Here is a 144,179-nt window from a genome sequence, read left to right on the forward strand (position 1 = left end):
ATCTTTTCCTGCAGGAGGAACATTTTATCCCAGATAATGTTTTCAGCTATGACAGTGGTAATCACTTTAGTCAGTCTTTCTAAACCTCGATGGATGCACAAGCCGCCTCCTTCCTGCCTGCACTATACCGGGTTCTCCGCCCAGTACCCTTGGCGTTCCTGTGCTCGTCTGAGACTGAGACGCAGGCTGCCTCCTGACTTCTCTGCTTCATGAGCTGAGTTTTCTCCTCCAACTGAGGCATAGACCATGCCTGAGACCATGCAACGAGTCTTACTGGTTTTACCCACCCCTTCTGAGCCTGGCACAGCCTGGGCATGCAATCGCTGTTTAGCACAGAACTCTGGATTTTGTGAGTGGATCATTGGAGCGGTTCCCCATTCCCAGCAACTTCACAACAGTGTGTTGTGATTTCAGTCTTTTCCATTGAAGTCATTGCTTCAGATTGGCCTTGGGGAGGAGAGGGACAGGAGTTAGTGTGTGTGAAGACAGTGAGCACAAGGGGACACCCTGCACCCCCATCTCCCCATCTCCTACCATTTTTCCCTTCCTCTGCTCCTCTCCCCCAGCTGAGTGAGAAGCTGTCTGAGGGCTGGTCCACACCTGCCCAGAACTCCCCCATTTAATCTGCAGCAGGAATCTTGTTCATCTTCTGCCATCCTCACCTTCCTTTCCTAATTACTTTGATGGGATTTCAAAGATCAGCACATCCCTTTCCCGACCTCCGCAGTCCATATGATTTCATTTTGATTTTGTTTTGGCTGAGCCCTTGCTTGACCTGTTATAATTATTTTCCCAAAGTGCCTGCAGTCCCCAGTGCACACAGCTAATTATCTGCAGAGCAGGCACAGAGCGCCTGTCAGCTTCCAGGGGTCCGGGCAGCCCTACTCTGCTGGTTGGGGCCAAGGGCTCTGAATGGATGGCTTTGCCTAGGTCTTTCAGGATTTTGGAGTGTGGGAGGCCAAGGAGGGACCCTTGTCCTTACTGAGGCTAGTTGTTGTCTGTGAGTAACACCCAGTAAATTCTTTTTTTTTTTTTTTTGGGTGGGGGGGGAACCCTCCTTGGTGGCCGGGGAACGAATCAGCGCTGCAGAGGCTGCGGGCATCCTTCAGCCCAGCGCTCAACCGCTGCAACACCAGGGGAGGCTCCACACCCAGTAAATTCTTCCTGGACTTTCGTCTTGACCACAGCATAGCTAGTTTTCTTCCTGGGAATGAGCTATGATGGGAAACATTCATTTTTTTAATTCATTCTTCCATCTACTCAATATCTCCTGACCCTGATATGTGCTAGGCTTATGCCAGGTGTTACGTGTCCAATGCAAAAATGAATAAGACAGTCTTCTGCTCTCGAGAACCTTGGTCTGGTTGAGGAAAGTATGCAAGGAAGCCTTCTATTTTATAAGGGAAGCACCAACCAAACGCTAGGAGTTCCTAGGACAGGAGGGGGAATTTACATTTGCCTTTTAATTTTTTTTTTCCTCATGAGAACTTTCAGGATAGACTTTCTTGGGCGCCTTAGCTGGGGAACTACCCACATGGCGCAGCAGACCACTCTGTCTTGCTCACTGCTCCCCTCAGCAGTGTATTTCAGTCAATCTTGCCTGTTCGGTTCCCCACTCTGTCTCTGGTGAATCCTCTCACTCCCTGCATCTCAGGCCTGCACTACAGCTTTTGTATGCATAAATAAATCTAAAAAAACTACTCTTAGCATCTTTCAAACAGAAAATATAGTATTACTACTGTCACCTTCTTGTGCTTTATATCCCCATGACTGATAGAAATGGAAGTTTGTCCTTTTGACCATCTTTACCCCACACAACCCTCTACCTGCTTCTCACCCCCACCTCTGGCAGCCATCAATCTTTCCTCTGTCTAGGAAGGTTTTTTGTTTTTTTGTTAGGATTCCACATAGAAGTGAGATTATACTTTGCCTTTCTCTGTGACTAGGGGAAATCTACTTTTTTAAAAGTATTTTTATACAAGAACTGGGGTACAGGTCAGAAGCACGGGAGGGTGAGAGAATTCACCAGAGCCAGAGTGGGGAGCAGAGCAGGCAGAAGGACCAAAGTACACTGCTGAGGGGAGCAGCGGGTGAGGCAGGAGAGGTCTGCTGCCCCATATGGGGTTCTCCCTGGCCGGCGGGGAATCGAACCGGCGCTGCAGAGGCTGCGGACAGCCTCACAGCGCAGTGCTCAACCGCTGCGCCACTGGGGAGGCCCGGGAAATCTGCTTTTAACTAAGGTGGCAGGAAGTCTTGGAAAAGGATAAAATTAAGTTGGGCCCAAAGGATGGGTTAAGTTGGAGGCTGGGAGGCAGGTGCAGAACAAGCTCAGCGAGTGAGTCTGCTGGGTCTCCTGAAGGTGACTCCATGGACCTGGCTTCCCTGAGGCCGATGGCAGGGTGTCTCTAGAAGACTTACCCATCTCCCCCTGCCGCCCACAGTCCCCTCTCCCTTCTAGCCAAAGCAATGATCCTCTGGAGGCTGATGCTCAAGGTCACGTTCATGAAGTCTCACAGCCTCCTCGTTCCACTCACGAGGGGAGGGGTAATTTTGGGTGTTTTATTGGAAACTATTATCCTTCAATTTCTCAATGCATACTGATTCTATTCAAGTTCTTTTCTATTAAAGGTCTTATGCACTAGAGGTGCCCCACCTCCCATCCTCTTCACAGAGCAAAGGCATGTGAAGCTTCCTCTGTCCTGAACCTGTCACTGGATCTCATCTTTGTCCCTTTGCTTTCAGTTCACCTGTTGTCTTTCTTGAGGGATTTTCCCCACAACCCAGGCGGTGTTATGTGCCCCTCTCACTGTCCCCTTGAATGCTGTCATCACCCAGGCCTGCAATATATTAAAATGACCTGTTTGCACTTGGTCCTGTGTGCTGCCAGCTCTTTGAGGGCAAGAACTCTGCACTTTTCCATCACCAGTGCATTTGCAATGACTCCTTAATTGGTGTGTGTTGGAGCAAAAAGCAGATGCTTCTACAGTGTGTGTAGAGAATTCTGGGAGGCGGGATTGAAGAGAGGAAGGACTTTGCAGACTTTTCTCAAAACTGTCATGGTCCTGCAGGGGAGGAGGAGGGAGAGGGATCAGAGAGAGAGAGAGGGAGGAGCACAGGGGACTGCGGTGATGGTGCATGGGTGCACTGATGAAGGAAATTCTATGGGGACTACACCTGAGGGGGTGGGGGGGAGCAAATGTTTAAAAATGAACAATGATGTAAAAAATGAATTAAAACTGTCATGGTATTTAAATTGCATTACTGCTGTGGACAGAAAGGGCTATAGGAATTGGCTCAAAGGTGGGAAGGCTTATAGGATGTGATGAAACAGTGTAGTCTAAAAAACGGAGGTTCTAGTTTCCCTGCCCCACCTAGGGAAGGGTGGAGCTGAGCAGTGAGGAGGTGGGGAAGCTAAAAGACTTGGGTGAGAAGACTGAGAAGTCTTGGAGGAGGCAAGCAGTGCAGAGAGACACGTGAAAAAGCTGTGCTTGTTTCTCAGCCTTGGACTTGCATCAGGGACTTGGACATGGAAGGTGACATTTATTTATTTATTTTTTTTTTAAAATATTAAATTTTATTTTGATATTCCCCCATACAATTGCAAACGCCCCATTCTGACCCCAATCCTTCCCCTCCCGCCCCCCACCCCCAAAAAGTGTCTCTGGTTCATAGTTTTTTGTTGATTTTGATTTTCACTTTCTTATATTCATTTTCCTGGTCCCTTATTTAAGTTTTCTAGATTCCTGCTATGAGTGAGACCATCCGGTATTTTTCTTTTTCTTTTTGGCTTATTTCGCTGAGCATGATCGAAGGTGACATTTAGATGAGATGTGGGTGAGAGACTCTTGGGGAGGCTAACCATGGCAGCCTTCTTGACTAATACTTTGCTTTTGCTCTTTTCCTCCCAGGCTTGCCTGGCCCCTTCTACCTCTTTCCTGTGATTCCCTTCCAGAGGTACCTTAGACTTGTGGCAAGCTTTCGGGCCTCAGCCGTTATGCTTTGGCCAACCCTGCTTGGCTGGGCATTTACCCAGGAGGGGATGGATAACTATGGTTGTTTCATTGGGAAACTATTTATGTGCACTGTCTATTAAAGTTCTTTTAAAAGTCTTATGCACTAAGGGTATGTTTTGTCTTTATGTGGTGGCTGGCGAGAGTGCAAATTTGGGGGTCTTGGGGTGCCCTTCAGTCTGCCTAACAGATGTAATGGGAGACAGCTGCCTGTAGACCTGGGGGCTGGGAGACCAAGTCTCCATCAAACTCGTCCTTTGCCCAGATGTGTGGCTTCTGTCAAAGCCAGGATGCAGTATTTTCCAGGAGGTTATGTACCAGACCAGTGGTTCTCAGTGTGATCCCAGACCAGTATCACCTGGGAACTTAGAAATGCAAATTACCAGGTCCCACTGCAGACCTTCTGAATCAGAAGCTCAAGAGGGGCTCTGCCATCTGTGTTGTAAGGAGCTGTCTGGGGGACTGGTGTATGGTGAAGTCTGAAAACCACTGGACTAGCTCAGCACTCCTTAAATTGCACTCTGTAAGAATCACATGGGGAAATTATTTAGAATGAAGATCCCTGGAACCCCACTCCAGAACTGATTCAGATAGAGAGGCCCAGGAATCTGTACCTTCAACAGGCACCCCGGGATGCTCAGAAGCAGTCAACATTCCTTATACTACAGGAGATGGGTGTGGGGCCCGGCACAGCAATGGCCCTGGTGCTCATTGGCTCAGAGCTGTTGGTATCCTGAGTGGCAGAAGAGCAGGCTGGGCATCCTACCTTCCAATTGGCCAGGAGAGGCCCTGGGAGGAAAGGAAGATGTGAGATGGACTCTGAAAGGAAAGAGGCTCAGTACCTGAAATGGGACAGTCTTGCCCTGAAATAGCCCAGCGTGGTATCAGGGGGAGGGCGTAGCACTTCCACCCCTTTAAACACCCTTGTAATTTGCATTTAAAAATAGAAAGAAACTCATGAATAATTTGTGAGTCATGAGCAAGCCCCTTCAAAATACAGTCATGAATAAAATATCCTGCTTTCCCTCCTCTAATGGCACCGGTCTTTGATGTTTTATTGATGTCCTGCCTGCCCAGAGTGTTGCCAGGTCCTGGATTAGTTCCTGTGCGCGGCCCTGGACCCTCCCAGGTTGGTGGGCTTGCCCTTGCTTGCTGGCTTGCTTACCCATAAATACACCACCTTGTTTTAGACAGTTGGAGAGGGCGGTCTCTGATTCCTTTGGAACAAGTGTAATTACAGGGCTGTGCTAACCCCTGCCCGGGCCCACTGGGAGGGTGGGACTAAGTCACCAGAAGCCATTGTTAGCAGCCAGGTGAGCATTTAGAGCAGGTGTGAGTGTGTCTCCCATTTTATTGCTTCCTACTGAATCCAGGAATGGAAAGCAAACATTAAGGAAGTGTAAATAATAATCTTCTAAAGCCCTAGGGGTACATGTCCCTTCTGGATGAGACTTTTCCTGCCCAGGGGCTGTGTGTGTGTGTCAAAGAACCCAACCAAGGAGCTTGGTTTTGCATTTACTGATGACTGGTGTTTGTCTAGGCACCAGTTGCAGATGCTAGTTTTAGGATAGAGCCCAAAGGGCTGCGTGGGGTTATAGCTGCCTACACAGGCACAAGAAAAAGTGTATCAGGTTTGGGGTCTCTAGGACTCTTAGCTTCCAAGTGGGAAGGTTTTGTTTATGACTCATGACAAATGCAGATAATCCTGATATGAATTTATTGGGAGTGAGGGGGAATCCACATTATAACAATATAAACATATAATTCAATTGGCAGCCAAAAAAAAGTTGCAAATCTCTTGGCAAAGTTTGGGAGATTGGGGCAGTGTGGGTGGGGCCCAGCTCGGAGGGTTCCTGAGGGCCAGCACCTGTGGGCGGGAGGTCCACCTCTCAGAGGAGGTTCTCAGCAGCCCTCACCAAGTCCTCTCTCATTGCCTTAAATTTGGGGCCTATATCAATACCACTTTTCAGAGGCATATTATCAGGATCAGTTTTCAGAGACATTCTGCAAGGGAAAGGGAGGCAGAGGGATCAAAACGGGAAGGAAGAGCACAAGGGACTGTGGTGATGGTGCACGGCTGATATGGTAGTCTCAGGGACTACACCTGAAAGAAGCAAGTATGCATTGTACAAAAATGAAGTGTTGTAAAAAAAAGTATATAAAAGCATATATATAAACATAAAAAAAGAAATTTCAATTATTTGAAATTTAAAAAATGTTATTTTAGGCAGAGCTGCTCGGCACAGCCAGATTTTATCTGTCTTTGCTTTGGGTATGTCTGTGATCAATGTCTTGCTAGACAAGTGGTTACTTTTTTTTAAGATTTATTTATGCATATAAGAGTGGGGGTACAGGCCAGAGGTGTAGGGGGTGAGAGGACTCACCAGAGACAGAGTAGGGAACAGAACAGGCAGATTGACCCATGTACACTGCTGAGGGGAGCAGCGGGCGAGTCAGGAGAGGTCTGCTGCGCCATGTGGGTTGCTCCCTGCCCTGCCAGGGATCGAACTTGTGCTGCAGAGGCTGCGGATTGCTTCATAGGCTGAGTCTTAACCCCTTGTGCCACCAGGGAGGCCCAAGTGGTTACTTTTTAATTGATGACTTAAGTGCCTCAATCTTAATCGCCCCACTTCTCAATCAGTCAGGGTCATTACAAAGTTAAAACAGCGGACAGGAAGATGACTCCATGGCTTTTAAAATTAAAAGTAAATAATTAAATGAATGAATCTTAGGAGAAGAAAAAAGTTCCATTGATAAAAGCACGTAGAGAGTGAAGGGTTCAGGCACTGGATGGAAAGTGTGGGTGAAGTGAGCCCAGTGGGTGGTCTGGGCAGGCTGGGAACTTGCTCCAGGAGAGCAGAGGGCTATTGCCCACCGTCGCTGGCACGCACTGGCCAATCAGGTAGTCTTCTCCCAGTGAGTGAAAAGGGAGATAGATACCAAGAGCAGGAGGAGACGGTACTGGTGTGGAAGTCAAAGGTGAAAGCCGGAAAAGCCAGTGGCCCCTGGTAGATTGAAACCCTGGAGCACAGGAGAGAAGACAGGAGACCCTGCAAGGGAAGAAGAGACACTGAAAGGGAGCTACCAGGTTGCCCAGGACAGAAGTGGGGTGACCAGTACCGCCTTGGTTGCTGAGCAATTCCTAGTTCTGACTTCGGTTTCTATGCATGTGGCCCCTTATTTTGTAAGCTCGTCTTTCCTTGAGCAACTTGAGAAGATCTCTGAATCCACATGGTAGTGGCTAAGAGGTCGGCTTGAGTTCCTCCTCCACAACTTACTGCTGCTTGCTCCTGGGTAAGTGCTCAGGCTCTTACTCATTTACACAGTTTTCATTTCCTGAGCACCCACCATGGACCTCAGGGTCTGTTGTAGGCACTTGGAATATTCAGTGAATAAAACAGACATCAAGATTCCTTTGTGGAACTCCTTTAACTGGGATGTCAGAGGGAGCTGGGAAGATATCAGTGACGATAAACATAGTAGACAATTTATCTGCAGGTTGGAGGTGATGCATGTTAATAGGGCCGGGACTGGGGGTGAAAAGTAGGGCTTATAATGTCAGTGGGCGTGGTCAGGGCAGGGGTCTTGGTAAAGGTGACATCTGAGCAAAGATTTGGGGGTGAGGATGTAAGCCAGGCTGGGGTTTGGGACTCTCAAAGCAGAGGGAAGAGTCAGGGCAATGATTGCACATGCCTCTCTGTACATGGGAATGAGGGTAGAATGAGCCAGAAAGATCAAATGACACGGCTGATGCAAGAGCTCTGGTGAGAGCTTGGTAAATGTTAACTTGAATGACACAAACAAAAGCTAATAATCGTGTCTTTCTTTCCTATGCTACAGTTTTGTTCGATACCTTACCCCAAAGATGTATGTGAGGACTCTTGGCCTTGTGGTGAGGCAGGGTGGAATATTCTAGACTCAACATCTTTCCAGCTGGTATCCACTCTTCCTCCACACAGAACATGGAGTTACTTTCCAGTGGAAGGTAGGGGTGTGGCTGGGAACTTTCCAACATGCAGAACCTCATTCCGCTGCTCCAACGGCGAGGAAATCAGAAGAGGGGACCCAGCTTGAGTGTCTTGAAAAACTCTTCTATCCCATGATTCTGCTATCTCCCCATGTTCCTCTCTCCTCCCCCTCACTCTGGCTGACTATGAAGCTCTAAGCTAGAGTCCCCTATGGCAACTAGAACACAGGTGGTATCAAGAATAGGTGGGGTCACAGGTCATGGCAGAGGGAATCCAGCAGGGAGCACTGTCTCTGGAGGGAAGAAGAGAAAGGGCTGGTGAGGTCCAAGATGCCTGCACCCTCTCAGAGCAAGATGGGGGGTGGATAGAATGACTTCTGTCCACTTGGGGGAGGGCAACAGCAGTAGAGGCCTTTGATAGCCATCTGCCAGAAAACTGTCACCAAAATATTGTCATGTATTGCTTAACAATGGGGATATGCTATGAGAAGTGTGTTGATAAGCACTTCCTTTGTTGTGCAAACATCTTAAAAGTGTAACCCCACACACATAGATGGTATGGTCTGCAACACCCTGAAGTTGTAGGTGTAGCAATTTATTGGGCCACTGTCATACATGGGCTCCATGTTGCATGCTATGTAGCCTTCTGGGGGCAAGTGCGTTCTAATAGGATCAAATCTCCTTGTATAAAAGGAAGTCAGGGTATTGCCTTGGGGATAGGGGATAGGTATTTGGGGGACTGGCGGATGTCAGTCTGCTTGGGCTGCTATAACAAATTATTATAGACTGGATGGTTTAAACAACAGAAATGTACTTCTCACTGTTCTAAAGGCTGGAAAGCCCAAGATCAATGTGCCAGCAGGTTTGGTGCAGGTGAGGGCTCAACTGGTTTACAGATGTGAACCCTCTTGTCACTGTTCTCACAGGGTGGAGGGGGCGAGGGAGCACTGGAGTGTCTCTCACAAGGACACTGATCCCCTTCAGACTCTACTTCATGACCTAATCACCTCCCAAAGGCCCTGTGGCTTAATATCATCCCACTGGGGATCAATATTTTGGCATAAGAGTATTGTTTGACAGTTTTGGAAGTGGATGCAGAAGTGTGCATGTGTTATGTGTGCATGTGAAGGGGGGGGCATGGAGAAAGGGAGAGAAGGGAAAAGGGAGGAACCATCGCTGAAGCTTGAACTAGGAGTGACTTGAACACTACGGAGCTTGCAGGGTGTGGAGTGGCTCAGTGCTGTCTTGTCCACGCAGTCGGAGAAATGCAAGGTCAGGCCAATTGCTGAAATTGGGAAGAAACAAACACCTCGGTGGGGGAAATGGTGGGAAAACCAGAAGTGCCCCCAGGCCAGAGGATGGAGGGGTTGGTTCTATTTCCTCATCATGTCTTAGTCAGTGTTTAACAGAGCATCCTTCCTCTGGAATCTTCCCCCCTAATCTCCAGCTCCCCTTTGTTCAGGATTACATGGGAGGTGAGAAGGTGGCCCCACAGGAACTCTGGTCAGGTGGCCGGGGTTTAGTGTAATACTGCAGAGCACCAGCTGGCCACGTGGTTCCTCCCCCGTGGTCATTTTGTTACCTGCATGTTGTCAGGAACAGGAAAGAGGGGTGTTTAAGCACTTGGTGCTTAGCTAGCTCTGTGAGTATAATCTTCTGTGCTTCTTGCAGAGGAAACACATAAGCATAGTGTGAATCTCCTTATCAAATATGGGAAAGACTATCTTAAGTCAAAAAATTTTTCAAAAAGATATTATGCTACAGAGAAATAATCCAAATAGGGCAAAAGGGCATTCTGTGAGAAGGCAGGGTTCCTTGGTTCCCAAGCCGCCCTCCCAAGATGACCAGGCTTTCCCCTTCTGTTTGAAGCGCTGCCTGCAGACTCCTCTGTTTCACTCCTGTACTTTAATCATTTCAACCTCCAAGATTTTTTTTTATGCAGCTTCTCTTGCCTGGGAGGCAGTTTTATAGAAAACATGATTTGAAATGCTAAAAAATAAATAAGCCCTCCCCACATTTGTTCTACACAGGATTTGTTTTCTCATACCCAGTGCCCCAGACAAATATGTCTGCTTGCTGGCACCTGGAATGGCCGGGGTGCACTTCTGTGTGGCGCTGAGAAGCAGGAGCATGAGTGATGGGGGCACAAGGTGTGAAAGACAAACACCATTTGGGATTGGGGGCGGGTAGGGGCGAGGCTGGGCTGCAGCTGGGCAGCTGCTGCTTCTCACAGAAGTGAGACCTCCACTGGCAATTGGCTCCTGCATAACCACGTTTTATGATGTGGGCCTTGGAGAGGAAACCCTGGATTCTAGAAGTAGCAAATGCCATGGTTGAAGTCTCACTTGGGCTAAAGTAACGAAAGTCATCGAGAGTTTCCTCTTTCCCTCTGGACCCTAAAAGCGATGTCAATTCCTGCTTGGGTTTATCCTAGACACACTTAGTACCAGTGATGGGATGCCCAACCCCATCCCTACCAGGCAGGCCCAGCCTTGGGACTCCTGTCCAGTCCTCATGAAGATGCGGCACTTGATTGTGATGAGTGATTCCATCTAAGGAGATCCTGCCCTGCCTCAAGAATCTCAAGTCCCCCAGGCTTATGGGGGAAAGCAGCAGATGACTGTTTCAGGGGCCTTATGCGAGTTCATGTATCCACCCTCAGACACAGTGGGAAATGCTGCACTGGAGATGCTCCTTTGCGCGGTGATATTAGATCACGTGGGGGACCTTCTGGACCTTTTAACTCTTGGGGAGCTGGGCCAGCTCACTCTGAGACCCAGTGGTTTATAACTACAAGTGACAGCAGCCCCCAGAGCTCTTCATTTGACACTGAGAAGTTGTCTGTCATTAAACTGCAAGAGAATCAGGTGTCTGGCCACCTCTGCATGGCCTTGAAGTTCAGCCTAGCCATGGGCAAACCAACTTTTTCTCTTCCCACCGAGGGGCGTACTCCTCCAGCGAGTGTACTTTTAGGGAGGTGGAATTTGGGGGATATTTAAAGCCACCCATTTAAAACTCTGGAATTCAGGGCCTCCCCGGTGGCGCAGTGGGTTCAGCGCAGTGCTGTGAAGCTGTCTGCAGTCTCTGCAGTGCAGGTTCGATCCCAGCCTGCGGGCAAGAATCCCACATGGTGCAGCAGACCTCTCCTATCTTGCCCGCTGCTCCCCTCAGCAGTGTATTTCGGTCTGTCTGTCTGTTCTGTTCCCTGCTCTCTCTGGTGAATCCTCTCACCCTCCTGTGCCTCTGGCCTGTACCCCAGCTCTTGTATAAAAATAAATCTTTAAAAAAAAATAAAACTTTGGAATTCAAAAGATCCAGAGTAAATCAATTTCCTAGGGACAAACTCTCCGGCCCCCCACATCTGTTGTTTCTGTGAGAGCCCCTCTGTTTGGGATGCGGCAGGGAGCTCAGGAAGAGAAGAAAAATTCCCCACCAGAGACCATTCTTTACTCTCGGAATCTTAATAAAAGATGCCTACAGCTTCTGTTGGAGCCCATTTCTCTCTCTTTTGTGATAGGGAAATAATTGGTTCCCATCAACTTCAAGGTAGATAATCTCACTAGAGTGAACAATTGCTACAGTATAGATTTGGCTGTTGGTTTGAGGCAAAAACAAGTTCCAGGATTTGGACAATAGATTTGATTTAAACTATTTTGTGTCTGTCAAACTATGGACAAGAATTTTTGGTTTGGAAACTGATCATCATGACTTTAGCATCTCTCATCTCCCTTTTGTTTATCCCAGGAGTTTGTTCACCATCTATCTTGGTTCATTCTCTGTCCTTTCCATGGAAATGAGACACGTCACTTCCTTCACATGGAACCTGGGATCACCAGGATACCTTTGTCTTTGGGTGGTTTTATCCAATGTCCCTTGAGATTTTGGAGGCCCCTCAGTAGGGAAGGACACTGTACATCATCCAAGCTGGGAGGGTTAGGGGAGAGTGCTTGTCTTTTCCAGTGTTTTCCACTCCCCATGGGGAGAAGAGAGCAAGCAACATTTGGAAGTTCTGTGAATGTGTGCTTTATTTTTATTTTAATAGAACTCCCTCTACTCTAAGGCAGTGTGTTTGCTTTATAGAAGCACAGGGTCCAGGCAGTTAGATTTCAGAACCATTTCAGAAAATTAAGTAGGCCTCATGTCTTAGTTGGGGCTATTGTAGCAAGAGCACCATACACTGGATGGGGGTGGGGTGTTCAAATGACCAACACTTCTTGTCCTGGAGGCTGGAAATCCAAGACCAGCGTGTCACCACAGTCAAGTCCTAGGGAGGGCCCTGGTTTCCTGCATGTCAGAGAGTGTGCCAGAGAGAACACTGGTCTCTTCATTCCCTTGTAAAAAGATCAAGCCCATTGCTTTATCCAAACCTAATTACCCGCTAAAGACCCCTACCTCCAAATGCCATCATACCGGTGATTAAGGCTTCAACATGTGATTTTTTTGGGGGGGGGAGGGGCCACACATTCATTCATTCCATAGCCCCTGTCCTCTACTATCGATTGTAGTTTGCACCTTCTAAGCTTTCCCAGAAGCTGGAATCAGGCCTATTTGCCAGTCTAGACTGATGGGCTCTGTCCACTACCTCATGGGCCACACTACAGGTGCTTTCAATGCACTGCCAGGCGCTCTCCCATGGCTGATAGAACAAAGAGGATGAAGAGGTCTGGAGGCTAATAAATCCAACTGGTTGCCCAGCATCATACCTACACCTGGGAGCTCCTTTTCCCCACGCAAAGTGCTCAGGAGCTCCTAATAAGGGCCATGCACCAGTGCTTCTTCAATACATTTGGGGTAATTATGCACATGCTTTTATAGAATACCTTAGAAGTGGGCTTACTCTGAATCCATTTGAATCAGATAATTAGTTTATAGACAGACTATATATACTGTTTTAATTTTTCCAACTTGAGTAAAGATTGCTTTGGGAGTTGTGTGTAGCGTACTATAAAAATAACTCCTTTTAATTATATTTATTTACTTAATCACACAGATAGCAGGTAAGTGGAGTGTTGAGACAGTCTGCAGAGTTGCCTCCGCGCCTCATGTATATACCAGGCCTTAGGATTTATGCTTCATTTCACATCCTGTCTTGTGTTTGCAGAGAATTTTCAAGGTTCTGTGCACATAGGAAAAGGTAATATTGGCCCTCAGTTTTGGCTCTTCTGGTCTTAGATCCTATGCTCTTGCATTGAGGAAAAAAATGGAGTTCAAACTATGGAGTTCAACAAAACATACTGGAATCTTCACTTTGACATCCTGCAGCCATGTGACTTGGGAAAGTCACTGAACCTTTTTTTAGCTCAGTAAATGAATTCTTAAGATAGGCCATGAATTGCCGAAGACAGGCCAGGATAACCTGGAGACACTGTTTTGCACACGTACAGTATAGATGACAAACCTTACAGGGAGCGGGGTAGCTGTTGCTGCAGAGTTAAATGGGGTGCCTGAAGACAGCAAATTATTAGTAGTAGTAGTAGTAAAAGCAATTGGCAGTTGCTTCTTAGTATGGCCCAAACAGAAACCTGGAACAGATCTCCCACATTTAAAAAATTATATTTTTAGGGCCTCCCTGGTGGTGCAAGGGGTTAAGAAGCATACTATGAAGCAATCCGCAGCCTCTGCAGCACAAGTTTGATCCCCAACCAGCCAGGGAGAAACCCACATGGTGCAACAGATCTCTCCTGACTCACTCGCTGCTCCCCTCAGCAGTGTATTTCAGTGGATCTGCCTGTTCTCCCCGCTCTGTCTCTGGTGAATCTTCTCACCCCCTCACACCTCTGGCCTGTATCCCAGTTCTTGTATGCACAAATAAATAAATCTTTAAAAAATTGTATTTTTATTGAGGTAACAAGGGTTTACAACACTGTTTATGACTTGGGGGTATAGGTTCACACCTCTTGAGGTGTAAGCTGCAAAACCACGCCCACCACCAAAGCACCCATAGTTACTGGCTCTACATTTGGGGTCAACTGCTCTGCTCCACTTCCCCCACCCTTCCCCTCTGGTAGCTTCAATTCTACAGTCAGAATTTATAGGGTTTGTTTTGGTTTTGGGTCTTCTGTTCTTTTGTTTAGTTTCTCCATGTATCACATATGAGTGAAATAATCTGGTATTTGTCTCCTCAACTCGTAAAGATTTATTTATGCATACAAGAACTGGGGTACAGGCCAGATGTGTGGGGGGTGAGAGGATTCACCAGAGACAGGGTGGAGAACAGAACAGGCAGATTGACTGAAGTACACTGCTGAGGGGAGCAGCGAGCGAGACAGGAGAGGTCTGCTGCGCCATGTAGGTAGCTCCCTGGTTGGGGATTGAACTTGTGCTGCAGAGGCTGCGGTTAGCTTCATAGGTTGTGTCTTAACTCCTTGCACCACCAGGGAGGCCCTGTTTCCTCAACTCTTGATTCCCCCATCTGGTCTTTCCCCTACCCTCGCCATTGACCCCATTCTACAGTTTCTTTATATTGACTGTCTCCTCCGACTAGAATGGCAGTTCTGAAGGGGTGATTTATTTTTCTCTATTTGGTTTAGTGAGGAATTGGAGAATTGTCTGGCCTCTGATGGGATGGTGGTCCCAGAGGGGAGGGGTCGGGTAGGCTTTGGCAGTGCATGGTGCTTGGTGGGCCTGGTATGGGATACATGACAGCTAAGGTGAGAAACTGGACTCCTGAAATCTATAGTCTTGTAAACTACTGTTACCTCCATAAAAAGAATAAGAAAAAATAGTGTCTGGTACATGTGCATTCCTGGATAAGGGTTTGTTGAAATAAACTTTTGCTCTGTAGATTTCTCCCCTTCTTACCTATGTAATAGGCTCTCAGGGAGGGGGCTTGGAAGAAGCAGATTAATTTGCACAGGGAACTTGGAAATTCTGAGCACAGTTTCTCTTCTCCACGGCTTAAAGTGGGACACCTGTTGGGGTCCAGACCCAGTTCAGAGCACCATTAGTGTTGGAATTACGACTGGACAGGACAGGACTTGGTGCATCAAAGAGGCTTAGAAATTGGTGCTTTCAACACAAGGTAGGGCTGGTTCTGGAAGGACCTCCAGGTCCCCTTACATTGCTTTTCTTTTCTATTCATTTATAGTTATTTATGCATACAAGAACTACAGTCTAGGCTGGAGGTGCAGGAGGTGAGAGGATTCACCAGAGATAGAGTGGGGAGCAGAACAGGTGGGTTTACTGAAATACACTGCTGAGGGGAGCAGCGGGCGAGACAGGAGAGGTCTTCTGCGCCATTTGGGTTAGCTTCCTGGCTGGGGATCGAACTTGTCTTGCTGCAGTGGCTAGCTTGATAGCACTGAGACTTTAACCCCTGCACCACCAGGGAGGCCCTGAATAGCATCTCTTTGTGAACAGACTGAGTATCTCTGGTGTCCCAGCAGCACCAAGGTGAGACTGGCCTCCTGGGGACCTGGCAGCAGTGAACAGTGCCCCTTCTCAGTAGGACAGCAGTAGCATGCTGTCATTTCTGACTCAGGCCCCAGGGTCCCTGAGAAATTGGGGGCAAATAGGTTGGGGAACCTTGAAAAGGGATTAGTAAACTCTCTGCAAAAGGGTTTAAAGCAAATAATTGGAGGCATAAAAGAAATGTGACCGTATTTGTGCCCCAAGTTGATAAGGCATATTATACCATTTCTTCACACAGGGAAAAAAAATACATAGTTTTTGCTTGAATATTTTGCCATAGCTTCTCCAAATAGCTTAAAATATGTATTACATTTGTAGAAGATAATATAGTATTATACGTGATAGTCTTCTTAAAAAATCAAATACAACCTTGTTTCTTTTTCTAAACCATTAGAGTTTAGCACAGAACTTTAGTCTTTAAAGTAAGAAAGAAATACCACTTATTTTCAGTTTGCCTCAACTGTCACTATGTTCCCCAGTCCTCATATATCTTAGCTATATACACACACACACACACACACACACACACACACACACACACACACACACACACACACACACACACACTCTCTCTCTTGGTATGTCCAGGTAGTGCACTATCTAGTTCTTAGAATGAATGAACTGGAAAAACTTGCTATTGTACTTTCACAGAGAGCACCCCTCAGAGCCGTGTCTCATAGAGGAGATCAAGGATCCTTTTCTAAAACCATGTCCATGAAGCTGCTTCCTATAGACTGAGCATGAGGTGCTTGACTGACTTGGGGAAGGGGGTGGTAACTAAGACCTATGTTTAAGAGGGTACCCTTCCTCCACTCCATGACATGTATGACAGAGAAGTATTGTATTCCAGGAGGGAAGTCATAGTTACTCTCTATTTTAGTATGAGTCTCCTTGCTCTCCTCTTTTGTGTGAGGTGGCAGTGGGTGTTGGGGGGGGGAGTGGATGGGGTGGGAGACACAGAGGGGGAGGGAAGGAGAGGGTGAGGAAATAAAGGGAGGGATATGGGGGAGAAAGGGAGAGAGAGCAAGAGAGAGAATATGAATACAGAGGGTCACATCTCTTGGGGGGGAAGCCATGATTTGAAGGGAAGGTCGAGGGGCGAGAACATGTGTTAATTAGCTGACACCAGTAAGTTTTCAGCCAGGCACTGGCTTCTGAGGTAGGAGAGCAGGTGGGGTACTGGTGGGGAGGCGGCTGCTGATGGTGGAGAGCCTGGGACTCTGTTCTTTCTCCAACACCGAGTTTTCAAAATCCAAGTACATGTCAGTGATACTTTCCACCCTTGCCTAGAGAAATCTGACTATTCAAAAATGAAACTGAGGGAAAGCAGGCCATATTCTGGAAGCCTTAACTATCTTCAGAAACTCAGACTTCAAAACAGTGTATTTTTGTCAGATACTAGGTGGCAAGGGGTGAAAGGAAAAATCATTTAACAAAAGCAAAGCAGAAAGTGGTTGAAGGGGAGGGGAGGAAAGGGCAGTTGACCCCTCTGCATTTCTAGAATGTTCTTCTCCCCCTCCCCATTTGAGAGCACTAAGTCATAACCTAGGTGAGTGTGTCATCAGGGAGAAAGGTGAGGGTCCCATTTATCTTACTCACTGTCATCATGCTTCTTTCTCGCCTTAGATTGCCTGCTGGACCACATCTGATTGCAGGACCCACCTTCTCTGCCACTTTTCCTAGCCAGACAGGACTCCTGCATCTTCCATCTCGGTGTCCTGGGAGTTGATTTTTTTCTGGAGCTTTCTCCAGGCTTTTTAGAAAACCAAGGACTACATTGTGAAAGGACCAAGTTAAAAAGAAATGATACTTTGTTGTTGTTGAATACATACTGTATTTAACTTTTTTTTGAATCCCAGAGATGTGAAATGCAACATCTGTTTGAGTTTATGTAACATCCAAAGACTGACGACTCAGAATTTCCTAATTAAAGTCATTTTTTTAAGGCACTCTGCAGAGCCAGCTTTCGTCTCTCCCTTCGCTGGGTTTTTCTCCAAATGGTAGCAGAATACCTGGTTTCTCGCTCTTCAAAGTGACACACATGCTCATGCCTTTAACCTGCTCTTTGTCCTGATGACACCAAAAACAAACAAACAAAACCCAGTATAATTCCAATGGGGAAACAGCAAAGGAAGGAAATAGATTTTTTGGAACAGGTAGGGGGGCGCAGATGGCTGGCAGCCGGTGAAAAATAGGTTTCATTTCCTGGTGTAGTTAAAATTTATCAGGTTCCTTTTTAAATTTTTTTTTCATTTTTAAAGATAGGGTCAAAATAAGGGAGGTGTCTCAGAATTATGGAAAGTGTATGTAGGTAACTGTGCTTGTGCTCATGCATTTCGGAAGGGTGGATCCTAGAGATAGGTGTGATTTGGGGGAGCCCTAAAGAGCCCTCCTGGTAAAAAGGATCTCTTACTGGCCCACAGCTGTGCCTGAAATTCCCACTGTTAGGGTCACTCCTTCAGATTAAGGCATTATCTGTAACCCCTATGAAAATATAAATGTCCACTGGGAGGGTGACATCAACTCTTCAGCACCCACTGACTGAACTGTGACCTGTCAGGGAGCAGGATCCTGAGAAGTGGGACAGAGGGCAGGGACATTCTGACCGAGGGGAAGGTTTGGTGGATGGAGGCCAGGAGGGGACACTCAGGCGGCTGCAGGTGTGGGTGAAAGACCCAAGGCAGTTACTCAGATGGGGTTATCAGGTAGCGAAGACCACTCTTCCCATATCCCATAACTTTCATGTCCCCCAAACTGTGTGTGTGTGTGTGTGTGTGTTGACTAACAGTGTGTATAAGTCACAACATTCTGTGTATGTATCTAATATGGAGCACATGTGGGTCCATTAGGAATGGAGTTCATCTCTGTGGATCTAAGTGGTTGTGTAGAAGTATAATACACACATGTGTACTCACACTCTGCAGAGAGCGGTAGAGATGTTAAGTGTGAAGTGTGAGCTGTCTCTTCTCAGCCATCTAGGATTTGGAAACTTGTGGTTGGGGAAGGGACTGGCTTGGGGGCAGTAAGATGTCTCTGTGTAACCAGTAGGCCCTCTTTCAATTCAGCTGGCACTGCAGAAATGGGAAGGCCTTGGCTTGTAAAACCAGGCCTGGTTCTTTTATCAAGACAGGGCTTTGGAGACATGAATACCATCAAAGTGCCCTTTAAGTTTTTAGAAGGTGGGAGATTGGAGGAGGTGCAACTGGAATCTGGTGAGGGGTGGATTTCTGCTCCCAGAAAAACTGGGGATGGACTGACAGTGGCCCCCAAGCTGGGGGCAGGCACCCGTCAATGCTCCAAGCATCTGCTCAGGCTGGTTGAGTGAGGAGAATGGGTTGGTGGAAGAGGAAGAGAACTTTTGGGCAATAGAAGATGAAGGATGTATGTGGTAGGAAGGGGCAAAGCAGAGAAGACACCTGAAGTGCTTCTAACCCTAGTTTCACATTAGAATCATCTGGGTAACAGGTTCTACCCCCTTGTGTTTCTGCTTTAATGAGTCGGGGAAGAGATCAGGCTTGGAGAGTTGTTTATGTTCCTAAGGTGGTTCTAATGTACATGTGGCATTAGGAAGATGCAGCCAGAGCAGAAAGGGACGTCAAGTTCTGCCAAAGTCAGGCTGCGTGCCTTCTGGATGGTTAGGGAGCTGCTGGCTAGCCCTCTCCCAGACACAGGAACAAGGAGAGCTGTTGCTGGAGTATGTGTGTGAGTGTGTGTATGTGTTGGGGGGCTCCTATTCAGACAGCAGAGCTTCTGCTGATTTGTGTAGTCCCACTAGTGCTTTCTATTCGTAATCCTGGTTGAAAATCTGGTTTGGGTGCAGGTGCCTGATCGCAAGGAGAGAATTCCCTCCACCCCTCTTTTCCCCTGTGGCTTCAAAGAGGAATAACTAACTCACTGTGCTCTGTGGAACCAAAAAGACAAATTCTGGGGTTGGTGGGAGTAGATTTTCTGCTGTATAAGACATATTTCAGCAATCAATCAGTAAGTAAAGTAATAAATAAACCAATAAATAAAACGACATACTACAATTCTGCCCCTTGGGGTGGTGCTCCCCACACCCCACTGATCCTGGTGATATTTCACGTTGTTCTTGGCCACCTGAAGGCACCCAGCTGGCCATAATAGGGGAAATGGGACTGATAAGGCCTTGGCTCTCCAAGGATCAGAGAAATCTTGAGTGTTAACACTGGTCACCCATGCAGAGAAGGGAGGAAGAGTCGAGATACTAATTTCCTGTCCAAAAAGTTCGGGAGGGAAAGCAGAGTTTGGGACCCAAGGCTGGGTCATTTGACGTGTTCTCAAGTCCAGGCTGACCAGCTCTCCATCCTTGGGTGGCTTCATTTAGGGAGTTGGGGGTGACCATGTCATCTGGATGGACCCAATCTTTCCACACACACAAAGATCCATGCACAACTACTGCTTCAGTACAGTACCCCAGGAGCTGACCAGCCAGCTCAGCCAGGCCTGGGAGCACTGCATGGCACGTGGCGGGGTGGGGAGGGCACAGGCCACAGGATGGGAGGAAGCAGGGGACAAGTAGGATGACACTCATTTTAATGGGAAATCTACTGTCCAAGCCTTCAGCATCTGGAGCCACCAGCCACCACTCATTTCCTCCTCCTTAGTCTCTGCCGTGTGGTTCTGCTTGCTGGGCGTGCCTTGTCCTGTATGTGGACATGGAAACATGTAAATAAAATGGACATTAGACCACTTAGTGACCAAGGAATGTCATTCCTTAAAGATGTTTCTAAACTGACCTCTATAAAAAAATCTTAAGGGAATGATGACCCTGAAATCCTTTACACACATTAGTCTGTAAGGAGGGATTGCAGTTTTTACATGGTTCTTAAAAAAAAAAAATAAAAGCTAAAATATTAAGAGATTTTAGATCATCGATTTAGATGTAATCCATCAGTAAGGCACAAAATGATCTACAGAAAAGGGGAGAAATTCCAGACCCCTCCTTTCATGGTCTTGTTCTCAAGCATCCAAAGCACAAGATTATTTAAGAATTGATGATTCACTGTACCCTGTGGCTTACCCAGTTTTCTGAAAATGGGTTAAAACCTGCTTCTTGAATATGAGGTCTAAATCATTTATCTTGAGGTTGTCAATCAATTTTTCTTTAAAAAGAAAATCTGCCACAATTTTTTTGTGGGTACTTGTATATATTACTTTATGTCATAGTTGTGATCCTAAAGAAGTGAATTGAATTTTTAAATAAAAAAAATAATTTTGAATGCATGGAAGGAATTGCTCTGAGGCAAATCTAAATGGGCATATACCTTTTCTTCCCTGATTATTTTTCTCCCTGCTTTATATTTGGCTTTTATATATATATATACCGGGTTTGCTTTCAGAGGAATGTACTGCTAATAATGGTACAAGTTTTTGATTATAAATGAACATGGTTGCATTTTCATATTTTATGCAAGGTTTCAGTTTTAAGACGAAAACAAATCAAAAAAATTCTTATATAAATGACTGAATAAAATGACTGAATAAAATGGTTTCAGTTGCTTGAAGTTAGTAGACAAATGTTACACGTAAAAGCAGGGGCTTAATAGCCTGAAGGCATTCTAGAATGTTCTAGACTGTTGGGATTAGCTACCATGCTCTTGTGCCAATAAATGTCAGTTCCCATTCCTGCAGGAGGCAATTGATCAGAGGCCCTGGTTATGCTAGACTTTGTTAACTCTGCCATATTACATGGCACATGATGAGACAGGGCAGGTGATATGGAGGGTGGGGCATGGTGTGGGCACACATGACAGAGGTCTTGAGACAACCTTGGTGTCTGCTGCTCAGGGACCAGATTGGAGATGCCTGTGTGTGGAAGCCATAAGGTGATGGTAACTGCTTTCTAGGACCACTACTACATTATTATAGTTTTCACATCACTATTTATACAATAAGGGTGACTTGGGTTAGTATAATTTTCACGCAAAGAATATTGCAACTGCATGGAGAGCTTTGTCTATCAGTTTTCCCCAAGACGAGGCATGAGGTCAGAGCTCTGTCAATGTGTTCCCACAGCCAGACAACCGTGGGGGCGGCAATGGCACTGAGAACAGGCCTTGTTCCCATTCGACAGACAGAAGGTAAAAGGGACCTGCATGACACCTGCAGAACAAAGCCAATTACAAACCAGGCACAGGGGACTCAGGTCTGGTCTGGGAGCCCATCCGGTGCATTGGGAGCAGGGAGCTGACACAGAAAAGGAAAAGGCAAGATTGCTTTTGGCTGCAGAAAGTTCGGAACCCAAATGAGTTTAGAGTTGCTTATTCTTTCACAACGCATGCCCTCTTTTTCCTCTCTGATAAACCTGCCCAAAGAAGGCACAATCCTGGTTTGACTGTGCCAGTGGCCCTGGGGAGCAGATGTTTTCTTGCTGTTTCAGAGGACCCACAAAATTATTCAGGTGAGAGACTTTAGTCCATAAGCTGTGTGTGTTCACATGGTACACATGTGTGCAAATGCATGTGCATGTGTGTGCATGAAGAGGTCGGTGGGGTAGTGGCTCAGTCCTATCCATCTGATATGCATATGCAGAGTCCTTCTTTCTTTTCTAATTAATTAGAAGTAATAGCTTTCTATAGTTTCTGGTATGTGAGGGAGTGAAGTAGGAAATAATTTAATTGGCTGTCTTGCTTCCAAAGCCGAGTTTAATGAAATAGTTCTCAGCCTGAAGTGCATGTATTATCTTTCCTGTTATTTTTCCAATTAACATTTCATGGGATCACGTCTGTGTGGAATCTTCTAATTGGCCTGACGGGTGGGGGTGATGGGACAAGAGCAGATGGAGAGATAACCAGCTGTTTCATCACCAGTGCTGTGTCTGCACGGATGTGGCTATAGGTTCTCCCCTGGGCCTCTTCTGGAAAGAGCTCAGAATGCCTGACAGAAGTGCTGCCTAGTCAGTGCATCACCCCTCCCCCCAACCCTCAGGCCTGAAAGCCACTGTCCCCCTCTGGCTGCAATACTGGGTAGAGGGAGAGGCTATGGGAACACCTGCCAAGATCTAAGGTTCCTTGAGATGTGTGACCCCAAGGGGGGGTGGGCAACTGGTCCCCAGAGCTTCCTGTGAAGATTTCTCCCTGTGCCAGGGGCTTTGTGTGGTGTGGCATGGATGGGGCACCCCATATAGATACTTGTTGAGGAGTGAGGACCCTGAGAGGTCTCACAACAGCCTTTGTCTGCTCACCTTGGGAAGCAAACAATGTTTAGAAGATGGTGTGAAGCAGGGCTGGGACTGGGCAGAGGCAACCAAGGTGTCCAGCGTGGAAGGGGGCTCACTCTCTCCACGGCAAGCCCAGCAGGCTGGGTATTTTCACAAATACCCAGGAGAGTAGCTTCTGAAATTCTTTGCCCTGGGTGTCTTACGCAGCTCACCCCAGCCTAGCGCCTGGCGGGAAGCAAAGTAGCCTGTCCTCTTTTCTGCCTTTTCCCTCCTCCCTGCAAGGACAGGCCCCAGCAGCCGAGGCTGGTCTTGTGCTCAGCCATGTCTCTGTTCAAATGCTCCATGTGCAGAGTCCCAGCCCCTCATGTCCCCACAGAGGTCCGTGGGGGCTTCTGGGCCACTGTCTGATTCTCTATGCTCCTGGTTATAATTCCAATGTCTACTTTCCCTTCTCTTGGGCATTTCCGACCCAGCACTTAGCTGCTTTAAGGATCAAGGCACATTTTCTGGGTTAGTCAAGGGCAACTGGGAGCCTAGAGGCAGAAGAGAGGTTGCTCAGAGACCTGGCTTCGCCTTGGTCCTGGTGAGAAGGCTGGTCAGTTCTCTCTGACCCTGCTCCCCAGAGAGTCTGGTGGGGACCAGCTGGATGGGGCCATAGCAGGCAGAACAGGCAGAGAGTGGGTCATGGCCAAAGATGCCTACTGCGTGGTGAGGCAGTTTGAGGAGGGGCGCAGCATAGGAAGAAGCACTTGCTCATGTTATTTACACCCACCATCTAATCTGTAATGCTACCCTAAACAGGAGGTCCCAGTCAAGACCTGTGCATCAGAAACTGTGTAGGGGCAGACAGACCAGTGAAGACCCACATAAAGATGAACACATACATGTTCGTATTACTATTTTTGCTGTCTATCTCTTGCCTGAGTCCATGACAGCAAAAATGTAGCTGTCCCTAGTTGGCTTCTCTAGTCGCCTTAAACCAGGCAAATCATGCTGGGATTTCAAGTCTGGCCCAGATCTGACATTCAGCCCCGCTTCCTTTTCAAAAGGCCTCTTGGAGTTCAACTGCAAACTCTGCCTGAGTTGCTTTCTGGGTGCCTTTGTCCTGTCTATACTCCAGGGTCAGGGCCTTTCCAGTATTGGGGGCAGTTTAAGTTCACCTCTCTTCACTGAGGCCAGGCCTCACTGGGCAGAGGAAATGGGTTCCCCTGAGATGGCTTCAGGCTTCCAAGTAAGTGGGGCTTGAGGGCCTGTTATTCTATGTATCTGACAATGTGGTCATGCATCACTTAATGGTGGGACGCAATTGGAGAGGCGCATTGTCAGGCGAAGTTGTGGTTGTGCGAAGGTCAGAGAGTGCACTTACCCAGACCTAGTCGGTACCCTCCCCGCCGCCCCTGCTCCACACACAGGCTGCACGGCACAACCCTTGGGGCCCGTCACTTATGCAGTCCGTAGTTGACTGAAATGTCATTATGTGGTACCAGACCACACCTGACATTGGACAGCATTTTCAACCTTTGGGAGTATTTCCAGATACCACCCACTGTCTTCCTCACTGTAAAGCTGGCTGGGCTGTGTCAGAGGCTCACTTAACAGGGGAGGAAACTGAGGCAAGGATGAGTTAAATGATCTGCTCCAGATACAGCTCGCCAGCTGGGTCCAGGAGACCTCCATCAGGCTGAGGCCATGGGCTCCAGCTTCCAACCTCAGAGTCCCGGATGGGTCTCCCTTCTGACGTGGGATAGGGGGAGAAACCACCGCCAGCACAAGCCTAAGAGCGCAGCCCCAAACTACTCAGGGGAGCTTCTGCTGTCTCATCAAAGTGCATCTACGGATCCATCAAGGCTGCAGTGCAAAGCCTCCCTCTCCTAGTCCACCAGTCGGCCTTGTCCCAGAAACAGCAGTGGCTGGGTGGGCAAGCAAGGAGGGCGGCCTTTAACTAGAAGGGGAATGTTCTGTCAGACAAGTCAGGGTGTGGAGCCCGAGACTGAAGCACAAGTGCCCAGGCTCTACTGACAGTAGTACAACCCCTGGCGGGTCACATGGCCTTTCTGCTTCAAATTCCTCATCTGTAAAATGGGGCTATCAAGCCCATACGACACGATGGTTGAGAATAAAATGACAAAATATTTGTGTCTGTGCTATGCTGACTATAACATATTAATCAATGGGAGATACTGTCATTCGTGATAATGACAGGACGGGGCCACGACTCATTTCCCAACCCAAGCAGAGGTGGCTCACACACTATGCAAAGCAGTGCAAAATCCGTTGCAAACTCTAAAGCGCTGCACACCCACAGGAGCCACCAGGACGACGGCCATAAGGGCTGGGGTCTATCGTTGTGGGGGGCAGCTGACCTCGGTTGGCTATGGCGCCCCCTAGCCCCAGATGCGCTCCTACAAAAGTGTTAGGGGACAGCCGACCTCCTGGGCTGTCCCCTAGCCTTGGAGCTGGCATCCGCTCGAAGGCCTTCCACGGGCAGATGCCCTATCAGGAACACTGGAACCAGATGTACTCAAGATCTCAAAAGAAATTAATGGGAATAAGACTCTGGGGTAAAAATATCTGCGTGCGCTGAGCTTGCTCACTGGGCTCCTTTCTATCCAAGGATCATTTAGGCTTAATTATAGAGTTCAGGCGTTCATTGGGTTTTTGATTAATTTTCTTTTCAGCTTGAAGTGTGTGTGAGTGTAGTGGGTCTGTGTGTGTGTGTGTGTTTACATCTTTCTTTGCAACTCAGTCGGGAGCTGGCTCTGGCAATGTTTAATTGTGCCCTGAGTCCTAACGAGAACGTTCCTTGTGCCAACCGGAGCTTGGAAAGTCATTGTTTCCTCCGCCCCCCCGCCCCGCAGGCTGCTCCAGGCGCGCTAAGGGATGGCGGGTGGCAGGGCCTTGCTCAGCTGGGACTCAGCTGTGGGGTGCATGCTTTCCTCCTCCTTTTGTGCCGATTGTGTTTAAGGGAATCTGAGACTAGGAGAGCAGATTTCCAACTCTGCTAATTACCAACCCTGTGCTAAGAGCTGCCGGGTGACAGCCAGCTCATCTACACTGCAGGCCCTGACAGGCATTTTTCTGGGCCAATCTTCCCGGAGATTACAAGGTTCTCTGCCTAAAAAGACAGTGCTCATTCTCTTATTTTTAATATGTCCGCTTAGTAGATTGGTAGGGACTACATGACTGTGTAGGTGAAAGCAGCTTGTGTTCTCCTTCCTTCTTTTCTCTTTTGTGCCTTCTAGGCAGGGAAGCAGGAAGGCAGCATGGTGCAGTATGACAGCATGGGGTTTGGAGCCAGAGGCCTGGCTTGAATCCTGGCTCCTGATATTTTCTGTTTGTGTGCTTATGGTTAAATCACTTAACCCCTTTGGATCTCAATCTATTGTCTGTCAAATGGGGATAGTAAGAATAATGTCAATAGCTGTATTACACTCCTTATAGCACTGACTGGAGATGAGAAAATGCATGTGGAAACCTTTTGTAAAATATAAATCATAGTGCTTTTCTTTTGCAGCTCAGAATTGCTGCCTAGAATGCAATTTTGACCTGTATCATTCCTAGTACCAGGGGAGAGAGAGTTTTAAAAAGGCCCAAGGAACAGAAACGCCGCAGAGAGGAGACCAGACTCCAAACTCCCCACATGCTGTTGACCAATGAGCCTAGGCCAATAGTTCAACCTCAAAACAGCTGTCACAGTAAAAGGGAATCTGGCGCATTCATCTTTTGACAATTAGATTTCCCCCTACTCTTTAAAGGATGGATTCTATCGTCTCCAGTGGTGAGAGGGAGGATAGTTCAGCAATGGTGCCAATGTTTTGGCTGGAGACAAGGAGAGAACTATGGGTCTCAGGTGAGCATGACCATGCTGTGATACATAATTTGGGAGGTTAGGGTGCTCTTACGGCTCTGAATGCCAATTACATCTGTGCCTCTGCATAGGGGAGCTATTTTAACTGGACCCCAGTTCCCTTGAGATTGTGGAATACAAGATCTCAAAAGTGACTAAAAGAATTTGTGCTGATGAAATGCTTTTCCATACAGGAATTAACAAATCTTATGCCACTTAGAAACCATTTTGTGTGTGTGTGTTTGAGTCTAAATCCAGTTGAGTCCAAATAAGACCACCCATCTAAAACTTAAAGCATGATGGCATCAGATTCAGGGGCTCCAGGGGGGAAGGCAGGCCAGATGGGAGGTTGGGAGATTTCAAGGTCAATTCTCTCTTGTTGGAGAGCCTTTCATTTGGTAATATCCTAACTAAGCTGTAAGGTAATGATCTAAGGATCACAAAGAAAAAGGATTGCCTCCTTATAAAACAACTATAACTTTAAAAAATAATCAAATCTCTAGGGATCAATCAGGCTGATTTCAGAACTGAGAGCCCAACTGTTAAGTTCACAATAGTATCACTGACAATCACGATGTATATTTGCAAGCACTTTTCCTTCATTTGCCATTATATAATTTCCCAGAAAACTGGTCTGAAATCATTTCTTTTAAAACTCTGAAAAGTGTGAGTTTTCAGCAGGAAAAAGCCTAAGTGTGTCAAACCATTTTTTATAAATACAGACATGCCCTTGAAAAGGTTATGCTATATGCAAATATAATTGTGTAAATCACTTTTTAATGGGCTGGGACAATTTGAAGACAGAAATCATGTGTAGGATTTTGTGATGTAAATAATCCCTCCTCATTAATTTGTTACAAGTCTGGATTTTTAAATATCAATTTTCTTCAAGTAGGGCCACATGGAATAGATTCCAGGGTCATAGTTATCTCCTCTCCAGAATTCCTTAAGGGTGGCATCTAAATCAATCTGAGGGAGAGACTGCTGCTTTTGATGTCAGCATACAAAAGGAGGAGCTTGATATTTCAGCCATGTTGCTCCCTGGGACTACCTCTCAAAAGAAAAAAGAAAAAAGCAAGGTTGGGACGGAGGAATCCAAATGTAACAGCTGAATTCTTTCTAAATGGAATGTCTCCAGGTCTTCTGTGAGTCACTGATGTGTCATTAATGTGTTGTTATAAATAGCTTCACTTGCCATCAATAACTTATCTATAGGAGAGTAGCTGGTGGTTGGGGTGCGAAGTTAACACTACATAGTTTGAAGTGGGCCTGTTAACCCTCTCATGGAAATAAAGTCCATTCCCTGGGTTTAGAAACTGTAAGAAATTAAACTAAATCACATTTTTAATAAAAGCAATAAATGTGCCCTCCTCCTGCTTTTCCTTCTCCATCCTCAAACTCTGGTAGAAGACAGATCTTTGGATTTAACCATAATAACAACTGCTCTGAACTTTAACTCTCTCACCTCTGGAATTAGGCTGGCAGCATCCACCTATGAAATCCACAATGCTATTGTGAGAGTTTCATAATTATTTTAAATGGGGGTGTTGAATACGGAATTATATATATCACATTTGCATAATTGAGAACAAAAGGAAAAATTATTTTTTGGGTGATTCAGCTGGAAGAGCTGGAAAATACCTTATTGTAAAGACTGGAAACTTTAAAGTTTTATATTGGTCTGACTAAAGGAAATACAGTCTTAGTTTTATTGGTTGGATCTCAGCAACTCAGGATTGCTTAATGTGAACAGCTTAGATTTGCATTAAAAAAGCTATGAACTTATAAAGTACTTTCTCACAAATGCTCAAGCAGTTAAAGCTGAGCTTCTGTGAAGTTGACCTAAAATAAACATGTATAGATATGTGTATAAATACAGTACAAACAAACATAAAGCATAAAGGCTACAAGAACATATGCAGGCAGTGCTGGCAAATCTGCTAGTGATTTGCTACACATGCTCTGGCGTGTGTGCCTGCATGTGTGTACATGCAGACACGCATCATTCTGGGTTCAAATCACTCAGAAACGTAAAAAGAATGGAAATACTCTTCTTATTTGTTGAAATGTTCCCCATATCCATTCATGGCTTATAAACAATTATCTTTTTGTAAATTTAGGGCGGGTAATGGGAACAGAATAAGCAGCTGTAAACAAAACCAAAATTGGGTTTCAGTGACAACATGGTGAAGGCCCCGAAATATCATTGCTTACTGCAGAATATAGAACTATCCATCGAAATGCTATGCTTAAGGATACTCTGAATAAGCAACTTTTGGAAAGAGGTGGGTAGATGGAACCACAGACAGTTCTCATTGGCTAGTTCACATCAGCACCTTGGACAGTCCTTTGGAGGGTCCTGCTCGGAATGGACCAAATACCAACATATCTCCTGTCTTGTAAGGACTCCTTTCATTTCAGGGAGTACGCTGATGCTCTGATTATCAACTAACAATGCACAGGTATTACTTTGTAATCACATCTTGTTTCTTCCTCTCCTCCCAGCCCATTCTCATCACCACCTGACTTTCACTCCACCCCTCGCCCCAGCACCCACCCAGTGGGACTGTCTTACAAACACCTGGCGTGGATGTTTTCACTCCCACTTCTAATTGGTTGGGAAGCAGCGTTTGCCACAGGCACTGTTTAATTTCTTTTCCATCCCCTGCATCTCACAGGAAAGAAATGGTCAATAGTTCAGATAAAAGAATCATCGTGGTCAGCTCCAAAATATGGCTACTTGCATGGTAATTGCAGCAAGTCTGTCAAATCAGTGATTTCTTTATTCCTAAAAGGAAGGGACTTTTCCTAAGGATTATGGTTCTACCACCCAAGGAGCAGCCCTGCTCTTCACAAGTGGCTGCAAAGGCTGGCAAACCGAGAGGTCTGCTTTGGCTCAGAAACTGTTTGGCTCCTGCCACCCCTGGCAACCTCCCTGCGTGTCTCAGCGACGTGTGCTCCACACACAGTCAGGCTAGTCCGCTGCTACTTAGGAGGGATCACAACCAGAGGTGGCCCCCGCTTGGGCCTCCACATGAGGACCTGGGCATCGTTGGCATTGGGTTTCACTAGTGCGTTGGGGGGGATGGGCTCCATCCGGCTCAGGATCCGGGGCTGCTCCTGCTGAGTCCTGCCCACCAGCCGGGCCCGTTGTCCCAAGAGCTGAAGAGGGTCCACTTCAATGTCCACTCTCATTCTCCACTTGATGGTCTGCAGAATGATCTTCTCCTTCGTGGTGGTGTTCATGGCCACTAGCCAGGTGGTGAAACTTTGGTCCCTCTTGATCCTTGTGAGCAGCGGCACGTTGCTGTCACTCACTGGCACCGCCCACGTCACACTGGGGTAGAAGTTGTCATTCATGCTGACGGAGAACCTGGAGATCTTGTTGGTGGGGCCAACCAAGGTCACAGTTTCTGTGGTGTTCCCGTACCATGGGTAGCTCACCCCATCGGAGTCACTGATGGCTTTTACTCTCCCTTCCCTCAAGTCAGGCAGTTCCCAGCTTGACCTGGCAAAGCAGAAGAGATGCACAAGAAAAGAAGCTGAATGAATCTTTCAAAAGCTGGAAGGTGCCACTTTACTAAAATATCGTTCATTTGGGCAAAGCGGGATGTTCAGACGGGAATTCAGCCCAGAAAGCTCTATGCTGTGAGGTTTCAGGATTTAATAGGAACATAGCAAAACAAAAGTAAGAAACCTATGCCAAAGCAAGTTAAATAACACCATAGCCGGTCAACTGAAAGTAAGAAGATCAAAGAGGTGTTCTGAGAGCCATAAGGAGCCACCAGCTAGTTGGGATGGCATATTTGTAATCAACTGTTTAGAGGCATTCCATAGCAAGACCCACTTGGGAAATACAAGTGTGTGCAAGGGTTGTTTGCACAAGGGAAGAGGTGGTGGCTGAAATTTGATGTACTTGGAAGGAAGAAAGATCTGGTGGAAAAGAGGGCAAAGGAGGCAAAGTTAAAGATCACATTCATTTCCTATGAAATCACAGTAGAATTTTTACTCAAAAAGTAGCATTGCTTCAATTCCAGTCATTGGCTGATTCAGCACTTAGGAAACACACACATAGACACAGGTGACACAAGGAGATAACAGTCACTTGTGGAAACCACCTCGATGTGAAAGTTGTGCTGTAGGCTGGCGATATGTTGTTTTCTCATTGGTTTCCAGTCCAGCTGGATGTCTAATTGCTTAGTCTGCAAACGTGCCATTCTGGGCACCGTCCTATTCCTCCTGGCTGCCCCCAACCTTGTACAGAAAAGGAAGAAACAGGATATTGCTCACTCTTAGGCCATGCCCTTGCTTCTCTTCCTTCTCCACCTCCCTTTCTCATCCCACTTTCCCCCTATATTCAACTCCTCATGGCTGACTTATTGAGTGCTCACTCTATTGCAACCTCTGTGCTAAGTAATGATGCTATCACACTAAATGCTCAAAATACCCCACAAGATAAATGAATTTTTATTTCCATTTTACACACAAGAGGCTGGAGACTCAACAATTTAAAGGTACATGCCAAAGATGCTATAGATCGTTAGAATGGGGAGATGTCTGATTTCAAAGTCATGATTTTGACCACTGTACTGTACTGCTCCCCTCCATCCCCCCATAGTGCCTTTACCTGCCACTGGGGAAACCAGAGGGGAGGGGTCTCAGCCTGTCCAATGAGCTAGCCGCTCCCAGAGCATTAGTGGGGAACAGGACCAGAACCCAACAGGGGAAGAATTTTTGTCAGAGAGCCTGGCTATGCATTCTGCATATATCCACTCCTGGAACCAGGAGTACCTCTTGGTAATATTGTGTAAGAATCTAATAATTAAAGAAAGCTATGTAACTACTTCACTCATCAACCAGAAAGTTGGACACCTTGGCTTCCTATAGATCCTGCAGGAAATCCTGCAGGGCGCTACATGAATGATCTAAAAGAGAGTTGCATTATAAGGTTGATGCTGAAATATCTTAGCATCCTTTCCCATCACACGGGCACATGGAAAAGAGTAAGGCTGCCTCCCTCTGACCCCGAAGCACCCCCTATGCCAGTTAGTCTCAGCTGCAGGGAAGGGAGGGCTGGGCATCCTGGAAGAAGGTGAGTCCATAGCTGCAGGCACTTTTTCTCTTACTCCATGCCCGTGGTAACTGCTGGGAATAGTGGTGTATCGTGGTTGGCAGAATTAACAGGACTTGACCTACTCAAAGTCTGAGACAGTCCATGTTGCTGCACATGCTAGCTGAAGCTGTGGCTTCCAGATAATTCTATAGCCGCTTCTTACTGTACAAAAGAGAGTAAGTGTTGTTACAATAGGATATAACCACACAAGGTTTAGAGGTCAGGTGAGATACAATCTACTTGTGCTTCTGACATGGCCACACTGGAGTTGTCAGCTTCGTGCCTCTCTGCTCTTTCTCTGTATCCTTTGCTGGTTCTGCTTCATCTCCTAGCCTAACTTCAGAGGGACCCAGGTCCCAGTCTTTGGTCATATTCTCTTTTCCATCTACTCACATTCCCTGGGTGATTCCATCCAGTCTCATATAAGGTTTAAATAGGTGGATCAATTCCCATCGACCCTATGTTGACTTCCAGTTGCTCTCTGCAGCCTCGATTGCTCCTCTGAGCCCTGGATCTAATACCAACTGCCCAATTGCCAAAAACTCTGGTCACTTTTGACCATACTCTCACATTCCACAAAATACCTATCAGCAGATCCTACTGATGTCACAAAATATATCTAGAATTCAGCTCCTTCCCATGCCTACCATCCTGGGATTGTCTCTCTGGGATGTTTGCAATAGCCTTATAACTGGTCTCTTTGTGAATACCTACACTCTGCTGCCTGGTCCATTTTTAGCATGACAACCACAGTAATCTATTAAAAAATGTGATATTGTATCACTCCTCTGTTCAAAATGTTCCCATGGTCTCCACACCACTCAGGAAAATCCCAGTCCCTTATAAGGACCTATGTGACCCTACATGATCTGGCTCCTCATTTCCTCCCTGACGTCTTTTCTTGCCATTTCACCCATTCTGACCTCTGTATTAGTCACTGAGCATGAGGTAATCCCCTACCACAGGGCATTTGCACTTATAAAAGCCTTCTTCTCTCAGGATCTGAAAGGCTCGCTTCCTTGCCTCCATCATTCTTGGCTCAAACATCATGTTCTCAGTGCAACCGTCCTGAAAACTATATTTAAAATTGCAGTTTTCTGCCCCATCCTGTTTCTGCTTTATTTTTCTCCATAGCATCTTCTAATATACTATGTAAGTTACTTTGTTTAGAGTCCATCTCTCTTCATCTGTTCTCCAAATATAACCCCAAGAAGGCATGGATTTCATGCTTTATGCACTACCCTAGCTCTAGTACTGAGATTAATGCGCACTGGAATTAAAATTATACGTTGAATAAATAATTACTGACTGGAACTAAAGTGAAAATGGGAGGAGACTTTGAATTTGGATGCTGGTACAAGCTGGGTCTAGAGCTTAGGGGAAAGTCAGGAATAGACGCAAATTTGGCAACTGCTCATGGAGAGGATTAGCTGATGTTACGGTGACGGATGAGAGATCAGCAAAGAGGAATCTGAAAAGCAGAGGAGTAGCCAGTGAAGGGGTAAAATGAGTTTCCAGAGTCAAGAGGAATTCCAGGAGTCATCAGTGTCAAAAGCCACGTACATCAAAGAATGAGGTTAAGGAAAAGTCATAAGACTTATTAATTACTTAGTGATAAAGACATGCTGGTGGGGGATCCTTTGGTAAAGGGTTATGGAAGGAAGGAACATGCAGGGAACAGTTGAGAGCTCAGATAATTCCTTCAAGTCGAGCAGTGAAGGGGACTAGCAGGAGGTAGAGAACTGCTTGTGCATAGCGGCAGGAAACAGGATTTCTGGAGTTAAACTCTGGTGCTACCACTCTCTCTGTGAACCACATCTTTCTCCAGTTTCCCATCTATAAAATGGGCACAATAACAAGGCTGACTTATGTACTTGATATGAGAATTAAATGAGATAATGAATAGATACAGGACACACCACCATAGCGTGTCACCACGTAGTGACATTTAAGTTGGACAGCAACCACATGAGGCAGGGCCACCGGGCCCTGCTCCCACACCAGGAGTGGTCGGCAGCATCAATATCTGAAGTCAGACGATGGGAGGGGGCGATGCCGGGATTTGAAGCTATGTCTCTCTGCTCGTATCCTGCCTTTTCTACCCTGCAAACTTTGGGAAGAGGTCCTTTGAGTTCTTCACCTCCTTCCTCCTTCCTCAGTCTTTGGTGTGGTGAATAGAGAAAGCACAAAAAGGGCGCTTGAGAATTTGGGGGTCATTCTCAAGGCAAGTCATTCTGGTCAGCTGCAGGGATGTCACATAGAAAATGAGAAGAAAAACAGCCCAGGTTCCTTACCTTGCAGAGGTAATGCAAAGGCTCACATCAAAGTGATGAGGTGCGAGCAAGTGCTTTGTAAACGATGACACCCTAGGTCAATATCACTTATTATCTCATTCTGCCCCTCCTTCTCCTACAACCCTTCTCTTCACTGTGATAAACAGTGTTTTTGTTTTAAACAATCAGCCATTGACCCAAAGCTCACAGCTAATGGACTTGCCAATGGAGCTAATAATGAAAACATCGATGATTGCAACCTTCATGCTTTCTGCATCTCATTTTTATAAGAGGCAATTTCTAATCAAACAAGCTCATGTGAAGCATTTTATTCAAATAAGGGGTCCCTGGGTTCCAGTCACTCCATCCAGCCCCAGCCAGTTCTCCCAGTGCACAGAGGGCCCATCAACCTCTAACGGAGCCCCAACCTCTGAAGGTCTACCCTAAAGGCCTGAGGTCATGGAGGGAAAGGGAGGACTGGCGGTGGCATCTGGAAGGTAGGGAGTGGGCAGGTGTGTGGGGGCACTACTGATACTAGTGTCCATTGATGGGGTGGTAGGATAGGAGTTGGGGGTCCACATGGGAGGACTGATGGGTTCATCTGTAGAGTTCCCAGGGGAGGTTTTGAGATCTGGAATGGACTTCTCACCCCAGGTCCGGGTGAGAAGAGCCCCTACCTGGCCCTATTCTTTAAAGGGACCCACTGTGGCATCCTGGCCATGCCTGCCACATTGGACAGTGAGTCTGCCCAGCTACGTGGGTCTGCGCACCTGGAGTCCGTCCATCTGGACCACCCTCCAGGTATTTGAAGTTTTAGTATTGAGCCCAAATAGCTCCAAACTTGCCCCCAAGGACCACAGGCCTGGTCTGTTTTCTTAAGGATAGTCCATTCCACTTAGGGTGAGTGTTTTTGGGAATGTGTATGGAGTGTGGACATAGCCCACCTGGTTATGTGTGGTGGCTGGTCCTAACTCAGCACAGAGCCAGGGGTGGGAGGAGTGGACGGAGCCAGGGACTGAGGGTTGACTATTCCTAGGCTGCCACAGTCTGACCGGAAGGAAGAGTCCAAGAATTCTAAATCTGAATCTGTTTTTTCAGATTGTTTTACCTGTGAAACTAGGAAAATAGAACTTACCTGATTTAGCACTCTGTTGGCCTGACTTATACCCTTAGCATCTGGAGTTTGCCTTGTAATTAAAGTGCATATTTAGAAATACAGTATATGGGCCTTGGCTCGTATTCTTACCTTGGACCCTACGAATGCTAGGGATGGGTGGAGGGGGGTGTGCGCCACAGCTCCTGAGCCCTGAACAGTCTCAACCCGCACTTTCCTGCGGGTATGTGAGCTTTTACTCACATCTGCTTATTCTGAACTTTGCAGAGTGCTCCCTCCCTCCTGACATCAGTCACGCCAGACGGGTGTCTGTCTACATTCCGTGACATGATAAGGAAGCTGTTCAATGTCACTCAGCTAGGGGTGGACAGCATGGCATGTGGACCCAAGATCTGATCCCAAGTACTCCTTATAGCGACTCCTTAATAAAGGCTCCAAAGGTTCTGAAAAATGAAATCCCTATGGATGATATTAGTGGATACTACTATTGCCCAATCAGTTGTTAAAATATTGAGACATTTTTGGAATAATTACAAACAGATCCCTTCTCCTCCCCGGTTACCCAAGTTCCTCCGCAGGACCCCAATCTCTCCAAAACGTACCAACTAAAGTCAAGGGTTGGTGCAGGCAAGGCAGGGACCTCCGAGTCATGCCCCCATCAGACGCTATTCTGTGTCCATGGTCTAAAACGCCCTTGAGCCTGTTGGTAAGGGAGCACTGACAGCCCCGTTAGCTTCGCTGCTCTCCACAGTGGGAGGAGCCTCCTCCCTCCCGCTTCGTGTGCATGGCTCAAACCTGTTAGTGACCACTCAGGAACATGGCATGTTTAGTTCCAGGAAACACCACATTTTCTTTTTTTCTTTTTCTTTTCTTTTTTTTTTTAAAGATTTATTTATTTATACAAGCACTGGGTACAGTCAGAAGCGCGGGAGGGTGAGAGGATTCACCAGAGCCAGAGCGGGGAACAGAACAGGCAGAATGATGAAGTACACTGCTGAGGGGAGCAGAGGGCGGCAGGAGAGGTCTGCGCGCCATGTGGGACCCTCGCCCGGTGGCCGGGGAGCAGCCGGGGATCGAACCGGTGCTGCAGAGGCTGCAGGCAGCTTCGCAACCCAGCGCTCAACCGCTGCGCCACGGGGGAGGCCTGAAACACCACATTTTCTGAAAGTGCCGTCTGCTCCTCCTCTAGCACCAAGAAGAGCCACGCACCCCGAAGCAGGCAGCCTCCTTCTCGGCGTCATTTCTGACTCAGCAGAGTTAGCGCCAGCACCTTCCTTCCCTAGAGCTCTCTCTACAAGAGGGGCTGGAGAGAGTCCATGGCGGAGAGGTTAAGAGAGGAAAGGATGGCACCTTCTCTTTTGAGGGGGTGGGTGGGGATGGGGTTCAGAGTGGGGAGAGGCTGTGGAGGGGGCTGATGGCAGGCAGGGGCGTATAAAACCAGTGCCCCTCTCAGCCCACTCAGACACCAATCCCAGCCCTGGTGCTGGCGTGAGGCCCGATTCTCAGATGGTTTGCACCATGATTACAGAGTAAGTTTTAAAATTAGGTTTTTCCTCCTTCTGCACTGTTTATGTCAGACTCCCAGAAGCCTGTAAATACCACCTCCCACCTCCCCCTCCGCCCCCATCCTTTCTGACCACATCCTTTCTTTTTTGGCACACAGGAGGCATTTTTTTTTCCCTCACAGCAGAAAAGCCCATTTCCAGTGTTTTTAAAGCACCAGCAGGGTTGGGAGAAGCTTCTCTTGCTAGTCAACCTGTGTTCTGCTCTTGTGGGGTTTCTCCAGCTCTGGAGACCCCTCTCTCCCTGTATTTATCCCTCACAACCTGGAGGTCGAGTTCTTCTGCATCCCCCGGAATGTCCTGCTGGGCTCTCGGAGGTCTCACGGCCGCACAGACACTGCTGGGCATGGTGGGGGTCTGGCCCTTCCTGGAGGAGCCCAATTCGGATCTGAGGTGATGGGTCGATGCCCTCTCAATGGGTGGAACACCAGAATCTTTTTTACATCTGCCCGGTGGCAGTCCTGCTCTCTCCGGAATGCTGTGCCAGTCCCCAATTCACACTGGTCCAGCCCCCACAACCACCTTTTAAAAAGCATAACCCAATCACGCTCCTCTCTCTGAAAACGTCTCCTTATTCCTGTGTACCATTTTCCAAATACTCATTTTAATTATAAGTCAAGCTGGAAAAATGCCAAGGGTGTAAGTCAGACAAAGTACAAAATCAGATACATTCCGTTCTCCTAGTTGGACAGACATACCTCTGTGATAGCCTGAAAGCCAGGTTCAGGGGTAGAATTCTTGGACTCCTCCAAGTCCTGGGCCTTCTGCTGTACCTTGGGGTATTTGACCCAAGCCAGTTTTCTGCCTCACCTTGGCCATGGCCCTTGGTGCCTTGTGCTCCAGCCACAAGGACCTTTTTCTCTTGGAACAGGACCAGCTCCTTCCACCTCCGGACCATAGGACATGCTTTTCCTCTTGCCCAGAATCTTTCCCTTCAGCTCGCCAAATGCTTGGTTCCCTTTCAGCCTTAATTTGCAGCTCTAAGTCATCTCCTGAGAGGCCACCAGTGTGTGTTTCAAGGTGCTGCACTTGCTTGTCCCCACCTGTCTTCTCCCCAGTGAAGAGCCCAGAGCAGGAGTCCCCTTCAGTGGCCAGGCAAGAGTTTCCAGCAGCAGGCAAGGCTGGCTAGTGAGGTTACTTCAAGATGGTGTCAGAGGGGGTAAGACAAGGAAGGCTCCTCTAGAGTCCAGGGAACAGGCCTCATGTGACAGCCAGAGGGACGTGAAGGGACTACATGCAAACACATTGAGTCGAGCCTCCTGGTGTTCCCAGCTTGGTGCTGAGTCCCCTCCATGTAGCGGTCAGCATGGCCTCCGAGCGCCACAGGTGCTGGGAGAGGCCTCGGGGCAGGTGATGGTGTTGGGGTTAGTGGGGAGGCCTCAGATCCACGGATCAGGTCTCCATTTGCTTTCCTTGCCAGGGTCCTGGTACCTCCCTGATTGCATTTCCTACACTACCCCCCCACAGCATTTCCTACACTACCACTGCAGCACTGAGCCCCGAGGATTTCTGATTTGCCATTTCTCAAACCTCTAACCTGAGGATTGGACCTTGTCAGTCCCATTGACTCAGCACAACACATCTGAAGTAACTATAATTTGTGGGATTGAATCTAACAGGGACACATGTGTCTAATAGACTGGACAGTAAGGATGGCTGCATGGGGAGACAGCCCCTCTGCCACCCCTTGGCTTCTGGGCTTCATGCTGAAGTTTTAGCTTTAGAGGCTGGGGCCAGAACCGAGAAGTCTTCAAATCTGCTGGCATTGACAGCAGCTGTTACATTCCCTTCCTTCATCCTCCATCTAATTTGGGAATGGATCTAATTAAGGGAATGAGTCTTCAAGGTCAAGGAGATGTTGGTAATGACATGATTGCCAAATCTTCCCCAAGATGAACTGGAAAGTGGCTATTTACCAGCTGAATGAATAAATGAATGAATGGACCAAGGAGGACTCATGGGTACCACTACCCATGTAGGAGTTTGGGGGCACCACCAATCTACCTGGTATCAGTCGGCCTCTACCCAGTGAGAAGTAACCACATCCACTACTGTCTCCTTTAAACCTAGTTCCTCTGACTGTAGCTGCCTGAGGTTCACTGACCCCCTCCCTGGGAAAGAGGTATTGCCCCTTCCATGCCTGTCCACCCCATTAGCTCACCCTGCGGACATGATTACAGGGCTTGGACTATTTCAATCAAGGGGCGTTTGCTTTGGGGACTAGCACTGGCGAGGCAGGTAGAAAGACTGGAAGATAGGAGAGAGGCTGGGCCACCCAGGCTTGGTAGCAGGGGGTAAATGTAGGGGTCTGGATTGGGGCTCCTTTGCCCTCGTCGAGAGGGGCCTAAATCTGGAAACCAGTAGATAAACTCAAAGAGATATGTTTAAGGGAGTCAGAACAAGATCAGGAGGAACCAGAGAGCAAAACAGCTGTGGTGACAAGTTTGCAAGGATCAAGGCAGACAGAGGGGAAATCTCAAAAGCTGGGAATTGTTGATAAGAGCAGCTAATATTTACTGGGGGCTTAGCTGATGCCAAGCATTCTACTAAATACTTGACAGAGCAACCTCAACTAGGCATTGGGTTAGTCCTTGTCCCCTTCCATTTTTTTGCTTTAGGGAACAGAGACTGAGGTTAAATCACTTGCCAAAGCCACAAAGTAAGGAGGTGGCTGAGCAGGGATGACCTGACTCCCCAGCACCCTGGCCTACTTATTGTTTAGAACCAAACACTGTTGGCAACCAACATCAATCATGGCACCAACCTGATTCCCCCCCCCACCTCCTAAGCACTGGCTCTCTATACAGGTGATGCTAGTGTGTGTCCCCAGGGGAGGCATGGTGGCAGAGGGACAAGACTCTGTCCAGTGCAGCTGGCCAGCTGTGGGGAGCAGTCACCTCTTACTGGCTCTGGGCAGGCTGAGGGCGGGAAGACGAAAAGAATGTTGGTGGAACACTGACATGCAGTTCCCCCTTCTCTCAGCTGCTGGGCACTTCCAATGCTTCAAGGAGCTCCCAGTTGCCACCACCAAACAGCAGCTAAGGGCAGAGGAGGGGAGGGCTGGGGAAGGGCCAGGTGGAGAAGCTAAGCAGATGAGGGAGGCGGAAACAGGGACTCAGCAGCGTGAGGCTGGGAAGGGGGTGGAGGGGTCTAATGGCACAGACTTTAAAATCAGAGTTTATTGTTTTCATTAACTTTCCACTTTGTGTTCTGCACACACCACACTTCACCGCACGCTAAACAGGACAGCAGCCGTGGGGAGTTACCAGCAGAAGTAAGCTGGGGGCAGACATATATGGATGCCACGCTGGCGGCCTGGCATGTGTCCTGATGACAGGGCTGTAAAGATGGTTTATGAGACAGGTCCCTGCTGAGCACACAGAAGGGGTGCCAGTCCACAGTGAACAGAGGTGGACACATATGTGATGGCAGAAGAATCCACACAGACATCATCAAATAGAGGGGCAGAGAGACCCCCAAATATCTAGGAATGTCCAAATATCCCCTCATTGCAGCAGCAAAAGTTGTGGTCTGGTGAGTGTCATGGACACGGCCCAGGTGGGAGGCCCCCTCAGCTGTCATCGGTGCAAGTGCTGCACACACCTGCTCCCATTTAATCGACCACAACAGCCCCGGGTGGCTTCTGTTAGCATCATCCCCATTTTGCAAAGAACACTGAGACACAGAGATGAAGTGACACCAGGGAGCACACCATGGAGGCAGGATTCTCATCTGCGTGGGATGGGGCCTCCCCAGCCCAGATGAAAGTGCTGGAGATGGACCATTCTCCAGCACCGACTGTTACGGGCACCACACTAATGCTCTGTGTGGGTCTTCATAACCTGCCAGATGAAGGAGGCATCACGAGCTCTGATGCCCAAATGCAGCACCTCAAGAAGCTAAGACTTGTCTATATTCTCCCAGCTACTCAGCAGCAGAGCTGGGATTTAAACCCACAAGCAACCTCTTGCCTTCTCCCCAAACTGGGAACCTCCCATATTTTTTCAAAGTTATAGTATGTATCTGCCCCCCATTCTACCTGATTGATTCCTTTAACTTGTAATTTCTGAAGTTCTTCTGCGTCCAAGGAGGGAGGGGGCACACAGATGGTGGGCCTGGTGTTTGGCAGGTCTAAGCTGGCCATAAATGACCCGTTGCAAGGAGGAAGGTGAGGCATGCTGCCCAGGTCAGAACATTCTGGGCATTGGGGATGGCAGTGAGCACTTGCTCGTAAGCAGTTTATTCTTTTTTTCTTTAATTTATACAAGCACTGCGTACAGTCAGAAGCACGGGAGGGTGAGAGAATTCACCAGAGCCAGAGTGGGGAGCAGAATGGGCAGACTGATGAAATACACTGCTGAGGGGGGCAGCAGGCGCGGCAGGAGAGGTCTGTGCGCCATGTGGGACCCTAGCCCGGTGGCCGGGGATTGAACCAGCTCTGCAGTGGCTGCGGGCAGCTTCACAGCCCAGGCTCAACCGCTGCACCACCAGGGGAGGCCCAGCAGTTTATTCTTTTTGATGCTATTGTTAATGGGGTTGTTTTCCTAATTCCTTTTCAGATAGTTCACGATTAGTGTCTAGAGACACAACTGACTCAGCATCTGAGTCAGTGGCTGTTCGCTTTTGGACCTTGGGGAGAAGGACTCAGGTTGGCCTGCCCCAAATTGAGGCCCGGGCTCTGGAGGCTTTGAGCCAATTCTGCTCAAGCCACTGGTCACCGCCATCAAAAACCCAGCCAACTGGCTCCTGCCCTGGGTGGGTCACCTCTGTTCTGATGATCCTGGCACCAGTCTAAGAGCCAGTGGGAGGCTGGCCTGCAACAGAGTCCTCTGGAACCTCGCGCTCTTTAGTTCAATTGAAATAGGGAGCTTTCCGGCTCTTCCTTTATTCGGGGACCCATCAAAGCTGTGTGGGAGCTGACGCACATTCAGAAGGAACCCCAGTGTCTCGCTGACATGGCCCTTGAGCTCCTTCCCCGTGTCCCACTGTGTGCTCACTCTTCCCAGGAGAATTTCCTCTCTTCTGAAGACCCTGCTGGGTGGAGCAGAGAAAACACTAGGCTTCAAGCCAGAAGACTCGGGTTCACATTCTGGTCTGTCACTCAGTGTGACCTTGTCACTGAGGCATTGGTATTTTGGCAGCCTCCACTGCAAAGCTGTAAAATTGTTAAGAATCCCCTTCCTCATCCTCGGTCGAGGTGATGTGAGACTAAGTGACTAGGTGTCATGCCTATTACAATTTCCAGGCTTTGTCGAATGACATGCAGCTCAGGCCAAGTCACTTCTACCCTGTGATCCCTGGGAAGGGCTGCCTGATGATTCCAGCCCATCGGACTTCTGGAGGTTAGTGTGACTCTCCACAGCACGTGGCCACTGTGGTGTAGGGGCAAAAGAGGCAGATGCTGGATTAATCTGAGGTTTGGGTTTTGCTGGGTTAGTGGCCTCCCCTGTTTGTGACTCTTCAAGGGCTTCCCATCACAAGTAGAATAAACTCAAACCCCTGACCCCCACAAGGCAGCCCTGCCTAATCTGGCTTCTGACTCCCCCCAACTTTACCTTATGCTACACTTCCTATGCTCTCAGCACTTCATCTCCAGTAGCCTCCCCCATATTCCTGAAACACCCCAGGTTCTTTCCTGCCACAGGGTCTTGGCACATGCTGTCCAGAAAGGCCTTTATCCCACTGTTTACCTGGGTAACTGAGTGCAAAGTGAGAATGGACTATCTAGAAAGACCTGGGAGGGAATGTTTCAATTTAAGATTTCAGAGGAGCAGCCACAAGGATGGAGTTTTGAGGTCCCCACAGGGCCAGATGCTGGTTTCTAATGGGCCTGGTGCAGTCAGGGCACAAGAGTGCCTAGGAGTTGAGAAACAGACTTACAGGACGGAGGGCAGCCCACTCCCTGTGGTGTGGGTGGCCTTGCCCTCCAGGGGTCCAGGGGAGTTGGAATTTTACAAGTAGCCCCTGAACTCAGGAGGAGGGAGCTCTCCCAGTGGGTCAGAGGCTCTGTTAACAAAACCCCGTGGAGATGAAATAGCAGCTTTTCCTTGTGGTCTGGAGCCCTGTGGCCGGAAACGCTGGGTGGACTCTGGGAGTTGGTTCACACTGTCCCTGTGCCACCGGGGATCTTCCTTCTCTGGCAGCAATTATAAAATGGAACAGCAGAGGCAGGGCAGGATGGAAAGCCAGACAGGAAGCGGGTAAGAGCCTCTTGCAGAAATAACGCTTTGCAAAGAAAAAGGTTCGTGTTAAGGTCAGTGATACAAGGCTCCTCTGTCCTTCCCAGCCCGACAAGTTCTTTCTCCCAGAGTCTACTTTCTGACCCCGTGCCCATGTGCGAGTTAAAAGATGTCAACAGAAAACCTGATCCCACACACGGCTTTTCAGGGCCTCTGAGCACAAAGCCATGGTGACTTCTCCATGCCCATGCCAAGACCATCATCACCATCTGCCCACTTGCCGATACATGAACCTGCACAGACAAGCAGAACAGTATCCTGGTCACCAGAACTGACCCCTCTGTCAAGAAGGACTGGGCTGAAAGAGCTAATGTCAGCAGAGGAAGCAGGTGCCGAGAGTCAAAGGGGGTGCTGGGGTGCCGCTTCTCCAAGGACACAGCGATGAGTCCATCCTTCCACAGTGATGACTGGCGCCACCAAAGGGAAGGTAATCCCGATCGAAACCCATAAGGAAGGGAAGTCACATCAGAGAGATACAGCTCATCTTAATCAGTTCAATAATTTCTTAAACACTTACCCATGTGCCTGGCACTGTCCCAGGAGCAGGGGACTCCGAGACTCATAAAAGAGGGTACCTGCCCCCAGGGAGGGTTGACATTATTTGGGGAGGACAGACTTAGAGGCAGATCATTTCAGTACAATGTGAGATAGTTGGGAACAGAGACATATCATCTTGGGGGCAGCTGCAAAAGCATTTAGCCCAGTGGGGATGATGAAGTCAATGCTGACTGGGGGCTTGCTCGGTGCAGGCAAAGGTGGGGGCCTTTCACACACATTCATGATTAAGCCTTACAACCATCCAATGTGCCTGGAACTAGCATTCTCCCCATTTTAAATGGAAGGAACTAAGGTTCAGAGAGGTAAAGAAACTAGCCTAGGGTAACAGGATTTAAGTGAATCTGAACAGAATTGTGGATAAAAAATGAGTAGCAGCAGGAGCCACGGCCTCCAGGCACGGCGTGGCCAGAAACGGCAGAAGAGGACGCTTATTTTAGGCCAAGAGTGAGGAAAGATGAGGCTGAAAGGGAGGTGGAGGCCTCAATAACTTCCCTGTGGTTGTCTGGTTGGGCTGGTGGAATGGTTGTGGGTCCCACACCTCCCACTGCCGTGGAGATGCTGCAGGGGGAGAAGGAAAATAACCACCGCCAAGCACTGGCTTAGCATTTTACAGTTCACAAAACCCTCCTCTTACAAATGATCTCATTTAATCTCACAATAATGCTGTGAAATACGTATTGTGTCCTCCATTTCACAGGCAAGGAAACCAAAGCTCAGCAAGGTTAAATGCTTTCTCTCAAGGACCAACAGCTTTTAAGTGATGGAAACGGGACTTAAACCTATGTCCATATTCGCTATTTTTTCTACCATACTTTCCCAGCTCCCCTTGAAGCAGGTGAGCTGGAGAACCCAGAAACGCTGTGGTTAACACAGTTAGCTATCCTCTGTCTGGAAGATAAAGATTGGAGCCTTAATGTAGCAACAGTATTTTTCTGAAGAATTTTCCAGAACTTGGCTCTCAGGGCGATCTGTCCACATGGCCTGTAATACACTTGGTAAACATGAGTCAGAAATAATTATCTAATAAGCTGCCATCAATGCTAATTATCTGTGCCAATGGAAATAAGCACTGATGTGGCAAAGGAAAAGCCATGAAAAAGTATTCCTCAGATGGTGGGGCTATGGCCTTGCTCCTCTCAGTGGGGAATCCCAGGCTGGCCTGCCCTTTGCAGCCTGCACTCCTAAACCTGCCTGGTGTTGTCACCCTACCTACAGGGTTTTATAGAAAGGGACCCCTCTGGAGTCAACCCTCTCCATGCCCCTTGGCCTGCTCCTGCCGAAGTGAGTCAGGTTCTGCCCCTTCCTTCTCATAGGACTTTGACCCAGATTCAGTGCCAGCTCTGTCTGTTTCTGCCCACCAGTCTTGAAGCTTCAAGCTTCCTTAAGCCTGTTCCTGTCATCCAGGATGCAGAACTTGGTTCTCCTTTATCCCATGCTTTGCAGCTACAAACTGGCCTTGTCCACTCAGAACTCCAGTCCTGAGCTGTGGGACCCCAGGTCATGGACTCCCCAAAGAGAATTTTGTGTATATAGCTTAGTTTTTCTTATAGGCCCAACCACCCCAAAATATTCCCCTTTCAATCTGGCAACATCTGTCCAGTTATTTTTGTATGATAGGGTGAAAGTAAAAGGCCTTCAGACATGCCATTCTAATATGCATTGCTGGTGAATAAAGGAATAAGCCACCTATTGAATCTTCCCAACTATGCCCATTTTATAGATGAGCACAATGGCTCTCGGAAACTTTCTAATGGGCTGCCTAGTGGCCAAGCCACAATTAACCCTGGACCAGTCTGATTAAACCTGGGCCTCTGTGAGCCCCAAAGTCTGCATGTACCTCTAGTGGCAGTTAAGGATATGCAAAGAAACAATTAACAATTATACTGGAGAGCTACTCCTTAAAAGAGCCTCACATGAAGCATTTTGAAGGCGAAAAATCTTCATGTAACATAAATAAGCACCCATTAATTTTCTTGATTCTTAAAGGCTCCTTAAAGATTTATATCCAGCTTCTTAAAGTAGGGCATGTCAAATTGTGAGAAATGACCCAGAACACGGTAGAAAGGTGGAAAGACATGGCCAAGTTATGTCTCAAGTCTACTTGGGAACTGTGGTCATGAACAGCAGGCAAGGAGGCAGATGATCATAAATTAGAACTTTTAAGCAGTTATTCTGAATCCCTGCCCTTCCATTACTCTTACTAAGGAAGAAAGGGCCCTGATGGGGGCATTTGTTGCCTTTTGCAGCCTTTTCTCTGAGACCAAAAGCAGAAGGAAAAGGGACAGAAGCATCTCTGCCCTCCATGCCAGACCCTTGTGAGCTGAGCTCAGACTCCACTGCAGAGCTGGCCTTCTTTCCCTAAAGGATCTTCCTGGCCCTTCCTGCATGTTAAGGCACTAAGAGATGGAACCTAAGCCAAATTAATGAAGGACAATCCCATGAGAGAGAAGTGTGTCAGGGCAATTCTTTGCAGAATAAAGAATCAGGATCAGCAGTGGATTCTCAAGGGTCTGTACACGGCATGCAAGCGGGTCACATGGAAAGCTCTCTATCGTTTTGTTAAAAACAGCAACAAAATTAGCAGGTGTAGATCAGGCACTGGAGGAAAGGCAGGCATTGATTTTCAGGAAAGATCTGATGTGCCCTGGTTGGCTGGGAGGAAACTAGGGCAGGGCCGCTGTGAAGGGAACCTGCGCAGCCACGACGAACCGTATATACGACGGTGGTCTCGGCACACAGCCCAGGTGTGTGGCAGGCTGGACACCTGGCTTGTGCAATGACATTCCATGACCTTTGCACAATGACGAGGTCGCTGATCAATGCACTTGTCTGAAGGGCCTGTGGGGGACCCATCCCTCAGCAGTACCTCCCCTTCTTTCACTGTCTTCCAGCAACATGTGACTGCAGTCCTGGGATCAGAATATGTGCTGGGGAGAGGAGAGGGGGTAGGGATCAGGGAGGGTGCACGCAGGCAGCAGGAATGAGAGCGTGTGTGTGTGTGTGTGTGTGTGTGTGTGCGCGCACGTGCATATGTGTGTGGTGTTCTTGAGTCTGTCCTTTTCAGAGCCAGAGGTTTGACACTGGGAGGGGAAGGAGGATGTAGCATGGGGGCAGAAGTCAGGTGAGAGGGGCAGAAGCCTAGGGAAGCACTCATGCCAGAGGACCTAGATCAAAAACGTGGTGAGCAGCTACTGGCTGGGCTGGTGGGGAGTGGTGGCAGTGGCAGTGGTGCTGTGGAAATAAAATTTAAAAGATCTGACGGAGCCAGAGCTGCAGCCAGGGACTACGGGACAGAAGCAGAAAGCTTCTACCCTGCTGGAGTGGAGATTCCCTGGAAGAACCCATCTCACAGCTGGTGGGGCCTCTTCCTCTGGAGGGGACTGGCCACCCTGCCCCTGCACGTGGGTAGCAGGTTGCACTTGGCATGTCCAGTGAAGGGGGACCCAGCACGGCCCTTGGACATGTGGCCTGGGGCTGACGTGAGTGTGGATCCTGCTGTCATGTCCCATCAGGGCAGATGGTGCGGGAGTGCCTCTCGACAAGGGGATGGAAGGTGCCTTAGTTTTTCTGCAGTATTTTGATATTATGGATGCTGCCATAAGTCAAAGTGGTCACATGGAGGGAACCCTTGGGAGGGGCTGAAGGTTGGCAAGGCCAAGGGAGGCTTTAGTGGAAGGAAGGAACCAAAGGGGGTTCCTGGGATGTGACAATAACAGCAGTAGTTCGGGCCTCCCTGGTGGCGCAGGTGGTTGAGCACCGCACTGTGAAGCTGTCCGCAGCTCTGCAGTGCGGGTTCGATCCCAGCCCAACAGCAAGAATCCCACATGGTGAAGCAGACCTCTCCTGTCTTGCAGGCCGCTCCCCTCAGCAGTGTATTTCAGTCAGTCTGCCTGTTCCGTTCCCCACTCTGTCTCTGGTGAATCCTCCTACCCTCCCCGCTCATCTGGCCTGTACCCCGGTTCTTGTATAAAAAAACCAAATCTTTAAAAAAAAATAGCAGTAGTTCTATTACTGCAGTTTATACACCTATTACATGCAGGGGGGGGCATTTCATATACATGTCTTCATTTATTCCTCAGAACCAGCCTTTTGCACAGTGGGTATTATTAGACCCATTTCATATACAAGAACCTTAGTTCAGGGAGCTGAAGCAACACGACCAAGGCAAAGAGGAAGAGGTGGCCACCAGGAATAAGCTTGAAGGCACACCTTGCCCCCAGGGCCCAGGCTCAGTGGGGGATGCATCCCTTAGCAGCACTTCCCCTTCTTTCAGCCAGCCCCAGGCTCGGGGCCCTGCTGGTGTCCTGGTCCACAAACAGTGGCCGCCCAGGAGCATATGGGCAGTGGGTATGCAGAGGCACCTCACCATAGGTGAGGTCTGGAAAGGTGAAAAAGAGGGAGGAGGGGCAGGGAGAGGTGGTGGTCAGGTGGCCACCGGGTTGGGGGGTCAGGGACCAGGACAGGCTGGGTGCTGACCTGGGAGATGGGTGCATCTGGGTACAGGACTCTTCACAGAATCCTGATTCTGGCTGGGGCAGGGGCTGTGTGCAGTCTCCAGGGAAGCAGAGGTCAGAGATGTCAATGGGCAGGGCCACCATCCTAAGAGGGAGTAGTACGGCCAGCTCCCCAGGTGCCCCCAGAATGCTCACGCCCGCCGCAGCTGCTGTCCTCCTGAACCTCCAGGGGCCCTCCCTTCCCTGGGCTTCCTCAGTCAGCCCTTTCTGCCCTGCCAAGAAGGGGGCTGGGCAAACTGGAAGGGTAACTGGTGGAGACAGTGAGGCCACATGGACCCTGTCCCCATAGGCAGTCTGGGACAAAGGAGGGGAGCAAACCAGGAACCATTTTGGGGGTGACACTCCACTGGCAGAGAAGAGTAAGGTGCCGGCTCCTGAGGACCAGTGACAGAATAAACACAGAGACAATCAGATACTAAATGCAGCAAGCTGCAGACAGAAATGTAACTCCCTGTGGAAACAGCAACACCTAAAAATACTGAGCTGCAGTTCTCGCAGGAACGCTCAATGGCCCACATTTAATCTAGAATGGCTTCTGGATTATGGGTTAGAGTAAATAAAGAAGATCATCTAAGCAACATAACCATAGGTTTTTAGCTTAAAATGACATTTGGTACCAACATATTGTCTGTCTCTAAGAAACTCAAATTGCCAGCCCTCCCAGGAGCCTCTGCTGCTCTGAGCGAGTTTTCATCCTGAGCTGCTATAAGTGGAGGGAAGAACACAAGCTCTGGATTCCAGCTCTCCTTTTGGTCTTGAGCCCCTAATGCCACCCAGGAGCCACTGCTGGGGATGGCCACTGCATGCCAGCCCTCTGACAGGCGTGGCACATGGGTCTGCCCCCATGTGTGCCCGGGAGCTTAGCCCAGTGGCCAGCACGAGCCGTCCCTGCCACAGAGAATGACTGAATGTTTACGACTTCCTGATGGCTGGTTAATGGCAGCATTTTCTTTGCAAGGAAGGGAAACTCATTCCGCAAGAGCTCTCACTGCTGGTTCTACAATGTACTGGCTTTGTCAATGAGGATGAGTTGCTTTGTTATTTTATACCTCTGTTTTCTGCATATAATATGCAGAATATGGATACAGATGTCTCTGCAGTCCCCAAGGAGCCAGAGAGCCCTGCTCCGATGTCCTGGCCCCTTCTCCTGACATGGTGGCTTTGGACACCCAGGTGTCAGCCTGACCTTTGACCCAGGAAGTTGGTTTGGTTGCCAGGGAAACCATGCTGGTGTCCTACGCTCAAGAGAAGATGAAGAGCTGTCTTCAAAAGAAGAAGAGCAGGGATTAATCACTGGTTCTGACACTGGGTATCATGAGATCCCTCTACATCCTCCCTCTGCACAGCTGGGCATCTTTGAAGAGTCTGGCAGTGAGAGACTGTAACTGCTCTTACTTCTGCAGCTTTGGACATTATTTATGATCTTCTCTCCTGGCTGAGGCCAGTGCAAGGGGTGAGCAGCTACGGGCTTTCCTCTCATGTGCTCTGTCCAAAGTCCCACTAGCGGCGAGCTTCCCCTCCTCCTCTCTTGCTTTTGGGTCACCAAACAGAGAAACCGGAAGCATCCCAGTTTGGGTGAATAGAGCTTGGGATCCCTGGGTATGAGAAACTCAGGTTCTGTGACCTCATCTGGCAGAGCTCGGGAAGCTGAGCACATCTGGACCTGTGAACAGAGAGGCAGAAGATATGATGGTCTTGTGGCCTTGGGATGGCGCCCGCTCTGCAGAGTATTGGGAATTTAGTAATCACAAGTGTAAGAGCTTGGACTGGTGCTATACACCCAAGCTTTGAAAGGTCCTGTGCCCTCTAAGTGTATAGAAGAATGACAGAGAAACTGGAAGGTCCCTGCTGAGCCAAGATGAGAAAGAAGCTGGAGCTCAGAGAACAATGGATCAGTGTGAGCTGTCTGCCATCTCTGATGGCCAGACTCAGACAACAGATGGGTCTCTATGTGATGACAGCTGATGGGGTAACTGTAGACAGGGGCCTCTTGACCATCCCAGAAATGCTGGCTAGATCTGACCCTTCTCTTTCATGTGTCCTGGGGATCAAGTGACCACAAGGTCTGGGTGGCGGGGATCTGTCTGTGTAGCTCACTTTCAGTACTGCTATTTTCTGCATCAAGGACAGCCCAAATATATGCAATTTGTTAAAAAATAGGGACCTTCTCTGGGACAAATGGACAGGGCCAGAAGGGTTGGGTTATACTGGGTTTCACATTTGCTCTGGGTGCATCAAAAAATGGGTCTCTGCTTTCAGAAGTTGATTGTCAAGTGAAGATACTTGACATGAACAATCTCACCAATGGAGAGAGAAAACTAGACATCACAAATGTGCCCAGACTATTAGAGAGCCCATAGCAGGAGGACATCTTCACCGCAGCTCACATCCCAGGTCACCGCTCTACCCAAGGTCTTCATGCACATATCATGTCTCTAGCTTTAGTTACAAGGAACTGGGAATTTTTTAGTTACCCAAGTTGGGGGGAAGTGTCATACCCACAAGGTCCAGGTATTGTCTTTATAATAACACTGCCTCGTGGAGGGGCTGCCTTCTGCACAGGGCTTTTGAAGGGATCTGATGAACAGAGGTCATCAAAATTCACAGCATAGTTTCTGGTAGGTAATAAGCACTCAGGGAATGTTCAGTATTATCTAACTTCCTGTAATATTTTAAATATTACAATAAAATATTACAATAAAACCAGAGCTTCCCAGAGACTAGCTCATTAACTATGGCTTTCCGTTCTTTATTGCTCTCTGGCTAAATTTCCATCCAGGTCATAGGGATTTGTCTGAGAGAATATAAATAGAGTCCTGCACACTGCACAATCCAGTTTCTCAAAGACTTGATTAACATCAGGAGATATGAAGTGCCACATCCTTCCCTGCTATCATTCTGCAATTTCGTCTCCAGAAGTGGCCGGGTCTTTGACTCTGCTGCTTCTGTCCAAATTCTTGGGGTATAACCCTCTATCGGTGCTGCAATTCTCTTTCTGCTAACTCACTCCCATCTTCTGACCCTAAGAAAGGGATTAGCTTTCTTGTTCGTTTATCACATTTCTATTCTAATCATATTTACAACCCTGGTCCCTGAATAGGTAGACATGAAACAGAAAAAGGTTGAAGGGAAACACAGGTGCGAGCCCAAAGTGGGGCTCGGCGAAGACCAGCCTATTTCTTCTCTTCACCTCACTTCACCCAATTTATAAAAAAGCTTTAATCAGGTTGATTAGGTCAACAGTCTAAATTAGCCTAGGAGAGAACTCTCTGGAGCCTGGCGAGTGAGTGCCAGATCCTCCCGGCATTGCCTCAGAGAATACTGATACCTGAGGAAAGCCCTAGAGGGAGATGTTAGTTCCTGGATGTCACTCATGGAGAACAGAGCACACGCTCACTCTCCACCGCTGTCACCCCTTCCCATATGTGGAAACTGAGGCCCAGAGGGGTTATGTATATACCCAGAGTCATTATCACTAATAAGCGTCAGAGCTGGATGTGGACCCAAATCATTAGACCCTAAAGTCTATATTCTTATGTATTTTATGTGGCATTTCACTGAGAGATGAGTGATTTTTAAAAAACATGTTCTCTAATTAAAATATAAAATTACAGAAACTTACTGTACTGAACCAGGTACAGCTATGCTCTGTCTGATAATGGTCTTAAAGCCCAAAGATGGTGAATGGCCCCCAGACTCTCCAGACCCTGTTCTGGCCAAGGTGGGGGTGGATGTGTGTGGAGGGGCAAAGGGGGAGGGTATAGAAACTGGGGGAAGATGCCTCCTCCAACAGGAGCAAGATCATGATCCAAACCTGTGCAAACCCATGGAGGGTGGTCAAAGGCCAGGAGGTGGCACAGCATCTGAAGGGGCAACACCGACCTCCGTGTTGGGCTCCACCAACCCTCAGGGACCTGCTGGCATGTGAACTCTATTACAAGATATGGGACAAGATATGCAACAAATAGATCCATTCGTCCTTTCAACATTCAAGTGAAAGTCCTCTTCCATGCGTACCTATGCTGGGCACCTTTATGGAAGATGATATTTGATGATAAACATGTTTCTGTTAAACATCAGCATTCTGGACGTGCTCACACATGTATTATCTCACTGAATCCCTGGAGTGAACCAGAACAAAACATGGTTTATTGCCCATGTAGTGGTCGGGACACCGAGGATCTGGGAGGCAGGATGTCCTAGCTCATAGTAACAGCTCACGAGCTCAAGTTAAAGGACATTCTTGGACTCTTCACTCATTCATTCATGGTTGGAATTTTCTGGAATTGACCTGGCTATCGGTGTCATCTTCTAAAAATGACTGGCAGTTGAGGCCAAAGACCGAGGGCCGTCAGAGAAGAGTATCAGTTTCATTGATATGGCTTCCCCAAGAAAGTGGCCGTGCCCCACACTCTAACACATATTCAAAAGGTGTGTGAATTCAATGGAATACTACTCAGCAATCAAAAAGATAAGCTCATGCAATTTGCAGCAACATGGATGGAGCTGAGAGGGATTATGCTCAGTGAAATGAGCCAGAAAGAAAAAGAAAAATACCGGATGGTCTCACTCATAGCAGGAATTTAGAAAACCTAAATAAGGGACCAGGAAAAAGACTAATTATAATAAAGTAAAAATCAAAATCAAGCACCTATAAACCAGAGACACAATGGAGGGGGGAGGGAGTAGGATGAGAACAAGGGAGGTGGGAATTGTATGGGGACTATAACCATGATGAAAATACATACATTATATAAAAATGAAAAATGATGTAAAATATATATACATTAAAAAAAAGGTGTGTGAATTGATTGCATTGGTAAGGCTTATTTTTAATAGCAGGTTATTAGGAAAGTTTTTGGGGAGTCAAGAGTTTTTTGTGGAGTCAAAAGTTATGTGAGTTTTTGACTGCTTGGGAGGTTGGTGCCCCAAACCGACATGTTCTTCAAGTATCAACTATACATATGTGTACATATAAATACATATCTGTATATATATACACACATACATACACAGAGAAAAATATCTAGATATGTGTAATCTATAGCTGTACTTATATCCACATGTCTCCTTCAAAATAGAAGTACCTCAAAGGCAGGGGCCGTATCTGGTTTACTTCTTTCCATATTCAGGGCCCAGAGCAAACCTGCTATTTAAGAAGGACTTGATAAATTTATTAAAAGAATGAATACACTCCTGAGATCTGAGTCACTGTCCCAAAAGAGAAGGCCAATTCTGCTTCCCCTTGGGTCTCGTGGTAGGGACGGCCCAAGCCCTCCTATATCAGCGAGGGGTGGAGAGGGGTTTAATAAGGAATGGGCCCACGATTTCTGGGGATGCAGCTCCAGCACCCCTACATCCTGAGTGTAATACTATGGAGTGTTTTCCTAAGTCTTGACATAGAAGAGTCCCAACCCAGTTTACGTGTCAGTTCACGTGAGTACAGAGTCCATGAGAATTCCTGCGAACGACATGTCCTTTCCCCAGCCCTCTGCATTCCATTCCGAGGGCCCCAGCGCCTGGCTCAGCACCCTGCCCATACGTGGCATTTAGAAAGTTCTTGGTGAATGCTGAATGTTCCACGCTTCCCACTAGGATAAGTTTTATAATAGAGACAAATGCTCCCCTACACATTTTCAAGGAGAAAAGAAGAAATGCAGTTCAAGCAAGAAAACTGGGTGTCTGGGAAGGCTTCCAGCCGAGCTTTCCAGCAGGACATGAAAAAAACTCAGTCCATCCAGAAAGATAAGGGAGTCGGGGTGGGAAGGTGGCCTTCACTCACCCTTTCCACAGCCCTGTGCTCCTCACCTTGGAGAATACAGAAGAAGGAGGGACCCGCCAGGAGAATAGGACAACGTGGGCTCCTTACTTTAAAAGAGACAGCATATAGCTCAGGTTCTTTGTTGTTTTTTTCCCTCTCTCAAAACTCCGATCAGGAGTGCACCAGACAATATCTTAGCAGAGTTTGACTGTGTCTGACCCGTGCTGACCCAGAGGCTCCGGCAGCTCCCGACTCCCAGGGAGACAATCTGGGAGGATCACAGGATCCCCTCATCCTTCTTCATTTGACAGAATGGAAACAGCGATTCTTAACTTTGGGGGGTAAGGATGAGTGAGGAGTTCAGGTGGGGCAAATGGAACTACTGTCCTCTCAAGATACACCAGAGAGCCTTGACATGAAGCAGCATGGTCTGTTCACTTAATGGGCAGATGTCACCAAGCGCCACAGAAAGCCCTAAACTCAGCCTCAAACAAAACAAACCGGGCCTCCATGGTGGCACAAGGGGTTAAGAAGCAACCTATGAAGCTAACCGCAGCCACTGCAGCACGAGTTCGATCCCCGACCTGGGAGCTACCCACATGGCGCAGCAGACCTCTCCTAACTTGCCCGCTGTTCCCCTCGGCAGTGTATTTCAGTTGTTCTGCCTGTTCTGCTCCCCACCCTGTCTCTGGTGAATCCTCTCACCCCCTGCATCTCTGGCCTGTACTCCAGTTCTTGTATGCATAAATAAATAAATCTTTAAAAAAAAAAAACCAAGCTCCTGCCCACAGGGGGCTGACATGGTGGTTAAACAGACCATGGACAAACAGCAGGATAGTCTGGGAGGTATGGGGCTGCTCCTCACTAGGAAGGAGAATCTCCTTTCACTAGTGCCAGGGTTTCCTGCTTTGCATCACCAGTGGATTTCCCCTGAGCAGATCTGTGCCTGGTGGGTTGGGCCTTCCCGGGTGTAGCGTCTGTTCTTGCCGGGAGGATGCGGGCGAGGTTCAGATATTGGCTCAGCCCTGAGGGGCTGGGGCCTCAATGACTATATGTGAAATGGAGGATGAGAACAGAGGGCTCAAGGTACCCCATCTTTTGTGTCCATGGCAGTGCTCTGTCATCATCCCAGCTGTGCTCTTAACATTTACCTAGACTTCTGCCTTTCTGTGGTCTCTTTCTGTTTTCCTTCCCCTTGAGTGAAAGACTCAAGTCCCTAGGGGAGGATTCTTCCCTAATTTTGCCTTTTGGAGCATATAGTTGGCTGTTGGTGCTCAACAAATACACTAACAGACCTTCCCCCCTGCCCCGCACTCCCCATAGCAAGATTTTCTTTGTTCATTTAGATGATCACCCTTTCTGATCTTGGCACCCCCATACCAAGCTTCCTCCTTAGCATGGGCTGCTGCTTCTCCAACAAGCTAATCACATAAGTATCCATTTACACCCATCTGAGAAGAGCCATCCTAGGGCCTCCATTTCATTCCAGACTTAATGACACTTATTTTTCTATGGCTATACACTTGCATTAGCATAGATTTCTGTCGGGAAGGCAGTTAGCTTTTTATTCATGGTGGGGATGGCTGAACTCTGGATCTATAGGTAGGATGAAGGCACTGGGGAGCTGACTGGTCTGGAAAAGAGAGGACTTAAAATACCTAAAGGGCTATCATGCATTCTAAATCTTCTTCCTGGATGAGCTAGATTCAGGGGCTGGACAGTCTCAGGATGTCTGGGAAGGGTCTGGGGTTGAGCCAAGTGGAGAGTCTAAGAGTGCAGATGGGGGGAGGGGCTGAACATGCAGACCCACTAAGGTGAGACATGAGGCAGCAGGAAAAGGGCAGTAGGTGGGACACAAAGACACAGGCCAGGTCTGGATGGGAGGGAAGGAGGCAGGGTTGAAGTGGTCCTTTGAGGCAAGCATACTAGGCTCTACAGCGCAAATGCAGTTCCATTTATGGACTATGAGGGTCAAAAGAAGGTAGAACAAAGAGCACACACAGTAGGACTGGTGGGGGAAAAGTACAGGGAAGCAAATTCTACCTTCACTGAGAAGTTTCTGGCAGCTGGGGGGCTAGAGGGAACTGCCTGTCCCCTGAGATGCCCAGCTCTATGGAGCCTCCAGGAGCCAGGAACCCATACAGGGGATTCTGCAGGGAGGTGTGAGTGGCATTCTAGGATCCCCAAGACCCTTTTGGGCTCTGAGTCTGAATTCTATGTGATTTTTAAAAAGTATATACTAACACAGTCACCTAATGTGTAATGTCAGTTAATCACATAGCAAATAAAAGAATCCATCCTTTCACATTTTAATGGGTTTTATGCCTTCACAAGATAAAATACATTATCAATACAAAAAACCTTATTTGGCTATGTTTATTACCCTGATTGTGGTGGCGGTTCCATGGGTGTAAGTATGTCCAAACTCATTAGAAAAAATATGTACAGTTTTGGCATATCGATTACACCTCAGTAAAGCTCTGAATAAAAATAAAGATTGCAAATTAAAAAAAATTAGAACCTTATTGGTCACCTAATCCACAGTTGGCAAACCATGGCTGGCTGTTTTTACAAATAAAGTTTTATTGGAACAGCCTTACCCATTTGTTTACCTATTGTCTTGGGCAGTTTCATGCTACAATGGCAGCAATGAGTAGTTGCCACAGTGACCAAATGGTTCACGGAGCCTAAAATATTTATTACTGGGCCACTTAGAGAAAAGGTTTGCCACCCCTCAATGAACTCACAGGTAAGAAAATGGAAGCAGGCAGAGCCTCGAGACTTCCTCTAGGCTGAACTTGTTCGGATAAGGACAATAACTGCCAATCCCCAATCCTGTGTTTCTGCTTTAGCTCAAAGTGGCCCATCCCTGGCTGGACCCTCAACCTGTCATGCTACATCTCACCTCATGAACATAGGATAGGGCCAGAGGTGAACAGACTGGCCCACCTGCTTGACAAGGATGAGCCCTACACTCACAAGATGTAACCTGGCAGAGCTGGCTCTAAGCTGCTTCTCTAAGAAGGCCTGGCGGGAAGGCAGCTAGCACTTCTAAGACAAGAACTCATCTGGCTCCCCTATTCCCTCTCAGCATTAGCATTCACCTTCTGTTACCCAACAAAAGGACACATTTACAACTGTCTGGAGTTCAACTTGAAAACCCTTTTTCACAGTTTCCAGGGAAATTACTCCAAGCAGCCCTGATGGGTTAAAATGATTTTAACACACAGAGTTGCCTTCAATTCCTTCAGTGGCATCTGCTACTAACAACAAAACATATGAGTACCTGCTATTTACCTTCCTTTGAAAGAAGAGATTCCAAAGGAGACTATGCAAAGGAAAAAAAATAGCCCTATCTACTGACAATCATATTTAAAGGCACAAAACAGCCAATCTGAGGCCTGGGTTGGGCTTCTGCTTTCTGTGTGGGAGATCTCCCAGAGCAAGGAAAATCAATCAGACCATTAGAGTGATCTACATTTGTCCAGGAGAGCCTAAATTGAAAGGCAACCCTCCTCCTCCTTGTCATTTATGAGCCTTTAAATTTTCCACATTTCCACTTCTTCTAATAGATCTCTCTTGGACAGACAGAAATGAATATTCATGTAAGAAATTAAAGCACATCAACAACCATAACCTAAGTGGTCAAGAGAATAAACCACCCGCGTTGGAAGAGACCACACGAGACTCCCCAAAGGCTCCCTGGGCTCACAGAGTTCCTGCCAAACTCAGACATAAGCTTGAATTTCAAGGGTGACATATCCCAGCCAAGGTGGGCTGAGAAAGATTCGTCAATGAGGCAGCTTGGGGTTGAGCCAGTTGATCTACTCACAGGTAAGAAAATGGAGGCTGGCAGAGCCTCAAGACTTCCTCTAGGCTGAACTTGTTGGGACAAGGACAATAACTGCCAACCCCCAATCCTGTTTCTGCTTTAGCTCAAAGCAGCCCATCCCTGTTACTTGTGCCTCTAAACTCAGCCCACCCATCAGAAGTCTTAGCTCCTTACAGCTTAAAAATGAGAACCAGCGTGGATTGTCAGGCACTGGGTGTGTGCTGGTATCAAAAATAAATTAGGTCCTTTCTTTATATTTCTTCACTGTCTGTCCAAGGCTCTGGGCTAGGGACTTTACATAGGCTATCTATTTATCTGATTTTAGGGCCTCCCTGGTGGCGCAAGGGGTTAAGCACCGCACTATGAAGCAGCCCACAGCCTCTGCAGCATGAGTTCAATCCCCGACAGGCCAGGGAGCAACCCACATGGCACAGCAGACCTCTCCTGTCTTGCCTGCTGCTCCCCTTAGGAGTGTATTTCAGTCAGTCTGCCTGTTCTGTCTCCCATTCTGTCTCTGGTGAGTCCTCTCACCCCCCGCATCTCTGGCCTGTACCCCAGCTCTTGCATGCATGCATAAATAAATCTTTAAAAATTATTTTTAAACTATACTATAAAGCAACAGTCATTATGGCAAGGGTATATAAAAGCAAAAATGAACAATTGGGATAACCTTAAATTAAAATGCTTTTACACACTGAAAGAAAATACAAGTAGTTAAAAAAACATACCACAGAATGGGAGAAAATGTTTATACATTACACATGGACAGGGGGTTATCAAAGATACAAAAAACTTATAATAATTTAATAATAAAAAGCAAATAACCCAATTAGAAAATGAGCAGTAAATATAAACAGACAATTCACTAAGAGAATAGCCAGAAGGCCAATGGATACATGGAAAAATGTTCATCACTGCTTTTAATAAGGGAGATGCAGGTCAAAACCACAATGAAATGTGACCTCACACCTGTGTATCAAGAAGATCCCCAACAAGTGCTGGAGGGGATGTGAAGAAAGAGAAACCTGTTACACTGTTGGCGGGAATGTAAACTGATATAGCCATTTTGGAAAGTGATCTTAAAAAGCTAAAAATAGTAATACTGTATGACCCAGCAGTCCCACTCTTGGGCATTTATCCAAAGATCACGAAACCATCAGGAAATTGTATGCTCTATAATGTCTATTGCAGTATTACTTACAGAGCCAGGATGGAAACATCCTAGGTGCCCATTGATAGAGGATTAGATCAAGAAAATGTGGTGTAGCCATCCAGGGAAATACTGTTCAAAAATAAGGAAGGCAAAATAATTGCCATTTACAGCAAAATGGCAGAAATTCGAGGGAATATGTGTAGTAAAGCAAATCAGAGTGACAAAGACAAATGCTGGGCACTTACATAGTGGATGATTCAATAACAGAATAGTTAACAAAGCCAGTGGGCACTAACACATGAATAGCTATCTCTTTAAATTCTCAAACTGTCATCAGATCAGCATTGTTATCCTCATTTTACACATGGAGTACCCACAGCTCAGGGAAGTTAAGCACCTGGTTCACAGACACACAGCTAAGTGCCATTATTCTACCTTAACTATATATACACCTTCACATCTGGAAGACTAGACTCAAGTTCAGAATTCTGACTCCACAGTGCTCTGTGTTGGGCCATGGTGGAGGGGGGTGTACTCACATGGTTCATGAGGGTCACACATGAGTGAGGGCTCACAAGGGGCCATGGACACCTAGGTACCCTAGGACACCATGGTGCACAGAGGTTGACCACACCTGGGTATGGACACTATGGTTCATAAGGAGTTGGCCACAGCTGGATGTAGACACCATGGTCTATCTGGTGTTACAATGTTCCTGGGTTCCTAAGACAGAGTCCACCTCCCAGGAGGCAGACCCAGGAAAAATGTTCAATGGTATCTGGAAGAAGATGTGAGTCTGTTTAAGCGGGGAATTTGGGGTCCCAAGTATCTATAAAGATGAGTCCAGGCAAGTCTTTTTGGCATTCAGAACTCCAAAGCTTGGAGAGATCATAGTTCTCCACAGTTGGGCCAAGGACAACTTGGCCAACGCCCACTGAGCTGTGTATGAACAGCTGTCCTAAGCATTTTAAAGATTTATGTATGCATACAAGAGCTGGGGTACAGGCCAGAGGTGCAGGGGGGTGAGAGGATTCACCAGAGACAGAGTGGGGAACAGAACAGGCAGACTGACTGAGATACACTGCTGAGGAGAGCAGAGGGCAAGACAGGAGATGTCTGCTGCACCATGTGGGTTGCTCCCTGGCTGTCTGGGAATCGAACTTGTGCTACCGTGGCTGTGGATAGATAGCTTCATAGGTTGTGTCTTAATCATTAACCCTGCATAAACATTTTATGCAGGTTAACTTATTAGATTCTCATTATGCTAGGGCTTCCAGAGTGGCCTGGCTGAGGGATGTTCAACCCTCACGACAACTCCAAATCAGGTCCTATGGAGTGCCTTCTGTATACCCAGTGCCTATATTCCTGAATGTGTGGAACAAATCTCTGGTACATCCTGGCATCTCTGACTCTTCGGCTGAATCACAGATGAATTCCCAGGTCTGTGCAGAAATTCTGCTGAAGCATCATTTTGAAAAGTTGAAAGTGAATTAGGAGATGGATTCTTGCCTCGCCAGGATAAGGAATGGAATCACCCCTAAGGGAGACACAAGCACAGCCGGAGGGCATTTGTGATGCTAGAACTGAAAACCAGGTGAAGGGTGCTTGTGCCCAGGGCCCAAGCCTGCATTTCTAGCAGCCAGAGATGGTAACTGGCCTTGGATTTGGGGGAGGAGGATGCGGAGGGAGGGGAACGGGAGTTGAGATGGGTAAGGGGCTGGGGCTGGGTGAGTGGGGAAACAAGCCAAAGCAAAGAAAGCTCTGTGTCATTTTGGTTGCCTTAGAAGTCCAATCCACCTGCATATAAATAATAGTGAACTAAACACCATCAGCTTGATAATTACGTATGTCTCTAAAATCTATCATTGCACACTGTCAGCAGCTCCTATCTTTGATCCAATACAGAGATAACTAAAACACACTCACAAAGGCCTAAAAGAATCCCTGAAGGTGAGAATCACCACCAATCTGGGTTCAAATCCGCATTCTCTTCATCAGTGGCTGGTGCTGTATTAGTTTATCTTCTTGAAATTTGTTTTTCTCAATTGTGAAAGGTGGACAAAGTATCTAACAGGGTTATTGTGAGAATTAAGGGAAAATTTCTGGCATATAGAATGTGCTTTTAATATGCCATTCTCCCCTCTCAAGTCATTCCCCACTTCTGTTTTCTTCTGGGGCTGCAGTCCTGGTGCCATCTTCAAGATCCCAGAGAGGGTTGTTCACAGCTATGGGCGGCCCTCCTTGGAGTGTGGGAGTGTGGGCAGGACAAGAGCCCTGGGAGGAATATATAGAAACTGCTGAAGGCAGGGTCTGCTTTGACCAGGAATCATGCCAAGGCAAGTGGGAAATCAAACAAACATGTTTTAGAAGAAACCCCTTGGTGGTGACAGTAGAGGGTGTGTGTGTGTGTGTGTGTGTGTGTGTGTGTGTGAGAGAGAGAGAGAGAGAGAGAGAGAGACTCATACCCACAACAAGGTCACAGTGTGGTGCATCAGACAGGACCTGCTATAAGAGGGGAATGTTCCCTGGCTGCCTCTGCCAGCCGCCCACCTCCAGGCCTTGACTTTACAGCCAGCCCAGGCCTCCCAGCCACTGGACCACCTGCAGTGGGTTAGGGACCCCAGGTTCTGGCCTTCTTGGCAGAGACACAGCTCACCGTCTATATCTGGTGCCACAGGCTCTTAGCCAGCTCGGAGTTTCTCACATGAGTCTATCCTTTCAGTTCTGACTTAGTTATCTCAGTCCCTTGCCACTCTTCTGCTAGACAATGGCAGGAGAAATTGGTGTCCCCATCTCCACCCTGTATCTCTAGTTCACCCTCTACCATGCTGTCAGGGTGATATCTCTAAATGCACAACTGCCCCCAGTGTAACACCCTTCAATGGTCCTCACTGCTCAGAGGATGCAACCCCAACTCCTTAGCATGGCCTATTAGTCAGGTCTTTTTCATTTGCAAATGTCACAAACCAACTTGAAGAAGCTGAGATTTTATAGAGTGTGTCAGCAGGAAGAGTCGGGGTTCCTGGGATCTCAGCAGCCTCTCCTCTGGGAAAGTGGCTTTCCATGGATCAGAACCACATTCCTCCAGTCACATGCTGAACTCTTTCACCCTGGGGACCAGAAATCCCAGGGGAGCATGAGGAAGAGCCCTCTCGGGTCACATGTTATTCCTGGGTAACTGTGTGGCTGGTGGAGTGTCAGGGGTGACTGGGTCTCATGCAAATGCCTTGACAGTTTTTTGGGGGGAGTATCTGGGCTAAAAGGAGTCAGGAGAAAAGTGCTGAGCTGCCTGGAACCTTAACATGATAGCAACACCAGGCACTCACAGTTTCTAGCACACTCCATATTGTCTGGCTCATGGATTTCAACACCACTTCCCTGGAAAATCGCTGCACCTTCTTGCTTGGATAGTGCCAACTCATCCTTCTTGAGTCAGATTACAGTCACCTCTTCCAGGAATCCTCCCCAGTGTTCTCAGTCTAGATTCAATGTTTCTGAGCTGTGGCTGAGACGGAAGGCAGAGAAAGCTTTCTGCATGGAGCTCCCACAACTGCAGTTCTCTTCCATACACAACTTGGGAAGGTCTGTTTTGGGGTGTGCATATGCTGGAGAGGTTTGTGCTGAAACTGTGGCAGTCCTTAGTGTCACTTTCCTACAGCTGCTGGACCCACAAGCAGGTATGTGTCGGATCACTGCCTTCCCATAGTTAAGTTAGCAAGTGCTCCCTGACTTGGTTTTCCAGGTGCTGACTCAGAATCTTCCTCAGTGGGCCTTGGACCTACTTATCCCCACTGGGATAGCAGGTGGTGAGGAGGAGGGACTGCAATCATCATGGCAGGTCATGAGCACAGCCCATGTCTCCCACAAGTGGGACCTGAACCCATATACAACCCAAAGGCGAGCTAATCAGTATTAAAGCCTGATTGTATAAGAGTGGTTTATTGAAGTCCTTCCTACGGAAAGACTAAGCTACTAGCAAATACAGTCACCTGACTACTTTTCAATCAACAATGGGCCACATATAAAACAGGGGCCCCAGTATGCCTGTTACCTAGTGAGATGGTTCACACACCGTCAGTGTACATAGGAACAGGAAGGAGTCATGGATGACTCCACTCCCCTTCCCAGGGGCCCTCCTGAATAGCTATGTGAGCAATACGGGGAAGTCTTATTTGAGAGTAACAGACTCTAATGCTCACATAAGGCAGAAATCACCTAAAGACACGAGAGAGGACAGGTACCAGGAACCTCCACTGTGACCATCACCATTCTAGTGGGGAGCTTGGGATTGACCTGGGACCCAGAGCAATGTATCCATCAGCCTTTCTCTTCCCAACCAAGATGCCAGGATCAGGGAGCTCTAGGGATCTCCATCCTCTTGAGTATCTCTGGCCCCTTTCAAATCTGGGGCCTCTGGGGCCCTACTGTGTGTGCACACAGCTCTGTTTAAAGTGTTAGACACATCAGGTGTTCAATAAATGGTTGTTAAAATTATTACTCATCACAGGAATGGAAATTGCTGACCAAAAATGCATTGGCAGACTGATCAGGCATGGGTAAAGGAAAACTTGGTGATGGAAAGAGAAAGATAAATTTAGTTTCCAAATTTTCTGAATGGCCACAGTGTGAGAGAAGAGGCCAGGGGAACAGCTGCACAGTCTGGCAGCACAGTGACCTGCAGGCTGAAGGCAGAACTGTGATGACTCTGTGGGAGCCTGGTGGGCCAGGGGGCAAACACACAGACCCACAGACTGTGACCCACGATTATGTAGGAATGACCGGTGTGAAATGTAAAGCCGTCATAGTGGATGTAGCGTATTTCATTTAGAAAAAAGCCTGTGAAGCTGGCTTCACTTGTGTAAGCTTCACTGTAGTGTAGTGAGAAACTTACATAAACTAAAAGCCTTGGACACAGACGATGAAGGATATGTGGAAACTGAGAAACAGGAGTTAAGCCAAGGAAAAAAAATGGAAACCCTCATTAGTCCTATTAGCAAGAGCTAAACTTAACCTTCTTCACATTTTATCTCCTTTTATTTCTCCTCTTAGTCCTCTATTTAATATATTTATTTATTCATTACTCATCCATTTATTGGATTCATTTACTTCACGCCTCCCTGACTCCAGGAAGGCCCTCATAAGCAGTGAAATGGAGCAGAGGAATCCTGCAGCAGGAGGGAAGGAAATCACCAGCTGCCAGGAGGCCAGCCAGGCGATCGAACCATGGGGTACTGGCCTGTATACTGGTGCACAGGCGCTGTGTGACCTTCACTGAGTCACCCACCTCTGTTCCCCTAGTCCCCTTTAGAAAAAGTCAGGGGTTAATACCTGAGCTGGTTTCCATCATAAGACCTGACTGGGATCTGACTGGGCTGAGGCTGATGAAGTGTTGGATCAATTAGGAAAAGCTATACACATGATCTGTGTTATCCGAGTATCAGCTGGACGACAGGACAGAAGTGTTCAGAGTTGGATCCCACTACCCACACACAACAGCCAGACCCAGGGGCCCGGCCCTTGGGCACCCCCTCCTTCTCCCCAGGGAGTGACCTTGCACAGCGCGGCTGAGGCAGGACTGCCAGGTATCCCTTGGGCTGGATAAATATCAGATAAATATCAACGACTGAGCCTGTATGTAGGAGTCTGTAGGGTAGAAGACGGATGGGTGTCCTGGGAGCCATCCCTTTGATTGCCCCTTCTTAGATGCATTTAAGGACTCCGACATCATAATTGCAGAGAGTGCCAGAATGAAATAATAAAAAGGGTGAGGGGGGAGGTAAAGCCATGATCGTGAGAGGAAAAATAAACCAACCTTGGGTCACCCGCAGAGAGGACAAGATGTGAGTGTGATTGTGGTGTCCCGCGGAAGGGCGGGAGCCTTTGTGGGAACACAAATGTGGGGATACCCGCGGCAATACTCAAACGTTCCGGCTGTTTTCCTGCCTGGGGGTGTGAGCAGTGGCAGGAAGCCCGGTTGTGCCAATTTGGGCTCGGCATTCCCGCTGTGGGCACACTCCTGAGTGTATAGATTGAGAGTCTGGGAGTACTGTTAGAATATTAGGAAAATACAGCATATGGCATAGTCTCTGCATGCAATTCTGCTCCTGCTGTTTACTTAGTTAATTCCAAACTCTCATTCTTTCTGCTGATAAAAAGGGGTTTTACACAGGGACTCAGGCCCCAGGCTGAGCTTTTTTTCACTGAATGTTATTTTTTAGGGCTGCATAAATAGCCCCTAAAAATGACAAGTGGAGTTGAGAAGCACATCTTCACTGAAACAACAAAGCATTAAGCAAACACTCATGTGCTTTTTCCCACAGGAAGTGTGTGAGACTGTTTCATGAATGTGGAGTATTTGGAAAACCCACAGGTCTGCTGCTTCTTCCTGGCCCCTCTCCACTGTCCAAGTGCCTGATGCCTGGTTCTGCCTTCTGTCTTCTATTTTATTCATGGAAACCTCTTTCTCTGGGATCTAGATTCGAAATGTTAGTCACCTCTGCCTCCTCCACTTCCTGTCTCCCCTGCCCCTCCCACCACCTCCTCTAGTTTCCCTCTATATACCTCCCCCCATTTGTTTCATCCTCCCCATACCCACCATCACGCCCTTTCTGGTCCCAGTCATCTTCACTGGCCTTTCTTCACTCCCATCTACTCCAGACACTATTGCCAAAGAACCAGTCACAGGGAGCTCTGGCCATGCTGTCCACTGCTCAGAAACCTCCCATGGCTCCCTAGTGCTAAGTAAGGGGCACTGCAAACCTGGCAGGCAGAGTCTTCATAAACAGGCCATCGTCACCTCCTGCTGCCTTCTCATCTAGCACTACGTAACTCTCTGCCCTGGGTCCTGCTGCTCCCTTACACCAGCTGGGGGCTGTGCTGGCTGGCATTTGCCTACAGAAATCCTAGGCCACCCTCAGGGCTATCCCCACCATCACCCGCTCCATGAAGTACTCCCTCTCTCCTACCCAAGCACCTCTTTCTGATCTTAGGTTTGGATGCTTTGCCTTCAGTCAATTCCCTCACTAGAAGGAACAGTCCCTGACAGCTGCTACTCATCTTTTTTTTTTTTTAAAGATTTATTTATTTATGCATAGAAGAACTGGGGTGTAGGCCAGAGGTCCAGGCAATGAGAGGATTCACCAGAGACAGAGTGGGGAACAGAACAGGCAGATTTACTAAAATACACCACTGAGGGGAGCAGCGGGCGAGACAGGAGAGGTCTGCTGTGCCATGTGGGTAGCTCCCTGGCCGGAGATCAAACTCAGGATACAGCGGCAATAGCGTGACAATGTTGAGACTAAACCCCTACACCACGAGGGTGGCCCACATCTTTCTGACTCTTCACACACAACAGATATGTAACATTACGAAGAAGAACTCACTTGAATTGCCCAAAGAAAAGCCAGGGACATATCAAGTTACTTGCTGGATCATGTAGGGGGGCCCGGTAGAGGACCTGCTGCTTCTTTCTGATCTTATAGCCTATAGTCAAATCAGAGAAGACCTACATGCTAAAGGGTGATGGTGGCAGCTGGGATGTCCAGGATTTGCACACTGTTATTTCATGTGACCTGACAACCCTGGCAAAAGCCTGCGAAGTGTCCTCAACTTGGGGCTAGTTGGTCTCCCCTCTCCAGGGGTCCGGCAATGTATGGAGACACTTTGAGTCCTCACAACAGAGAGGTGCTATAGCAACTGGTGCGCAGAGGCCTGGATGCTGCTAAACACCCTACAATGCACAGCACAGTACCACACAACAAGAATTACCCAGCCCCAAATGTCTATAGTGTTGCTGCTGAGAACCCCTAAATTAATGTGAAGCAGGCATTAACCCTAAGATCAAGATTAAGAAACCAGAGCACAGACAGGTCAGGTGGCTTTCCCAAGGTAACGCAGCTATTTAAATGACAGAAAGAGGCCTCAACCCCAGCTTCCCTGATTCCCAGCACTGTGTTCTTTCCTCTACATTAAGTCTCCACATGCAGATTCCACAGCAGGAACCCAGAAACACCAGGACCTGCCTGGCAGATGTCAAAGTGACCACAAGGGTGGGGAGCCCTCGGTCTACCACCTGTCTCTTGAGCCAGATGCTTCAAATTAAACAAGGCAGTGGGAGGAGGGGGAAAGGAGGGGGGCAATGCCAGGAGCCTCAAGAGCAGTGGACAGCCCATCCAGCAGGCAGGGCCAGACTGCTCTGGGCATGAAGCCACTCCACCAGATCATGTTGAGGAGGGTTTCGGGGAGAACAAAAAGACTCTATCAATGTAACTGGATCCTCCAGCAAGGAGGGACTTTGCTGAGCCCAAATGGCATCAAGGTCAGTTTTCCTTGCTCAAAGTGCCCTGAGGGAGTTTGGGAAGTGGCAAATTTTGGCCATTCCAGCTGCCATCATCATCCTTCAGCATGTGGGTCTTCTCTGATTTGACTATAGGCTGTAAGATCAGAGTGACATCCTGTGACAGGAGCGCATGCTGGCAAACCCCACACCAACCCTGGTCACGGAATTCCTTGATTCAAGAGAGATGCAACACAGGGGACGGCAAGCAGGTGTGAAGGATAAGGGTGACAGACACAGGTGTCATTCTGCCTGAGTCTCTGAGCTCATGTCCCGAAACCTACCATGAAGGCAAATACAGGCAGAGGAAGATATGGGGACAGCAGGAGGCTGCGGGGCCTACGGGCTTCCTCAAGCACCTGCATGGCAGCCACTGGACCTGTCAGAAGACTTATGGGTGGGGGGGCTCTTATGGACAGAACTGGGACTCGGGAGAGAAGGAAACTGGGCAGATTTGGACTCAATATAAGGAAAAGTGGGGACAAGTGCTTAAATCATGTGAGATTCCACATTACTGAGGTTCAGGATAAGCTGCAGGATCTCTCAGGGTGTTGAAGAAGTTCTAATTGAAAACCTCCAAAATCAAAGGTGTGGTTTATCAAAAAGAAAGCTAAGTCACATGGCTCTGCACAGAGCAGGGGCTGAGCTTGAGGCCGCAGCAGCATGGCTGTCTCAACAGGAGATGTGCCTTGCGGAGCCCTGCCCCCACCAGGGGAGATGTTCAGTGGGATGCAGACTGAGGTCTTAAATTGCAGTGACAGGACATATATGCCTCACGCTCCTGATTCAATGTTAAACCGAAATTCAGGGAGACCATAAAAGCTCACCTAAGTACAGGTTCTTCAATTTTAAAACTTTGTTAGCAGATGTCTCTACGGGCTCCCAAGGCTGGGCACAGATTAGCCATCACTATTACATAAGACATATTAAAAGGAATATATGTTAAGTGATATTGTTACTATTGTAAAACACAGGGATTAAGCCATTCACAAAATAACTGAAAGGTGTTTGGCTTCTGGTACTCGGATGAGTGGCTCCAAACCTTTCCTCTTCCCCAGCACTCAGCATGTGAAGAATATGACACACTATAGATAACTGACAGTGCCTGAGTTCAAAATCTGGTACTGCAATTGACAATGTGCAGGTCATTTAATTTTTATGTTGCAACCCCTTCATCTGTAAACAGGGATAACACCACATTTATCTTTATAGAGTAACTGCAGAGAATTAAATGAGATTTCCGCAGAGTGAATGAAATAGGGATACACACGTCAGTGGCTGGTGAATGTCAGCTGTCATTACAAAGGGCTTCCCCAAATCTCATCCCCTTCACATACGGCACAACAGTAGGGGGATTTCCCCAGCCCTCCAAAGCAGGATTCTACACCTAACAGTTGTCACCTTCTGCCAAATTGTTCTAAATAGACAAAGATTCTCAGGTTATCATGAAAGTGTCAAGTTCAAAAGCTACTTGCTTCCAGATGTTTTCTGTGAAGGGACCACTACACACACACACACACACACACACCACAGCAACTATGTGTCAGTAAGGTCAGCTTTGCTGCTCACTGTCCAAAAGTATTATTAGTGACTTGAGTTACAACACCAACTTGTCAGTATGATGAAACAATGCTTCAGAATATCTACAGATTTCCCAAGATGAACTGTGATGGAAGCATTAAGGACAGTCAGTAGGGGTACCCCTGTCCTATTTAGGCCCTTTGGGATATGGGAACAATTTCTGGGGCAAGTCTAAGGTAATCAACAAAGCTGGGAATTTGTTGGAGAATGGCATTTCCATTATGAGGGAGGATATGGACTATTTATTAATCTGGGAGGATTGTGGCAGAACAAGGGGCACTGCCGATGGCACTAGGATGGAACATTGACCCTGTTTTTGTCTTTGAGAACTGGATTTTTGCTGGAGTCTAGACACCAGAATTGTTCCCGTGGCTTTCTGTATGAGGAACCGGGGCTGAACTTTGCAGTGTTCTGATATAACACTGCATGCAACCTTTAATAAGGTCTCCTTTGGGTTGCCTCAAGAGCAGGTCTTGAGAACTCTCAGGAGACAGAAAGCTTTGTATTATTGTATAATTTTAGATTTACAAGTACACTTTCCCAAAGACGTATGTTAGAGATTCAATTTCTTAAAAGAACCTGCAATTTACACACTCTGCCAGCAGGTGACAGTAATGTGAACCAAACTACAAGATGTCAGCTTCATATGGGATTTTTCCCACACTCTACAGGTATAATGGTTATTTCCAAAGATTAATTAATGAATATATGTGCACACATATATAACTATTAAACAATGTTAATTTGAAAAGTTGAGCAAACTTAAAAAAGCACTGTAGATAAAATATGGATACTAGATCTGATATTTAGTAGTTAGGAATGTCTTCCCATGCTACTCTAATACCGATTTTGAGCAGGTCTTTGCGCAGCTCTGGACATCAGGTTGCAAACTTTCCCTGGCTGCTTCCCTGTCCATACTTACTCTTCTCTGATAGCCACCCACCAGGAGCTTGCCATTATATTCACCCTGCTTCAGCACTCCTGTCTCCTTTCTCTAAACATTATCATTTATTGAGCACTTACTCTATTCCAGGAACTGGACAAGACACTTTACGCAACTAATGTCATTTTTGTCTACATGACAACCCACGTGGTTCCATGTTATCTCCATTTTACTGAACTGGGATTTTCCTGGTGACTGAGCCACATCTGAACTCAGATGCGCGACTCTCACACACTTCCTACTCTTTCACTTCCTCTGTCGGGGTTCAAAGGAAAGGAAGTTAGAGGGAATTTTCTGATGCTGACAGGGGTTAACTCACACTGTTCCTTCAATGTTCATTTCCTGTCAGAAAGGGGAAATTCTCTATTTTATTCTTTTTGAAAAAGAAGACAAAGCAGTTTCCTTACCCTGCTATACTTTTACTCAAGGCAATCCCTGAAGGAGTGAGCATATCATGGTTAATTATAGCTTCATAGACTCTTCCCCACTAGAGGTTCCTCAGAGGGGATTTACTATAACTCCCTCTCTGCAATTTAGAAATTGAGGCAGGAGAGGTGTAGGGACACCCAGGGCCAGGCAGCTGGTAGCAATGGCTGGGTTGGAGCTCAGGGTTCCTGTCTTATGGTTGGGCTGTGTACCTGTTAGGTTTTCCAAATAATTTCAGAAGAGGCCATTCTAAATCATTATGAACAAGGGGCTATTTGAAAGAGACAAGAACATTAAAAAAAAGAAGAAAAGAAAAAAGAACAGAGGCTGAACTGGTTAAACTGCTTGAAGAGTGGCTCAGCAGAATTTAAACACCTCAGACTAGCATTTACCCACCTTACACTAAGCCCCTGCATCACAGAGGGTCACTGGAGATTAGGGCAGACTCATCTATAATGTTAACTTTAAACATTTAGCAAATGTGCCCTAACTTAATAATCAATTTTATATCTGTCACCAAGACCTCGCTGAAAGTTCATTCCTGGAATCTATTTATAATTTCAGCCCATACTGTTTCTTGGAGTAGTGATTTTCACACATTTACTACCTACAGCGTAAAGTACTACTTCCTTTTATTTGGCCTAAAACTATCAAGCTCTCTGGCTCTGCTCAGCAGGGCAGGATGAGAAGCCATTAACATCTTTCACCTGAAGAATTATTTTAAAGACACTAATTAGGTCTACAATGAAAACAGGTATATTATGATGCAAAACATTAATTAGGCCAATTTTGAGGTCCCTACAAGTTCCCTGAAAGAGTTTAACTATAGGGGCTTACTTACTCCAGATAATTCCAGACAAAACCTACTTCAGTAGAATTTTCTTTAGATACCTAGGAAACTTGAGTTACCCAAACAGAAAAAAAATGAGAAAAAAAAAGTGAGCCCAAGAGTTATCATCTATAACTAGAATAGAGCAGTACTGACATCTTGAGAAAAAAAATTCTTTTGTTTGCAAAGTCCAAAACTCTAAAACCAATTCCTTTCTGAAGGAAGGGAATGCTGGGAAGTTAGCCAACTCCAATATTGAAACCTGGGAGATGGAAGAGCAGGAAGCACCATCCTGATGAGGATTCAGGTTGCATTACCTGAAGCCTTCCAGATCATGACTCATAATGAAAGCGTGAATCGCCTCTTGTCTGCTTCACTAGCAATAAGGAAGGAATAAGCTTCCCTTGCTTTTCTATTCAAACCAATAGCAGATGATGTGTAGGTGAAGACATTCTCCTTGAGGGCAGCTAGAAGGCACCTCCAAGTCTCCTTTTTGCAGAAAGGGGGCAGGGGGTGATGGGGTGGTAGAGGCAATCTTGCCAGAAAGAAGTCCAAATGGAACCATTTCCAGTATGGTCTCAAGGTTCTGGGTCCTGGGTCTCAACCAACACAGACACAGAGAGCTTCCAACACAACACCCGAGCATTTGTCAAGTGGGGAACAGAGGTCAGTGCCTGAGTGTCTCTCTCCTTTAAATAGTCACTTACATTCTGTGTGCACTCCACGGAGATAGTGCAAAGATTAATAATCTGAGGAATTTTAGAATCAATGCAGACCAGATGCATTTTCTAAAAAGTTGATTTTTGATATATTAAAACAAAATCTAATCTCTGTAGATAGAGGAACTCCCCAGGGGCTCTTGCATTTGCAAGCTAGAGAAGAACAAATGTAGAAATGTGGCAAGCCTCAACACTAAATCTTCGCAAACAGTCCCTTTGAGTCAGACTTGTCACTCACTCTATTTTCACTGACTAAGTACAGTGTCTTAATCAAACCTGGTAGTTTGCTGGTCTGTGGGACCAGCTGGGAAGGAGAAAAGGACACAGAGGATGGAACAGAATAAGTCTGTGAGAACTCTTAAAAAAAAAAAGAAGAAAAGAATAAGGCTGTAAGAATTGTAATGCATGGAGGGTATCAGAGATTTAGTAAAAGTTCAGTCTTACACCAAATGTCTGAATTCACAGCATGGCTTTTTCCAAGAAGTGCCAAGTGCTTTAAAGATGACATTACCCAGAGACTGGGTAATGGAAAGACGGAGTCTGCAGGGACAGGGTGTGAGCTGCTGAGGCAGACTTCTAGCTGTATGTTGGCCCCGGGAGCGGATCAGTGACGTGGCAACGGGACAGCTGTGTCCAGAGGCCTCTTCCTTCTGCCCCAACTGCTGCAGCCGCTCCTGCCAACTCACTGCCAGTGTCATTGCCAACGATGACTCCTGGCTTCTGTTTCTTTAACATAACTATATTGATAAGTAGTAACCAAAAATAAAAGAGTTGAAGAGCAGAGAGATCAAGGAAGATAATGTCAAATGTTGGACAAATCTATCTGCTTAAGTCCCATGCTCAGGAGGAGGTCTGGCCCCCAATCAGGGTGCCTCTGCTCCAGATCAGGAGTCTGCCCGTTAGGGCTGGTGCTCCAGTGCCTGGCCTGGCAAGTAGGAGCAAAGGCTCTACCCCATATGTCAGGACAGGACTGGGTACCGAGTGTGTGCTCACCCAGCATCTGAGCCTTGTGTGTTCTTGCGCTGCACTATACAGCTAAGCGTTCGCTCATCTTAACCCCTTCACTTCTTGTGGCTTCTTTGTGAGGCAGATGCTGCTCCACTCCAGTTAAATAGGAGGAAACTGAGCTGATCAGGGACAGAAGGGGCCTGAACCCAGATCTCATTCCCAGTCCACTGCTTTTTATAATGACATAGAGAAAAGGAATGTTCCAGGCTGACATGCTGGAAAAGAGCATGAGCTGGAAGGGAGGAGACCAGGTTTCTGTGCCCAGACTGTTAGACCAGAAAAGAACTTGGAGACCGAGCTGAGGGATGGCAAGCAATTTCATGTGCTAAATGATTTTTAGCAGTGGCTGCTGACTCCTGGGCGCCCAGCACAGAGGACTGGGGCTGCTCAGTGCAGCAGTGTGCTGTGACGCATGGATTAGCCATGTCTGCACCAGCACAGAAAGTACAGTGGGACCAAAGATGTCACCGATATACTTTATTTTCTTTTTCTAGTCTACCCATTTTCTAGATAATAAAATTCAGTTTATCGGAACATTAGTGTATTCCAAGTCACAGGGCAGTAGCAGAGCTGAAATTTGAATCTGGGACTCTTTATTAAATGTCCAGGACTTTTTCACTGTGATATGCTCTCCTGGTTCTAGTAAGAGCTAGTTATGGCAAATAACTATAATACTAACTATGGCACAGATAATACAGCTGTAGTTACAGCATATAGTGACAGGCATAAATACAAATAAATGGGCCTCCTGTGACTCCATTTCTTCATTGCAGATTAGGAGAAAATTTCTGTTTTATCCATCTCATGGACGTACTAACAATCAAATGAAATGCCACAATCCCAGAACTTTAAGTTCCTAAGTCCATGTTCTCACTTTTGCATCAGGAAGCTATCAATAGATGCGAAAACACCGAGAGGCATAGCAGCCCTAAAAATGCAGAACAGCATTATGGGAATTGAGGCATCTGGAGCCCTAGATTCTGCTTTAGTTGCAGCTGCTCCACACCTGCAGGCTTTCTCCAGCTCCCTGTGCAGCTCAGGAAGACTTTTGGCAGGAGAGAACCAAGGCTCACAGCAGCAGACCCCTGTCCCCTGCAGGTAGCTGGCCCCAGGTGGTGGCTGGAGGCAGAGGCTCCTGAGCAGGCCGGGCTGCTCCCATCATTACAGCCCACCTACCCCTCCACCCTGTTTTCCAGAGTGCCCAGATCTTGCCTATTAATTTGAATTGTGTGACTGGAACCTGGGATATGGGAACTGGCCCTTCGAAGAAAGATGATGGTGGCAGTGGGGATTGCAGGGGGTGGAGTGAGGCTGGCTTCCTAGGTCTCAAGATGGGGCTTCCCCTTTGACTACTCCTTCTGCTCCCTATACATGGTCCTCATCAAGCTCTGTCTCCATCCCCTGCTCACTGTCCTCTTGACTCACTCCCTTTGGTCCTTCAGACTGCTCACACTCTGTGATCCTCTTTTTCAGCCTCAATATCACAGTGATCTCGAGACAAGGCAACCACCCCCAAACTCCCAGCTGCCATTCAGCCATTTTTGAAATACTGGCTTTTGGTGTCTTTCATAGAAATGGCCACTGCATCTACCTTGTCTCTTTTTAGACTGAGTGTTGCCAAAGGGCATGGTGTGGTCAAGAGGTATTAGAATAAAGAGCGATCACTCATCTTAACCAGCCTTAGATTTATAAACTTGGAGGGTTAGAAGGAACTAAAAGATCATCTAGTCTAATCAGTCATTGAAAACAGATTCTAAGTACCTACAGTATCCTTGAACCAGAATAGATCACAGGCATTTATTTTGGGGGTTCAAGAGAATTATTCCCATTACACTTTTTATTTTTGGATTGTCTCCACACATTAGAAGGTAAACTCCATGAAGGCGAGGATTTTTATGTTTCATTCATCACTGCATTGTGCTGCTGAGAATAGAGCCTGCCTTGTGGCAGGTGCTCCATAAATATTTGTTGAATAAATTAATAATTGGTCTTGCATAGACGGTCATGCCCTTGGGGCCTTTCAGACAAGTCTAGTCTTTGTTGTCTTCTATATGACAGCACTTCAAATTATTCAAGACAGCTGTCACATTCCCTGAGTCGTCTGCCTCCCCAACTAAGCATTTACAGTCCTCAAACATACACCTAGACCCACTACCATCCTGGGGCAATCTTTAAATGTGTTCCAGAATCACAAAACGGCAAGTGGGAACCCTGCAACTTTTGTAACTGGCCCATGCTCTTATTTGCAGACAGCAACATGGAGTCCATAGAGGTGCAACAGCAGTATTAGGGAACATTCTGGGCTCACAATTTTATTCAGTAGATGAGCCAGAGTCTGTGATACAGAGATAAGCTCTGTGACACAGAGACTTTATAAGTCAAGCAAATCCCAGACCATCGTATTTTCCATCTTCTTGATACTGACATTCTGAGCAGAATTCCAAAACAGGTGTCTCCAGAATCAAACCCACCACTCCAGCTTTCTATGAACTTAGACACTATTTATCCAACAAACATTGCTGAGAGGCTAGTATGAGCAATGAACTGCACTGACCTTTGGGACACACTGGAAAAAAAGGGTTCTCTACGTACTTGACCTGTATAGTCTTGCGGAGAGACCCAAGCAGATAAGCAAAATGTTGGTGACACGGGGGCAGAGTTCAGAGAGAACAGAGGAGGAGCCTGCAGTCAGCCTGGGAGAGGTGGGGAAGGCCTCCTGGAGGAGGGAGTAGCATCTGAACACCAGCAATAGCACATGTGCCCGGTCTGGGTTTGCAACTGGCTTCAGATTGAACCCTGATACATGGGGGGAGTTGGGGGGAAGTAGAGAGGGCCTCAGGGTTGGTCTTAATCAGATTATCAAGTCCTGTGGGCTGCTCTTACAATAGACATGGTCAGGCAGGTCTGTGCCAACCCAGAAACAGCACAGTATGGTCTTTTGCACAGAGTGTTGAACAGCTTAACGAGGGTCTCCTTGCTACTGTGGCTTCCATGTGAAATGCCCTGTTAGGCTGTGCTGCTCGGGGGGTAGAGGTGAGAGGCTGGACTTGCAGGACATGGAGCCAGGATGCAGCCCTCCTACCACATTGCGAGGACCCCTTGAAAATAGGAGATGAAGGCCTGGGAGGATGCAGGGAACGGTGGAGGTAGGTTTCTGCAGACTTCTTCAGAGAACTGCTTTAAATGAGCAGGAAAAAGCTGTAGAGCCCACTTGTGTCTGACCCCCTATAGCAGGGTCAGATTCCTCTAAGGCAGAAGATAACTCGAGGAGCGGGGAGGACATTCCAGAAGCAGTAAAACTGCTACCTTCCCATTCCATGCCCCTACGCCCTCAAATGTGTAGATCCCACGTTCACTCCTTCCTCCACAGCACAATCCCGCCCCGCGCCCCACCCACCACAGCAGCACCCCGTCCTGGAGAGGGAGGGTAGGGCTAGGGTCAGAGGGCCGCTGGCGAGCTGACAGAAGTCCCAGCCCAGCTCAACTGCTGCCTGGGAGTGGGTTGGACAGGGAAAGCAAAGATGAAAACTGGACTCCAGGCACTGTTAGAGGGTAGAAACCATGATAAATCTGGGAAGACAGACAGCAGCAGGACAGAGCTTCAGGAAGCTCTTTTTCCTGGGTCTTCAGGAAATGACAATTAGGGCAATGAATAAACTGAAACTTGACTTCTTAGCTAAGACAGAGGAGGGAGCAAGAGGCATCAGCACCTCTGCTCCAGGCTGGGATAATGAAATTCATCTGCAGGCGGCCTCTGCCTTTTGCTAAATTGCTGATGTCGACTAGGTCGGCAAGCTGTGCCTCAGTTTCCTTTATTGCCAACAGTTGGCTAAGCGGTTGGTTACTAGGAAACACAGTGTGGTTTGCTCAGGTTTGCCAATAAAATGCTTGATGATACAACAAAGAACCTTGAATTTTGCAAGGGACTGGGGTGGGGGGATATGATCACTGGTAACGATCTATCGTGGGTCTGCCACACAGAGGCAAGGAAGTACCTTGAAGTTTACAAAGTGGTTTTTCAGATGCAGACACCCTGGCTCGGAGACACCAGCAGCAGCTTGTTCACAGCCAACCTAGAGCAGACTACAATCTGGTCTTCAGACACCAAAGCCCAGGCTGCCTGCTGCCTCTGTGAGCAAACGCAGCTGAATGAGAGGGGCTCTAAGTGTAAAGTGGACAGCTTGTTCGTGTGTCAGCAATGCTCCCTTGGCGCTGAAGGTCGGGCAGGCAGGCAGGAAGATTGTCCACAAAGGGCTCACTGCTGGTGTCCAACAGACATGCCTGAGATGTCCACTAGGGCAACGATGCAAGACGTGCAGGGACGGCCGTGCCCAGTGGTCTCTGGCGAGACAGATGAGCCAACATGCCAACTGATTGATGGTCAGTGCCCCATCATGAGCACACCCCAAGTTTGGACACGTGGAAATCTGTGTTTCACTCATCTCCATGAACATCCTAGAACATTTAAGGATTGAAGGAAGACAACAGAGTATTTGTACCTGTGCATTTTTCGGTTTTGAAATGCCTTTGTGCAAGACAGATTTCCTTAAAGCTAGTGCAGTTGCGTGTTTATTACACGCTGGAGGCAGGGTCCATAATAGGTATCTAATAAATATTTCTTAAACAAATAGATGTGGGATCTTCACAAAAGCTCTGCAGGGCAGGCATGTCCCTCCCCGCTTTACAGAGAGGAATGTGAGTTCCCACTAGCAGCTGACGGCGGTATACCTTTCCACGTGGGGCCTGGCAAAGGGTGACCTGTAGGTGAGTGGCACTCAGCTCTGGTTGTCTGTGGCTCCTAGGTGTAGAGTCTGCAACACCCTGCATTGGTTTTAGCTTGAGCACTGATTGACAGATGCCATGCGGCACAGACTCCAAGTGCCCTGGACCTGGAGGACAGTGGCAGCTCTGGGCTGAGCGGTGTGGAGATGGGAGGCAGCAGCTGGCAGGCGCTGGGCTGCAGGCAGTTATGGTCTCTACACCCCGGACAGACTTGTCTGGTCCCCTACCCATGGGTTCCCCATCCTGAGCACAGTTCCCCAGTGAACACCTGGCTGCAGGTGGGTGGCACAGGGGTGGGCAGCCCTGCTCTGACCTAAGCAAATCTGCAGGGAAGGGGACAGCCACCTTGTAGAGGTCCATACCTGGGTAGGTCATGAGAGGACACTGTACAATGGCAAATCAGTGTTAGGGGCAAGAATGGGGGTCAGACTGCACTTGCTGAAGGTGAATGTCCTGACACCTGGAGTCTTACTGGTTTGCCCTCAAAAACCCAGTTCCAACCTGGAACCTCCCAGTTGTCTGGGTCTTTCAAGTGATCTCTATTGCCCAGACCTGGGCAGACTGCAGAGCTGAGGCCTGCCCACAGGGCAGCAGCAGAGGCCAAAAATCTACATGAACTGATTCTGGGCACCAAGATTCAGGCCTTGAGGTGTAGCTGGAACAAAGCGGAGACCTTTTAGATGAAGGCTACTGACCATGAAACAAAGCAACTGCCTTTGTTTGTGGTTTGAAGAGTCACCATCATGAGTTTAGGTTTGTTTAAACCTTCTCTCTTCAACCAGATTCCAAGCTCACCAAGGAGGCAGCCCTCTGTTCTGTGTCTCTGACCCCCACCCTCTAACTCTAGCACACTGAAGGCGCTCTAGGCCTGTTTCATGTGGAATGATGAGTGGGGACCTTGTAGCATAAGGGGGGTTAGTCTTCAATCCTTGGTTGAAAGAAACTGAGCTGGCAGGGCAAGCAGAGCCAGGATTCAAGCATGGAGCCCAGTCCAGACAGCTTTTGGTGTGTCGAGAGGGATGGAGCCCAGCAGTCATGGGCATAGACTCAGGAGCCAGATCATGTGCGTTCAAATTTCAGCTTAAAGAGCTGCATCACTCTGGGCAAACTGCTTTATTTCTCTCTGCTTCAAATTCCTCACCCATCCGTGCAGTCACAGTCCTAGCTCATAGGGCTGCTGTGAAGATTCAGTGAACACAGGAAATGTTTGGGCACTTGTAAGTGCTGGCTGTTACTATGTGGGCCAGGCTGAGCATTGAAAGGACACCTCATCAGACTGGGGAGGTGCCAGGGAAGGCTCCCTGGGAGATGATAGGTCATGTCATCTGGAACTCCGTGACACTTGGTGTGGCCCTGGCTGAGGTACCTCAGAGGGCCTGGCAGATGAGACAGGTTTGAGATGCCCCCTGGATCCTGAAGTGGGAAGGTTGGGTCACCAGAGGTTTGGGCTTACCTGCCAAGGAGGCTGATTTTATTCTACAGCACACAGGGAATCTGAAGAGGGTTTAAGCAGGAGAGGTAACTTGATCAGACTTAGGTTGTGTGGTGCCCACTCTGACTGTGATGCAAGGTTGTGTGGTGCCCACTCTGACTGTGATGCAAAGACAGGGTCGTGAAGGGGAAGAGAGTAGGGCCAGGAGGCAGGGAGCCCAGTTACAATGGCATGCCAGTAATGCAGAGGAGAGAAGGTGAGGTTAGCACTAATCTAGTGGGGATGGAGAGAAGAAGGCAGACAGATCTGAAAAATATGAGGGCATTAAGACCAACAATAATATGTAATGAGCCCTTAACCAGGTGTCATACCCTTGCAACATACTTGGCATGGTTATTTAGTCCTTACCCATACCCTGTAGCTCTCATGGCGGGGGTAGGGGGACCGGGGGGATGAGCATAGGCAAGATAGGGAGGAAATGGACACCCCTAGGGACTAAAGGACAACCTCCTGACTTCCCTTTGATGAAAATAAAAAAGGAAGGAGATTTTACCAAGAAATGGGTGATAATGAGCTGTTGGGCAAAAGAGCTGACAAAGGTACCAAAGAAATACTGGACCTAAATTAGTGGGTCCAGTAACCAGGACGCCCAAATGATGAAGAGATTGGTGGGAGTCTACTGCTTGCTAATTGCTTAGGAAATAAACACCCTAATCAAATTTGGTCAACGGTCTGTCAAATGCCTGTGTGCAGCTCGTGTGTGTGTGTGTGTGTGTGTGTGTGTGTGTGTGTGAGAGAGAGAGAGAGAGAGAGAGAGAGAGAGAGAGAGAAACAGACAGAGAAAGGAGAGGAGGGACAGAGGGAGAGAGAGGGAGGGAGAATATTTTCACAGATCCATGCAAGCACAGACATTTGGATGGGAGGACAGAGCTGTGAGTAAGGGAGGGGTCTAGCAATGGGTCTGATCCTCCTTATGAATGATCTTGATGTGGGTGTCACAGGAATGAAATCAACAGATGGCAATAAATTTGTAGGAAATGAAAGAGACAGATTTATTTATTTATTTTTCTTTTTTTTTTTTAACCCTTCCCCTGAAAGAGACAGATATAAATCCAGGATCACAGGAAGCCTTCAGCTGCTTCTATGCAAGGATGGCACATGAACATTAAACATTTCTTAAAGGATTAGCTCAATTCTGAAAGATGGAAGCAGGGTCGGGGTGGAGGAGGTTGGCTGTTCTCATGATGGAGCAGAAAGAACCCCAGAGTAATGGGGCGGGCAGGGAGGGGAGTGAAAAGGTCTCCATCTTAAGCTGCACTGGCTTGACAGACAGGGAGTGGGTGGCTGTTTATCTCTCAAGCCTTGGCTATTTTCTTCAGTAATGAGGTGTAAACTAACTTTCCTCTGGGCAAAATCTCCAGCAGCAAAGGGGAGAAAGCACATCGGAAGTGGAGAGTGCACAGGGGGAGAAGAGACCACCATTTTTTCAGCGTAGAAACCCCTGCTCTTTTCTCTGCTGTGGCATCTCACCAGAGGCTTCTCCATGCTCCATTCATCTTTCCATAAGAAAAGCAATCCTTTTTCCAACCCCCCAGCTGCAAAAGAAAGAAGTTTGGGGTTTCTTTGAAAGTCAAAGATGAGGTGGGTCTGGAGCTGGGGGCAGAGGGGAACATACCACCAACTGCTAACCTGGATTATCATCTCAAAGTCATGCATCAGCTCCCAGTTCCATCTCATACACTGGCAAGAAGCCTGCCAGAGGCGGATGGGTGCCCTCAAGCTGGGTCGAGCACATTCTCCAAGTGGAGGATGTGCCCTGGGACAAAAAAAGCTAACCCCTGTCTGGCTGATATCTATAGACTCTAGACCAACGACTGCAGGAAGTGCTGTCTCTGCCTCAAGCTCCCTCTTTCCCAAAAGCTTCTTTTCATCAGGTTCATCTTTCAAAGTCACAGGTGTCCCTGGTATAAGGAAATAAGGCAAGATTTCACATTTGGAAGTGCTCACCTGTCTCACTTCCCTGCCCAACCTGTCCAAATGGCATAAACCCATCCCCGAGTGCATCTGGCATCCTGCCTTCCTGCGCACCCTGCGGGTTGGTACCAGATGCCATCATGGCATCGGCACTTCACTCATACTTGCAAAGGGAGAGGGGGATTTTCAATGGACAGGCCTGCAGAGTACAGGACGTTCACCTGCTTCGGGTTGTACAGAGATGGGGGACAGATGAGTCAGCTGTTTCCCCAAATTCCCTCCCAGCTCTGACTTTAAGAGAGGCCACAAAGCAGGCCTCCCCAGTGGCACAGTGGTTGTGCGCTGGATTACCAAGCTGCCCACAGCCTTTGCAGCGCCGGTTCGATCCCCGGCTGCTCCCAGGCCACCGGAGGAGGGTCCCACATGGCGTGCAGACCTCTCCTGCCGCCCGCTGCTCCCCTCAGCAGTGTACTTCAGTCCTTCTGCCTGCTCTGCTCCCCGCTCTGGCTCTGGTGAATTCTCTCACCCTCCCGCGCTTCTGACTGTACCCAGTGCTTATATAAATAAATAAATCTTTAAAAAAAAAAAAAAAAAAAAGCAAGGCCACAAAGCATGATCTTAGCAGAAGTCGGCAAAACATCCAGTCTTAGATCTGAATATTATTCAAGACCAGCAAGTCAGACACATTTTTGGCACCCAACAGAGCATCTACACAAGTTTCCAGGTGAAAGGTGACTGACTCTTTTTCTTAGTTGGTTGCACATCAGCTGATGCTCAAATTCAGAATCTAAGGCTAATAGGACAGTGAAATGGTCAAAACTTGGAGGGTAAGTCAGAAAATAATTTTTCAGTCTTACGCCTCCAGTTCTTGGGCAAGTCACCTAACTTCTGGATATCAGAAGTTAGAATCAGAATTCTTGGTTTCTTCATTTGCAAAAAGAGATACTTGGTCTTCCTTCTCACAGCTACTGTGACCAGCAAAGGACATATCACGAGAAAAAACACTTTGTAGGCCTCTATTACCAAGATGAAGGATGGTTATTATTAACATGGTCTGGAAGGTCCAGGACATTCCCTGAGGAAATTCAGGGGGGTGCTTTAGGTCTTTAGCTCATGGACTGATGTCTCAGAGTTACTGCCACCACCACCATTTTGTTGAAAAGGCTTTTGACCTCAAAGGCAATTTGTACCTTCTCCATTCAGGGTTTTATGGCATCTGAGACCACAAGCATTGTGTTTATTTGGGATCCTGTCTGAGCCACTTTTTCTACCTCTGAATTAAACTTATTGATTACTGGGTCAGGGTGGCACATTAAGCTGACGCTCACATTCAGAACCCAGAAGGCCAGGAGGATGGTAAAGTGAATAGCGGGAAATGAGCCTCAGGGGACAACACACCAACCTCTCACATAGGTAGAAATGCCTCCTAAGTGTTAGCATTCATGTCATTTTGGCTTCAGGAGCTAGAGTTATCCTGAGCTTTCTCTTCTGGAAGCTTCCGGTCCTTTGCCTGCCTCCATGTTTAGTGCTCAAGCTTGGTTCACAACTTGGCAATAAAGACCCACAATCTCTCTTTGGAGGTCTCAGCCCAAGCCACCTGGCACACACACAAAGCCACCAGAATTCCTAGGAATTCTGAGCATATCGCCTCATTCCAGGGCTTTCTCTGGGCCTGGCTCTCACCCTCATCAGGTACAGGAGCAGGCAGATACAGAGGCCATAATCTAAGAGAACCTCATCCCAGGAGGAGCATCAGGAGAGAGCAAAGTGCAGCTGAGTAAGGGGCAAGTGCCTGGGAGCAGGGCAGGAGGGCTGGCTGCGCATGAAGGGGCTGGCCTAGGGCTTGTGTAGGGTCCCGGCTGACATCTCTCACTGGAACACTGTGCTTTCAGAGAAAAATCAGGCACAATGCCGGATCCTAATGCCCAGATAGGAGGCCTGGGGAAGTTCTCTCATTGCTGCTGCCCATTCAAGGCCAGACCTTCTTGAGACAGACCTAAGGATGAGCATGTTAGAAGCCAGCAGACACTGAGGAAAGTGGCACAATCCTGGTGGAGAAGGGTGAATTAAAAGGCAATTCATGGAGGTCTGCAAGCAGTCTTTACGAGTGGGGGACCTCCTCTCCTCTGGGAAGCCTCCTGACCATGAAGCCCAAGGCTTTTACACACAGTGACAGGTTTCTCCTCATAGTATGAACATTTTTGTAGCAGAGTTCCTGCCTCCTACCAGGTATTCAATAACATTGGTCCATTTAATTATTTTTTTAAGATTTATTTATTTAATGTATACAAGAACTGGGGTACAGGCCAGAGGTACAGGGGGTGAGAGGATTCACCAGACAGAGTGGGGAGCAGAACAGGCAGACTGACTGAAATACACTGCTGAGGGGAGTAGCAGGAGAGTCAGGAGAGGTCTGCTGTGCCATGTGGGTCACCTTCCTGGCCAGGGATAGAACTCTGTGCGGTAGTGGCTGTGGATAGCTTCATAGTGCTGTGACTTAACCTCTTATGCCACCAGGGAGGCCCTAATTTTTTTTTTTTTTTTTCATCTGTTGAAAAAATTTTAACAGAAACAGTACCAGCATTACAGTCAGGCACTGTTTCTAAATACTCCATAAAAGCTTAATTACTTAATCTTCCTAACAACCTTATGAACGAGGTACTTTTATTGCCCCTTTTATGGATGGGGAAGCAGGTACAGAGAAGTTAGTTGATCTGCCTTTAGTCACACTGCAAGGACAATGGTAGTCAGGATTTTAACCTGAAGTGGGGTAGAGGGGTGTCTGTGCTTTTAAACACAGGTTATGCCACCTCCAATCAAAGAGGAGTTAAGGGCAATGGATTTTTGGTGACTTGATGGCTTTGGAAACCCTGTTTTTCTCCACAGTGGTATCCTCTTACCGTTAATCTAACACTTCATCTTTAATGCCAACAAAGACACATCTCCATCTCTGTGGTCCACCCAGGTGGAATGCAAGCTAAGCTGCCAGGTTTCTAGAGAGCTGGTCACAAAAAGAACTCAAATATCTGATGAGATGTTTTTAAAAGCGCTTTTGTTGCTGTTGTTGTTTTCTTGGCTTACAGCTAAATCTTGAAATTGACTTGCAGCTTGGTGGGAGTGCTTACAACAGTTTTGTTATCAGTTGTCCAAATTATTTGCTGTTCCCAGTATTCTCAGTCCCTGCTTGGGCTTGGAGGGAGGTTAATTTTTCTCTTTAGGTGAAGCAGTGATGTGCTATTGGTGGCGCACTAAAATGGGTGATCAGAAGCTTAGGTCTGGAGTCGTTGGAACCCATGTTCTGGCAAGTTACGTGATGCTTTAAAAGCCTTAGTTTCTTTCCACAAGAAACAGAAATAATAGGAATTTAAATACATGAGATGTAATCTGTTAATCTGTGTGAAATACGTAGCATCTTGTGTTGGTCTTGTGCTTGCCAGAGCCAAATGCCAGTGCAAAAGGAGCCTCAAGGGGGTGAGAGGCAGGAACTGGGGAAGATGGGCAGGGACTTTTGGAGCTAACAGCTTCCCAGTCTCATGCTACAGAGAGATGGCTATGCTCAAGGGGGCCATGACGCTTCTGAGAAAGACCACTTCCTCTCCACCAGGACATTCTGGCTTGTCAAGACAGACTCAAGGTCCTGAAGTGGGTACAGATAGGTGACAAAAGCTGTAGTCGGGCCTCCCCTGGAGGCGCAGCGGTTGAGCACTAGGCTGCGAAATTGCCCGCAGCCTCTGCAGTGCCGGTTCAATCACCGGCGAGGGTCCCACATGGTGTGCAGACCTCTCCTGCTGCGCCCTTGCCTGCTGCTCCCCTCAGCAGTGTATTTCGTCAGTCTGCCTGTTCTGTTCCCCACTCTGGCTCTGGTGAATTCTCTCACCCTCCCGCACTTCTGACTGTACCCAGTGCTTGTATAAATAAATAAAATAAATAAATCTTAAAAAAAAAAACCAAAAAAAAAAGCTGTAGTCATTCAGCTGAGTGGCTTACAGCACTTGAGAGAAAGCAGCCTTGCTGGACTCCCTTGTGCCTGGCCATGGGCCCAAGACCCTCATCTTGTCTGGGCTCCCTCTCCCCCTGCAGTGGCAGAGTGTGGAAAAACTCAGTTCTTCTTATCTGAGGGTCTCTTGCAGACAGGCACCTTGCTTTGAAAGATATTAACTCATACTAGAAAAAGTAGTCACGAAAAGCTCTGTCTCTAGTTGGTACAGAAGACCCAGTAAGCAAATCATAATACAGTAGACTAAATAGCTTGAAAAACCCTATATTACACATTCCTATCAAATCTAGATTGAGCTTACAAAATAAATCGCAGGGGTCAAAAATGCAGAGGAAATGGAAAAACCACAGAGGTAAGCAGGCTGAGCCTCAAATGTAGAAAGCAGTGACCGAAAGCTGTGAGGACAGCCATGAACACACAAGAGGGAAATTTCACAGATCTTCTCAATCACTGATAGAGCCAGCTAATGGAACTTAACGAGAACATCGAACATTTGCAAACACAACTAACAAGCCTGATCTTGAGGATGCAAAAAAGAGCGAATACACATTTGTTTAAAGCATACACATAGGTGACAATCAGAAGTGTTCAGAAGTTGGATGGAATGACCCAGAACTGGGATTTTGAGCTCACAAGGAAGGTGATTTTTCCTGTGGAGCTGGGGGCTAGGGAGGTCCATCCCAGTCTTGTCACGGGTCATGCATGTATCGAAATGTTGACAGACAGGATGACATCACAGAGGAAACCACACACTTGAGACTGGGAGATGACTGTAGATTGAGGTGTTAACAGCTCAGGACTTGAATGCTAACTGTAAGCTGGTCTGTGCTCTTGAACTGTTTAGCCCTTGACCTGTCCCAATGAGGACAGTCTGAACACCCGCCTACCTCTTTCTCTCTAGTACTCTGCTTCCCTTTAAGTGCTTCTAATAGAATCTGTTTTCATTATCTTTGCTATTCTGGAATGGCATGAAAATAATCTCAAGATGCTTTTCCTTTTCATGAAAAGTCATAAACACTACAGAGTAATTCTAGTTTCTAATCCTGATGTCCAGATATTTCAGGAATACCAGATGCAGAGGGCAAACCTTGAATAAGCCTCTCAGCATCCAAACAGGGAGGCAGAAGGAACACCTAAAGATGCCTGTGTTCTGATCTGAAAGCATCTCTCCTCTCCTCGGCCCTGTGGTGGAAGATGGTCCAATTGTGGAGGTACCTGAGTCCAACATTTCTGGTAAAAACTGCACAGACCGTGGTCTATGTATATGGAGAGGAAACCACCTTAAGCTCCGAGCTTTCACAAACAGTCCACGAGGGCTGTGCCAAAGCGTCCCTGCTTCAAGTGCTAGGCACACCGCGGTCCAACTGTTTGACAAAAGAGAATTGGTGGCTTAATGGAAAGGGAACTATGTATGGTTCCTGAGGTTAAAGGTGGACAGACAGAGTTTCCACAGAACCTTTATCAAGCAGACAAATGCTACATCACCCCTCCCACTGACATTGCCATTCCTGTGGGAGAAAGGCCCATTAGCACAAAGTCTACACAGTGACCCCTCAGTCAACCTTCCTCCAAGCCCAGCTCTTGGTTGATTATACAACAGTTCCATCCATGAAAGGCTTTTTGACAGTGATTAAGTAGTCACACAGGTACCCAGACGGTACAGATGCTCTGTGGGATTCCGGGTCTGAAAGACAACCTCTCGGACACTGAGAGAAAACCCAGGTCATGGCCTGTGCAGGGCAATGCCCACCTTGGCCACAGAGGGGCCTTGGTACTCCTGGCTCTCACTCTTCTTTCTGCCTCAGGGCTCTCTGAGCTGGGTCACCCAACTGAGGGCGGCCACCTGAGGGGGCCTGTCAGCAGAGAAGCCTCCAGAGGGAGGTTCTTCTCCAATGCGGGGTAGGGGTAATGAGTGGAGGGGGGCTAAGAGAGATCTATCGGCCTTGCCTGGCCGCCCTGGCTCACACTCAGCTGGGCAGGACAAAGGGCAGGAACAGGCTGACCATGGCTTGCACTGGTCCTGCCACACTCCTCCTGTCCTCTTACCCACATCTTAAGAGTTTTTGCTCTTGACACCAGGCTTTCTGATGGCAGCTTAGAGAATGAGGCTAACAAACATGTTCTTATACTTCCTTCTTAGCCCCTCCCAGATGCGCTGTGAATGGATCAAGTGGCCCTCAATCAATGCTTGTTGAACCAATCTCCTTCTCCCTTTCTCTCTGTGTCCACTGGGAATGTTCTTATTTGTGTTTCAGCTTCCTCACCAGAACTCTAATTTGGGTGGCTCCCTAAGTCATAAGCCAGTTTGTTTTTAGATCATCCATAGTTTTGGAAGCCCTGAGCAGGCTGGAGGCTTTGAGGAGGAGTGGCCCGGGGGCTCCCGGGACAGACAATGCTGCTCTCCCACCTGGGGGGAGGTGAGCTGACAGGGAGAACCCTGGAGCCCAGAGGCCTGGGGGCAGGCACCTGACTAAGGCCCAAGAGCTTCAGTGACTGACAAGAAGAAGTGGAGGGTTGGAAATCAGGAGCAGAGAAGCTGAGACAGACACAGAGATGGTGCGAGCAGGAGAGGGGGACATGGTGGAGAGGAAGTTTCCCAAATAACCAGAGTCAGGTGGTGGGGCTGACAAGACAGCTCAGGGAATCCTGAGAATTACAGGACTTGAAAAGACCAGGCCAGTGGAACAATGGAGAGGGGCTCAAGCAGGCCCGAAGATGCCTCCTCCTCCAGGGAGGGCAGAAGGTGGGTGCCCAGTGCCAGCTTTGAGAGGGAGGGCCAAGGCTGGAACATGACTGTATAAGGGAACAACAGACCACTGACACAAGTCAAGCTTCCACAGTCCTCATGAAGGTGACCTGGTGCACAGCCTGTGGTTGGCCAAGTAGGCAGAGGTGATAGCTGCTGGAGGCACATGCAGCCCCCTCTGCACCCCCTTAGATCCCAACCAGGGCAAAGCAAGTATGTGCAGATCTCGACCATGCTGGTACCTATCTCTGTCCCTTCCTCACCCACCCTTTGTAAGCAGACACAGCATGATTAGATCATGCCCCGATATGAAAATGCCACAAATTAATAGAAAATAAAAGGGGAAAATGGAGAAAAATCCAGCTAGAAGCCACAACAGAAAGTCTCCAGGCTGCTAGGATCTCCCTTTCAGACTTCCCCCATCTGTTCCACTCCACAGGGGCCTCCCAGCTGAGCCCTGCTGTCAGGAGGGCCCCTGGCCCCCCTCACAATCTGTCATCTTTGACACCACTTGGATCCTATTTCTCCCGGGGCTGCCATGAAGCCACCTTGCCTGCGCGTGGGCAGGGGGCCAGGGCGCTTGTGTGGCATCAGCACTGGGCTAAGCTGGGGGGTGGTGAAGGGTGGAGGAACTTGACTCTGGGTGTTGGGCATCCAGGCTGAATTCCAATCTCTCCACTCATCCCTCCTCCCTCGAGCTGTCCTCTCATTTCCTGCCATCTGGGTTGGGTGTCTCTGGGGAGACCCTCTCTTGCTTGCTAATCACTGCCTGTGGACACTGGGAATAGGCTGGTCTCTCTTCTCCTGCAACTGCACAGCCAAGCCCTGGATGGGCCGCGTTCCTCCTCTTGTGCTATGGAGGGCCCGGCTCTTCCTGCTCTCTCTCTGGAGCTGGTGAAGGGCCCTGGAGACCTGGATCCTCAGCAAACAGGGTTAGGAGGGGGTAGATGTGGAGAAAAGCAGGAGAAGACACCTGATTACTGCTTTACAGGTAGGGGTACCCTCTGTATGGACCCACGACGTGAGCCACTCCCTATCGGGACCTAGTGCTTCCAGTGGGACTCCATAGTTGCATCACTGGCTTTGCAGCTGGGAGGGCCTGGGTGAGTGTCCTGCCTCTGCCACTGCCGCCTGCTGTGCCACTGGCCCTCTCTGGGCTCCAGCGCTGCCATTTGTCAAATGAGCAGTTGGGCTGGATGACTTCCTGCACTTCCTGACACTCCCCAGGTCAAGAATAATTCTTATATTTTCCAGATTAAAAAGCATTTCTCTGCTCTTTAATCTAGACTCTGTTGCTGGGAGCAGTCACTTGTGAAATCACTGAGAGGATAAAGAGTGTTGGTTTGGGTGCTGGGATGGTCCCGAGTCTGACCCCAAGACCTTGGTCTCATTAGCACCAAGTCCTCACCAGCTGAGCAAACCAGTTGGGAGGTGGGAAGCTGGCTAATTCCACTTTGTTTAAAGCTTTTACTCCCTCCTCCTCCACGCCCCACCCCGCCCAGTCCCCAAAGGCAAGCACTCATGCAATTATCTTGGACACTCCGTATTTCTTTTCTCATTCATTCACGCTATCATTTATTGATTCATCCAGCCCTCTAAAAGGCAGTGTAACAGAAAACACTGGAATTCTGGTTTCTGATCCTGACTCTGTCACCTATTAGCTGGGTAGTGGTAGGCAAGTTACCCAGCTTCTGTAGGCCTTGTTTCATCCACTGTAATGTGGAGCAAGTAATGGTACCCACTTCAGACAGTGCCTATGAAGCATTCAGCAGATAGATGTGAAATGTTCTACAAATGGTCGTTGTGATGATCACTGAGCTGACACAGACAATAAGCAAGACCTGCTCTTTCCTTAGAGTGTGGTGTGTCCCACAAAAGACAGGCTCTGTGGTTATGGAGGCCAAGAAGATACCTTCCAACGGGAGTTTGGAGTTTAGTCTTTTGGGGGCATACATCCTTTCTTTCCTTCAAAAAAAAAGAGTAAAAATTAAAGCAAATATATGAGTCATTTCAAGTGTGGGGCTTTGGAATGGAGGCTCTGCTGGGGGCTTTCAGTAAACAGCTGAAAGATGATGACACAGGTTCTCAGAATGAGCAGATCTGGATCCCTGTCAAGCTCTCCCTCTTCCTTCCCACATATCCAGGTCCCAACCCCTCCCCTCAACCCCCAGACCTAGAGCAAAGCAACATGGAATGTGCCTGTTTCTGGCAGCTCCGGCCTTGCCAAAGCCCATTCCTGCCACCACTTGTGCTCAGAGACCTGACCCCCTTGGCCTGCCCGCCCCTTCAGGGCACTGCAGAGCCTGCTGACAAGATGCTGACTTATTACTTCCCATTAGCCAGACCTCTGACAGCCTCCATGCACCCTGGCCTCACACAGGCCCACAAGCTGGCTTGGAAAGGTCAGACCCCATGAGAAGAAGCCAGTCAGAGGCTTTCCCAGGCAGGCCTGTCACAGCAACCTCGCCAAGGTGCCATCAGATGTTACAAAACCTTATTTATTTTGTTGTAATCTGACAGCTTTTGTTGAATGCATTTCAGGCTCTCCTACCTACCCTTCCCTGTCTTCAGAGGTCACAAATGATGGCCCCAAAGTGTCCTCTGAGGATGACCTCTCCCTCCCCTACTCGGGTCCCTGGCTGGCTGATCCTGCACTAGGGCAGGAGTGTGGAGGCCTGGGCACCAGGCCAGGTTCCGCCATCGCCTGCCAGGGTGACCTTGAGCATGCTGTCTAATCTCTCTGGACCTCAGTTTGCTTATTTAAAATGGGAACAGGGCCTCCCTGGTGGCGCAAGGGGTTAAGACACAACCTATGAAGCTGTCCACAGCCACTGCACGAGTTCGATCCCTGGCCAGGGAGCTACTCACATGGCTCAGCAGACCTCTCCTGTCTCACCCGCTGCTCCCCTCAGCAGTATATTTCAGTCCATCTGCCTGTTGTGCTCCCCACTCTGTCTCTGGTGAATTCTCTCACCCCCTGCACCTCTGGCCTGTACCCCAGCTCTTGATTGCATAAATAAATCTTTAAAATAAAATAAAATGGAAACAAAGAGGGTTCTAAATAGTTCATGATTATTGCGAGGCTAATTATGTGAGGTGCCCTTTTAAAGAGACAAAGCCATGAAAGAGACCCATTAAATAACGGTAATAACAATAAAATCATTAAATAATTTTAGACATAAATTATTTCAGGTGTTGGGCCCATCTGTCTACACAGGCTGGAAGTTCCACAACCTGCTTGACCCTGAACAGCATGGTTCACAGGCTCCACCACTACCCTGGCCTCTAGTCCTGGTGCCCACTGCTCGTCACCTCAGGGCCCCGCAGGCAGTCCCTGTGCGGAGGCAGCTAAGTTGGGTGGCAGGCCTCCTGCCCAGGGGTGGGAAGTGGCCAGGGTCCTGCATGCTATGCCCAAAGACCAAAACTCCAAGCAGATGTGGGAGGGTGATTTCTGGGTAGGGTGAGGGAGAGCCACCACCCAACTCATAACATGAGTGGAAAACAGCTCCAGCTCACAAATGAAGCATTCTCCTCACCCGTGACCCTGAGTGGGGCTTGGAGGAACATCTGAGGGACAGGCACCTGCTCCAGAGTGAGCACACTTGTCTGCCCAGGGAAGCCACAGGGCCACAATCTGTCTGTCCTGTGAGGGTGATCCAGGTCTCCCTGAGTAGTAACAGTCACTCTCTAGCAGAATACAGGTAACCTGGTAACCTGGGCATGGCATTACAGTTTAGTGAGTCCTTTCAGCTCTCATCTCCTTCGATTTGTGGCTCCCAGAGAAAGAGACAGGCCAGGTCTCCTTAGTGCCCACTCACACGCATGCTAACCTGACAGTTGTTAGGCTCAACCCAGGTGACACTGTGCCTCTGCACAGACAGGCCGGACAAGGGGTAAGAAGTCATTCCCAGCTCAATCCCTCCAGGGGTGAATGGCCTCAGGCAAGCCCTCTGGCCTTCTGAGCCTGTTTCTTCCTCAGAAAGTGAGATGCATGAGACCATCTAGCTCACAGAACTGTGGGACAGCTCAGACCAGACTGGAGCACTGGGCAAGAGTCTGCATTTCCCAACTTAAGTGCCAGCTTTCTTTGTGAACCTGGCACATGAAGCATCTGCAGGCCTAGTCCCAAAGACAGCATTTGCCTCTCCTTCCTTGGGGAAGGTCCCTGACACCCTGCAATTGCCCACACTCCCAGCTCACCTGTCTCTGCTTCCCCACTTCCATCTCCTCCATGCAGCTGTATTTTAGCACACCAGGGTACGCGGGCCACATTTCTGTTCAATTCTCCATTTAATTCTTCCCTTCTCCTTTCCTAATCATTTTTCTTTTCCCCTGTTGCTCTCACCTCCCCAACTCCTAGAGTTGCACTTTATATCCAGTGAGCTTAATACTTCACTGATAAAACCAGCTAATCCCCTGCTGCTCCTCTTTGGCAGAGGTCTAGCAGATTAGAGGCAAAGGGTTAGGCCATCTCCCCTTCAAGGGCACTAAGGACTTTCATAAGGGAATTGGATCCCTCTTTCCCATCTGATGCTCCAGACTGGGGATTCCAGTGTTTCTAGTTCTAGTTACCACCAGATCTCAAGAAACTTAACTGGGGGGCCTCTCCTGGTGGCGCAGCAGTTGAGTGCTGGGTAGTGAAGCTGCCCGCAGCCTCTGCAGCGCCAGTTCGATCCCTGGCCCCCAGCGAGGGTCCCACATGGCGTGACAGACCTCTCCTGCTGCACCCGCTGCTCCCCTCCGCAGTGTATTTCATCATTCTGCCTGTTCTGTTCCCCGCTCTGACTCTGGTGAATTCTCTCACCCTCCCGTGCTTCTGACTGTACCCAGTGCTTGTATAAATAAATACATCTTTAAAAAAAACAAAAAACTTAACTGGGGTTGTAATGGGAATGCAATCAGGTGTTGGCACCAGTGGCATGGAGACACATCTGGCTCCTGGACTGATGGCCAAGCCGACCCTTAAGAGCAAAATGCTTGAAGGAAGCATCTCTCTTGACCAGCGAGAGTCACTCAGAGCCTTGCTGCGTGTGCGGGCAGCATGCCTGGGAACAGAGTGGAAGTGAGCTTTAGGGTAATGACCCTACCAGGGAAGGCACTTAAGCAAATGTGGCTAATGCATCATGTCCACAGTCCTGGGACAGGTGATGGAGGTTCAGAGTGTGATGACAAGGTTTCTATGTCATGTCTCTTTGGGCAGCAGAGTGCCACTCTATAGCTGGTGACGAGAGTGAGGCTTCAGACACTGCAGGGAAGCAGAGGAAGTGACAGACATAGCCCTGAGCTGGGAGCAGTTGATGCAGTAGGGCAAGGTGAAACAAAGTGATAAAAAGCATAGCAAGTTAAACTGTTTATCTGTTATGCAACTGCTGGGGTGTCCAGTGTTGCAGTGATTTGTGAGATTTGCTTTAGGTTTCAAATGAAAAGCTAATTTTGAAGAAAGAAAATGATTTGTTGAAGAGGACACAGAGTATTTGAGGTCAGAAAAATGGCCCATTTATTTATCAAGTAGTTATTGAACATCTGCTAGGGGCCAAGCACTGCTGACAGAGAATGAAATGGATACAATATATGATTTCATGGAGTTATAGTCTAGCAGGCCGGTCAGATGTTAAACAAACATGCTATTATAATCTGACTATATGTAATAAGTTATTAAAGAGAACAGAAGAACCTTAATTTAACTATGAAATCAGGGTGCCCTCTCTGAGGCAGTAACAGCTGAGAGTCCTCAATGAAGAACAGGAATTAGCTAGAAAAGGGCAGGCAAGCAGAGCATTTCAGACAGCCGCCCATGGAAAAGTTTTGAATTGGGATGAAGTTGGTTCCTTTGAAGAAATGGAAATGGGCTGACAAGGCTTAAGACAGAAAATCAGAGAGTGAGAAGAGATCTTGAAATTTTATCTCAATTGCAATGAGAAGTCGTTAAAGGGTTTAAGCTGGAACATAACAGCATTTATATTTTTAAAAATATCACTGTGGCTTCTGATGGAGAACAAACCAGAGGGAGGGCAGAATGGAGGGGTAAGTGGTTAGAAAGCCTCTATTGGAGCAGGTGATAGCTGATGGGGTCAGATCTGAGAAGGCAGGATGGACATGGGGGGCCGGGGGGGTTGAACTGCAGGTCTCTACTGGAGATGGGTCAGTAGGATTTGATGAAGGACTGGATGTGTGAGGATGACACATAGACGGTCCAGCTCAAGCAACTCAGGGACCAGAGGTGTCATTTGTTAAGGATGGGGGAGAATGGCAGAGGTACAGATTTGGGTGGGAGTTATAGTGGAGGTCAGGTGTTCCAGTTTGGATACATTAAGCTAGAAGTGTCTTTCTAAGTGGAAGTGGAAATTGTGTGTCCACATGAACATACCTAAACTGCAGGTGACTACGGATCACCTTGGAATAGATGAAATCATCCAGGGAGAGTAGAGAATGAGAAACGTCCCACTGAACTGTAATTTGGGGTAAAAGAGAAATAGTAGAATAGCATAAGTGCTTTAAAAGATAGGAGTGATTCAAGATGAAGAAACCTGTCAACAATGTGGAATATTGTGTGAAAAGGTGTCTCTCAAATGTGTGTGTTGGATATGGCAACACAGAAATCACAAATGAGATGAGCAAGAACAGTTTTGAAGTAGATAGAAACCAGCGTGGATTGAACTGAGCAGACAGCAGAGATGGTTCTGGAGGGTCAAATCCTCCACAACGCTGGCTCTGAAGGAGGAAGAGGGAGAGCGTGGAGCCTGCTTCTAAAGCAGAAGAGGGTGACCTCCTAATGTGTTATGCAGGCCAAGGTGCTCCATATTGGCAGCTGAAATGGTTTCCAAACCACCAAGCCCGGGCTCACCAGAGTCACCGTAGAGCTTTAGAAGAATACGCATGTGGGTTCAGAGACTGGTAGGACCCGCAGGTGTTGCTCCCTCTCCCTGTGACTCCAGCTTCACCTCATCCATCCACGGCATGCAAGCCCCATTCCTTGCTCAAACCTCACTCAGGAAACCTCTTGGCTGTTGTACTCTGGTATTTACAACTGTTTCATCATAAAGGTCTCATGCCAAAAAGCTCCCGCGTGCCCAAGAGGGATAAAGAAAGTATAAAGAGCCTCCTGACAATGTCTGGTGAGGAAGACCTGACTTCAATCCTGTCTTTTCCAGATCACAAGTGCTAGGCCTTCCCGCCAGCCTACAATTCGGACCTCATCTCCCACTGATCTCCTATATGAAAGCTCCACTCCAGGTGACCTCTGCCTCCTTAGAAGACCTTGTATTTCCCTACCTCCATTCATTTACTGGTTTTCCCCTTCAGAATTAGTTCCTCCTCCTTGCCTAGTTGAATCTCATCCATCCCTGGTGTCCAGCATGAGTCCTTACAGTTCTAGAGAACCCTGCATGACTCCACCACTTTCTCCAGCATTTCTCCCATATTGCTGGGGCGTGCTGGCTTTCTCAGCATATTTCTCACCCCCAAAGAGGAACAGTGAAGCTGCTGCTTTTTCTTTTGTCCTTGCTGACACCTGTGCAATGGAAGCCCTTGGTAAATATTTGTTTATTGATGGGTTCATTGAGAAAAACCTGTGGACCTTTCTCCCTGAAGGATGAAGCTTTGCAGCAATCTTATTAGGGATGCATTAGCAGGGTTCTCTGTGGCCAAAGGAGAAATAAATAGGTACCCAATTCACCAACCTGATTTCTACAGGATCCCTTGAGGAAGTTCCAAGTCATTTGAGTTCAAGTTCAAATTAAGCTCTGGCCACCATGATCTACTTCAAATACTCCTTTAGACACTAACCCCTTCTTGGAAATGTTGAAAATTTAAAGCACAAAAGCACATGTTTTCTTTCAAGCCTCTGGGTAGAGGTTTCTTGTCACTTGAAGTGGTAGGTTTCCTCTGGCAAAGTCTCTTTTAAAATGTTGAAAAGGCAGCTTTCTCACCTATGCCCTATGCTCAAATCATGCTTCATATAACAAGGGCATCGTACAGGAGTGAAAATTCATCCTGCAGTGTTCTTTCCACTCAAGGTACTGGATAAACTAAAGAACTGAAAGTAACTTTCACGCAACAGGAGTTTCCCTTAAAAAGTTTCCCTTAAAAACTCACCAAGTTTTCAAGGCATAAACATTTTGTGGAAATTGGTTCAATCAAATCTGGGATCCAAAATGCCCTTAAACATAGAACAATTATAGCAACCATGAACAGACAAGTAAACTCTGGACATGGATCTATAACAATAAGATTTATGATTACTTAGGGGCTATTTTGCTCTCCTATATCAACCATGCTGAAACCAAGAATCTTAAAATAGTGAAAGTGGCAATTTAAAGGCAAAACTTTTTTCTAAATCCCAAAGACAAGAATTAGCAAGGAAGGATCCGGGAACAGGTGTCCCCCCAGTGCCAGCACCAATTTACACCCATTCAAGTTGGTTCTATACACTCCTATAGATTTAAGGAAGTTCAACCAGCATGTCTGATTATAGCTCAACTCAGGTTCTCTGGAGGTTGAATATATTTTCTTTTTTGGAAAGAATTATTCAGTTATTTGCTTTTGATTTCCTGATTTACTGGAGAGGTGAGGCAACAGAGAGCCCTAGCTATGCCGTCTCAGGAAATGTGAGACTGTTTCTTCTGTCTCTCCTGGCCTCCTTTACAGAAGCGCAGGCTGCAATTACTGCCCCCCAGCAAGGCTGTACACTGCCATCAGAGCCAGGCCAGGGAGACAAAAGCCCTCTCTGGGGCTTTCTCTAACTTCGTTGGAAATGTTAGGTTTCTAAACAAACATCCTGGGTTCAAATATAATCATTCTTTGAAGGGTGTGTCTGTTTTGAAATGGTGTGATTCACCCAAAATAATTCACCCACTTCTCACATCCAGCCACCGTCCAATAAGATAAAACAGTGTGCAGAGGCTAGAGGACACCAGACTTTCAAGTCCTCACTAAGAATGAACTGGCTCTCTAGGACTGTGCTTTCATGCCTAAAAAGTTCAAACTCTTGGGGAGGGGGGTGGGGGGGCGGGCTGGGAGAGGAAACACAACGCCCTGTCAAAATTCTTTTTAGCACCTATGACTAGTGCTAACTACTAGCTTTCAGAGTGTAATAAAAAGGCTTCAAACTGCTGCTAAAAAGATGGCTTGACCTTTTAAATTGGAAACTCCCCCACCCCATAGCCATATTCAATAGACGAAAGCTGGGAGTTCTAGAGTTTTAGATTAATAAATGAAATGAGGTTGAATTTTCCAGAAAAGGGTTTCCCTACAGGCTGCAGGCTAATTAAGGGGGGGGGGGTTCCAGACCTATATAATAACCGCAAGGTAGAATGCAGGCCCCAAACATTTTAGCCACTGCAGCTGCCAACTACTGAGTGTCTACTTCTAAAAAGAGGCTGGGAAGGAGTTAAGAAAATTTAGTAAATAAAAAGTCCTGGACGCGGAGCGACTGCCCGCAGCCTGCAGTTCCGGCCCCGGCTGTCGGCCCCTGGCGGCCGAGAAGTCGCCACGATCCGGGGGTTTGCACCACAGCCGCTAAGGCCGGCGCGCACCGAGCGGTGCTGCTGAAAGAAGTTGGAGAGCTCCCAGCTCGCCGACTGGATTCGGAGGTGGGCGTTCGGGAATCCCTCCCAGTGCCGCGATTAGTAAAGTTTTGGAGTAAGTAAAGACCCTAGAAAGACAGGACACCCACACATTCCTTGATCGTACGACACACACCGCGCTGCCCTGCCAGAGGCCACTAGCACTGGACCATGAGCCCTGCCCTGTTCCGTCGGGCTGCGCCCTGCTCCCCACCAAGCCCGAGGGCCTGGAGTCAGAGGCGGTTCAGCCAGGTCCGTGGTTCCCAATGAAAAAGCTCCCAGGCTTTCTGGTCTGGGGGGATAAAGTCTCAAATTCAAAATAAGAGGGGCCGAGGGCAGAACCACCAAGTCCCGCCCGGACAGCCAGGACCTTCTCCTTCAAGCCCGCTCCGGTTTCTCCAAAGGACGCACGGCACAGCCCATGCGCCCCGCGCGCTCCACCCCGCTCCTCTGTCTACACGTTCCCCTAAACTCTTCCTGGGAAGCCCACCAAGCACAGGCGGCGCCCCGAAACTCCCAGGGCTCTCGCCAGCCACCTCCCCCTCCGACTCTCCAAGCCTCCCGGTCGCGTTCTGCCCGCCCGCACCGTCCTCCCCGCGTTTATGGAAAGTGAGAAGCAAACCACGAGAAAATGCTTCGCGAGGAGCCTCCCTACACCCGCCCAGTCACTGAAACAAAAGGGTAGGGAGGAGGGAGGTAGAAGAGGGGGCGGGAGGAAGGTTTAGAAAGAGGATGGGAGAGCGGTAAGAAGGCGCTGGGAGGAGGGTCGGGGTGGGGAGACGAGAAGGGGACCCCGCTCCCGCGCCGCGCCGCCGGTGCTTACATGCCCAGGTCGCTGTAGGTGTTGAAGAACTCCATCTGGTTGCACGCCTGGATCCAGCCCACCACCCAGGTCTCGTGGCGGGGGATGGGGGGCATGACCACGCGGGCCGAGGCTTTGAAGTACGGGGTCTTGTAGCGCAGGACGATGGGCGAGGTCTCCTCGATGCGCGTGGGGCACTGGTCGATGGTGGCGCACACATCGTACACCACGATGTTCTCCCGCCGGATCCGCGCCTTGCAGGTGATGCTTTGGATACAGCCCATCCTGCCTCCCGGCGCCGGCGCGGCGAGGCGTGGGGCAGCGCGGGGGGCCGCGCGGGCCGCCGGGGGTGCCCGTCACACAGGCATGGCGCCGCGCCGCGCGCTCCGGGTCCGGCTCAGCTCGCGCCTCGGAGGCTGGAGCCGCCAGCACCGGGCATCCTCCGGGGAAGCCCCCTCCTCGCGCCGCCGCGCGGGGTCCCGGCCGCCCCGCCGCCGCCCGCGCGCCCCCGCCCACGCCCGCCCCCTCTCTCCGGCAGGGCGCGCGGAGCGTGCGCTCCTAGGAGGCGGCGGGCGCCCCCGCCGGCTCCGGCGACCGCGCGGAGGGCAGGGAGGGGAGCGGCGCGGCGCGGAGTGGTGCCCACCTCGGTCCGGAGCCCCCCGCCCCTCGCCGGAGAGGAGGCGGCCGCGGCGCCGGCGGCGGCATGGAGCCGGAGGCCGGCGGCGGCGGCTGCGCCCGGTCTGTGTGCCTCCGCGGCGGCAGCAGCAGGAGCCGCCGCCGCTGCATGAACCTCTGCACCGCGCTGCCCCCGCGCGCGGCGCACCAGAGGCGGGCGGGCGAGCGGCCCGGGCGGCGGCGGCGGCGACCCGCGCTCCCGCGCCCCCGCGCCCCGCCCCGCGGCGGCCCCGCTGCGCTCTTCCGGCCGGCCGGGGCCTGGGGGGGCCCGGGGGGCCGGGGGCGGCGGGCGCGCCGGAGGGCCGCACGCGCTGGGCAGCCCGGGCCGGGCTCCGCGGAGGAAGCTGGCGGTGCGCCAGGAGTTTTGTCCCTCTTCGGCTGCCGTCCGGGTGGGGGGGCGGCGGAGCTGGGTGGGGATGTTTAAAGGGCCGCGGGCGCTGGGGTGGGGCCCGACACGTGGGCAGGCGGGGCGGGGCTGCGGGAGGTGGCGCCCCGCGGTGGGCGTGGGGCACGTGGGGATCGGGCTCTGGGGGGCGAGGGTGGGATGGGTGAGGTAGGGGTGGGGAGGGAAGGGAAGCGAAGGGAAGGGCAGGGCGGGGCGTGCGTGGTCCAGAGCTGGGGGGCGGGGGCGCTTAGGGGGGCGCGGCCCAGTGGAGGTTTAGAGCTGGAGGGTTAGGGGAACAGCTGCAGCTGAGATCAGCCCCTTGTTTATAATGCTGTCATCAGATTGCAGTCAGGGTTGAGCTCCCCCAGTAGGGTTAGGTGAAGAAGGGTGAGGTCTGGGTACAGATGCTTTTGTCATTCTCAGACTTTGCTCTGGAAGCTTTTCTTTCCACCACTGTGTGTAGTGAGGTAGCCAGAGAATCTCTCTTTGCCTGGACACAAAGTCACCCAAATGCCAAGAGTTGTGGTTGACGCTCCAGTGCAGCTTTAATTCTGTTCAGCTTTTCTTTCTTAAAAAACGCTTTTTTTTAACAAACCCCGTGCACTGGGAAATTTGAGCAGGGATGGACTTTCTAAACACTTGATCTTGGATGTAGCTGCATCCTGAGACAGGTATGCCCAACATAGGCAACCCCGCATTAGATGTTTAGCAGTTTTCTTGAGGTTACCCAAGGTAACCTGAAACCTGCTTAAGTTCCAGGGGAACTTGAAAATATTTTTGGAACCAGGAACCAGATAGATTTAAATACTAAGACGGATGCCCGTCTGTAGTAACCCATCTGTCCCACAGGAAGACTGGAGTCTCAAGGACCCATTCTTGTCTTTGCTTCTCCAGATTTCTGCATAGTTAGTAGTGGTTGTCCAACAACTGCCTGTGAGTGAGTGAATGAGTGAGTGAACACAGGGCGGCCTCACTAATTTTCCTGTGCAAGCTACCACTTCACATATTGGACTCTGTACAGTGTGACCCATGCCATGTATTTGCTACTGTGGCCTAATGTGCCAAGCAGAAAAAATATTTAGCAGATGCTTTTACTGTGCATCTTTTTACATTTGTATTTTAACAGTCTATAGGTTCTCTTTATTTTTTCCATGATCATTTAACTTTTGTTGCATCTGATGCCCAAGTAAAATGCCTGGACTAACAGGCCGCAGGAAGCTGACAAGAATTAAGTCTTGAGCTACAGCAGATGTGACAAATAATTTAAAAATTGGTTGAGATCTAAAGACACTCTTCATTCCTGTTTTAACTTTTCTGGCACCTTGACTCTCTTTATAGTTAACAAAAAAGCAGTGATAACATGGTTCTCTCATTTTACCATGTAGCCACAGATCTCAATCACTGGTCCTTTCATTCAGCTAATATTTACTGACTGCCTGGCAGGTGTCAGGCTTTGTGTTATGTATTAGGATTCAAAGATGAACAAGAGCTCAGTGATCACCGGAAAAGAGAAATCTGTTAACCAGTTGTTACTGTAAACCTTGACACATACTTTATTTTTTTTTAAGATTTATTTACCTATGCATACAATAATTGGGGTCTCAGTCAGTTGTGGGGGGTAAGAGCATTCACCAGAGAGAGTGGGAGCAGAAAAGGCAGATCTGCTGAAATACACTGCTGAGGGAGCAGCAGCGAGGCAGGAAAGTTCTGCTGTGCCTTGTGGGTTGCTTCCTGGCTGGGGATTGAACTCTTGCTGCAGATAGCTTGATAGTGGTGTCTTTAACCCCTGCGCCACCAGGGAGACCTCTTGACACACACTTTAATAGTGGTTTGAATTCAGTACCTGGGGGCCCAGACAGGAGAGACACTGATTCACATCTATGCCTTTCTTGTACATAGTGACTTTGGAATTGGATCCTGAAGGACAGGTACAGGCTCACCAAGGAAGAGAGAAAGGGAGGACAGTTGGGCAAATACAAAATGCAGAGAGGTGTGAAAGAACAAAATATTTCAGGGAGATAAACAGCTCATAGTCAAGGCCTTTCTCAAAGTGTTATGTGAATCCACTGCCTGCAGTATCACTACCCAGGAACTGATTGTAGATAGGGCCATATCTTGACCTTCAGTTGCCAATGAACACAACATTTGCATTTTGAGAAAAAATATGTTGTATCAATTTGGAGGATAAAGGGCGAGATTAGAGCAAGTGTCAGGATTTGTGATGACAGATCCTTTGGCTCTGAGTTAGGGCAGTGCCATGAACCAGAGCGGCCTGGCTGATTTGATAGTTATTTAAGAGGCAAATTCATTTAGTTGGTTACTGATGCTGGGGGAAAGTCTTAGCTTCAGCAGTTAAATGCATGGGATTCTAAGTATCAGAACAAAGAGACAGAAGTAGAATAGATTGGAGTTATATGCTGTCATGTTAAATTTGAGGTGCTTGGAATGTTTTAGGGAGAGGTCTGAATTGTGAGTAATTATTAGGTTCCAGGAAATTGGCCAAGAGAAAAACATACAGTTGGGGGAAAAAAAGCATACAAGATATTTTTGTTGATCTGAGTTACTCGTGAGGCTGCGATATTGTGGGTAAATATCATCCCTTGTTTTTCAGTAACACTTGCTAAACCTTTTTTTTTTTTTTTTAATATTAAATTTTATTTTTGTATTCCCCCATACAATTGCAAACGCCCCATTCTGACCCCAATCCTTCCCCTCCCGCCCCCCACCCCCCAAAAAGTGTCTCTGGTTCATAGTTTTTTGTTGATTTTGATTTTCACTTTCTTATATTCATTTTCCTGGTCCCTTATTTAAGTTTTCTAGATTCCTGCTATGAGTGAGACCATCCGGTATTTTTCTTTTTCTTTTTGGCTTATTTCGCTGAGCATGATCCCTTCCAGCGCCATCCATGTTGCTGCAAATTGCATGTGTTTATCTTTTTTGAATGCTGAGTAATATTCCATGGTATATATGTACCACATCTTCTTGATCCAGTCATCTATTTTTGGGCATTTGGGTTGTTTCCAAAGCTTAGCTATTGTAAACAGTGCTGCTATAAACATAGGGGTGCAGGTGCTCTTTGGAATTGATGTTTCTGTGTCCTTTGGGTCAATACCTAGGAGTGGAATTGCTGGATCATATGGAAGCTCTATGTTTAGTAGGTCCAGAAATCTCCACACAGCTCTCCATAGTGGTTGGACCAGTTTGCACTCCCACCAACAGTGCAGAAGAGTTCCTTTTTCTCCACACCCTCGCCAACATTTGTTGTTGCTAGTTTTTTTAATATGTGCCATTCTCACTGGTGTGAGATGGTATCTCATAGTAGTTTTGATTTGCATTTCCCTGATGACAAGTGATGTTGAACATTTTTTCATATGTCTGTTGGCCATTTGCATTTCCTCTTCAGAGAAGTTTCTTTTTAGCTCTTCTGCCCATTTTTTGACTGGATTATTTTCTTTGTTGTTGCTGAGTCTCATCAGCTCTTTGCAGATTTTTGTGATCAGTCCTTTATCATTAGTGTTGGGTGCAAAAATGTTCTCCCAGTTGGTGGGGTTTCTCTTTGTTTTTGTTATTGTCTCTTTTGCTGTGCAGAAGCTCTTTAATTTGATGTAGTCCCAGCTGTTTATCTTTGTCTTCACTATCACTGCTTTGGGTGATGTGTCTGTAAAGATGTCTTTGATGTGCAAATCCCGTAGTGTTTCGCCTATATTTCCTTCTATGTATTTTATGGTTTCAGGTCTTATGTCTAGTTCTTTAATCCATTTTGAGTTGATTTTTGTGTATGGTGTGAGGTAGTGGTCAAGCTTCATTCTTTTGCATGTAGCTAAACCTTTATCAACAAGGAAGGACAAGGACGATCTTCCCCCAAATTATAGGAACACCATATAAAGGAGAGAATACAGCTTATTTTTCAAACGTGAAGTGTGACCTTGTTATAGCCAGTAGAGTGCCAATAAAATATACATTTTATTATTCACAGACTTGGATCCTTGACATTCTCAAAGGGTTCATCCATGACCTTCCTGAGTCTCCAAAACCATGAATGTCACCATGACATATAATTTCCACTATAACAAGCAGTAAAGTGTAACTGACAAATGTAAGGGGTCCTTTCAGACACTTACTGTTTCTATAAATATGGGGCCAAGGTAATCTCTAAAGCTACTTAAATTTTGCCATTAAAATAAACTCCTTACTCCATTACATCTGTTCCTTGTTAACCCCATATTTCCCTGACTCTACAAAAGAAAAAACTTTGAATCACAGTAGGAGAATCACTATGTCCAGGTCAAGGAGAAGAGAAGAGCTACGCTGGGCCAGTGTGCCAGGTGCTGGGTGTGGTCCATTCACTAGCTAAGTGGCTGGCAAGTACACTCTGGCCTCCTCACAGGCCATTCAAATGTATATCTCAGCAAATTACCTCGTGGCAGAGACCTTTCAAAACATTCAAGAGAGACAGTTTTCACCCATGAATATTCAATCCACAAATGCCAATGGACCACTATTCTTTATCTCAAGTGAAAGTACTCGGCAGGGCAGCAATTTCTCTGTGCTGCTCTGCTAAGTTTTTCTTAGGAGAGTCCCCCTGCCTTTATCTTCTGCTTGCCTCTGTCAGCACCTTCCATGCTATTTCACAGATGTTTGCTTGCATTTGCTGTTCACTGCTCAAGGGAATGTGCCAGCATGCCCTGTTGCCCAGCTTCATCTCATGCCTGGCACCTAGGAGCTGCTCAGAAATGTTTGGATGTCTAAAATTATTTTTGAACCTGATAAGATATTATTTCACCAAACTATAACCTCTGACTTCTTCCCTGTCACAGGAAATGCTTTTATTCTAATTCTTTCTGCATGGTGGCTCGCTGTCCTCCACTTGTTCCCTTGGAGTGCACCCATCATGTTCTTTGTCTTTGAGCACTTATACACCATCTCAAGGGGTATCAGTTCTAGGAACCGAGAAAAGGAAATACTTCAGTGACAAGACCCCAGTGACAATCATTCCTTGTAAATAACATCATTCGGATTTATTCTCAGGGCACTGCACAAAAGTTCCTTTGTGCTTCCAGCTTTTGATGTTCTTGGGCATGACAGAGCCCCTCAGTTCCCGGAGTTAGAGCCCCGGAGCACTCTCCGGGGTGCTGGCCTCTGCACCTTCGTCACAATCCTCTCCCTCAGCAGCAGATGACCCCAAGCTCTGTCTTTCCAGAAGTGCGGCAGTCTCTGACTTTATTTTTCCTTCTGGTTGACTCATTACTCAGTTTGTCAAATGAACTTTTTAGTAAGTCTGTGTCATTGGGGTCTACTTTCTAGTTAACCTTGGCAAGGGTTTTTCAGAAGCTCAGACTACCAAAGTTGTTGAGGAGTTGTCTCTGGGGCTGTGATTTCCTTCTGGCTTAGATGGTCTGAAGACAGGGAAGGGGTTAAGTGAATCCTCAAGCCCCAGGAGAATGAGATGGAAGAAACACCTGTTTGGGCTGTACACCCCTCCTACCACCACTTCAAGGCTGTGCAGCCAGTTTCATCTTCCAGGCCAGGCTAAGACACACTCTGAAATGGGCCATGATGATGGACTCAGGCTGCTTTGCACAAGGCGTTCAGTCCTAAATGTGGTAGCTGCTTCAAGTAGCCAATACTTGTCAAGTTTCTCCATCAGCCTCCATCACGGTAAGCTGCAGAGGAGAAGGGGAAGGATGGCCTAGTTCCTCAGCTTCCTGGTCACTCACGCCTTCTCAACAAACTTAAAACCCTTATCTGTAGTTTGAAGCTCTTCTTCTAACCCCATGATTCTACCAACCTGATTCTCCTCGACTTCTCTGAGTCTTCTTGCTTCTCCCCCTCCCCCAGGGGAGCATTTCCTAAGAGTTTCTCCTCCCCTACCTGAAGTCCTGCAGGCATTTTACCCATGCTGTTGGCTTTATCTATTCATTTCTATGATGTCTTTCAAGGCTGTCCCTCAGGCCCCAGCCTTTCTTGAACTCAAGGATAACACGTCCATCACCTACTTGATGTTTCCATTTGGACCCTGAAGACCCATTTATGGCCAGTGGCTTATCCCTGTCCATCTTTGCCACTTTCTTCCAACATATAAAGACAGAAAATTTTGATCACAGTTCTCCTTATGATAGAAACTTTCATTATTTTCACTGAAAATTCTTCCTCTCTACTTCCAACATCCCAGGGGCCTTGGCCCAAGCAGAGGACTCACCATCCACTCAACCAGCCTCCATCCCTCCCCATCTCTGTCTTTGTTTAAGCTCTGCCCTTGACCGTATGTTCAATTCCTAGCCTGCTCCATGGTAATGACAGTAGTAGCAACAGCATGTGTCTTCTTTCCTCCTTATAGAAGTCTGTGAAGTACGATCACTCTCCACTTTTACAGATGTTTGTGCAAAGAGTAAGGGACTTCCCCAAGGTCAAACTAGTAAGTGGCTGGATCTCTATCTGACTGCATGCTTGGATCCTCTGATACTGATAAGGATCTGATCCTCTGATACTCATAAGAAGTTCTATGAGCACTTCAACTAGAAATTACCTTTCTGATCTCTGACCTCCAGCCCATAACACATAGTGAACACAGAGCAACTAATGTGTGAATGAACAAAACAACAGGATATTATAGTAGTTCTATAGAAAGATCAAAGGAGAAGGAGGAGTTAAGGATAAATCCAAGATTTCTTGCCTAATAGCTTCATGAATGACAATACTATTATCAATGTCAATCTCATGACAAGAAGGGAGTTTGGGGGCTGGGGACTACAGTGATCTCCATCTCTGGGTATCCAAGTGTTCAAATGAAGATATCCTATGGGAAAGTCATGATGAACATATCTTGTTCAAGTTGTCATTTGAGAAATTATAGCTGAATGCAATTCCTTCTTTCTTGTATTTCTCCTTCCTTCCCTTTCCATTGCTTACTTTCTCTCCTGTATTTTCTTCCAGAAATGTCATTGGGACTTTTCTTGGCACCTGGTATTAGAATAGTGCTCAGATATAGTGAGGTATAAAATACTACATCCTGTTCATACCTTGTTCATAGCACCAATATTAAAAACATAAAAACATTTATTTACGTGTCTCTCGTGAATACGTTATCATCATCTCGAGTTTGTACCTTGCATTTAATTTGATTTTCTGTCCTCAGCTCTAAGCACAGAGCCTGGCACACTGTCAGTGCTCAAATGATGTTGAGTAAAAGGTAAGGAGCAAGGGAGAGGGTTCATGTTGAGACAAGTGCTTCACACATATAAATGCCTCAGGGGATCTCCTTCAAATGCAGATTCTGCTTCAATAGGTTCGAGGTAGGGTCTGAAATCTGCATTTGTCATGATCTTCACAGTCCTTTTTTCTCAAAATGTGGTCTGAAGACCAGTGGCATTGGCATTTCAGTTTGGGAAGCATGTCAGAGAAGATGGTACGTTAAGAAGTGGCTGGCACAAAGAGCTAATGAGACTCAACAAAAACAAAGAAAATAATCCAGTCAAAAAATGGGCAGAAGAGCTAAAAAGAAACTTCTCTGAAGAGGAAATGCAAATGGCCAACAGGCATATGAAAAAATGTTCAACATCACTTGTAATCAGGGAAATGCAAATCAAAACTACCATGAGATACCATCTTACACCAGTGAGAATGGCACATATTAAAAAAACTAGCAACAGCAAATGTTGGCGAGGTTGTGGAGAAAAAGGAACACTTCTGCACTGTTGGTGGGAGTGCAAACTGGCCCAACCACTATGGAGAGCTGTGTGGAGATTTCTGGACCTACTAAACATAGAGCTTCCATATGAGCCAGCAATTCCACTCCTAGGTATTGACCCAAAAGACACAGAAACATCAATTCCAAAGAACACCTGCACCCCTATGTTTATAGCAGCACTATTTACAATAGCTATGTTTTGGAAACAACCCAAATGCCCAAAAATAGATGACTGGATCAAGAAGATGTGGTACATATACACCATGGAATATTACTCAGCATTCAAAAAAGATAAACACATGCAATTTGCAACAACATGGATGGTGCTGGAAGGGATCATGCTCAGTGAAATAAGCCAGAAAGAAAAAGAAAAATACTGGATGGTCTCACTCATAGCAGGAATCTAGAAAACTTAAATAAGGGACCAGGAAAAAGAATAACTATAAGAAAGAAAATAACAATCAACGAACAACTATGAACCAGAGACACTCTATGGGGGGCGGGGAGGGGAGGGATTGAGGTCAAAATAAGGGGGTCACAATTGTATGGGGAATATAAAAATAAAAAAAATTTATATATATAAAAAAAATAGGTCTGAGCCTGGCACACAGAAGAGCGGGCAGGGGGATATATGAGAACAGAAAGTGTGGCGGAGTCGTGAATCCTGGGCTCCCAGTGTCTACACAAAGCAGAGGGAGGTACAGTGCAAGCAAATGCAGTTGGAGAGTCAGACATATTTGGGTTCTAACCTCAGTCTGGATAGTAAAATTTCCATATCCATAAGCCTCATTTTTCTTGTCTATTAAATGAACAGAGGACGAACACAGTGTCCCCTTTGTAGGGCTGCTATGCGCATTGTAATTCCCCAGAGCATTCGCCACATGTAAATCTCTGAGTGTGGAGTCTGGTCTGGTGCATGGTGGGTGCTTGGTACTTTTATGATCAGAAGATGGACAGTGTGCATCTGGCAGAGAATTCCTGCCTGTAGGAACTTCCTGTATGGTTGAAGTGTGAGTGTGGATGGGTGTCCTGGCTACAACCCTTCAATTTCTCTGTTTTGGTTTCATGGTTGGAGGGGATACACTGTGAATTGGTTTTATAACTTGAGATATAGGTGGAATTGCCAGTTGCAATTCAGTGAATACCCTCCGCAGAAGGCAGCTATGGTCTCTGGATTTGCTTCCCCTCAAAAACACCTTTTCTTCTCCCTTCTTACCTTTCCCTCAGGTTATCCTGCCAAACACCGACCAATGTTGGATGAGGTGTGTCTTACCACAATTCCTCCACGTGGGACAGATGGCAGAATTTAGATTTAGGATGTTGGACAGCAGTTCAGTGTCAATGTGCACCCACACGTCTTCCTCCTCCAGGCTGGCTGCTGTGTGGAAGGTGGAGCCACCAGTTGTCCTCAAATATGCTGCCACCCTCCATCTCCCTCACCACTGTTCAATCCACATCATCTAGAGCACTGGTCTCCAAAATGATCCCTACTGGAGCAGAGGAAGAAAATAATGAACTTCTATTTTCAACTTTTCCAGTTAAAATGTCTATTTTTATATGTTTTCATTAATCAGTGTATCAGCATTGTGATACTGATATATGCAATTTGTAAATAAACAAGTAAACCTATACACAACCACTAGACAATTGCAATTCCTTCTAGCTGGTCTCCTCGTCTCATCCTACTTTTACATCACGTTGAGAGTTATCTTAAACCACTTGTTATTGTTCACTGGCCTTTTTAAAGCCATCCATTCATTGACTCATGTGCTAAATGGCTGCCATCTGTCAGGCGTTGTATCAGGAGATCCTGAGACTAGTCAGATACTGCCCTTGCCTTTATAGGATCCAGGGAAATGGGCTCCTCCTGGACCCGTGCTCCTGCTGATGCTGAAAAAGTCTTTGTAATCTGCCCTTCCTGCCCAACAACCTGATCTCCTTCTCCCACTCATGTTTAGCTACATTGAGGCTTTGCCCAGTTTTTATCCTTTATGCTTTCCACTTTCACATCCTGAAAACTCAAGAACTCCGGAGCAGGGGGCTTTGTCATTTTGTTCACACCTGCTAAGCACAGTGCCTGGAATATAGTGGGCGCTTTGTGACTATTTACTGAATGCTTGAAAGCTCAGAGACCGATTCCTCTTCTTCCAGGCCTTTTCTCCGTGGCAAGTGTCTGTCCACCTTTAAAGAGCCAGCCACCTCCTCTGTGAAGCCCGAAAACCTCCCTGCTCCCCACCCCCCGCCATATATACCCTGCCATACACAATGATCACTTTTTCCTTTTTCCCACTGCTGCGAATATTTCCCCACATTAGCTAGGGTATCAGCAACTACTTGTTTATGTGTCAGTGTCTCCAATTAGCGTGTGTGCCCCTTGGGGTGGTCACCATATCTTTCTCATTATTGCAGTTCCACACCTACCCCATGCTAAGCATTTAATAATTGTTTCACAGAGGAAAGAGGGGAAAGGCAGAAGCTAAGATCTCATTAAAGCGCCTATCCTTCTATCTTGTGGGGTAGAGACACAGAGGTGTTTACATGGAGGGGGGCTTAGGCTCTGGGGGTCCCTGCCTTCATAATCCCCCTGTTGTGTGTTGAATTATGTCCCCCCAAAAGAGGAATTATAATCCTAACCCCCAGAACCTCAGAATGTGACATGGGTCAATGCAGGTGCAATTAGCTAAGATGTAATTGTTCTGGAGATGGGTAGACCCCAATCCAAATTGACCAGGGTCCTCATGTCTTATGCGAGGATAGAGGCAGAGACTGAAGTGATGCAGCATAGAAACACCAAGAAACCAGAGGATGGCTTCTCTACAAACTAGGAAAAGCAAGAAGAGATTCTACCCAGATTCAGAGGGAGCATGGCGCTGCGGACACCTTGATTTCAGACATCTAGGCCCTAGAAATGTAAGAGAATAAATTTTGTTGCATTGAGTCACTACTTTATGGTGCTTTGTTACAGCAGCCCTGAGAAACCACAGGCCTCATCTACACTCCCTGCAGGCTCAGCATCGCCCTGCCCTAGGATCAAGTTTCACCTTGCCAAGGACGCCAAGGAGGCCAAGCTGGTCTGAGCTTTAGCAGTGCCAAGGCACCCTGGCTGGGAGCTGCATCTGACTAGAGCCTAGTTCCCAAGACACAGTCTGTCAGCACTGTGGTCACTGTGGAGTCTCCGCCTTCTACGGGACCCGCACTCACCCCAGGCCCATTTCTAAGAACTGGCTTGTCTGACTTGCTGAGCCTCTCAACTGTTTTCTCAGTATTTGCCCTGCTCCTAGCCCCTTAACCTACTTTTTTTTACACCACTGTCAATAGGATCTTTTAAAACATCAAGTAAGATCATGCCACTTACTCTCTAAAAACATTTCTCTGGATGCCCACTTCTCTTACCACAGCATGGCCTTGGCTAGGTTTTTAACCGCCTGGCTCCTGGGGGCCTCTCCTGCTCTATCTTGCACGTGTCTTCTGCCTCATCCATTCCATCTGCTCACTTTCCTTCTTGCATTTCATTGAATAAGTGGAGCTGTTTCCCACCTCCAGGCTTTTCTGCAAGCTCTTCCCTCTGATAGGCTCGTTTTCCCCTCTTAATCCCCCAACCAGCCCCCAATACCTGACCTCTAGCCTCTGTTCCTTCACGATGTAGACAACTCACCCTTCACAGCTCAACCTAAATGCCACTCCCTCTGCAGATCTCTCAGACCCAGTAGATTACTGTCGTGCTCTCTAAATGCCCCTTTATCTTCCTCCCAACACTTAGCTCCTTACTAATAAGTCAGTCATTTCTGAGATTATTTAATTATCTGTCTTCCTTGCTAGATTACAAGCTCCATAAAAGTAGGAATTAAGTTTGTTCTCATTGCTGTCTCCAAGCCCTCAAAACAGTGCCAGTACGTAGTGGTTATTCACAAAATATTTGTTGAACGAGTTGGGGGCCTCTTTGGTAACCTGCCCTGCACCTGCATTCTGGAGCTGTTGCTTGAGTGGGAGAGAGACTCTTGAACTCCACCCTGGTGACTGTCCTGACCACTTGCTCACAGTCTTTCCTCACGCTGCTCACCTTCTTTCTGCTCTCGGGTTGGCTCTGCTCTGCCCCCTTTCAGGGCATTCCACCAGCCCCTTGGAGACTCTGGTACAGAGGCCAGGCCTTCCTGACACAGTGTGAACCTGTGGGAATAGACATGTTTCTCTCAGCCCCGCTTTTGAGATCTCCACATTAGCTCCAGGCACCACCCTTCTTGAACCGCCTCATCTAAATTATGTCAGGAACATGTCTCTGGAGATCCTATAGGAAGTTGTGAGATGCTGGCACGGGATCCCCAAGGACTGTTGTATGGGGAGATCTACTGTCTGTGTTTACTCAGAAAATTCAAGCTGGGCCTCAGTCCAGGCCAAAGAAACACAACACAGGGCAGAAATCTTTGCGCATTTAACCAGTCGAACAGTACTTATTTCTCCTGCTGCTGGAAACTGTTGATTTATAAACAGAAAGCAAGTCCAAATCCCATTGCCACAAAGGGGATAAATGGTATAGGAAGAAAAGATTGCAAAAAAGGAGAAAACTAGAGAAGCTTTTAAACTCGAGTATAGTAGTCCCCTCCTTATCCTCAGTTTTGCTTACCACAGTTTCAGTTACCTGTGGCCAACCAGGATCTGATAATGTTAGTACACTAAGAACTTTCAAGGGAGCGGGAAAGAGAGAAAAAGAGAGAGTGAGAGAACATTCATAAAACTTTTATTACAATATATTGTTATAATTATTCTACTTTGTTATTATTGATATAAATCTCTTATTGTGCCTAACATGTAAATGAAACTTTATCATAGGTACGTAGAGGGAAAACACAGTTGTATTTAGGGTTCAGTGCTATCGGAGTTTCAGGTACCCATTGAGGGTGTCAGAACCTATCCTCCATGGATGAGGGGGAACTGCTGGGAAAAAGCATGTCTTGAGCAAACTCCATACAGGTTTTGTGGATTCCACCCCCATCCAGACTAAAGCAATCAAGACACTGGGAATGACAAATCCCATCATCACCAAAGGGAGGGTTGCTGGGACCTAAGGGTGGAGTTTAGTAGCCAGGTTTGGTATAAAACCAGACATGTGGGCCTTTGGGGTCTCTCTTTGGCCTCATGCCTCTTGGTTTTTCGCCAGCTCTCAGCATGCCATTGGGATTCCAGGTCAGCAGAACTGGTTGGACACATTCACGAATTTATCTCTATCTTTTTCTCCCTGAGATAGTCATTTCCCTTTCTTTTGTAAATAAACCATTTATTAACCTTTAGTGTGTGCCTGCGTTGAGTATTAATAAGTCCCTTTTAAGCGCATGGGCGGGGACCCACAGTCAGGCAACCCATTTCATATCGGGGTTGCCCTGTAACAGAGCCACTGTACTATGTTTACTGGAATAGAAGCCAACTTTATCTGTATTGCTCAGTAAGTATCACACACACTGGAAGCAAAATAACATTAGTGTTTACACTTCCTGAGGCAATTGGAGGCAACACCTAGAAACCTGTGCCGATAGGAGACCAGCAGGGAACAGGAGGTCACACATCCCAATTTCATTTCACAAACCCCCCCACAGAGTTGGAAGGAGAAGACCATGCTGTTTCCCTAAAATGTTCTGAGCACAATTGATTGTATCTTAAAATAGGCGCACAGCCTGGCACTGGGAGCTTTATTGGAAGGTTATATCTCTGAGGTTCTGTGTCTTAACAGTTTAGAAAGAAGGGGAGGTGGTATCAGCCCTGTCAGTCTTGGGCAGGTCATGTAAAGACTTGGAACCTCGATTTCCTTATTTGTATTTGTAAATCCAAATGATTCTATTCATGGTTGTCTCCAGATTTCCTTTGTTTTTGTCTTAGGAAGCAAGAGCAGAAGACGAGAATTGGATGATGAGGAACTTGAGATCTGGTGGAAAGATGTTGGCTGGTTCCCCCACAGAAATGAATATGAATTTGGAGGATAGGAAGAGAACACAGCAAAGAGGCCAGGAAATGAGGAGAGAGTGGATGGCCAGAGCAGGGAGGGCAGGGGGATCTACCCATGATCACAGGGGATCTAATGCCCAGTTTGTAAAGGTTTGCATTTTTTTTTCTTGTAATTACCCTGAGTCTCCAAACCTTTAACAGCCTTCCTTGTCTACAAAAGCGCTCTCTCTCTCTGTGTGTGTGTGTGTGTGTGTGTGTGTGTGTGTGTTCCATGTCTGGTAAATTTTAGAACAAAGATACAACCCTATGAATTAAAAGGGAGACCAAGAGTTGAGAAGTAACATGAAGTCAGGGTCAGAGGAGATGGTGAGGACCTGAATCCCCCGAAGTGGATAGATATTTTGAAAAAAGTGAATGAATTTTCTTTAGCATTTGAGCCAATTCAATGTTTCCTTCTCAAGGAGGAAGAATACTGAGTACATCAGGTCACATGCAAAGTGGTGAAAGAGAATTCAGTGCCAGAGCAGATATCTCCATTGGAATAAAAATCATTTTTATTATTTCTGAGCACTGCCCTGCTTACTTTATATGGTTGTGAAGAGTTGAGGAGTGCCAAGGGTTGGATAGTACATGTGAAAAACTTTGCAATGCCCGGTATCATTACCACTATTAATATTTTAGGGGCCTTAAAGCCCTTTTTGCTTGTGTCCCTAGACTTTAAGAATCCATTTCATCCTAGAGAGCATTGCACAAAGGTTATTTGTTCTTGTTGGTGATGAAGGTCACTCCATGGGGGAAACATTTCTTGAGCCTGCTATGGCAATAACTAAAATAAATGCAACACTGAGAAAATTTGCAAAGGTACAAGGAGATCAAGCAATTGTCTCTTCAAAGAGAAAGAAATTAAACATCATTAAGCAAATAAAAAAAGAATGATTAGTGGAAGGGAACTCAACTCCTTTTCTGGGTGACAGAGGTGATAGGGCTTGAAAAGGTGGGATTTGGAAAAAGTAATCCAAGTAATGAAAAGATGGACAAGCAGTAGGGGTTTTCTCTACCCAAGTTTCATGGGGATGTGGAGACAATTGAGCAGAATGTATGAAGGTGAAGTAGAAATGGTAAAGACCAAAGGACCAGCCATGGAAATGAGTGTGATAAGATACACATCAAACAAGAATAAGAGTTCATTCCCAGCATGCTGGGCTGGGGCATGATCCCGTGTGGATGACACTATTGCCTTGGAATGGCAAGCCAATGCAGAGATCAGATGACTACTTTTTAAAAAATATTTTATTTTATATAATTCTTACATCAGTTTTCATTTTTGCACAATGTATGCATTTTCATTTTGGTTATATTCCCCATACAATTGCACCCCCCTCTTATTTTGACCTTAGTCCTTCTTCTCCCTCTCCCTCCCCGCCGTAGTGTGTCTCTGGTTTATAGTTGCTTGTTGATTTTGATTTTTACTTTGTATTAATTAGTCTTTTTCCTGGTCCCTTATTTAGGTTTTCTAAATTCCTGCTATGAGTGAGACCATCCGGTATTTTTCTTTTTCTTTATAACTTATTTCGCTGAGCATGATCCCTTCCAGCTCCATCCATGTTGCTGCAAACTGCATGTGTTTATCTTTTTTGATTGCTGAGTAATATTCCATTGTGTATATGTACCACGTCTTCTTGATCCAGTCATCAGATGACTTCTAAGCTCTAAAGTAGAAAAGATTCACTAAGTCATTGACGTGCTAATGGTACCTATTAAACTTCAATTCAAGCCCCCCAAATCCCCCCTGCTTTTAAATCCCTTTTCATTTTTTTAAAGATTTATTTATTTATACAATAACCAGGGTACAGGCCAGATGTGCAGGAGGGTGAGAGGATCCACCAAAGACAGAGTGGAAACAGAACAGGCAGAATGACTGAAATACACTGCTGAGGGGAGTAGTGGGTGAGACAGGAGAGGTCTGCTCACAATGTGGGTATCTCCACAGCCAGCGAGGATCGAACCGCAGAGGCTGTGGACAGCTTCACAGCACTGTGTTCAGCCACCTGCACCACCAGGGAGGCCCGATCCCCTTTCATTTTTATCAGTGTTTTGGGAAAAGAAGTAAAGATGACCTAGAAGTGAAAACAAAGGAGAGAAGGTCTGGAGGTCAGACGGGCAACCTGGGTTTCTACTGGGCTGGGGAGGCTTCTAGCAACTTTACCTGGGGTGGAGTCATCCAGAAGGCAGGGAAAGCAGAAATGCAGATGGGATGCACTGAGTCCAGCACAAAGACCCTGTTGATTTGCAGTGCCTTCAGGTGGGAGTGGGCGACTCTGGCACATACTCCAGCTGGGAGTGGGAACTACTGCGCTATCACCATCTCACAGCATAAACTGGGGTGAATAGTAGATCCAGGTAGAGCTTCAGTTTTTCATAAGAAAAGGATTAATCACATCTTCCTTGTCACCCTCAAATATAATATTTGGAGGTATAAATGCTTTGATTTGGTGGGGCTCCAAATACATGTAAGTTAGATGATGTAATTTTGAGTGGGAAAGATGATGTATGTGCTTCTTGAACCCTTCCAGTTCTTGCTGAGGATAAGCTCATCCTTTTGGATTAGTTCCCTCTGACCCCCAGAATACTAGACTGTGTCCCAAGTGACTCAACAATTCTGTACTAAGATATCTATAATTCATAATTTATGAAAGTTCCTCCCGTGTGCCAGGCTCTGTGCTAGGCATTGAAGATGCAAAGATGAACTCGATGCCATTCTTGCCCTGGATGGCAGTCTAGGAAGAAAGCGATTCTTAAAAGTAAAGGTGGAGTCCTAGACTAGAAGTCCTAGAGAGTTGTGAGACATAGAGGAAATGGGGGGCAGGAATATCAGGTAGAAGGGAAGGCTTCCCAGCACGAGATGGTGTCTTCTCTGGGATGTGAAAATGAGCAGACATTCCCCAATGAGAGCCAAGAGAAGACAAGTGTTTGCAGTGAAGAATATCATCAATGGCATGAGACACAAGGAAATTTATCTAGTTCAGAAGTGGAGAGAAGGCTGATGAAGACAGAGCCTGAGCTAAAGGGAGAATGGGAAGATGAAAGGAGATCCAGGCTGTGTTGATGGAGGCCAGGTCCAAGGAATCTGGGGCAGAAAAGCAATGGTGCATTAAGCCATATTAATTTTTCTGGGATAAACCCCCATTGGTCATAATTCTTTTCTTTATGAATTGTTGGATTGGATTTACTAAAATTTGGTAACGACACTTTCTGTTTATGTCCTGTAAGATCCTCTATTGTGAAGTCATTGTCTGGTTTTGACATCAAGATAATTCAGGCTTCAAGAACCAGTTGGAAGTGTCTCCTCCTTGTATCAGTTTTCTATTTCAACCATAACAAGTTAACACAAATTACATGGCTCAAAACAATGAAAATTTACTATCTCACAGTTCTTGAGGTCAAAAGCCCAGAAGGAATCTTACAGGGCTGAAATTGGGGTTGACTTCCTGGTGGAGGCCTGGGAAGCATCCCTTTCCAGCTCTTTTCTGACGTCTAGAGGCTGCCTGTATTTCTTGTCTCACAGCCCCTTTTCCACCTTCGAAGTCTTCAGTGCAGCATCTTTGAATCTCTAACTTTCCTGCCTCTTTCACTTATAAAGAATCTTATGATGGCATCGAACCCACCAGGATAATGCAGGGTAATATCTCCATCCTGAAACCCTTTAGTTTAATCACATTTTTGCAGTCCCTTTTGCCATGTGAGGCAACTGTATTAGAAAAATTCAGTCCTGCCTACCTCCTCTATCTCCCTCCTGTGTGTCTCCTTTACTCCTCACACAGAACACTTCACTTCTGGTACTTCTGGTCACCAGATGTGTGTGGGTTCCCCTCTCCCCAAGTAACTCTCCCTAACACCATAATTTAAGTCAATTCTGCCACTACCCAGAGATAGTATCAGATTGCACAGGGTAGCGCCTTAGTCTCACAAGACTGCACACACCTCCACCCCACCAACTCCCCACCCAACTTCAGATGCCAAATTGCAAGTAGTCGGTGCCCAGGTTACCCACAGCTTCTATCCAACTTGTCTACAAATCAGTGGTTCCTACAACTCCCTCATTAAGTTCAATTAATTGGCTAGCATGGCATGTATGACTCAAGGAAATGCTTATGTTTACTAGTTTATTAAAGAATATGATAAAAGATACAGAACAGTCAGGGTCAGGTTCTGTCTAGGGTTTAGGAGTTTTGTTTGAGGAACTAGGGGTCTAAGTATTAGAATAGGAGATGTTGCAAGTGTTCTTATCACTTTCAATGGTTTTAGGAACTCTGTACCAGGAACTAGGGGCAGAGACCAATATGTATTTTCTACTATCACTTAATATGTGCCAGGGATTTAGGATGTGGACACTGGGGACCATTATCTGCCTATCAGACTCTTCTTCCATTTTTCGATAGAGTTTGTGTATTTCTTCCTTAAATGTCTGGTAGAATTTGCCAGACATTTCTGGGTCATCTGGGTCTTGAGTTTTCTTTGTGGAAAGATTTTTTTAATTGCAAATGCAATTTATTTATTAGATATAAGACTTCAGATTATCTACTTCTTTTTGAGATCTTTGGTAGATTTGCTTTTAAAAAATTTGTAATTTCATCTAAGTTGCTGAATGTATTGGCATAAAGTTGTTAATAATATTCTCTTCTTATCTTTTTAATTCAGTGAGATCTGTTGTGATATTGGTCATTTGTTATTCTATTTATTCATCATCAATCTGTGCAGAAGTATATGAATTTTATTGATATTCTCAAAGAACTAGTTTTTTTATATCATTGACTTTATTGCTATTCTCTTTTTTAAATTTTACTGATTTCCTTTTTTCTTCTTATAAAAGGAGTGATTTACTTTTTCTTGTTTCTTAAAGTGGACTCAGCTCTCAGAAAAAGCTTCCTTGCTGATAGTTGTTTCATGGCACCAGTTTCTGAGTTTTTTTTTCACTGCATTTCATAAACTTTGACATATTGGGTTTCCACTTTATTTCAGTTCAAAATACTGTATATTGTCTTTTGTGATTTCTTCTTTCATGCATGGTTTACTTATAAGTGTATTGTCTAATTTCTAAATATTTAGGGAATCTAGGATACTGGTTTTATTCTTTCAGTTCTTTAAAAATGTTGCTCCATTTCTTCTTTCACATTTTTTTTTTAGATTTATTTATTTATTTATCTATTTATTTATACAAGCACTGGGTACAGACAGAAGCGCAGGAGGGTGAGAGAATTCACCAGAGCCTGAGGGGAAAGCAGAGCAGGCAGCCTGAGAAACACACTGCTGAGGGGAGCAGTGGGCGGCAGGAGAGTTCTGAGCGCCATGTGGGACCCTCGACCGGCAGCCGGGAATCGAACCAGTGCTGCAGAGGCTGCAGGCAGCTTTGCAGCCCAGTGCTCAACCGCTGCGCCACCGGGGAGGCCCACTTCTTTCACATTATTTCCAAAGAGAAATGTCTTGTTATTCCTACCTTTGTTGCTTCTTATGTCACGCATTTTTTAAAGCTTCTTATTTATTTATTTTTAAAAATATTTTATTTTATATAATTCTTACATCATTTTTCATTTTTGCACAATGTATGCATTTTCATTTTGGTTATATTCCCCATACAATTACACCCCCCCTTATTTTGACCCTAATCCTTCCTCTTCCCGCCCCCCCCCAACTGTAGGGTGTCTCTAGTTTACAGTTGCTTGTTGATTTTGATTTTTACTTTGTATTGATTAGTCTTTTACCTGGCCTCTTATTTAGGTTTTCTAAATTCCTGCTATGAGTGAGACCATCTGGTATTTTTCTTTTTTCTTTCTGACTTATTTCTCTGAGCATGATCCCTTCTAGCTCCATCCATGTTGCTGCAAACTGCATGTGTTTATCTTTTTTGATTGCCGAGTAATATTCCATTCTGTATATGCACCACATCTTCGTGATCCAGCGATCACTTTTGGGCATTTGGGTTGTTTCCATAGCTTAGCTATTGTAAATAGTGCTGCTATAAACATAAGGATGCAGGTGCCCTTTGGAATTAATGTTTCTGTGTCCTTTGGGTAAATACCTAGGAGTGGAATTGCTGGATCATATGGAAGCTCTATCTTTAATAGGTCAAGAAATCTCCACACAGCTCTCCATAGTGGTTGGACCAGTTTGCACTCCCACCAACAGTGCAGGAGAGTTCCTTTTTCTCCACAACCTCGCCAACATTTGTTGTTGCTAGTTTTTTCAGTATGTGCCATTCTCACTGGTGTAAGATGGTATCTCATTGTTCTTTTGATTTGCATTGCCTGGATTACAAGTGATGTTGAACATTTTTTCATATGCCTGTTGGCCATTTGCATTTCCTCTTTGGAGAAGTTTCTTTTTAGCTCTTCTGCCCATTTTTTTTTTTTTAAAGATTTATTTATTTATTTATACAAGCACTGGGTACAGTCAGAAGCATGGGAGGGTGAGAGAATTCACCAGAGCCAGAGCGGGGAACATAACAGGTAGACTGACAAAGTACACTGCTGAGGGGAGCAGCGGGCGTCAGGAGAGGTCTGCGTGCCATGTGGGACCCTTGCCCAGTGGCCGGGGATCGAACCGGCGCTGCAGAGGCTGTGGGCAGCTTCGCAACCCAGCGCTCAACCACTGCACCGCCGGGGAGGCCCATCTTCTGCCCATTTTTTGATTGGATTATTTTCTCTGTTTTTGTTGAAGCTCATCAGCTTTTTGTAGATTTTTGTGATCAGTCCTTTATCATTAGTGTTGTGTGTAAAAATTTTTTCCCAGACAATGGTGTTTCTCTTTGTTTTGGTCATGCATTTTTTTTAAAAGAATCTGACTTTTTAAAAATAAGCAATGTGATTTATTTACCTTTTCTCCGAGAACATTCATAAATTTTCCCCCAAATCATGTTTATTGAATTCAAGCAGGTTTACATCTTTGTATCTGCTTTGAGGGTTATAGGTTCAAACCTCTACAAATGTATTTTCACACCCTTCCCACCACCAGTGCCCCAGTAATCCTTCACCATGTATCATGGGGCCCCTTGCCTCCTTTATTCCAACTCTGCCATACCCCAACTTGGGTTACCTCAGTTTTGAAGTCAGATATTAAGAGTTTATTATTTGTTTGCTTTTGACTGACCCTTTTTTTAATGTTTCTCTATATTCCACTTATAAGTGAGACCATCTGTGTCTAATCCCCTCCAGTTCCATTCACTTTGTTGCTAATGGCAAGAGTTTATCCTTTTTTTAAAAGATTTATTTATTTTTATACAATAATTAATGTACAGGCCAGAGATGCAGGGGGTGAGAGGATTCACCAGAGACAGAGCGGGGAACAGAACAGGCAGATGGACCGAAGTACACTGCTGAGGGGAGCAGCTGGTGAGACAGGAGAGGTCTGCCCCACCAGACCTCTGGGTTTCTCCCTGGCCAGCCAGGAATCGAACTCGTGTTGCAGTGCCTGCTGATTGCTTCACAGGTTGTGTCTTAACCCCTGCACCACCAGGGAGGCCCAGGAGTTTATCCTTTTTGATAGCTGAGTAGTATTCCACCATATGTGGTATGTGTGTTTATGTGTATATATATATATTTATGTATATATACCCCCCACATTTTTCTGATCCACTGTGTTTTTAAGATTTTTGTTTTATTTTTTATTTTATTAAAAGATTTATTTATTTATTTATTTATTTATTTATTTATTTATTTATTTATACAAGCACTGGGTACAGTCAGGAGTGCGGGAGGGTGAGAGAATTCACCAGAGCCAGAGCGGGGAGCAGAGCAGGCAGAAGGACTGAAGTACACTGCTGAGGGGAGTAGCGGGTGGCAGGAGAGGTCTGCGCCCCATGTGGGACCCTCCTCCGTTGGCCGGGGAGCAGCTGGGGGCCGGGGAGCAGCTGGGGATCGAACCGGCGCTGCAGAGGCTGCGGGCAGCTTCACAGCCCAGCGCTCAATCGCTGCGCCACCTGCGGAGGCCCTCATTTATGTTTTTTAAATGATACTCATGAATCCACTATTGAGTGTCTGGTGTATATTAATGATATTTTAATATCTTTGTTTAATAATTCTTTCATCTGTATCACTTCTGGGTCTGTTTCTATTGATTGATTTTTCTCCTCATGGGTCATATTTTCTGTTTGTTTGCATGCCTGATAATTTTTCACTGATTACCAAACATTTTATATTTTTTGGGTGCTGAATTTTTTTGTCCTTTAAAAGATTCTGTGCTTTGTTCTGGGATGCAGTTAAAAATCAATGTGATCCTTTTGAGGCTTTTAATGTTAAGTAACTTTTATGTGGCATTACTTTGGCAATACTCTTGAATACTTTTTCTTATACCCCATGTATTAAACATTTTTTCACACTAATTGTTGAAACATGAAGAGTTTCCAGTCCTGTGTGAGTTTTAGGAATTGTTTCTCCTCCTTGCTGGTGGTCTTTCTCCTGCCTCCCCCAGGTTCCTTTTGTACAAGCACTAGTTAGCATTCCTCCAAAGACTCAGGGGAGCTCTCTAAGTGCAGATTTGTCCTCTCTAGTAGATTGCTCTATGAACTCCATCTACCCTGGGTTCCCAAAGCTTTCTTCTCAACTCTGGGAGAACCCTTTGCCTGAACTCCTTCCTCTCTATTATTTCTATTGCTAGTCAATCTTTTCTTTCACAGGGTTTAATCTGTGCCTCATACCTTGCTCCAATTTTTTTTTCCCCTGTCTTAGATGTAAAGAGTTTCTCAGGCTTTTTTCAGGCATCAACCTGGGACAACTATAGGGCCTCCCTTATTTGCTCTCTATCAGGGAAGCCTGTCTTTTGCTGTCTATTTCCCATATTTGAAATCTGTTTCCCGCCCCCCCCCCACCGTGTACTTTTTTCAGTTGTTAAGGAGGAAGGGTAGCTTCAGTCACTTTCACTCCATCTTAGCTTAAAGTAGAAATAGACATAAAATAGCTTAAGGTGAGATTGCTTAAAGACTTGACTTTTAAGACGTCTTAGATCTAAAATGTTGCCACAGTCATGGAAACCTAGAGAAAAATCTAATCTCAATGTGTTTAAAATTTATACAATCAGTCCCACCTGAACTCAAATCAGAGGCCATGCTAAGTTCTCCTGAAGCTTCATTAGAATAAGACAGACATCCTCAAGCATTACTAGGTATGGGGTAGCGACCTCAGCCAGTAAACACATTAGCCCCTATCTGCTGTAGTCAGAGGCAGAATGGGCCTGGACCTCTTGTCTCAATGGATTTGCCTGACTTCCTTGAAGATTATGTCTGCCTGTGTTTCCAGGGAAACAGGTCTGGGCCCCAAAGGGCTTCCTAGTACCTCAACACTGAAACTCGGGACTGAGAAGTGAAGCCATCCTCCCAGGACCTTGCTTCTGCCCCCTGGGATCTTGATTAACTCTGTGGCAGCAGACTTGTGATAAATGACTTTCCTTCCTCACAGTAATTCAGATCTGTGGGTGAGTGGCTCTGTGGGGATAAAGCCGAGTTGGGCAGCTCCCTGTGCTACAGGGCAACCTGCAACTTGGATGGTTGAGCACCCCTGAAGCCCACTCTCTGGGAAATGAGATTGAGACAGAGTCCTTGGTTAAGCCTCTCCCCTAGACCTAGAATCCTCATTTCAAAAAGTCTGGTTAAATGGTCTAGATCCTTCCCTTATGGATCTTTATGTTACTCAGGTTCTCCTTGGAACTCAGGATCAATTCCCTCCTGGTTTTTTTAGTGAGGCAGAGTCCACAGAAACCCATGCTAAGGAGGTGCACTCAGGGTGGCCCTGCCCAAGGCTTCCTGATTGACCACATGAGCCTCTGTTTTAGGGTAAACTGTGGTGCTCCCGTATTGAAGATAGATTGTCATGATGACAAATACCAGGTATCATTTCTGTGCACTTTACATAAAGGTCCTATTGACTACAAAGTGTGAGCATAGGTATTTGAGTCCTACCATGCCCGCAGAGGCCAGGACCCTCAGTGGGCACACAGGCAGTGCTGGTGGAGTGGATAAGCAGAGCACTCTAGAACTGTCATGGACTTGAAAAGGGACTCGTTTATTGAGTCCCTCCGGTCAGCAACACAACACACAAAACTGAGAATGACACATCACCTGCCGGGGGAGACTCCGGTCCAGAGGAAAGAAATATGGTGCAAAGTAAAAAGTCATAATGGCTACAAAAACTATGATTCACAAATCCCAGGAGGAAATCACTTAGCTTTTTCCTGAAACAGTAGCCCCCTGAAGCTAATATCAACCTGTTTTCTAATCAGTATTTCTAAAACACTTTCTGAGTTTGGGGTGTTTCCTGTATTACAACTCTCACCATCCCAGGGAAAGCCAGGCACCTGCTTTCCCTGCCTGTCTTGCAACTTCACAGAACCTGATTCAGCCAAGAGGGGAATCTTTGATCAGGAAAGAGGGGGGCCTGTACCCTACTTCCTGATGGGGAGAACTGTGGGCACTTGACTATTGGGGCAGCAGAAGCAGCGTTTTAGGACTCGGTCCAGTGTAAGGGGTGTGAATTGTGTGCTGTGTTATATGCCTCTGTAGGGTTGGGGTCTCCTCCCCACGGGTCACACAGTGTCATCCAGTTGTTGTCCCTTGCTATGTTGCCTCCAAGCCTGGCCTTCTGGTCATGCTGGATTTTTTTTTCCTGAGTTAGCCAATATTTTTTAATATAGTCATGCGTCGCTGAATGATGGGGATATGTTCTGAGAAATGTGTCATTAGGCGAGATCATCATTGTGTGAACGTCATAAAGTGTAATGGCCTGAACCTGGGGGGTAAAGCCTTGTGCACACTGGGCTATCTGGTGCAGCTGACAGGGCGCCTCGTAGTATTTGCGCTCCATCCTTAAGTAATGCCTGGCTATAAATTCTTTCTCTGCTTCAGGTAGCCCGGGGGTTCTATTACGTGTTACTGAAAACCTGACTGAGAAACCTCTTGGTTGTTTCATAAAGGCCAGCACTCCCTATTTATGTGACTGCAAGTCAAGCTCATTTGTTCAGTGCCTCGAGATTTAAGTTCCTAAGTGCTGCTGGTCAGAATGAAAGAGCAGGTCCCAAAACACCCTTGAAGGAGTGAGTTCAAATCTCGCTTCTGAAAGCTTCCTTGCAGTATCTGCATTCTACATATACTGGAAGTGAATGCTTTTCTGCACACAAGTCCTCCAGATTTGGTTAGTACATCTGGATACTCAGAGATCCCTGACCCTTCTCTCTCACTTCCAATGATAAATTTTCAGAACTTGAGATTATTGCTTAAATGATTGCCCTCTCTCCATAACCACTGCTGCTTCCCTAGCTTACTTGGGCATCCACTGAATTCGCCTCCCAGTTCAGCTTCCTGCCTCCAAGCCCTTCACATTTCAAGCTATTTTCTGGGTTACACATCTTGTTGATCACCCTTCCTTCCAAGAAAAAAATCCTTCAATAGTTCCTTGTAACTTGTAAACTAATGTCTAAGCTCCCTTGTGATCTTGTCCCAAAGAACCATTTTCAACTCACTTCCTGCTATTCCCTCATCACCGTTGATGCTGCCGCCTGCCAGTCTCCAAACATGAGATTCTCATAGCTGCATCTTAGCATGCGCTGCTTTCTCCTCTTGAAATGGCCTTTGTCGCTTATCCATTTGGCATACTCCTACTCAACATTCAAGATTTAGTGACAATGCTACCAGCTTTGGCAAATGGTTTCTGCTGTTTCCAGCAAACATAGCACATCTTTGCCTGTGCTCCCAAAGTACTTTCTACCATTTTTCTAAGACAACACAACACACTGCTGTGGTTATTGACATACACAAACATCTTCCCTCTGGGTGGTGAGGGCTGAAAGGTAGGGCCAGAGTCCTCTTCATCTCTGCATCTTTGCAGCCAAGAACAATGCCTGGCACTGGGTGGATACTCAACTAATGCTTGTGATATGAATGAATGAATTCATAATAAAAACAATTGTAAGAAAGAAACTTGAGCCTCATCCAAAAAGACACTGACAACCTGCATTCCAAACTGAGGCTGTTATTAAAGTAGTAAGAGTCTAGTCACTCTGGCCACAGCTGTCCTCTCTCAGGCAGGCCTTCTGCATGCCCCAAGGGGAAGCTTTCTGCATAGGCAGCCTAAAGGCAGACCCAGAAAAAGAAATGAAGCACCTGCTGCTTCACAAACACCTAAGAATTTGGAATAGTAATTAACACAAAGCTCACTAATAATTAAGGAATAATTAATAGCTAAATGTTGGCATTTAACAAAATGATGTTTCCCCCTTTTTCTACACAAGCAATGATTTTAAGTTGAGGATGCTCAAAATGGCATGAAATGGGAGGAAATCATTGCAGACACCACGTATTTAAAAGACAGTGCTACTTGTGGGTGTCCTGCATTGCTATCATTAGCCACAATGGTAACAGCAAGCATTTACCTGACCCTGTCAGCCAAGCAGAGGTGCAGAATCAAGGCAAGCCTACTGCCACAAAAATCTCTCATACCAAAACAAATTGTACTTGCAAAGAAAATGAATTTAGAGGGAGGCAGGTGATCCTTCACAATCCAAAATGACTCTTTGCTATACAAGAGGTCTCCCGCAGGGCTTCTTTAAATAGGAAACTCCTAGGGAGCACTTAAAACATCATTGAGTTTATAAGGAATCGATTAAGGACTAATTCCTTCAGAAACCAATCTATTGCACAATGGGAGTGTAGCTCCTTCGGAATTGCTGCTCCAACCTTTGCCTTCTCTTTGTCAGCAACCATTCCACAGCAAGGTTGTGTAAAGGAAAAGTGTGAACAGTCAGGAGAAATGGGTTTGAATCTGGCTCTGGGCCAAGCTGGCTCAGGCTGGGTGTTCTCGTCTAGAACCGGGACCAACGGTCTTGGGGACAAGGAGAGAAAATTAAAAGGATGTGAGGTAGCCCATGACATAGGCCGCTCCTCACTCATGTACAGTTTGCTAGGCTGCCGTAACAAAGCTCCATAAGCTGAGTGGTTTAAAAAACAGAAATTTATTGCGTTGAAAACAAGACATCAGGTCTCCAATGGAGTCACTTATGCTAAGCCAAATTGAGACTTAGCACTTGGCACCTTCCCTGTGTGCATGTCTGGTACAATCTCTCCTTAACTAATCACAATGTAAAGGCCCAATTTCCAAATAAACTCCCGTTCTGAGTATATACCGAGTATATATAATCTATAAGCAATTACTCTTTTTTTCTAGGAGTTAGATTTCAAAATATGATTTTGAGGGCACACAATTCAACCCATAACAACTCAAGTGGCCTTAAGTCACAGAAATGACAGACCAGCTGTGCTTTTCCTGTTAGATACTTGGCTTTTCCTGGCTAAGATGTTGCCAATTGAAAGGCATGTTTATAGAAACAGCAGCAAGCCACACAGAGGGTCGGGACATAGAAATCGAGACAAAAGGGAAAACTTTTGCACAAAGCAGATTGGGCAGCAGCTCCTGTAGCAGTTTTCTGCTTCCTGCCTGCTGACCCTTCCATTTTAGAAAAGGTGGTGCATTCATGGGGTTTTGTTCACTCTCCTTGTGACACTGGGGAGTCCTAGGGAGACCTGACACTCCATTCTTATCATGACTTTTGCAGGAAGATTTCTCACACCTGGTAGAACTAGGTTCTGCCAACCGGCGATGGGAGCAATGAATTGGTTATTTCCTTCCAAGTGTGTTTTCCAATAAACTAGGAAAAATACCAACTGACGCTGTTGCCCACAGATTGCGTTGTCTTTCCATTGCTGGAGGCTTGGCCGTCGGAGATTGAAAGAAATTAATTTGGGAACTTTAAAGTCTGTGACACTTTATTTTATTCTCTGGCCTCCACACAGCAATCTCTGGACCTTGGGGTAAATGGATTGTAGTGATGGCCTCATTTGTTTCCACCTCCCTGTATCCCTGAAGGGCATTTGACAAGGCCCTGCCACACTAACTTCTGGCACAGCTGTGTGTCTTGCTTTGGCGAAAGGGAGCAGCTTGAAGAGTGCTTGTGCTTTGGGGTCTCATTCTCTTGCTGATCTTGCCACCTCTGCTGCTGCTACCAAATGATCAAGCTCAAGCTATCAGCTGAGGAAGATTCCCCATGTGGAACAGCAATAAACTGTCCCTCCTGAGCCACCAACAACCAGGCAGATGGTTCCCACTTCTGCAGTTGAACACAGATGTGTGAGTGCCCAGCTGATATCAGAATGTCTGGCCCAGACTGAAGGACTCATTCAGCTGTGGATGCCCAAATTGCTAAAACAATAATGTTTTTCTTTGTTATAATTGTAAGTCACTTGTTTTTAAAGTGCTTTGTTACACAGCAAAAGCTAACAGACAGAACTATTGTCCTAAGAGTTCTTCTCAAGTCTAGGGGGACCATGTGTATTGGGATTTTGTATATGGTCAGGTGTAATTTGGGCCATCTGGCCTCAGTGGCTTTGAGGGGACACAGGCTTTAACTTGATTCAAGTCATAATACTCTCCTAGTATCAAAGTCTTTGTGACTTCACACTATAAAGGGGTATTTCTCGCCCATGCCATGGCACCCAGTTTCCTCTGAGCCATTCTTACTTTCTCTTAAGTGGCAGGTACTTATAGTTGCCTAACTCTAAACCTGTTTCCCAACTCATTGCCCAAAGAGAGGGCAAGCTGTGCCGGGATGTGTACAGTGTCTCAAAGAACCACACTTCCTATTCTTCTGTGGTCCCCTCACTCACTTGATCTGGGCTGGCCCTGCGACCTGCTTTACCCAACAGAATATGGCAGAAGTGAGCATGTCCGCTCCAGGCCAAAGTCTTACAAAGCCCTCAAAGTTTCTGATTTTGTACTTTTGGAATCTCTGCTCTACCTGTTGGAAATATATCATATAGCGCTCACCTGGTCCACCCAGCTTCCCATCCAGATCACTGCATGCTCAGTTGCCATCTACTTGGAAGCACCTGGGAGAACCTGAGAGTCTCAGGAGGAACCTGAGACCATCAGAACTTCCCCCTGAGCCTAGTCAACCTAGGGGGCTGTGCGAAGTTATTTAAATTAGAGTGGTTTGTTATGCAGCTACAGATAACCAAGACACATGTATTTGTTTACTGAAAATTATTTAACTACCCATCTGTGCCTGATACTGTGTTAGGTGCAGTGGCTACAAAACTAAGTGAAGCATCGATTCAGAACTCTACCTGATTTATGTTTGTTAAAGAAAGTTCTTTGTAAATAAAAATAGTTTAATTTTATATTTTAAAGCTGAGATTTCTGTCTAAATTATACTTAGAAGTGAATCTTTTTGTAAAAAAGGTGTAATTACTTTGATATTTTCCGTATTTTTCAGTTTCTTCATGCTGGAATTTTTAAGACCAAAGCATATCTTAGCTTTAAGTAATATAATTTAGTGCAAGACATATTTTTATGAGCATTTATTACAAGCTTCCTCAGTATATTTTAAAAATCTGTGTTGAAATGCAGGTGCTGTTTTCCATCTTGACATGGATTAGCTTGCATGGGCTTATGGTCCTCAGTTACTTGGGGATCCTGTTTTTGTCTATTAGCATGCATTCTTGCTACTATTATACATCCCCTGGCTGTTATCTTATTGCTTCAGCAAGAATTACATTCAGTTGTTCAGTTTCTAAATGACCTAATTAGCAGCACTTTTCCATTCTTTCTGTAGAATTCTCTCAGTCTCCAGTTGAACTCCCTCCCCATGACTCTTTTTTCTTCTCTGAGTTTTACTCAACATCTTGCTAATGAGTCCATGTTCCATCCTCTTCCCTCCGTGGATAGCTGCCCAGGCATTTGGAGACCTTCTTGCTTTAATTGTTGGGAAAAGAAACTCTTCCTGGTCTCTGCATGTTAGACTCTGCTGGCTCCAGGGTTTCATGTCTTTGTTTTTCACAGCAACAGAGTCCAGAAAGAGGAGAGGAGCACTGGAGATCATATAATTTTACAGATTAGCAAATTTTGACCAAAGAGCCAAGTGACTTCTTTAGATAAGCAGTCAGTTATTGGCAGAGCAAGGACAAGAACCCCTATCTCCAGTCCTGATTTCACAGGTGTCATATATTACCAAACCCCATCAAGTTAATGTAAACAGATTAATTGATGATTGATCAATCAGTTCTATTTACAATTAACTAATGCTTCTGCTTTATTCTCTCTCTTGGACTAAAATTGGGAGGCACAGAGGTTGAGCGCTGGGTTGCGAAGCTGCCCACAGCCTCTGTAGCGCCAGTTCCATCCCTGGCCAGCGGGCGAGGGTCCCACATGGTGCGCAGACCTCTCCTGACGCCTGCTGCTCCCCTCAGCAGTGTACTTCGTCAGTCTGCATGTTCTGTTCCCCACTCTGTCTCTGGTGAATTCTCTCACCCTCCCGCACTTCTGACTGTAACCAGTGCTTGTATAAATAAATAAATATATCTTTAGAAAAATAAAATAAAATAAAATTGGGAGAAAACAAGTAGTACAATTAATTCAGAAGTTGTAAGGTATATCGCAGTAGCTCATTTTTTAAGGTATAGGATTTTAGTGGATGCTCTTGAGACTCATTTATTTAGTTCACTTGTTTAGTTAACATTTATTGAGTATCTATAATGTATACATACATATGTATATGTGTACACATACACAAATTTTCCCCAGAACTTCTTTAAAGGGACACTGTGAATTTGTATACAACAGTCTCATAATTCCCTTTAAAATACTAGCAGTTACAAATTTCATGCCCATAGCAATGTACAGCTGGTTGTTGATTGTTGGGAAAATAGACACTGTAATTCCTCACAGATAATTTATCCTCCTTAATCATCCCAATGTCCCCAATTCCTACAATCATCTGATCCTTATATTTCATAATGGGGCACCTTAAACTCAAATTATTCAAGAATTACGCAGTTCATGTAAGTAAGTGAGGCAGCCCTGGGGCAAGACAGATGGAGTGCTGGGGTCAGTGGCAGCCTCCAGACCACAAATCCCATGCCATGTCAGGAATATACTCCATGTCAGGTGTTTTTTGTCCCATGGAAATTCAAAAGTCAACATTTCTAGAACATCTACATTTTAAAGAGGTGCTAGAAACCTTTATTTTACATGAAATCTCCTAACTTAAAAAATGTCGGTGATTTAAAAAAAAATACCACTGCAATGACCAATGAAACCTGTTTACCAGATCCAATCTCTGGCAAACAGCCCCTCCACCCCAGGGTGTGCTTTTCCCATTGGCAGAGACACAGCACCCAAACTCACTAATCACTGGATTGCTTCATTTCCTAAAAACTTTCAATGTGAGGGCTCAGGGCCATGGTTTATTTCTCATGGGCCTTTGTGGAGTGATCAAACAACCCATCAAAGATTTGCTTGGGCAGTCTCCATTTGATAGGGTTGAAAAATGAAAATCCCTTACTAGAGGATGTGAATGGAGAAACAGTCACTTTTACAGAGATTCAAATAGGGATTACCCTTGTTTTATTAGTTCAAAATGTATTAACCACCCCAGAAATGTTGGCAGTGCCACCTGATAAGTCTGCTAAATACCTTTTTCTACATGGGATGTCTACAGATTTACACAAATCTGCACATGACATCTTGAATCATTTTCCAAACCTACACTAAGTGTCTGCTATTGGCTCAAAATGTTCAGTTCAAATTCCTCAATAGTCTCCTAAACTTTAAATTTAACTGACTGTTCTCATGCTTGTCTTATTTCATTGTCTTATTTGTCAAATAATTATAGAGTACATTTTAAGTGTCAGATATTGTTTTAAATACTAAATATATGTGTACCACGTAGATAGGGTCTATTGTCTCACAAAACTTACCTTCTATAAAGCCAAGAGACATTAATTAGGTAAACAAATGATTACATAATATAGTTTACATAATATGATAATTGTCATAAAGGAGGTAAAATAGGGAAATGTGATGAATGATTGAGGAAAGGCTTTAACTGCAATCACATGGGTTAAATAAGACCTGAATGGTGACACGCTGACATCAATTCAAAAATGGAGGGGGGCTGGGGAGAGAAGTAGAGGATTCCAGTCAGGAGAAACATCTGGTGCAAAAACCCTGAGACAGAAATGGACTTGATGTGTTCAAGGGTCAGAAAGAAATCCTGTGACTGGAATATATAATCCAACTTCTCTCCAGCATGTGGCCCTGCTTACAATCCTAGCTTTGACAGAACTAACCTAGTTCTACAGTATTTACCTGCTGCCTTTGATGGTTCTCTCCAAGGTCCTGAAGCATGATTGTGTCTCTTTTGGAGAGTTTAATCGACTTTTAGAGATTCATCTGTTACCTTAATGAGGTACTTGCCTGAGTACACTTACTAACCTATGAATTCAGGTAAATTTTGTATGCATAGGCATGGCAAGAAGGCTGACTCAGTATAGTTTCCTTCTCTCTGGAACCCAGAAACATTTTGCAGTAGTACAGAAAGATAGTGTCCTGTACAACGGCAGTGACTGAGTAGCAATCATTGGCACCAGAGTCTACTAGACATGTGTGTCCCTGTGGATATAGGTTAAGGGGATGAGGGTGTATATTCAAGGAGGATGATTCCAAAGTGGTAGACTTGAATCACTGGGTAGATAGTGATGCTAATCACTGAGGTTCAGGAGACAGAAGGAGACACAGGTTTTGTTTGGGTGCAGAGCAGGATGAGCAGGTGGGTATAGGTAATGAAAGGTAAGACAGTAGAAAGGGGGTTAAGAAAGAGTTCCAGAATCTGAAGCTGGGACTATTTTAGTCATTTCAGATTGGAGTTCTAAAAAAAATTGCCAAATAGACACAATTACAATGGAATATGGCTCGATAGGGTTACTATTCTTCTTCTACATTAGTATAAAAGAATTTGATAGGTTGGTCTAGAAATGTATTCTCCAATAATGGGATTACCTCCCTTACTGTTAGAATACTACAAACCATGCACATTAAAAGTTGAGGCAGGGCCTCCCCTGGTTGCGCAGCGGTTGAGCGCTGCTGGGTTGCGAGGCTGCCCGCAGCCTCTGCAGCACCAGTTGGATCCCCGGCCAAGGGTCCCACACACAAAATAAATAAATAAATAAATAAATAAATAAATAAATAAATAAAAGTTGAGGCAGTTCCTTGGGAGATTCAAGCTAGAGTTGTTTGGGATCACGTCAATTTCTCTACTGTCCCAACTGAGTAGATTCTAATAACTATAATCACTGGATTTGGAAAGTTGAAGCACAGTGGTCAACATGGCTGTCATGTCCTGGCCAATGTTAAATAGCCATTAAACAAAATTTTGGGGCATGTATGCCCCCACAATGGGTATGGGGATATAGAGGTAAGTAAAACATAGCCCTTACCCTCAAATTATCAATAAACCATTACTGAGCTGACCTTTCTTTCTTAAACAAAATTATTTCTTTTCATAATTGATGGAAGCTGACTTGTTAATGGTCTATCATATATCAAGCATACATGGGGCCAACTTGTGTTTACTATTTTTTCCCTAAAACTAATTGCAAATCACCATCTCACCAAGGAGCCCTGTGATGCTAAGAGACTCTCAACGCTCCCTTGGAAGAGAGAAGAAATCTGCTAGTGGTCAAGATCTGCAACATTTATTTTTAAAACGAGTCCACTTGGAAATAATTTCCCTGGTTATTAATTATGAATTTACTCACCTGGTCCTCTGATAAAACAGCTTGAGGGCCTTTGCTCTGACATTTTGATGGAATGGGTTTATTTTCTCCACCCTGGACACCAGGTGCTACTTGCAAAAAACAGCAGAAGCTTGAGCCTCCTCCCTTAAGGGTCCTGGAAGATCTATAGCAAATTTGATCACTTAACTGGCCATGCTTTTTTTCCTCTCTAATGTGTGTGTATAAGAGAGACAGACAGACAGACAGACAGAGAGACATTGAGAAAGAGACAGACAGAATGTGCTTCAATGTCCTTGTTTTCAATTGGAGATTGTTTTCTTTGTCTTAATTGTTTCACAAGGTTTTTTTGAAAATAAAATAAGATGAAATAGGACAACAAATATGACTTTCCCTAGGAAAAAAATGAGTTGTGTAACTTAAAGATATTATTAACTAATTTGTGCTATTAAATTAGCATTACTCTGTATTCCTATGAGGAGTCGTATATCTAGTGGCTGAGGCCTGGCTCTTTGATTTGGCCTTTGTGTGATCTCAAGCAAGTTAATCTCCCTGACTCAGCGAAATAAGCCAAAAAGAAAAAGAAAAATACCGGATGGTCTCACTCATAGCAGGAATCTAGAAAACTTAAATAAGGGACCAGGAAAATGAATATAAGAAAGTGAAAATCAAAATCAACAAAAAACTATGAACCAGAGACACTTTTTGGGGGGTGGGGGGCGGGAGGGGAAGGATTGGGGTCAGAATGGGGCATTTGCAATTGTATGGGGGAATATAAAAATAAAATTTAATATTTAAAAAAAAAAAAAAAAAAGTTAATCTCCCTGAGGCTCAATTCCTTTATCTGTGAAATAAAGATAGTAACTTTATCTGTTTCATACAGTTGCTGTGAGGGTTGAATAACTTATAGGTAAAGTGCTTACCCAAGTGTCTGGCATTTGGAATGTGTTTACTTAATCAAGTATTTGCTTTCTTTATCCCTTCCATTCCCAAGAGGACCTTACAGCTCTTTCCAAACATATTTGTACAGAAATGACCAACTAGATCCTTTCATGATCCACCAAAAACCAAAAATATTTGCAAAATACAGTGACATCATGTGCCTAGGAGGACTAGGAGTTAAAGGATTGGATTTTAATTCTGGTACTTTGGCCAGCTGGCTGGGTGACCTCGGAAAGACTGCTTACAGTAGTATTAGCATTTCCGCTATACACAGATGAAGAAGCTGAGGTCCTGACTCATTCCCTCAAGATAACAGAAATGTTCAAGTCTCTCCCACCTTTAAAAGCAGCTAACCAATTAGCATCCAACCTTATGTTTCAATAAAGAGATTTTTTTTCTTTTTGGTTGTAGTTAAAACTTCTTAAAAGCTTTTCCATACTAACTTCCCCCATGTTTTCATCTGCATTCACTTCTTAACAAAGCTCAGGAGTCTATCCTTACCCTTTATCATTCTATTATACTTGCGCTGGTTAAAATCACCTCCTTGTTGACAAAAACCCAATGGTTACCTTTCAGTCTTCATCTTTCTTAACTTTGGCCACAAAGAGAAGAAGGTGAAATGACCTTCATATGTAGAAAATACATTGTCAAGTCTGAGTCCAGATATAGCAATTCTTGATGCTGAAATCAAAATTGCCATTTAAAGGGACTTTGTTCTGCTGAAAACATCCCATATTCAGATACAAAATGTGAATTATTCAAGTAATCAAGGAAAATAGGTCTACTAAAATATCTTACTGTGACATCAGACACCAAAAGTGAAACTGATGACAGGAAAATGATTACAGAACAAAGCAATCTGTTGCTTTGTTCTGATAGGAAATGATGGTGGTGGAGAAGGCACCTGCTGCCATTTGTAACTGATGGGACCTAATACATTTCAGACCTTTGTCAAATCATTCTACCCCTGTCCAATCAAAATGGATTTGTCCTGTGTCACAAACCATCAAGGCCATCTTAAGGAACCGCTGTAAAGATCCAAGCAAATTGTTAAAGGTAGTCATTTGCATTTCAACAGATATTTTCAAGGTTTAATTTTAGACATGTAGGCTAGCGGGTTCAGGAAGTAATTTTGGTCAGGGGGACCTTTTCTAAGCCCCCTGAAAACCATCCCTTTGAAGTTGACTGTATTTTAATGGGGCATTTGGTGAAGCTGCTGCCCTGAGCTGAGTCAGATCATTGCAGAGAAAGTTTATCATTTGCAGAAGCTGTCAGGATGATTAAATAGGGCTGTTGTGCAATAGGTCCCAATGGCAGCAGCAATGGAGTGAAATAAACACTGGATTGGGAATCAGGGGAACTGGCCTAGTCTGGGTCCATGACTCTGGGTGAGTCCATTCCACCCTCTCAGTCTGGGTATTGTCGCCCGTAACATGAGAGGCTGACCTAGGTGATTTCTAAGGTCAGGTCCAGTTCAATGACTCTAAAGTCATTTTTAAAATCTTCCCTCTCTATTCTGCAGGTTTTTTCCTAATTTCTTTGACCCATTTTTACCTTGTCTGATTTGACCAATACTTTCCAAGGTGATTACTTCGTATCTCCCTGTTTCGTCACTTTCTGGCTAGTTCACTAAGCGATAACCCCAGGAAATATGTATCTCACAAGCAAATCATCTTCTTCTTTGCAGATAGTATATCTCTATGCTACTGCTCAGTGCTCACAGCAGAGCAATTACATGATAGATTTGAGATGCGTCCAGAATATTCAAAAGCAAGAATTTTCAACCTGAACTCTCAGTCCTTTCCTAAGATTGTTCTCTGATGTTTGTGCATAATGCTGTTTGGGTGACCAGGTTTGCAAACAGGTCATTCAACTAGAGAACCAGGTACCATATGAAGTAGACTATTGTCTTCCCATGTCTCTGCATTGATAATTACTTTCTCTAAAGATATATTTTTTTAAGATTCATTTATTCATACAAGAACTGGGGTACAGGCCAGAGGTGTGGGAGGGTGAGAGGATTCACCAGAGACAGAGTGGGGAGCAGAACAGGCAGACAACCAAAAACACTGCTGAGGGGAGCAGCGGGCGCGGCAGGAGTGGTCTGCAGCACCATGTGGGTCTCTCCCTGGCTGGCCGGGAATCAAACCTGCACTGCAGAGGCTGCGGACAGCCTCACGGCACTGCACTCAACCTGCTGTGTCACCAGGGAGGCCTCTCTAAAGATTTTAAATTCTAAGGTTAATGAAACTTTTTTTTTTGTGGGACCCTCGCCTGCTGCCGGGGAACGAACTAGCGTTGCAGAGGCTGCAGGAAGCCTCGCAGCCCAACGCTCAACCGCTGTGCCACCAGGGGAGGCCCCTGAAACTTATTTTATATGTAGATGTATATTTTTGTTTCAATTCCCCAAACCCAAGCTGATATCTTGCTGGGTTCTGAACTCAATGGTGACTCGGCAGTGAAACATGTCAACAAGAACCATACTGTCTTTCTTAAACTAAAGTAACCTAATATATGAGTTAAAAAAAGACTCACAATGGTCTAAGAATGATATCACCATTAATTTATATGGAAAACATTTTGAGCATTCCCTGAATCAAAAATAACCTACCAAATTCTACCAAATAGAAAGTTCTACCTTTGGATAGGCGAGGAAGCTCTACTCTGAAATTTTTGAACATCAAGGAAAAAGAAAATATCCTTAAAGCTTTTTTCCCAATAGGCTTAACATAAATACTGGGTGCCTAATTAAATTTGGAAGCTCATATAAGCATGAATAATTTTTTAGGGTAAGTATATCCCAAATATTTCATGGCTTATCTAAAATGCAAATGAAATTCAGTGTCCTGTATTTTCACTCGCTAAATGTGGCAATCCTATTTCCCATAATAAAGCTAAATCACCCAAATATCTCATCAGCAACAATGGATGGTTAAAGGCAACTTGAGTGAAATCTTCAAAATTCCAAGATATTCATCTTAGAACCCCATACCTACCCAACTCATCAATGAAATGTAAGGGAGAAATGAAAACATTTTAAGACATTCAAGGACTTGGGGAAAAAGTGAATTCTCAGAAAATCCCTTATCCAACATATATTCCAGTGAAACATGAAAGTTAACCGAAAGGAGAAAAGGGATGACTCCAGTTCAGAAGGGCAGCGGAGGGAGCTCCTTAGATGGCAGGTGTTCAACAGAACTAAGCTAAACAGTGAGATTCTACAACCACCGGTTACAGAAAATCTAATTCAAATGGACTTAAAACCAAAGACAGAGATGCCTCTCAGGTCTACAAAGATTCAGTTTCTTACCATCTTTCTGCTCTGTAATCCATGGCTGTCATGAATCACTTAGCGTCAGTTCGGTCAACACAGACCTCATGAAGGAACCTGGTCCCAATAGGCTGTTTCGTGTAACCAAGGTGTACAGTAGCTGTACTATCTTAAGTTTGTGTAATTACACTCTATGAAATTTGAGCAATGAAGAAATCATCTAACAAATGACATATTTCTCAGAATGTATTCCCATCGTTAAGTGACACATGACTGCATCCACTTCATCTTACAGCTGCCTTTCCTCCTGGTCTGAAGATGGTGCGGGAAGCAACCTGTGCAAATGCTCACACTTAGTAGGAGAGAGACTGATTTCTTCCCAGCAAGTACTCCCTCACAGCTTATTGGCCCAAATTGGTTTATGAGCATTGACCCTTCCTGGGAGAGTCTCTAGGCAAAGGAGATAGATTTGCTCTGAGTCTTCAATTCAGTGCCTAATGTGGGCCAGACATTGCCCTAGGCACTGGGGACAAAGCAGAAAACAAAGCAGATAAAACTCCCAGCTTTCCTGGAGCAGACATTCCAGTAAAAAGATGACAAACCAGCATGTAGACTTTCCGTGTGCCATATGCTGGTATGTGCTAGTGCCATAAAGCAGAGGAAGGAACAGGAAGCGTTAGAAGGGCATGGCGCTTATGGAAGATGCCTGGGAACATCTCACTGGGAGTGTGGCTGTTGCCTGGGCCTGTTATCTGGGATGGAATGGGATGGGATGGGATGGGATGGGATGGGATGGGTGGATCACCCACACTCTAACTGTACTTGCAGGGCACATAACACAGGTCAAAGCAGGACAAAGGCACTGAGGGAAGGGTGGCCTTGTCAGAGGGGTCAGGGGACCAAAACTATAGAATACCTGATACGGGATAATATGAAAATAGTGTTGGAATCAGGAGAAGCAAGCACAGGCATAAGAAAAAAAATTTATTCCTGAGTAAAGAATGATATTTTCATGGTCACAATAAAAACATGTGAATGCTGTTATCAGCCACATTTAAAGAGAACTGTGAGAGAGCATTATATGCAAATGTTCTCAACTTTAACCCTCGAAGATCCAAGAGGTGAAGAAAACAGAAGAGCTAAGGGCAAGACTGGGGGCCAATGCTATTATATCCCTGAGGATGTTAAGAGAGATTGTCTATATTTGTTTATGACCTACAATTCAAATTTAGCCCAACAAAGCTAAATCAAGTGTTATAAACACATTGGGAAGTGGGGGAGGACAGGTGGAAGTGAAATAAGGGAACTTAATCTTATACTGGAAATTGAATGTCTAAAATGGACAACTTCAGACATAGCATATAAACTCATATTCTCATGTAGGACCATGGAGAAACTACAGTATTTGTAAGTAACTACAGAACATACATGTTAAGAGTTAATGGCTTGCGCCTCCCCTGGTGGCACATGGTGGTTGAGCGCTGGGCTGTGAAGCTGCCCACAGCCTCTGCAGTGTGAGTTCGATCCCCGGCCCACGGCGAGGGTCCCACATGGCGCGCAGACCTCTCCTGCCGCCCGCTGCTCCCCTCAGCAGTGTACCTCCTCAGTCTGCCTGCTCTGTTCTCTGCTCGGGCTCTGGTGAATTCTCTCACCTCCCATACTTCTGACTGTACCCAGTGCTTGTATAAATAAATAAATAAATCTTAAAAAAAAAAGAGTTAATGGCTTGATTTCGGAGGATTAGGACTGAGGTGGGAGTGAAGGACAAAGTATTGCTTTCACTATTAATTCTGTGGGGAAAATCAACTTTTGATTATGTGTGTGTATTCCTTTGACTTAAAAAAAAAAAAAAACAGTCTAGTCTCCACTCTAAAAAAATTTACTTCCTGTATTGCCTAAAAGTCATTATAGTAAAAGTGGAAACTATAGAAAATTTTTTAGTATTTAAAGGCAGCTACTAAAATATTGGTGTTTTTTTTAATCAATGGTTTTCTAATTGATTATATATACTTGCAGTTAGGTGGAGGAAGGATGTATTTTGATGAATCGAAATTCATGAATCTAAATTGATTAGCTTAAATTCTATAGATAATTTGTAACATTTAAACTCTCCCTCAGGATTGAAAACAAATCTGATACTAAAGTTTTTATGTGAAGAGAGCTCTGACATTAAATAATAATAGTGAAAATTTGCCTTTCATCAAGGAGACTAGACCCCAGCAAACTAAAATCAAGTTTGTTTTGATGTGAATCAGGGAGCAAAAGCTATTGCCAGACAAAACTTAAATGACAGGTGCTTTTCACATCTGAAGACAGTTCTAGAGAAACTTTATGGAATTAAGGCACAGTGTTCAGATCCTGCCTTCCTTACCAGCCTCTTTTTCACCATTCTTCCCAAACCTTCATTCAATGCCCAAGCTGCTCCCACCCAGTCAAATGTCCCAGAATAAATCAGGCTTCCAGTCTTTGTGCACTGTCATGCTTTTCCCTTCACTAGGAAACCTTTCCCAGGTTATTCCACTGGGAAAATTGCTATGATTCCGTTAGAGTCCATACTCTCTATCCAGTGATACTTAACTCTTTCACGGATATTTTGCAGCTCCTTTTCTTGTCCTGCACTAAACTTTATTCATGTCATGACTAGTGTACTCAGGTAGGGAGTTAAGAGCATCTGTTAAAGGATCAGATGGCCTGAGGCTTCTAACTTCACTGATAACTAACTGGCTGTAGGATAAGTGAATTGGCTGGCCTTTTTATGCCACTAGCCTCTGTGGCTATCACCTGTGGCTGTGATCGTGTTACTGCAGAGGGCATTCGGGAGTGCAGGTGTGGGGCACCAGTGCCTGATTGATTGTAGACATCTGGAGCATGGGTGTGGGCATGCATAAATGTGCTCACCTGAGCCTAAAGGATGGGGCTATAAGGGATGGGGATATAAGCCGTCATTCAGGCGGCTACGGGAGGCCTGGGAACAAGACTGCAGAACAAATGAGACCATGAGAGAATGCCAGAGAGAACCCAGAGAAAATTATAAAGATTTGTGTGGGGCTGGGAGGCTCGGTTGCCTTCCGAGCCTCCTGGTGGCCTTCCAGCCCTGCCCCCGCGCCAGGCCCCCTCTTTTCCCCCTGTTGGGCTTTCCTAGGTGGGTCCCCCTGCCTTGCCAGCCTTCAGGATTGCCACTACACTGGCCATATAAATTTGGGGCAAGTTATATGACCACTTTTAGCCTCAGTTTACTCATCTGTAGAGTGGCACTAATAATACCTCACTTTTTTTGTTTGTTTTTTTTTTTACTCTTTTTTTAAGAAGATTTTATTTATTGGGCCTCCCCTAGTGGCACAGCGGTTGAGCCCTGGGCTGCGAAGCTGCCCACAGCCTCTGCAGCGCGGATTCCATCCCCGGCTACCGGCCAGGGTCCCACATGGCGCGCAGACCTCTCCTGCCGCCCGCTGCTCCCCTCAGCAGTGTACTTCGGTCCTTCTGCCTGCTCTGCTCCCCGCTCTGGCTCTGGTGAATTCTCTCACCCTCCCGCGCTTCTGACTGTACCCAGTGCTTGTATAAATAAATAAATAAATAAATCTAAAAAAAAAAAAAAAAAAAGATTTCATTTATTTATTTATGCAAGAACCGGGGTACAGGCCAGATGCGCCGGAGGGTGAGAGGATTCACCAGAGACAGAGCGGGGAACAGAACAGGTGGACTGATGAAATACACTGCTGAGGGGAGCAGCGGGCGAAACAGGAGAGGTCTGCCGGGCCGTGTGGGACCCTCGCCGGCCGGGATCGAACTTGGCGCTGCAGAGGCTGCGGACAGCTTCACAGCAAGGAGCTCAACCGCCTGCGTGGCCAGGGGTGGCCCGGTTTTGTTTTGGTTTAAATGATATGGTAGGGTTTAAAAGAAACAATACAACGAAGACACGTGGTACAGTGCCTCCACTATGGTAAGTACTTAAAAATGTCTGCTATTATTTGTTGTTGCTGCTGTAATGGTTGGCTTGCATGTCTAGCTATTGATTGCAGGAGCTATAATTTTTTATCTTTACATCCTCTGTACCATTATAGAACTTAGCATCATGTCCTTGAAACAAGTTGTAGACTAAATGAATGAGTGAATGATTTAGAGAGTGAATTCAGCTGCCTTTGTTTTTATAATGCTCATTCTTAGGGAGTGTAGTTCCAAGAATGGTCCTCAGAGTCATGCAAAAAGATAATCAGCATTAATTCAATGAGCCAGTATTTTTCCTATGAAAACAAAGAACCACTTCCTGAATACATTTACTATATTATCAAGCCTCGAGAAAGATTCATCTGGTAGATAGGAGGGGTCTCCCAGCAACACAAGACCTTGCCTCTTTGCTATAAGATTTCTTATTCATACAGGTGCTAGTACTTCTGGTGTATGGAGATTTCCTAACCACAATACTAATGGGAGGCTCATAAAAGTACTTTTATATTACCTTATGAAATACATCTCTTTAGGCTTTCCATTTGATTACTTTTCTCCCTTCCGGATAAGGATATTGTTCCTAGACCTGGAGTTTTGTTTGTTCTTAAGCCTAGGTTTATTTAATGACTTCGCAGTTGTGCAGGCTGACTTGGGGCCTCAGGGACTATTGGCACCAACAAGAGTTCTGTTCTGACTAGCTGGCCCCACCTGTCTGACTTACCCCAGAGCCAAGGCTTCATATGTTTCACTATTTCAATGAGAAGATGCCTCATTCTGCCTCAAGAAAACTGATTCTACTGGCATTATTCAAGTCTAATTCAAGGCAGACACTTGGGTAGTTACTGGGGAGAACAATATTTGTCCTGTTTATCTTTTAAGACTGTTCGAAGACTCTAGTGAGCCATTTTATGAAATACAAAGTGATCTACAAATACAAGGTTTTTATTATTATTAAAAAATCTCATCTTCCACTGGAATGTTTAGGTAAAGGAATGCTGGGTGTGACAAAAAGCTGGAACTAGACGGGGAAGAAACACTAAAAAACCCAATTATCAGACATCCCACAAATACCACAAAGAGTGCTTACTTGATTAATTAATGATCGGGGCTCTGCATTTAAAGCTTTCAGTTATATTGGTATCAACCCTCTTTGCCTATCTGGATTGGTTTATTTCTGCCGACGAATAACTATCAAACCACTGAGGCCTAGCTGACGGGTGATTAATGTGGGCTCTGTTAATTGTATGGCTGAGTTTTATGCATGAAGCTGTATCCTTGATTTTTCTCCCTTAATTTCCTCCTGTTTAACTGTTGGTCATAAAACAGTTTTAAATATATCTGCTGAGTATGAGAGCAAGTTTTGCAACTTGAAAAGTGCCTGACTCAGTTTGGGCCTTTCATGTAATAAAACAGACTTGGGGGAACTCTTAGGCTATAAGATGGATTACTGCTTGGCTTCCATTCCCAACTCTGCTGGCTCCTTTACTGCAACAGCTCACTGGCCCTGGATCTCATCTGTTTTATTAGGCACATGCATAGCAGTGATAGTGGCAAAAGGCTTAATCATTTCTTTCTGACAGTCTATCAGATGGAGTCTTATTCAACCTCCTTTTGGACAAATGGAGATGATGACATCTGCCAGTCTAGTCTTCCCAGCATCCATTAAACCCTTTTGGGGCCCAACCCTTTTCCTTCTCTGTTTAGATTCTTTGTGGTTCAGGGAGCTGATCTCATTTCCCTTGCTCCTGATGGTGCACAACTGGAATCTCTGATTGGTTGAACAGGAACATATGACCCAATGAGAAGCAACCCTAGAATTTCGGCAGGAACTATGGGAAAGGGAAGCTCTCTTTTTCCTCTGGGGTTTTCAGACTGGTAAAACTTTCAACCTAGAGTCTCTTTGCCATTGAGATTTTGCCTACCTGAGATTTTTTTTCCTGATTTTTTTTTTTTAACATACCAATCTATCTCTCCTGATGACATGTAAACTTATCAAGACAGGAACCAGCCTACCTCTTCTTTGTGACTCCCACTGTGTCTGCAGCTTCCACAGAGAAATTTTTCTGCAAAAGTGATGAGTGTTGTTTCCTAGCTTCATGATGAAGCGAAACACCCCATGGCTTTTCTCACCACTGAGCCTTTGCAGAAGCTGTTCCCTTTCTGAGATGTAAAATTCTATCTTCCCTGCTTTCCCCACTAATTAGCTCACAGTAAAAAATACGTTTTGAATGGTGATGATGTACAAACATTTCATGAGATAATCTCAATCCTTGTTAGCTGCAGTACATTCTGATCTATTCACTATTCTATTTTCTTCTGTTGTTCTGTGTTTTTTTCTCTTCTACTGCACAATTGTCCAGTCTATTACATTTCAAAAAACACTGGTTGTGGCACTAATTTCCTTAGCCAATTAGTAGGCAGCAAGAACCTGCTAATGGTTCCTATTCATCTTTCAGATCTCTGCTTTTCCATTACTTCTTTAGGAAAGTCTTCTGACCTCCCAAGCTAGACTGAGCCCCTGAGATTCTCACAGCCTCCTCTATACAATCCACAATCACAGTTTTTGTGTAATTATTTGGTCTTCTGTTCCCTTCACTAGATCCCAAGCTTATGAGAGCAGGACATTTCTGCTTTATTGTTTTAATCATCACATTCTCAGTACCCCACAGACTCCCTGGGATATGTATGCATATGAAAGCTTTGTTGAATAAATGAATTAATGCTTTAAAATTTGGGGGTGAGAGGATGACAGAATCAGATTTGTCATCCTATGGGTCCATCCTATGGGTTGCACAAATTTCATTGCTCAAAGGACAAGTGAAATTGGGGTGTAGGAGTTGGGGGGCAGAGATTCAGAGAATTTCACTCGGGGGCCTGTACAGAGAATTTGAAGTCAGGGCCCAGCAGAAGCATTTGAGTTGGGTACAAATCTACAAGATGTTTTGAAGAGAGAACTGAAGAACGCAATGATCTGCTCTGTAGGACATTCTAATTCTTGAGGACCCTGTTCTACATGGTCAGGAAGCAGGCAGTCATTCTCTGATGTATATGGGTCTTCCTGGGGTGTGAACCCCCTCTGCTGAGGTTCTGCATCCTTGGAGGAACCTGGGAAAGGTATAATCAGGGCAGCGCCTATTCAGACCCTGCCCACCTCTGATGGACCCACTGCTTTCCTGGTTCCACAGCCACCTTCCTTGGGCTAATTATACTTAGTTTTCTCCATTGATATTAATTTCAAGCCAATTAGGAGGAGGGATTTCAAGGACGATTGCCTCTTTATTGATCAGCTTCATATTAAAGCTTGAATTCTTTTTTTTAAAGATTTATTTATTTATGCATACAAGAACTGGGGTACAGGCCAGAGTTGCGGGGATTGGGGGTGAGAGGATTCAACAGAAAGAGTGGGGTCTTAATTAAGAAGAGCCCATTGCTCTTATGTACAGACACAAAGCCTACTGAGGTGACTGGCCAACCCAGGGAAGAAAGGCAGGCTGCAGCTTCCATTGATTTAGAAAGTCAGCTGCAGCACTGTGTCCCTCCACACCCAGCACCAGTTTTGTGTTGGAGTGTTTTCTGGGGTGTTGACCTTGGAGCCCAAGTCTTTGTCTATGTAGTATAACCACGACCTGCCTCTGCAGTCCATTTGGTATTTTGCTTGCCATGAGGGCACAGTGCCCAGCAGTAGTTCAGACTGTAATTATTCTCATTTGGTCGTTAAAATTGCCAAAACGATGACTAACGCAACTGGACGAAAATATTTTTGGTGTACTATTACATCAACCACTTGACCACTGGCCCCTAGAGTTGGAAAGTCTAAATCAAGCAAAAACAAACAGTTCACAGGACGAAGACACTTTTGTCGGGGTACCTCACAGGAGTGGTCTCCCTTGCCCCTGGGTCATGTTGTGTGGAGCAGGGACCCTCTGGCTGAGTTCTGGCCAGTGCCTGGTCTCTCTCTGTTCCTTATCTCTGTCTCCCTGAAATACATGTTTCTTTGCTTCTTCCCTTGCAGGATGAATATGTATTGAACTATTTCTTCTTAGATAAACCAGTTTGCATTTTCCTCC

General features: G+C 46.4%; 1 protein-coding gene across 1 annotated transcript; it reads right to left on the reverse strand.

Moving 5' to 3' along the window:
- Positions 1-29,179: 29,179 nt before the first annotated feature.
- Positions 29,180-98,450, reverse strand: FAM78B (family with sequence similarity 78 member B). Its single transcript, XM_037506613.2, has 2 exons — positions 97,692-98,450; positions 29,180-29,922 (listed from the first exon to the last, which is right to left on the reverse strand). Exons 1-2 carry the CDS (start codon positions 97,952-97,954, stop codon positions 29,400-29,402), a joined length of 786 nt encoding a protein of 261 aa, XP_037362510.1. The 5' UTR covers positions 97,955-98,450; the 3' UTR covers positions 29,180-29,399.
- Positions 98,451-144,179: the final 45,729 nt, after the last annotated feature.

This window comes from Talpa occidentalis, unplaced genomic scaffold (genome assembly GCF_014898055.3).
Source record: "Talpa occidentalis isolate TD23 unplaced genomic scaffold, MPIMG_talOcc4v2.1 talOcc4.12, whole genome shotgun sequence".
Classification (NCBI taxonomy): domain Eukaryota; kingdom Metazoa; phylum Chordata; class Mammalia; order Eulipotyphla; family Talpidae; genus Talpa; species Talpa occidentalis.

What these genes read in the sequence shown, in the direction of transcription:
- FAM78B (XM_037506613.2), bottom strand. Translation starts at nt 97,954, where the DNA reads ATGGGCTGTATCCAAAGCATCACCTGCAAGGCGCGGATCCGGCGGGAG. An exon ending in ACCTACAGCGACCTGGGCAT is followed by an intron (nt 29,923 to 97,691) that starts GTAAGCACCGGC and finishes CTGCTTTGCCAG; the next exon opens with GTCAAGCTGGGAACTGCCTG.